Source organism: Polypterus senegalus, chromosome 4 (genome assembly GCF_016835505.1).
Source record: "Polypterus senegalus isolate Bchr_013 chromosome 4, ASM1683550v1, whole genome shotgun sequence".
Classification (NCBI taxonomy): Eukaryota; Metazoa; Chordata; class Cladistia; order Polypteriformes; family Polypteridae; genus Polypterus; species Polypterus senegalus.
Window position 1 is genome coordinate 183,208,069 of NC_053157.1, and position 144,179 is coordinate 183,352,247.

General features: G+C 36.2%; 1 protein-coding gene across 9 annotated transcripts; it reads right to left on the reverse strand.

The window, feature by feature from the left end:
• Positions 1-20,361: 20,361 nt before the first annotated feature.
• fgfr3 (fibroblast growth factor receptor 3) lies at positions 20,362-119,409 on the reverse strand. Of its 9 annotated transcripts, none has more exons than XM_039751750.1 (18): positions 118,794-119,409; positions 104,540-104,766; positions 78,747-79,007; positions 72,026-72,085; positions 62,500-62,666; positions 50,252-50,375; positions 49,905-50,095; positions 45,461-45,611; positions 38,498-38,691; positions 35,845-35,990; positions 35,588-35,709; positions 34,599-34,709; positions 34,322-34,512; positions 34,013-34,135; positions 33,304-33,374; positions 28,004-28,141; positions 27,244-27,349; positions 20,362-26,669 (listed from the first exon to the last, which is right to left on the reverse strand). In XM_039751750.1, exons 2-18 carry the CDS (start codon positions 104,706-104,708, stop codon positions 26,505-26,507), a joined length of 2,490 nt encoding a protein of 829 aa, XP_039607684.1. In that variant the 5' UTR covers positions 104,709-104,766; positions 118,794-119,409; the 3' UTR covers positions 20,362-26,504. The 9 variants fall into 9 exon arrangements, with proteins under 9 accessions (XP_039607684.1, XP_039607680.1, XP_039607687.1 ...); XM_039751746.1 differs by having other exon boundaries at positions 62,500-62,669; positions 118,794-119,408; XM_039751753.1 differs by lacking the exon at positions 45,461-45,611 and adding an exon at positions 43,728-43,872 and having other exon boundaries at positions 35,845-35,993; positions 38,504-38,691; positions 62,500-62,669; positions 118,794-119,407.
• Positions 119,410-144,179: the final 24,770 nt, after the last annotated feature.

Consider the following 144,179-nt stretch of genomic DNA (forward strand, 5'->3'; position numbering starts at 1 on the left):
AACTTCAGCCAAGGGCTGTCATCTGATCTTTCTAATAACTTCTTGGCACATTTTGCATCAGCATATGTATACATTTTTGAAGCTGTTTCCTTTTTCTTTAGTTACATAAATCATGGCGGTGATGTCTGGGAAACAATGGTCTGAACCGTGCAGAAGATAAAGACTTTGGCACATGGTATATTTTACAATAGGAAAAAAAAAAACAATGCAAGAAACACCAACAAACAATCAGTCATAGAAAAGAATTTCCTGTGTTTTATGGCTCTAAATGAGAACTTACTGAGCAATTCATGATACATAGACATGTTCTTTTTTAAGTTGTAGCAATTAAGTAACTGGATGTGGAGGGCAGTACACTGGAGTTTATCACAGTCATGTGTTAGATTCATAGTCCTAGACATGCTGCCAGCCACATATTGATATCATGCAAATAATGTTATACACATTAAGCTAAATGGACAGTGATCACTTAGTGAATGCTCTGCACTCTCACTCTCCTGCCCTTTTCATAGATTATCTGCCCAGTCGGAGTCTTGTAACTGATGTGATTTATTTATGAGATCTACATGTAATGACACCAAGTAAATATGGGAAGGGAGGAGGTTGGTGATTTCTTCAGTACTGCAAAGCTGTTCCTCACCTTGTCACTGTAGTGGAATGAAGCAGCTTTGAAACAACTGCAGCGTCACATCTCGGGATGACTCACTTTTGGTTACATGGCCATTGATTTTTCCAACCCATTTGATCCATGTTTAGGGCACAAACGCTTAAAACCTAGAACCAAACCTCAAATTCTGCTAAATTGTTATTTTGGCTTTCTTTATTCTTCATGTTACTTGTTTTTGTTTTGTTTTGTCTCTGTGTGCAGATCATCAAGCCGTGTCTCAAATTTTCTTTATCATAACTATGTTTACAGTACCCTCCATAATGTTTGAGACAAAGACACATATCTTCTTGATCTACCCCTCTGCTCTATAGTTTATACCTACAAAAGAAAACAATTCAGATGTCATTGAAGTACATCTTGCAGACTTTAATTTAAGGGTATTTGCATACATTTCAATCACACCATGTACAAATGACAGCACTTTTAATACATGGTCCACTTATTTCAGGGCACTATAATATTTGGGATGATTGCCTGTCTGTAACACCTTCATTGTTATCACTCTTTAATTTAATATTGTTCTTTATCAGTATGCTACTGCTGGAGTATGTGAATTTCCCCTTGGGATTAATAAAATATCTATCTATCTATCTATCTATCTATCTATCTATCTATCTATCTATCTATCTATCTATCTATCTATCTTTTATTCACACTTTGTAAATCCTTTTTTGTTTTTAGTTTGTTAAATAAATAGTCGTATACAAGTAAGAATTATGTTGTCCTTGTAACCAATGTCACGTAAAACTGCAACTCTGTTCTTGTCTAAATTTTCTGTCCACTAATGTGCATAGGTCAGCAATCCTGTTAGGCTAATAGTCTAATTCTCCTTGGTTTGTTTTCCATGTTTCCTGTCTAATAGCTCAAATACACACTGGGGGCCGCATATCTGTGTCTTTGACAATGGATTCACTCTACACATTGAAACCAAAACAGTCATACACTGAAGTTATTGTAACTAAATAGAGTGATTGATGAGTGGAGATAACATGCATATTCAACAAAACAAAAACAGGAAAATTCCTACAGGTGTCCTCCTGCTCAGGGGCGGAATCTGAATTCTTTGCTATTTAGATATCCTTAGATCTCTCATCTCCTTGGTCTCTATGATTTTTCCATTTCAAAGGTCTCTCATCTTGTATTCTAGATTGTAAGTAGAGGTGTTCCATTACTCCAAACTCTAAGCTCATCTAACACTGATTCTGTGAGGCCACCTCCACCTAGAGTACACAAAAAATTCACTAAGCCAGGGGTCGGCAACATTTCAGTGGTGTCGTGCCAAACCTAAGTTACAATGTTATTCCGTGTGCCAACATAATTCTACCAAATTTGTTGTATATAATATCAAAATTGTTCCGGTTATAATGGGCTTCAAAAGTATGCTTTTGAAGCACATTATAACCGGATTTTATATTATTGCTCATTCAACATTTTAAAATATATAGGATCATATGTGAAAAGAATGTTTTGCCAATTTTTTTTATAACTACATTCGGTGGCTTTATTTTTGGTTCCAATTATTTGACTAAAAGTAGTGTGTTTGTTAAAGCCAGAAATAGCCCATATTATAGCTTCACTTTTCTCATCAAGAGTTTTTAAACGTGGACTGATGTTTAGGTTGATAATGTCTTTGTACACTTGACGTATAACACACAACGCTTTCACAGCATAATGCACACACAACACGATCTTTTTGTTGTACACATCCATAGTCATTCGTCCAAGAGTCTTGATGAGAGTGAACATCAAGTTTTTGTCTTTTATGAGTCATTTTAGGGCAGTATATTACTTAATAATAACGAGGTTTGTTTTAACGTACCACGGCTAGCACTGAACACGTGCTTTCCATTTACATGTCAGTCGCATGCACGTAACTTAGGGACGTGGAGATCCAACGCATGCGCTGTAATCAAAATATAATAACAAGAGGTTGGTTTTAACATTCCACAGCCTGCACTGAACACATGCTTTCTATTTATATGTGAGTCATGGGTGCAAATTCGTGCAGTGGACTTAAAATATATTTTTTTACTATATTTCAAAATTCAATCAGAGTGTTATGGAAAATCGTTCCATGTGCCACGCTTGGCACACGTGCTGTAGGTTGTCGACCCCTGCACTAACCCATATAGTTCCATTCCTCCGACTGGTATGACAGTGAATTTTTGAAAAGCCAGCTCTTCTCCAGCAATACATGAGCACAAACCAGTCCCCAATAATTCTCCTATAATATAATGTCCCCTAACGCATTAACAAAGAAACTTGGAAAAAGAGCAGAACTCATTTCCCAGAGGAATTCTACTCAGGATAATTACCAAAGATGTCCTTTTCTGGGCCTCATCTCTATTGTAGATTCTTTTATGACTTTTTTCTTACTGGAAATATTTGTTGTTGGAACACATTGTTTGATGATTAGAATAAAAATAACTTTTAGCTAACAGGTGAAGCTATCACAAATGAAGACCCAATCATTGTTTTTAAAGTGTCACAAAAGTGTGAGTAGGAGGCATTCTCAGGACTTGTGCACTGAATGCAATTCCACCCCGGGACAAGAGATGGCACTGTCATTCACATCTTCTCTTCTTTCATCTTTAGACAAGAGGATCTGAGACTCGATGAGCCATGAAGACACGCCTTCTTCCACAAGACACCCCACCCCTTCTATTATTATAGCTATGAGTACAACAGAGCAGCAGTCATGTTAACTGGAAAGACATTGCTACCTTTTTTTGCTACTTTTCTGTTAATATACGGGAAACACCAGCAGGTACTCCCATCCTTTATGTGTGTTGTGCCTTGTTTTTTACAACAGTTACATGTTAGACATCACTCAAAGAAGAAAATTCATCATTTTGTTCTGACAGCAGGAAGGGCTATAAATGAAACTGCTCTTTATTTAGAAACCATATGTAGCTAGAGTCAGGTACTATAGACCCAACACACCCATGTTCCCATTTCTTTAAATGATTGCTATCATGAAAATGTTATCAGTCACTCAGCGCATAAATGGTTTCTCTCCAATTGCTGTCACTCTAGTTAGTCATAACCCATGGTGGCACTTCAGCATCCTCAGATGTCTGATCATCTTAGCTTGACTTAAATGTTTACTTTGTTGTGATCCAGTGTTTATGGTAAAGTAACCAAATCTAACCATTAATTTTGAACAAGTTAAAGGTCAAAAGCCCACCCACCCTATTATGTTTACTTATAAATTCTTACAGAATATGGACTTGGAGTAAATGCCTATACATTTTCACATTGTCTTATGTATTTATCATATAATGTGCACATATCAGTTACTTTTGCTGTGCGTAATGTTTTGATGGCCTCACATAATTTATATTATTTTGTCAATTGTATTTTACAAATGCTATGCTTACAGTACGTTTGAAAAACTAAGACAAACTTCTAGTGACTGTGATGCTGGATAAATTATGTCCATTCATTCATTCATGACTATATCCATTCATTCTGTCTCCAAGGGTAATGTGTGGTTGGACATCAACAAGTTACAATTTTCACTTACATTTAAGTTTCACTTAAATATCATTACTGTTACTGCAGTCTCTTATTTTCATCATTGCATTTACTACACTCTGTTATTTCAAAGATGGGTGTCTTTCTAATAGTAAAGAACAACGTCTGCTTATACTGGGTGTAACATTCATATTTGCTGCATTGGAAATGTCTTCTTTTCATTAACTCTTAAGGTGAATTCTTGACACAACCACATGTTTAGGAGTATTTGCATAGTGAGAAGTTGCAGGTTTAGTTCTTAGCATGATCACTGTCGGTGTAGACTTGACATACTCTCACTCTGACTTTAGGAGTTTTGTTTAGTCCCCATCCACCTTCTAAAGGGATGCACTTTAGGTTAACTCATAGGTCCTGGCCAAGTGAAATTACCGATCGAAATTCGCCAGGCTAATACGGTGGAGCACTTTAAAAAACTGCTAAAAACCCATTATTTTAACATGGCTTTCTCATAGCTACATTTTAGTGTAACTCTGATAATCTTTATATGCATTTTATCTTTATTTTTCAAAATCCGTACTAACCCCTACTTTCTTTTTCCGGTTTTCTGTGGTGGCCATCTGCACCACCACCATCTGATCAAAGCACCATGATGTCCCTACATTGATGGATTGAAGGTCAGGTGTCCAAATGACCGTCAAATTCTTCCATGTGAAGCCTGAAACCATGAGGACTGATTGAGATCATTTATGTTAGGTAGAATACCCAGAGGGTGGGCTGGGCAGTCTCATAGCCATGGAACCCCTGCAGATTTTGTTTTTTTCTCCAGCCCTCTGGAGGTTTTTTTTTGTTTGTTTGTTTTTTTCTGTCCTCTCTAGGCCATCGGACCTTACTTTATTCCTTGTTAATTTGTATTGCCTAATTTTATTTTTATATTTTTTCTTTCTTCATCTTGTAAAGGACATTGAGCTACATCATTTGTATGGAAACGTGCTATAGAAATACTGTAAATGTTGTTGTTATTGAGTGTGCTCCATGGTGGAATGGTTGCCTGTCCAGTATTTGTTTCCACCTTGTGCCAAGTGGTACTGGGATGTATAGAGAAAATGTAATGTGAAAGAGAATGGGTCTTCATCCTTGAACATGTTAAACCCAAGGAACGGTATGATGATGACCAGGAATTGAGTTTGACTGTTTTTCTATTTGGTTTGTATACAGGATCACTATTGTCACATGTACAGAATGCAGTGAAATTCTTACTTGCATGTGCTAATCAGCGTGTAACCTTTCAAAGAGGATGTTTCAATAATTCACAATTTTTGTGCTTATTGGCTTCGTACGTTGAGATAGCGATGCAAATGTCACTGATTTTGCTTTAAAATTAATGACATATTCAAGCCTTTCCACATTACCAGTGCTAAATTTTGTACAAAAGTATTCTACAGTTGTGACGTTCAGGATAACTAAGCAACAAAAGAATGTGTCTGCATTTTAGGTTAAATAGTGATTGATAGTTTTGTGATATATAGCAGACACCTGTGACATGTGATGTGGACAGAAGACAATAAAATACATTACTTCATTAGAAATAGACTGGAGCTTTCCTTATTTTGCAGAGACACTTGAAGACAGTTTGCCATTCTTGCTTATCTCAATGTATGTGCCTTGGCCACTTGACTGTACACGACCCCGACACGCCTTGTTACACCTTCTGCAATCAAAGGCTCCTTTCTCATTGTCAGGACTAGGCTGGATTAGGACAAAATCTGGGTAGGGCAGAGCACATTGACCTGCCCCGTGTTTAAATATCGCCCAAAGCAGGTGTGTCAACATGTACAGTGCATTTACTAATCCAAGGTTAACATTTCAGTTAAGTTGTGTCATGTATTTAATACTAAATCAACATGAAATACACAAGGAGGGTGGATAAGAGAAGAAGGAGGAGGAGGAGAAGAAGACTCTTTTACGGAGGAATGGTTACGCAATGGCAAATTTGCTTCACTGAAAGCCTGCTTATGCATTCATTGAGTAAACATGTTTAACCTTTATTTTGGTTTAAGTACTTTGGAAATTGGTAAATAAGGTGATTGCTGTTTTATGTCAAACACACTTCAAGCAAACTTTCACCCATTTTCTAAACATCCCACTCAGGGTTGCAAGGAGCTGGCAGCAGTGTGGACAAGGCAGGATCCATCTCTGAACACAACTGGCCACCAGCTCATCTTAGGGGCCAGCCAATCACTAAAGCCCATTACTGTCATTCTATAAATTCAATAGGAACTGTTCCCATTTTTCAATACAACAATAAAGTCTTTCTAACCATTAAAAAATACGGCCATTCAGGTTTGTATAAGATAACCTTAAAAAGGAAATATTTTGAAAAATGCAACTAGAAGATACTGTTTACTAAGAAAACCTGGCAGTGAAAAACACAGAAACAATTAGTCTAAGTGAAAGTTAATAAACAATAAATCTGTATGACCTAAAGAGTTAAAAGGCACAGTGATGAGATACATTTTTGAGTTTCATTGCAATCTTTGCATTTCTTTCGGAGAGCAGCTTTCTTTTCACAGTCCAAGGAGTTACTTGCCTTACCCTAGCAAGTGAGGAATGGCAGAACTTGAATCTGGACAGTGTAATGTAGTGGCTAAGGATCTAGTTTCTATATAAGATGATTGCCACTTAAATTCTGTCCTCTGGCCTGTTATGATACCTAAAAGAAATCACTTAACATGCCTTGCTCTTTTCTCATGCAGAAGGTGTAGCTGATGTTATGAACACTAATAGGCATCTGAGGATTATTTTGAGAACAATAACCAGGACATGATTGATGCTAGACAAGGTGTAATCAAAAGGCAAGCAGAAGTTGAAAATTGGAAAGTCAAAAATACAACCAGGAAGATAATTTAAGTGCTGAGCAAAGTACATGAATTAATGAAAAAAAAACAAAGATGAAAACAAAAAAAATCATGCCACTCATGGCCATATGACATTTAACGGCTGGTCACATAAAAAAACAGTTACACAAAACAAAAATTAAATTTTGTCAGATAAATTAACATGGGTTAAAAAAACTATCTTCCTGCATATAACACAAAAGTTTATGACAAGAAGGGGGCACATTGACATTCTTGTGGATCCACGCTGGGGTCAAAAGCCTTGAAACAGGAATGCCCTCTAGAAGTCCTGCAGTCAATCTCCCAGTGCCCACCATCCCCGAAGCCCTACGTGAAACATTTCTGTAGTTGCAATGATAAGCTGACTCACATAAAACTGCCAAAGGGTGGATGGCCATACAGCAAGAATCTGATAAGTACTCCCACACTGGTCTGATTAAAAAATGTAGGCCTCATCTGCCAAAATCAGCCCAGTCCCCAAAATTGAGAAGCAGGCTTTGAGGTCTACAAGGATACAAGGCTTAATGTTTCCAAAAAAAAGGAAGCTGTATAAAACTTGCATAAAAAAATGAAACAATGCTCCTTAATATATTTGTGGTTTTAATCAAAAATTGAAAGAACAAAACAATAACAAAAGGTGCCAAAAAGTTTTACGTTAAAGGCAAACTATACAAAGCCAAGTCCACAATCCAATAATCAGAATTCAAATCTAAGAAACAATTTTATCAATTAGAAAATCATAAAGAGCAAAAACAAAATTCCAAGGGTTGAACTCCAAATCCAAACTCAAAAAAGAGAGCCAACTAATTGAACAGTGAAGTAATGTCTCAGTGTGATGTTCAGTTGGGGTTATTGCCTTGACATCAGCTTATTTCTTGTATACTTAAGAATTTTTTTAAGATTCTGTATTTTGTTAATTTTGTTTTGGGTTCCCTTCATGTAAGTTATTTGCATCTATGTTCTTTAAAGGCATTCCTTGTGTTTTGGGACTGGAACCCCCCAAGGGGCGGGGCCACACTGATGTCACTGCTGAAGGACTGCTGTCAGCCTTTATATTCTGAAACTGGGAGCAGATACTTCAAAAGTGGTCCAATGATAGTCTCAAAGGGCATTAATTGTAAGTATTGATTTTAAGGTGTCCGGATTTTGCTCCTGCTAATTTGGAATCTGATTATGTATTGAGACTTATATGCCCTGGATTGCCTTTAAGGCAAATTCTTTTTGTCTAGTTTTTTGACCCTCTTTTGTGTCTTTGAAATAAATAGTCTTATTAATAAAGATTCAATTTTAGCCTTGTTCTTTTCAAGCTAAAACTTTTTATTTTTTTCCCTCTCAAAGGGCATTTTTGATATTTTTGTGTGTTTTCGGATACATCTATCCATTTTCTACCAATTACCTGGGTCATGAGGGCAAAAGCCTGAGCAGAGATTCCCAGACACCCCTTTTCCCTGCCACCTCCTTCAACTCTTCCAGGAGGATACTGAGGCATTCCCAGGCCAACTGAGAGATATAATCACTCCAGCATGTCCTTGGTCTGTCCAGACGTCTCCACACAGTTGGACATGCCCAAAACACCTTCCTAGGGGGCATCCTAATTAGATGGCTGAACCACCTTAGCTGGATCCTTTTGATGCACTGAAGCAGAGACTTTACTTTGAGTTCCTCCCGAGCTCTGTGCTCCTTAGCCTGTCTCTAAGGCCATTTACATTATTTGAAACTATTAAATACTGTTCTTCGTTTTTGAGTCCTGTTTAGTCTCAAGCCTGCCTGTGGAGTTGGTAGGTCAGGCTGCCTAGGGTGAGGCCTATCCTAGGTGGGTTAAGGAAGGCCTGGTCTGGGTTATAGGTCTGTTCTGAGGCCTCACACCCTTTGGGAATTGGAGTTGCTCTCAGATCACCACAGCATAGAAGTGAAGTGTCTTAGTCCATTTAAAGGCTGAGGGAGGTCTCTCTTCTGCAACTCTGGGGGTGGAAGAAGCACTCCCATAGGTTCAACATTCAGATTGCAAGAAACATACAAAAAGGAACAAAGAAATTTATAATTAACAAATTGCAATAGTTAATAATTAAGTAATTAATGAACAAAATAACATTAATCGAGAAATAAGATAAAAACAGACAGAGTCAGTGTGGAATATTGGTTAAGGTTTTCGACACAGTGTGACCATGAGCAGGTTACTTCACCTGAAACTTTAACCAATAAATTCATGTAAAATGCAAACAAAACACACACATATTCAGTAGTAGAATTTACAAAATAAAATTCAAAAGAAAAAATGCATAAAAAGACTTGGTCCCTGGTTATACCATAACAGCACTGATGAAACCCAGGTTACTTTATGCAGGTTGTTATGATGTGGTGTCTTCCATAAACGAAGTATGACCTCCAAAAGCTACACAAAATGTAGACCATCTTCACTATCCTGCCCAGAAGAGGTACACCTTTACCCAGCCAGGGCCCAAATACTACCTGCTGGCTTCAGCTAGAGCAGGCCCCAAAAACAGCGAGCTGGCAAAACAACTGAAAATGTTCAAATACTGTATATAAGAAAAGTGCCAAAAGACAAGGGATGGCCATAAGCTTTCAAGTTGTGTAAAAAGGGCAAATACAGAATCTTTGTAAATGGAAGATGTCTTTAACAAAAAAATACAAAAATACAAAGAAAAGCCCAAAAGGGCAAATATTGTCTGAAGGACTGACCTAAAAGTCAACTCAGCAACCAAGTCCCAATGCGAAGTACAAAAATCAGAATCCTTTTACCAGAGTGAGAAATCATTGAAAATTCATAAAACTCCAACAAAGAAATACAATACTTACTGAAAGTCTGCTATAAAGGAATGATCTCCAGCTCCTGAGACTTCTCAGCATACTTCTATAGTCATAGAGATACGGGCTGGGAGCATACACTGACACAGCGCACTGCTGTACCCACCACATGACAAACCACCTCAGGATCCCAAATTAGGATCCGAGCGCAGCTGTGCAACGGATGACACCTCAGTACCACACTAGTTCGAGTAGAGTGGAACAGTGTTAGGTTTATACAGTGGCTGGATTGCCAGTCTTGCCACCAACCCCCGAGTTTTCCCTGCAAGTTGGAGAACCTGCAGGTTAATATCATACCCAGGATGGAGCAATCAGAAGTTTACCAATATGAAACCTTGGATCTCCATCGGCAATTAGAAGGTTGTCAGTTCGAATCCAGTAAGTGCCAGAAGTGATTCCACTCCACTGGGCCCATGAGCAAGGCTGATCCAAAAATGATTTACAAAAGAGGTCAGCATAATTGAGTAAACAACAGTCTGGGAGACTGTGAACAAATATTTCAGGAGAAGGTTGCAAAAATCGATTACCACAAGTGAAGATCTCAGAGCAAAATACAAGCAAGTTACTGGGAACTAATAGGTTGCAAAAACCTAACAGCTAATATCAGTTAGACATAAATTCAACAAACAAGAGAGTCTTTACACACTTATTTAAACACATTGTGTGAGTCAGAATTTCAAATGGAGGTTCTACCAGCTAGCAGCTACACATGAAAAAAGTCTTAACTGAGATTTGACAATACACAGAGATGCCATCACCAGACACCATTCAATGGCAAAGTTTAGTGATGGAGAAGAAGCCCAGGACCTCACAAGTGTCTCCATATATAGTATAGGCTATAGGTGCTGACCCATTGGCTGCTCTGTAGTCAAGCATTAAGGATTTGAACTGTTCCACTACAGGAAGCCGGTTCCGTCTCCCCTTGTTGAACACCAGATTTGTTCCTGCATTTTGAAATATCTACAGTGGCTTGGTGACACATGCCAGTACTCCTGCTAGTAGTCCAGACATGACAGGACCAAAGCCTGGACCAGGGTTAATGCTGCATACTCTGTCAGATACAGTCAAATGTTGCAGATAATACTGTATATACAGGCGGTCCTCGGGTTCCGTTCCTACAACAGTGATGTAACCTGAATTTTCGTGTAAGTCGAAACACACTCTAGCCTAAGTCACTTACCTATCTTAATACATTTGCAAAATCATAATCTAGAACATAAAAACACAACTAAGTCACAGAAAAAGGAAAAGGACATATATATACTGTACTGTACACTGTACTGTAGTAACAGAAAAAATGAGTGTAAAAAAATCCTTACCTTTATTCCTTCTCATGTCTCAATTTTTTAAAGTTTTTATGGGAGTGAACGTTGTAAACTTGAAACGTTGTTTGTTGAGATGTTATAACCTGAGGACCCCCTGTACAGTGAATCCATCAGACTCAGAGACCATAGCAACAAAATCCCTGACAGACAAATGGTTATTAATCACGGTCCCAAGTTTGCAGTGCCAACAGACAAGCTAGGAAAACAAGAAAGTCCATCTGTGCTAGGTCGAGTTGGAGATGGTGTCACTTCATCCAGGTTGCAATATCAGTGAGGCAGAATGCAGTGGTTCGTCTGAAGGGAACAACAGAGACAGCAGCACATCATCAGCATAGTACTGATGTGAAACACCATGAAACTTGATGATAGGACCGAGTGAGGAGGTGTATAGAAAGAAGAGGAGAGGGCCCTGCACCGATTCTTGGGGTTCCCCCGTGCTTGATATTTCTCAGTGCCAGACACATTGATTGTATCTACCTAAGTGATAGGCCTCAAACCACCTGGTCAGAAAGGGTGACAAGGAGGAACTTGTAGTTGACCATTTCAAAGGCAGAGAAGAAATCTAGGAGGATGAGAACAGATAAAAGACATATTGGTAGCTCTAGCCTGCCATCTCTGTGGAATGGCCCTTCTTGATGCCTGATTGATTAGGATCAATCAGTCTGATTTGTTGAAGAAAGGTAGGGACTTGGTTAGAGACAGTAAGTTCCAGTGTTTTGGATAGAGAGGATAAGAGGAGAGATACTGATCTGTAATTGTCTACTTGAGATGGGTGAAGAGTGGGCTTCTTCAGAAAAGTGGTTATTAGGGCCTGTTTGAACAATGTAGGAAAAACACCTGTTATAAGTGAGATGTTGACAACACGTGTGAGAGTAGAAATGAGTGAGGTAGAGATTCCCTGGAGGGGATAGGGTCAAGTAGACAGGTAGTAAGATAGCTAGAGAGGATGCTGGAAGCATTAGTGGTGGACAGAAAGAGGACTGTGTTGTGGTGTGATCAAGAGAGAGCAGGCTAGCCAGATTGGCTGATGAGAACTGACCGCCGATGACAGCTACCTTCTACTGAAAAGAGGTTGCAAAGTCATCAACAGTCAAGTAGGTTGAGGGTGGAGGCAGTTGAGGGCTGGCTAAAGAGAAAGGCGAAGGCAAAGAACAAGCTATGAATACCAGGAGTGCTGCTAATCCTGTTTTGAAAAAAACTTACCTTAGTGTTTGGACAAGCAGAAAAGACAGAAGATAGAAGAGATTGATACTTATCCAGGTCAGCCTGGGCCTTTGACTTCCTCTGTTTCCTTTCAGATGCCCTAAGCTCTGTCTATAGATGGTGTAGAACTTCAAAAAGCCACGGACAGCAGTGCAATTACCCTCTGTCCCCTCTGTCTTTCAATTATAGTAATATATTTGGAATAGTTGTATCTGGCTGGATGTGGAACAGATTTTTATGAATTAGCTAGCAACATTTGGATAGAAATATATAGGAAGACAAGAGCATGAGGAGGATTAGCATCGGTAAGTGGTTTTGGGTACGTAATACAGTATGTGCATACGAAATGAAAGAGACACCTATGAGTAACACATTACTACAAAGACATGCCTGGTCATTACTCTGCTGTGCCTGTGTAACTACACCATAGTTGTCCATTGTAATACTGTACTTACGGTGCACTAAGGGGTGTAAGTTTTTAGGCTCACATGAGTACTGAGATGTAAACAGTAGATGAGTTTCTGACTGTTTTAGGTAATGTGGCGATGTGACTGACAGGGAAAATTAAAGGAATATAGCATGGGAGTAAGGGAGCTGGTCTTTATGGATCACAAATCCTACTGCTCATTTATTGAGTGATCTAAAGCAAGCCAAAAATAATACGCCAATATGTTTCTCTCCCCCAATTTAATCTGCATTGTTCATCTTTGGAAGGTTTTTACTCTGCAGCCTAATTCATAACAAGCACTACAGTATTGCTATCACTCAGCAAAAAGCAATTAAACACCAACAAGTGGAGTGTGCAGATGATAGAAATATTAAAAACATTGTTTTTCAGGATTGCTTAGACATCTCTAAAAACATGATTTAGTTTAGTAATAATAGACATGCATGTCATGTGACAAAGATTAATGAATGGGACTCTTTGAAGCTTCACCTAGGGAGTTGCTAGGTTATAAATATTTCTGCCATTTTATCTCTAGAGAATAATGAAAACACAGACAGAAAAAAGTGTGCTGTAATATAAAGCACAGTCCCAAGCTGTATAATAAAGTGAATACTTCATACCATTGCCCAACCAATCCATTTTCTAAACTCAGGGTTCTGGATGGAGATGGTGCTTTGGACGTCAGGCAGAAATCAAACCTGAATGGGTTGCTGGGCAAACTCATTGGCACTCTTCACTCACTCATACAAGGCCAGTTTAGTGTCACCACCCAACCATCTTTGAAAGGTGAGGAAAACACGGGAATACCAGGAGAGAAGCCCCTGCAGACACCAGAAGAACATGAAAACTCAACAAAGACAGTAGCCAGGCACCCAGAACTGCGTAGCTGTAAGTCCCTTCTTAAAACGGGAACGTGAAAGTTTCAGAAATAGATTAGAGAAAGGAAAACGTTTTTGCAATTAAAGGTCTAAATTGTAATTAAAGGCTGGAAATAATCATTTTATGGAAATAACAGAGCTGCACCGAAGATAATTGAATGGGACTAAGTAGAGGAGAGTGTTATAAACTCCATAAATATGCTGCACAAGAAGTTGTGGAATCATCAGAAGATAGTTAAAGTGAGACACGTGCCCCTTTTGGTTTACTTTATATCCAGTCTGGGAGGATTAGGCTTGGGGTCTCAGAGCCTCCCTTATCACAAGACAGCCAGAGAGTTTATTTTACCACATGGAACTAAAGGACTTGGGCCTGCCAGGGAGAGCCTGTATATTCAGATAGGGTCTTATCTTGTCTGTTGTAAATAAAACTAAGAATGTCCTGGTGAATAAAATATGTTAAGAATTATGATTATTGTTAACTGGTGGTAGAAAATGGAAAATCTCTAAAGGGAATCTGCCAGCCATGCATTTCTGAGCTGTTTTTATTTCACTGCAGGGTTTGACACTGGAAGGAAAAAATTCTGAAGGAAATGCCAACCTGATACTTAGCCTGCTAACCATCACACTTTTAATTCAGAGTAGACAACTAACCTTACCTGTTTGAAATTGGGATGTAGGAGAGCAAAGGCGTATCTGAAGAAAACCAACACGGACACGAGCAGAATGTGAACACTTCACACTGACAATGACAGTGTAGAATCAAATTCAATTTCCTGGATAGAGAAGTATTGCAGTTCTGCCACCATGATCCCATGAACAAAACACACAAGATGGAAGTTGTAACACGTTTTGATGCACAAATACATTATTCTTTGTTATTTGGTTGTGTTTCCATTCTTTTATGCTCTTCCACTGTCAGTTAAGTAGCACCAGGCTGAAAGCCATGCCACTTTAGCACCACTTCTAGTCATGGGGTATGTCAGACTTGCCGACGGTGGTTGCTGATCTTATTGTCAGCTTAAGTAACAGAACATCACTGGGCATGTCAAATTAACAATGGCATGCCAACTTTTTGCTCGCCTTTTTCTGACAGCCAACAATATGCTGCCTTACGGAGGTAATGCTGTACTAAAGGTTAACAGTTATGGCAAACTCAGCACATTTTCTGCAGTTTGCTTCTTTTTTCCATTCTGTTGTGGCATGTTAAACATGAGACATCAGGCAAATAAGCTTGTCTTCTGTCTGTCAGGTCCAAAGCACCCTGTGATGGAAGGACTGGGGGAGAGGGCATATTCACCGCAATAAATAACACTGGAGGGCAACCCCAATCTGCCTCAGAGCAGGGCTACAGCTTTGGAGCATAGAAGTTCGACCCTGCTTGGGCCTGTGGCCACCGCCATGGGGCGCCTGGACATTTGCTGAGTCCTGGGTTGCAGCACTTCTGCTACACCCAGAAGAAGTTTTTGGAGCCCCTGAGGCACTTCTGGGTGCCCTATAAAAGGGGCAGCCTCACTCCATTCGAAGAGCCAGAGTCGGGAGGAAGTGGATGAAGCTTGCTGGGAGAGAAGTGAAGGCGGCAGACCAAGGAAGAGAAGAAGAAGTGACCGTGTTTTGGTGTTTTGTGTGCTGGACAGACCTTGTTTGTTGCATCTGTTTGTGTTGGGTAGGGTAGCTGGTATACCTCCTGGTAGTCCACACGCACATATAAAAAGTCTTCTAATATGACATGACCTTTAAACATACTTGGTAGCCAGTGCCATTCACTTTCCCTTGCTTACCTAAATCCTTTCTGTAAAGGCTCTGTCACATTGCAGGACTTTGTGAGCGATGAAGTCGCAGACTTCATTTATATAATCTTAGTGAGTCTCTCCAAACAATCTTCGGGTTGCACTGTTAAAATCAAAACAAGCCATAAAAGGTGGGCAATCCATTAGGCGGCTGCTAAGGGTGCCATTTAAGAATTTACCTTTTTGTTACATCCATGCTATAGACCGTAAGGTGTGCCATTTTGGCAAGTCAAAGAGAATGCTAAAGACACAGAGAAAGACCTCCCTCCAGTACTCTAAGTCTAATAATACTGAAAGTGTGCTAGAGATGCCAAGGTGTGTGCTACAGACACAGAGGGGGGATTTCCCTCTGGTTCTTGAAGTCTAATACTACTGAAAGTGCACTATAGACACTCAGGGGTGTCGTTCTGGTAAGTCAAGGGGCATGTACTCCTGATCCTTTTGCTTGCTCCCCCCTCATTCATGCTACTTGCTCTGAGGGGTGCCGTTTTGCTCCATATGGGCTTCAACTTGCACAGCAAACAGGTTTGATTTGGTCTTTAGTCGTAAGGGTGGGCTTGTGTGTGCAATAATTGGCAACCAATTAGCCAGAAGTACAATGCATAGAATGCAGTGCCAAGGAATAATGAAACAGAAGTGAGGCTTATTTGTCTGATGTTGTGTGTTTTAGGAGATTGTGGCTGAACTCGCCATACCTCTAAAAGATTCATACAGCATCGGTAAAGCCATCATTATTGGCTATCAGCAAAAAGATTGCAATACTTTGGAAATGTGAAAGCTATGCTGAAATGTCTGTATGGAGTTATGTAATTTGTCACCCCCACTGGTTTCTCATCATGGAATCTGATACTCTTACGCTACAAGAGCAGGAACTGCTGTCGTCACGTTTGACATCCTCTGTGACTAAAAGTCATGTAATGTCATACCAGGTTAAGGGATGTTTTGCCTGTGGAGGAGACATGTCTCCATCCTCCCTGGGAAGGCTTTTTCATTGAAGATGCCAATCAGGATACCCTCATTACCAGATTATTTCCAACAATCCCTTTTTTCCTAAACACCCATTCTTCATTTCAGGTTGTCAGAGAAAAAGAGCCTATTCCAGCAGTACTGGTCACAAACCTAGGTGAGAAGCCAGTCCAACACAAGACCAACTCACTCACACTTGAAGTCCTAATCATTTGTAACGGCTAATTTAGTGATAATCAAAAGTAAGATCACCCTGAATAAATTCCTATGGATGCTGGGGAAAGTAATGAGGCATCGTTACTTACCACTGTGTCTTCATGCCATGCCAGACTATTTACGTTTCTTTTATTAAAGGATGACTTTGACAAGAATATCTTAACACACAGCATGTGATAAGCATACATAACATGTATAACATTTTAATTCTGAGCTACAGGCTGCCAGGAAAGATCGTAGAGGCACTGAGAACAAGGGAGGAACTAACACAGGATTGTATTCATGCACAAATCTGCACTTGCCCAAGGGTTAGGGTTGGAACCACCAATTAACCTAGCATATTTAAACTCTTTTTATTCATTTAAATGAACTTCAAAGACGTATATACATTTTTTAACGTGTGGGTGAGGATGGCAAAGATAGCAATCAAGCAAGATACATTATCTAACAGCACTAACTCCAGTGAGCTACCTGTTTTATGGCTTCCAGTTAGACTGATATTTACAATGGCAATAACAGCTATGCAAATATCAATAAACCAATAAAAAATGTTTTTGGTAATCTGCAAAGTTACATTTTAATTTTTCAATTTTAAAGGACAAGAAGTGAAAATCAAAACTTTTGAGATCAGCGGTTCGAAAAGGTCATCATCCATCTTGGGTGTCATAAACAGTGACTAAAGGCATTTGGGGTCTGGAAGGGTATCTGGCCATAGTACCCCAAACTTTGAGTGGAGAACCTGGAAAATGGGCGTTAAAACAACAAACGACAAAATCAAAACAATGTCAGAGAGTAAAGGTCAGAAGACAGCAAGCAACTCTCTCAACCAAGAAAGTAAAATTGGTTTGATTGATTACCCTTTAAAAGTTACCATTGACATTGTATTCTTCACTGCACAGCATTGTTGGTGCATGTGTGTTTTTGGAAAGATAAATGCCTGATCTGAAAGTAATGACTATAAATATTCTTATATGGAGGCTTATTTCTTTTCATCCATCTTTTTGTGAGCCATCTTTCTCTATCATCTAGAAATCCATGTTAACTAACAATCTATGCAGCAATGTACAAATATGAAAAAATATCTTTCTAAAACAGTGCAACGTAAAGATGACCCGGTTTCATCCGATTTTGCTACAAAGCTTCAGCTACACTGCAGACTTTAGTAGCTCAGGTTATGTTTGCCTTTAAAAGGTTCTGTTGTGAAGAAAGGAAGGATTGATGAGATCAATGATAGCCTGAAGGCTGTTAAAAAGGGAAAGAGTCCAAAGAGTCCTTTACATTTACTGCTTCGAGCTGCCATTTCTAGACCCATTTCTAAGATAAGAAGTACTTTTAACTGATACTTGCCAAATATGCAAAAGGAATGTGGGTTCAAATGTCCATCATGTGTGAAAACTAACATATTTGACTATGTGTTTCTGCACTTTCTGGATAGCCTTGGAAGAGTTGCCAAGATAATATTAGCTTGATGCCTTCTGAAAACCAAGGCTTCCACTCCACTGCTTCATACATCAGTCGGATTTGTTCAGAACAGAATGTACCGAACTTGGGACTTCTGGAATGACCCTGCCTGTGAGGTATGAAGATCTTTAGATTTTAAACTTACAGTCAGTTAAAGCTTTGAATATTAGAGGGAGAGTGGTTAATAATGAAAACATCCTAAGAGAAGGCTCATAACTTAGCTCAGCATTTATTGTAAATTCTGAATTTCTTTACAGCATTTCCATTTACAGCAATTCTATGAATACCTGGATGTTTTAGAGAAAAGCCAAGCAAAATGACACCTTTTATTGGCTAACTAAAAAGATTACAGTATGCAAGCTTTCGAGGCAACTCAGGCCCCTTCTTCAGGCAAGATGTAATCATGTATGTAATCATGGATGTTTTACAAACTTACCTCTGCTCAGTTACAGCCAAATGGAATGGATTTTTAGGAAGTATTTTTCAAATGGCGGAGAAGTTTGATAATGATCCGTTCACTTTATCTATTTCATGGTCACAGAAACGTCAAAGGACAGACTTACATGCACATGTTTACAATCACACAGACCTGAGCACTCTCCTAATCTGAAAGTCTTTGGAAGAACACTGGTGTGCATGGAAGAAAACACTTTCAGACGGTGGCTAGTCAGCACAGCCTCTAGTAGTTAGAATCATTAACCAATGAGCCACCCATATGCTTGATATTTACTTTGATTAAAGAAGTAATTTCTGCATATTTTTTTTCTCTATCCTAGGGGGTGTTACAAACACTGGCAATTTATTGGTAGTAAAAATCAAACCGTGTTATTCTCAAATGATTACTTCTTTTGAGTAAAAGTCATCACATTACATGACTTTTTAGTTGAAGACTTAATTTACATAGTCCTAGTGAGTTTGATCTCAGTCATGTAGCATGACATACCCAGCGACTCGGTCGAACTAGTCCACAACTTGCCCCATTAGCAAATGGGCCCCTCTTCTGTTTCATTATTCCTCAGCACTACATTTTATGCATTGTACTACTAGTTAAGTGCTCATTGGTTGCCAATTATTGCACACACAAGCCCACCCTTACAACTAACGACCAAATCAAACCTGTTTGCTGTCCAAGTTGAAGCCCATATGGAGCAAAACAGTACCCCACAGAGTCCGTAGCATGAATGAAGGGGGAGGAAGCGGAAGAATCAGTAGCATGTGCCCCTTGACTTACCAGAGAGACACCCCTTAGTGTTTACAGTGCACTTTCAATAGTATTAGACTTCAAGAACCAGAGGGAAGTCCCTTCATTGTTTGTGGTACACCCCTTGACTTACCAAAATGGCCCCCCTTGGTGTCTCTAACATGCTTTCAGTATTATTGGACTTTTAGTACCGGAGGGAGTTTGTAGCATTCTCTTTGACTTGCCAAAATGGCATCCCTTGCTGTTTATAACATGGATGTAACAGAAAGGTTCCTTTCATAAATGACACCCATAGCAGCTGCTTAATGGATTGCCCGGCTTTGCCCGTTTGGTTTTATGTGTGCGAGTGTTTCTGCATCCTTAAAACAAAAAACGTTTCCGTCCACACATGATCCAACCCATTCAAGCCACTTCAGTGTCATGGGATCAGTTTGTGTATCCTGGCAGCACTGAATGCAATGCAGGAGCCAGACACGGACAGGACACCATCATGCACAGAGTCTCATTCAGTCACCCAGGGTCTCAGTATAAGCTGTAAATGTTGGGGATATGAGAGGACGGCAGGAGGTTGTGCAGACTCCATAGAGACTTCTTGGTTTGGGTTTCAAGCCCAATACTCCTTTCTAAATCCAAAGGAAATGAAGATGTTTACTGAATATTGGCAGTAACGATATGAGGTGCATGTTATGAGTAACTATATGAAAACAATTCTTTAAAATATGTATTTTCACCAGTATAAAAATAAGCTTATTTTTATGTGATTTATATTCATTGACAAAATGAACAGAGTTATAGAACAAAAGCATCTTTTTGAGGTTTAAAAGCAAAGGAATAATGAAAAGGACAAGAAGAAGGTTATGTTTAGTGTTTATTGGAAACTTCCAACAGCGCACATTTTCAGGCACAGAGTGGTAGAAGAAAAGACAAAAAAAAAAAAAAAAAAAAAAAAAAAAAAAATGAAAAGACGCTGCCATTATTGGGCTATGCAATTCATTATAGATGGAATGTGGCATGAAAAGTCATTTTGTAGAAATATTAAGCAGACCTGAAAACTATCAAAGCACTGGAATACAAAATGTTAAGCTTTTTATTCTACAACATATAATTAAAAAAGTGGAAAAAAACACAATAAATTATATATATATATATATATATCTAGTTTAACTTTTCAAAACAAAAATGTGCACAATTGGTGCTATTTCTTTTTTACATTGAAACAAAAATAAATGTATCAGATATGTGGAATGTACACATTTTGTTGGATTTTATAAGAAAATACTGTAAAGAAAATCTTTTCTTCTATAATTGTACAAAACAAATCACACAGCTATATAAAATCTACACTATGTAAAAGAAACAATTAAGAAATTTCAAACTATAAATTAATATCTTTCTATGTAGGAAGAGCTTAATGGCACTAATAAAACACTCTGAGACAGAAGAAGAAAGGCAGGGAGCATGTGTGGAAAGAGAAGATGGAGATTGCCATCCAGTATTGCTAATATACACATCTGACCACAGGGAAAAAAAATATCAGGGTGCACAAGCGATCTGATCCTTCTGCTGTGATCACGTTAGCATTCTTCTTTAAAATAACATGAACAGTGAAGGCTTATGGTTACCTGCATCCCTTGACAGCTGTATTGTGTAAAACATTTGCCAGGTTCTGGACTGACAGCAAACGTGGAATTGAATGGACATTGTGAATTGAATATTTCCAAAATGAATGCCTGTTGTTAGAATTCCTAAAAATAATAATAATGATACAGGCAAATAAAGTGCTTTCACCATAGGGAAAGCATGAGTTTTTAGCTTTTTTTTAACTTAAATATTCCACAGTGAAGCCTAGAACTGTTCAAATTACCTTTGACTTAAATTAAGTATTTTGGGGTTGTTGTTTGATCTATGTCAGGATGGTGCTGTGGCTAGCACTGCTGCTTAACAACACACTTCCTGTGTAAGTTAGCATGCTCTCTCAATGTATTCAAGGGTTTTTCTCCGGCAGTCCAGTTTTCTTGTGTAGATTAAATTAACTAGACACTCTAGACTGCTTTGTAGTAACGGTATGCCTTGAAATGGTCTATCACTTTGCCCATGGCTGTTTCCTTCCTTTAGCCTGAAACTGCCAGAATAGACCTCTCACCAGCTGAACTGTAATGTGCAGAATAATTCTGCTACTCTCACAAACAACAGAAAATGCTCATGACTTTAATATTATGGTATTACAAAAGTGTTGCATGTTACGGCTCACCATGAAAATGACTGAAGAAGGAAATGTGTTCCAAAAATTTGATTTTAGAAATTTGCTTATTCATTGATTCTCCTCCCAGTCAGTTTCTGGTGTGCTATACAACAGGAATACACATGTGAACTACATTGACAACACAACACAGTATTTAAAATACAAACAATAAAGATAACACTTTATCTTCCATAGCAGAAATAAAATTGACTGAGTCTGAAAAACAAATAAAGGACAGGTGCCTAATAAAAACTGTCCCTTTTACCATAGATAAATACAGGAAAGTGCTTTTAACTGTAGTATTTGACTGTCAAAGGTCTTATATTTTAAAAAAATTAGCAGACCCTTACAAACTAGAATATATTCTTCTTAATAAATATCTAACTCCTGCACTACTCCCAATCAGATTTCTTTAATTAATGTCCAGCTCCATCCATAGGATTGTAAATAGAAAAAAATAATCGATTTACAAATGGTATCTGAGTGTATTCTGTCAACATGCATATGCACTGTTTGCATTCTTTACATGATTTACTAGATTATTATGAGAAGGCCTACAAATTAATTCAGTGTAGAGCAAGCAAGTTCAGACAATGGATGGAGAGATACAGCATTAATATTAGATATAACAAACAGACGCTAGATAGTCATGGCTCTCTCTGCCTCCAGTGGACAGGGGCTTGAGAACTTCACTGCATAGATATGTGGGAGTAGGCCCAAACAAGAAAGGTTACCTTAAAAAAGCATGTATAAGGAAATAGGAGAGACAGACGTTTTCTTTTGGTGTTGTAGCTGAAAGAGAGAAACTACTCCTGGCAACCAAATTTCAAAAGATCCAACTCTAATAAAACAGAAAAGACACTGCATGTTGTATGTTTGTGTTGACCATGAGGTGGTTCTTTTTGATACCACACCTTGGTAACTAAGTGTATATGTTGTATCTACAACTTTCCATTTTCTGAGGTTTTGTTCGCCAGAATAATGTTGTGCAGAGCTGTTATATATCCCTGCTGTTTCTCAAGTACACCTAGGCGACTTCCATCAAGGAGATACCTGTCCACTATAGGGCATATTAATTTATAATGGGCTTGATCAAAGCAGACGAAAGCGGTAACACATATTCTTGGGATGTGGAATGGGACTTGAATTCTTGAAGAACACCCATGTAGCACATTAAGAGTATGCAAACTCTACACAGATTCTGATGGTCCAAGATTTAAACTTAGTAATCTAGAGTTGTGAGGCAGAAGTGCTAACCACTATGCCACTGAGGCAACATGTATGTTATATACTATATGTTAATAGAGTATAGATAATATACTTTATTAAAGTGAACTTTAAAAGTTATTGTTTGCCGGTCTCCACACTATACTTTACCTAAGGATGCTCTTATATAAATACAATTCTAGACTGTCTTAATAGGATTAAGTCTGCCTGGCTCAGTATTTTCATCCATTATGCAAAGCCTTGACTTTTGATTCACAGAAGGTGGGTTGTAAAAAGCAACCTGTTTCCAATTTTTTTAAACAACTTTTCTACATACTTTGGTAAAAAGTTAACGCCTTTATAATTTAGTATTTGGAATGTAATTATTTTTACTGTACTTTAAAATATGCAGTTTGGTTTGACTGATGTGACCACAGCTGAACATTTCCAGGAAGACATTGGGACTATTAAAAAAGTAAGCTATAAAAATGCAACCTTGCTAGAAGTTGGTTTCACTGTGCTGGTTGTTTGCAGGTTTAGTCTGGTGTAATTATAAACTGATAAAAGTGTTAGAATCTTTTAAATCTATGGCACGTTATACTGACTGTTTATAAGTCATGTATCTATTGGTATCTTTTGTCTGCATTAACATGTTATATTGAATGTAATGGCAAGTTCATACAAAATATATTTAAATACACATGCACCATTCTGAGTCACTAAATTTGCTCTGCAGTGTACTTCCTTAAAAGCGAACTGCAAAGTCTTGCCTTCATGTACAAAAGAAACACTGTAGAGCAGTGGTTAAACTGTAAGACTGATCATTTAAATTTACTGACCATTTATAGTGCTTGTTAATATTTTAACACCCTTGGTATTAAGGTTGGATATATGAGGGTTTTTCTTTTTTTTTAAGATAACAGATTTAACCACTGCTGTTGCATTGCAGAAACCAAAAAACAAAACAAAACAAAAAAATAAGATGACTATTCACTGCAATCCAGGATAAAACAAAACACAATGGGTACATTTACATTCTTTTACCTGTAAACAATATTCAAGGGGTTTGACAAAATAACAGCAAAAAAATGTTAATAAGTTAAAAAAGTTTCTCAATTAAATTGTTAAGTGTGACAACATTAAATGCTAACTTTATAAACATTTATGTTAACAAGTCTATAAATAACTATACAAATATACATGTTAATTACTCAAATAGAAATCCTTTTTTGTATATTTCAAAGATGGCCTATAACTACATCAATATATCCTAGATTGCAATGTTTTTAACCAAAAAAGGCAATATTTTGCGCATATGATGATTTCCCGCATATCATACAAATTTTCATGTGTGTACATATATATATATATTTATCATATATTTACAATATAAACCTTTTCAATATAAATTAAAAGGCAGCAGCATCAGAGCACCGACATTTAAATCATATTAAGTGTAAAAGTTAGCAGAAGACAGTTTGATACTGAATATCTTCTTAAAACATGAAACAAGTTTAAATGTAAAATGGATTACAGAAAAGAAAATATAAAAGCAGCTCTTCCTGGGATGGCACTTAACATTGGCGGCTACTTATATCACAATATGCCAACAGTAATGTCATGCAAGTCCAACTTAAACACAAATTAAATTCTTCAAAATTATATGTAGTTATCAATGGCTGGAGGCTGCAGAGGAATAGTGAAAAGTAAAAAGGTTTCAGTGTGTCTTGTTGTACTGGTTATGCCTGTTAGGTGATATTTTGTTATCTTAGTTTGTTAAAAATTAAGCCTCAAAAACACTTAAAGGTATATAGTACAAATATTTTCATAGGACCGTACAGGGCTAAAGTAGGAGGAGAAGCCAATGGGGAGAACAACCATCATGGGAACATTTTCGATAAGAGTGTCATACAAAAAATATTTGCTGGAATGATTTCAAGTATTGGCTAAAAGCAAAAAAGTGGTACTCTAAAGACAGATGGATTGCTGTCTATAGCTTTGGGCATATTAGTATTCAAATTGTGATTGATAGGGAGCATTTTTGATGAGATTGTTTAGTTTAGACATTTCGATTTGGTTGTGACCATTGTTCCGCCTTCCAAATATGTCCTACATAAACAGAGTTTTCTGCATGTGTATTTATTGCATAATTTTAAAACTTAATTCATCATCTTCACAGAATTGTAAATATGTCATAGTTGTAGCTAAACTACATTTTACACTGTTGACTGGTTGCGCATAATTAACTAATCATTTGAAATATTTTTTAAAAATTAGATTTAAGCTTTAATGATGCCTTTAATTCAGTTTGGATACTGAAATTTCCTTTTATAGACCAGCCAATTCCAAGACATGAATGCGGATAGCATGATACTGGAAGGAGTAATATTACTGTAAGACAGTGATTAAATCCCAGGTTTACCTCCAGGATTTTATTTCGTTGTGTTGGCACTGACTTTCTGCAGACACGCCGATTTTACTTTACATTTGAAAGATGTGCTGTTTGGTGAGTTTGTGTCTCTAAATTGGATTGTTGAGATGGATGATTTGTATGCCTTTATGGTATAATGAACTAGCATCCCAGGTAGAATAAAATATGTAAAAGAAAATACTTAAATGACTGTATAGCAGTGTGTGTTTCTATGTATTCTTTTTTATTATTAATTTTTATTTAGAAATGAATTTCCAGGGCCCAAAAGAAGAGTTTCTTTCAAATATTTAGATTAAGGTATTCCGTATCCTTGAATCATCAGGTGTGTTTGTCTAAGAAATACATACATACATATATATATATATATATATATATATATATATATATATATATATATATATATATATATACACTTTTTTTCTCATAAAACATGGAATATTCGTGGAATATTCATGGAAGTGCATCAGAGAGTGAAAGCATGTGAATGTCAAGACATGACATTTCCACCCATGCGTGATTTTAAACCCATGTTTCCACAGGTCAGTACAGTCCTTCACAGACACAACACTCCATTAAGTGTTTTTGCTGTCTGGACATTTTACGCTCTTCAGGACCAAAAGGATTATTTATTTGCTGTTTTAAGCAATATTATAGATGTGTTTTGACATTCTTCTGATATAGATTCTCAACAAGAAGTCAATTGCAAATCTGATGCAATGGGAGCACAATAGCTAAAGTTGTAGTCTACACCACCTTTTTTCTGCTTCTTTTCCCAAAGGAACATAGACCATCCATCCTGGGACTATTGTAGTTTGTCATCTACACTTGAAATCCCAATGCAGACATCTTTTCCCAAAAAGTTAGTTACTTCTTTTGATGAAGGTCTTCTGTGGCTCCACATTCTTTACAGAATTTCACTTGCTTATTATTGATGTCTCATATTGCCTCTGCCATTTTCTGCATTTCTGCAGGCACGATGTTGGTGTTGCTCTAACACTGTTGCTTCACATGGCAATTCCATCAGAAAAAGCCATGTTCTCTGTAAGTATTACTTAGAAAAGTAACAAAAGCCCTCAATTTTTGAAAAAAATATATCATGGAAAAAGATAAAATGATCAGTTTAACTTGAACAGTGCTTCCTGACTTATACAGTATTTAAGAAAAATGTAAGGCTCATATTTTTCTTCCTTTGACTACTTTTCTCGTTTGTTTATATTCATTTAGGGCTCCAGGCCCAAATTTTGGAATTTTTTACTCTGTTGAAAGGCCCAGTTGTTCATGTCCGAAGGACACCATTGCAATGAAGATGTTTTGGAAGACAAGGTTCATCTGGCAAAGGGTCATGGGCAAACACAGAGTCATCTCCTGAAGAACAAGTACTGTTTGTGTCCTGACCCGTTGGTGAATACTGCTCAAATGGCACAGACAAATCAAGATACTCCTGAGAAACAAAAGAAGAAAGGGATTAATTGCAGTCTGTCTACTTATTTACTAACAGTACATTTTAAGCAATATGGCTTCAGCAGGCTTTTCTGGATTCATTATAATTAAAAATAATAATAACCTTGTCTAATATTTAACCAAGTGCACATACACCTCCATAGACTAAGGAAAATGTGTCTTTTGGAAATTATAAGAAAACCTCAATACACAGAGTAAAACCACTGCAGCCAGAAGATAAATGTGCAGACTACACATAGAGAATATGACTAGTCAAGAATTTGAACCCATTCTCCTGTGAGCAGCACTTACCACCATGATGTTTATACAAAAATATACTGGAATAAACTAAAACTAACATATAAGAGTAAATTGGAGATTCCATGATAGGCAAGGGAGTTAAAGACACAAGTATTTTACATATCAAAATCACTTAAACGGTTCAATTGTTTGGGAACTTATATGCAGTTAGTTTTACAAATAACAACTGAGACTCTTCAAACTACTTGGAATCCTACTTCACCAGAATCACAGTATACAAACAGATGGATTACAACTGGCAATGGTAAACTCACATCAGTTGAAGTCATGGACAGCACACGGTCATGGTCTTCTACTAGCTGCTTGAAGGTTGGCCTTTGAGAAGGAACTGCATGCCAGCACTCTCTCATTATCATGTATCTTAAGAAGAAAAGATAATCTTCAATTGGAAGCAAATATTTTCCAGTACCGCATGTTGAAAACACTAAATAAAAAGCTGCTGATTATTATAGAAAAAATATAAATTATGATAATTCATCTTACTGACTCATTTAGTAACAGGCCAATGGCCTGTTCTCAGAAATGAGTTAAACTCACATTAATTATAACTGCCATGACTGTCCAACAAGTGAGACTAGTCATGTATCTGTGTAATGCCTTTGAATCAGACATTATATACAGTAACTGATGTGCTAGATGGTGATATGTCCGATACAGAAAGTTTCACTTCCAAGTTCACTTTCCTTTGGAGTAAAAGCTACAATACAGCAACACAAAGATGAATTGTATCAAGTAATTTTACCTTAAAGAAAGTTTTTGAATAACTACATATATTTTAGGTGTACTATACATTGCATTAATAGACAGTGTAATTAAAATTTCTCTGCCTCCACATTAGTAAAGATCAGCTTGAGTTCTTTATTATTCCAAACACTGTCCATAAATAATGTTTTCCTAAATGCAAAATGGTATTTTTGAATTCAATAGTGCATCCTCTTTGGCATTTAGTCAAACATAACTGCATGACACATCTCACCAGTTAAAATGATAAAAATAATAGAAATAATTGCTTACAATTCATGAGTGCAGTTTGCAGGCTTGTCCATCCGATGGCCTTCTTTCAAAAGCTTAAATAACTCTTCAACAGGGATTCCGGGGTATGGGGAGCCCCCCAGGGTGAAGATCTCCCACAATAAGACACCATAGGACCAGCTGGAAGGCATAGATGGATAGCAACTATAAATTCAATGTTTGATTTTGTTTGCTGCTCTTCTGTTCGCTCATGCATGGCTAACATAGTTATCAATGGCGTGACTAATTGCTGGCCTACTGCTATTAGGTACTTTGAGATCTCGGCTACCATTAATTCCTCCAACCCCCTATCTCTCCCCTCCTCTTTCATCCAAACCCGTCAATTAAAAGAAAAAGGCACACACAAAGTTTGAAATTGAAATGAGCATATAATCGGATGGCTGACAGGCTCATCTATTATCATGAAGCTCTTTGTTAGTTCCCCCACGCCAGTACTGCTGACTGAATCTAATCGAATTATCCACGCACTGCTTCAGTGGACCAAAAAACAGAAGCCACAGCTCGGCTGTATCACTAATTGATGTAAACTGATACCTAAAATTGCCACTCTTGCTGACTAATGCAGACATCAGCCAGGAGCTGTCTTTTTTCATACTTGATATGCTTTGAGTATAAAGAATAAGAGATAGAGATAGAAAACAAAAGCCCCTAAACTGTTATGGTTTTTGCTATATATAAATACATTTTAAATGGTATAAATAATTTTATATTTCCTTATTTTATTATAAAATTATTTTTAAAACATCCTGTTTTTGTAAATATCAACCATTCTTGTTCTAAAGATTTTTTTTTTTCTCAAGAGTCATGGAATTTGAAGAGTGGGTTTAACAGGGGACAAAAGGCAAAGATCAGGTCAGGGAAAGTTAAAAGGCAACAGTATTTGGGTTGAGGGAACTGCAATAATAACTTATGGTCAGTATCATAGAGTATGGAGTTTTGAATTTGAGGTGTTTATCCCTCCTAAGTTGATATGGAAGCTAGTATTCCCGGGAGGTGCTCTACTGTTTATTTCTAAGGCCAGGTAAGCCAGAAACATTCCTGAATGCCTGACCATTTAATAAGAGTTTAAACTTGTACAGAGCTGCCGGGGGTGGGTAGAGGGTGTGACATGGAGGCCCCCTTGTTTCAGTGAAAATAATTCTCAAAAAAGGGAATTACTAATCTCAGGCTAAAGTGTAAAATACTAATATCTGTCAATGTCAAATTGTTTCTTGAGGTGAGAGGTGAATTAGGCAAAGTTTGAATGGCAGGGACATAGACTGGCGTGAGAAGACTAACCAAGAATTGAGGTAAAGCTGATGTCACATTATGCAAGTTGTTTTCTTTTGGCGGGTGGGCATGTCAGACTTGTCGGCTGCAGTTGCTGATGTTGCTGCCAGACAATGTCAGTTTAAGTGACTGAAAAATCGCTGTTTATATCACATTTAGCGACTCCATGATGACCTCCCATCAAAGTCATGTTCACCCTTTCTGTGATAGCCAACAGCGTGCTGCTTTTGAGTCAAGGCTGCACAAAAGATTATCAAGAATGACAAGTTCAGCCACAATCTCCCCTATTTTTCCATTCTGTCATGGTACATAAGACATCAAGAAATTAATCTGTGTTCTGTTTGTGAGGTCCAAAACCTCTGCACTTCATATTCCTTATCATTGCATTATATGCATTGTACTTCCAGATGAGCATTCATTGGTTGTCAGTTCTTATGTAAAAAGACCCTGGTCCATGACTAAAGAAAGGCATTTGATTTTGCCAGACTGAGTTGCAGACTAGTTGGACTATGTCATGGACATGTCACATTACATGACTGTATTCATGGGAGTGTGCTGCCAACTGCCTCTGACTCGCTTAGATTATGTAAGTGCAGTCTATGACTGAAAATTATTGGAAAAGTTGCATAATGTGAAACGGTCTTAAGACAACAGTGGTTCTTGTAGATTATGACTACTTTGGATGCTGCCAGCTGATCAATCTGTTGAGCCACCTTAGCATTTAGACAGGAAAAACAACATGCTATCCTAAAAACCAGAGAAACAGTGTTTTATTTCCTTGATTATTTTGCAGTTTTGATCCCGTTATTTACCCTTCATTTATTTTTCAGAAAAAATTGATTATTCTGGCATCTTGTTTATGGTCTAGTGCATTTATAAGGGAGTGCTGTGTTAAAGCTCAAAGGTCAGTTTAAAAATCTCTTAATTTAAATTTAGTGTTATGGGGAGATGAAGAATATCCCTTGATATTCAGGTACACAAAAGGAACCAATCAAAGTTCAGAACATAATTTATTGTCAGGCACACTGAGTCAGTTTAGTGTTGCCAACTTTATGTCTTTGAGATGTGAACTACAATATTTAGACCATATTTCCCTTTACATTTTGGCTTTTTTACTGTTTCATCTTATATTTCTTTGCATTAATCTTCTCAGAGAGAGAAAAGTGGCATACTAAGTCAAATGAATGTATTAATTAATATTATAAAGGTTCCTAAGGCCAAATTGAGTTTGGGAGTGCTGAAGAACAAGAGAATGGTTTCTCTTATATGAGGAGAGACAGAACCCCACAATTAACTTCTTTCAAAGCTAGTGTTCCAGACTGGGGCCAAAACAAGAAAATGTTTATGGAACAAGACTTAGACAGAGTGAGAATGTGATGTGGTTTGCTTGACTCTTTTGGTACAGGGTACAGGTACAGGAAAAGCTTTGGGGATACCAGGTGCAGCTCTTCTATGATGCCTCCAGGGCTTTACAAGCCTACACCATTACCATACCTTCCCAGGTGGTGTTTAAAACATCATTCCCAACCAAAGACTGGGTTTTCAGTTAGATGGCATATTTTGACAAAATCTTACATGCCAGAAAGTGCTCAGGCCTGAGATGAAAGAACAAAGAAACAAAAAGATGTCCTGAAGGGAAGACTGTTTTAATAAGAAGTAGAAAAGTGGGCAAGCCACCCACTCGACTGTCTAAGGTAAAGTCAGAAATTAGACTGTACTTCATTGCATCAGTTGTGTTACCTTTGAATTATAATTATGTCTACTTATATTTTTTCCATTAATAAATGCATTAATGATATGCTTTAATGCAGTTTAGCATTTTTACGTCAGGCTATAGTATCCCTATAGCAGTTGCTTTATCACGACAAATGTGCAAGCTACAAACTGTGTGACCAAGTAGGCAGACAAACACACAATGATCACAGACAATGCAAAATCCTGAAAAAGGAAGTAAATGCTACATTTAAAGCAAAGTGTAAAAATGCCAGAATTGTAAATTTGTATGGGATGACATTCTTGCAAGTTAAGCTTGAAGAATTGCAAATAAAAAAAGACAGATCTTGGCTACTAGTGAAGGCAAAACACAAGGCTTAATATTATAAAAAGTAAATAAATAAAAGAGCAAGTAAGAAAGACAGACTCACAATAAGCCATTAAAACAGTTCAGGTACTCTATGCATCAACTCAACCACCTCATGTCTTGTTACTATATAAAAAGTGTACACGATTGATTAAGATATATATATATATATATATATATATATATATATATATATATATATATATATATATATATATATTGCTCAGTAGGAGGAAAGTAAAACTAATTTGGGTTTTTTATTGGGGTAGGGATGAGGTTAAATTCATGAAAGCAGGGTTTTCTAAGGCATTAATTATTCTATTTCCCTAATTAAGGCCACCAAAACTTATCCTTATACTTAATGGTATTTAGAAATGTGTGCCAGTTCTTTTTACAGTTATTTCCTGAGAGCTGAATGTAATTCTCTTAGTCTTAAATGTATAATTTATTAGTGTTTTCTATTTTAGGTTCTAATAAGCAAATCATCATCCCATTGTTCATACACATACAAGATTGGTTTGCTTACCTCAGACATTTTACATATCTATATATAAGTAACAAAAGAATGTTCTCTTATTTCCACAAAAAAGCTACTGTAAGCAGACAAAGCATTTTTCCAAAAGAAACATTGTACTGTATGTTATCCAGCTCCTGCTTTGAAACTAGGCTTAAAAACACCCATTTAAGAAAATCATCACCTGAAGAAAGTAATCCAGATGAGTTTCACTATTTGCTGCTTTTGTGTAATTTTATTTGTTAAATACTTTGAAAGATGTTGCAATTATTATATCTAAATGAAAATGGATGATTGAATTGGTAAATTATGGAATTGCCATTTGTATGGCTTAAACATAATACTTGTACAATAATTTTGGGTGTCTTTTTGCCATCAAGTTATAGATGAGATTTATTTTATTAAAATGTTTATGAAGCAACTGTGCTAATATCTCTGCCACCCTACATCAGGTAAGCGCATTTGCATTTTCTATCAATTAAAATGAAATTGTGTATTTTAACACATTTTCATTTACCATGGCCCTCCCCGGACAGTGGTGACATTTTGCATATTGGTTGAATGTGCAAATAAGCACTATGCTGTACTTTTCATTTGAGACAATATATGGGTGTCTCAGTTACTCCCCTGGGACACTTGGTGGCAGCCTCCTTGGCTGACAATGGTGCCTCAGTTTCCCGCAGGGTTCCATTGGGAAATCAGGGGTGGCCACCCGGGGGTGCTGCATGGATCCCGGAGCCAACCTGGACACCTCTACAGCCCAGCCCAGAAGTGCAATTAGCAACAGGTGATCAAGCACCTGGAGCATTTCTGGGTGGGCTATAAAAGGGGCCAGCCACCACCACTCAGTGGCCAGAATTGGGAGGAAGAGGACGAGGTTGCCTGGGAGGAGTGGTGGTGCCAGGGGAAGGATTGTGTTGTGTGGAGTTAAGTGCTTGTGGGCCTGTGTATTGCCTGTGGTGTTCACGGGGAAGACGTGCCCCACAGGTGAAGAAAAATAAAAGTTTTGTGTTATTTTTTACGTGTCTCCATGTCAGTCTGTGTTGGGTTGGCGCCAATATAGCGCCTTTGTTACAATATCTATATAATAAAAATAAATAATATATAACATATATGATAAAAAAGTATTTGTGCTAATAATTTTGGATAGTAAGGGTATTGACAGACTACCCTCACTTTAGAAAAGATTTACTGGATATTGTCATCCGAAAAATGTTTAGCACACATTACTAGGAAAACCCTTTACAAAAGCAAAGGAGCTACAATAATCGCAATCCTTACCCTCTCAGTTCAGTTTTTAAGCAATCTATACACAGAACATAATAAACAGACAAGAATGTAGTACTTTAAAGTTGTGCAGTAAACTACAAAGTTATTTCAAACTTTTTTCCTAAATTTGAAGTATAAAACAAAACTTACACATCACTTTGGTGAGTATAAACCCGGTCAAATAGGGCTTCTGGGGCCATCCATTTCACAGGCAGCCGACCCTGTAACAAGGAGGACAAAAGGAATGATCTATCAGCAACACTAGGCCGCCACAATGGCACCGCCTGAATCCCTTATCCTAATCCTGTTTTTAATATTGCTTCCTTGTGATCACATCTGTCCACTAGGCAGCTGTGTAAGAGACAGCTAGTCCAGCAGCTTAGCGTCAATTTTGTTTCACAATGCATACCGGTGTGATAGAACATAATATACCTCAGTTTCACAAATCATTCACCAATACTGTAAAAATTAAAGTGGCTTTAGCTAATTTACTGTTGGGATGAGGCCAAGAGCTCAACAGTCAGCTGAGAGGAGTGCTGGAAAATAAGACACAGCTTTTCTATCATGCCATGTCTTTGTTTTGTCATTTGATCCACATACTATATATTGGGAGCCAAGCCATGTCATTTATCAGAAAATAAATGTTCACATTTCATATATTGCAACACAAGAGCTGGCTAGCTATAAGTTTTAATACAAAATTATATTTTACCAGATTTCTGAACACATGCAAAAACCAAAACTATCAAAGTAAGCAAACTATAGTTATATAAAACAAAGGAGTGTAGTGCTCAAAATTCCATTTTAAAGAACTCATTAAAAATCTCTTGCGTCAGACTATTGCAGACAGTTCACTTACATTAGTTGTTTTTTTGTAGTAGTCAATATTGTGGACATCCCTTGCTAGGCCAAAATCTGCAATCTTCATGACATTATCTTCAGTGACAAGAACATTTCTAGCTGCCAGGTCTCTATGAATACACTACAGAAGTTGATACAAAAAGGAATATCACATAGTGAGTGATAAAAATCATTCAATTCTTAATGGCATGCAACTGATTTGAAATTCTAGAGTTTAAACAATGTGAGTGTTAAAATGAATATCTGATTAAGTTGGATATACATCTTGTTTCTTTTAAGTTGGATATACATCTTGTTTCTTATTTACCTTTTGGGATGCAAGATACTCCATTCCTCTAGCCACCTGGTAAGCACAAGATACCAAGTCTTTGAATGTGAGCTGCTCATCTGGTATTTTGCATGTATCAAAAGAATAGTCCATCCCAGGTGGCCGACGTGCTCTTAAATATTCCCGTAAGTTGCCTTTGGATGCATATTCCACCAAAACATAGAGCGGACCTGCAAAATATAGAAACCCAACATATAAACATCAGCACAGAATAAGAGCATTAGCATAGTAGGGTTGAATAAGACCTGATACTTACCATCTTGAGTGCAAGCACCCAACAGATTAATAATGTTCTTGTGCTTTCCAATCATTTTCATCATTTCCATTTCAGAAACCAGATCCGAAAGGTCTTTATCTGTTGCATCATCTGTTTTTGTAAAAAAAGAGAGAATTTGTAATAAAAAATATACAGTATGATGTATGTCTCCCAAATTGAGAGACAATAAAATAACTGCACAAATTTTGGAAACTCTATGAATCTTTACTAAGTCAATGTCAATATAGGATTTATATTTTCTCACCTATCTAATTGAAGTTGTTTGACTACTCTTGTTTTTTCTCCCACATCCCAAAAATATGCACATTTGGTTAGCTGGCATTGGTCCCTACTGTTTCCTGTGACATTGAACTAGGTTGGTCATTTTATACTTTTGTATCGCAATGAGGTCAATATAGAGTGCAAATGTGTATATTTTAAAGTGGTATAAGATAGCAGCTCTGTTCCATCTTTTATGAACATAGGCATGATGGCAGATGGAGTTATGGAACATAAAAAATAATCAATGGGATGTTTCAAGCAAAAATACACTGAAAACTATCACTATATCCATGTATAAATGAGCAAGTTTAATATGAACTATTTTTATACATTCTTTATAATAACCTTTAATAAAAATTAAGATAAGAAATATCATTCAGCCATTTTAATGTGTATCTTAAAAAATGAATCTCAAATATTGTAGTTCTTTCAGATTACACTGTGGTTTTGTGATCGATAACTCAAGCACTGAAATGTTGACACATTGGTGCTAATGTATTCTTTTAAGGTTTTAACTTTGGTTAGGAGTCACATCTTTCACCAAGACAGTGAGGAAGGAAGCAGATACAACTTGGGAGTAATTACTTAGAGGAAATCATAACTATTTCACTTCAGGAGTTGGCTGCATTACTGTGTTATGCTTGCCACTTAAATATACTAATAGTGCTTTATCTGGAGTAACCTGTATTTGCAATTTAGAAACATACCTTTCAGCATCTTCACAGCAACCGTCATGGGCTTATTTGGTTTGTCTTTGTCAATTCCAATTGCTTCTGCCATGACTACCTGGCCAAAGCAACCTTCCCCTAGAGGCTTTCCCAGAGTCAATCTAAAAAAAGAGGCATTTAAGTTTAAGGCAATGTGCTGCTCTCTACAAGACTTCCAAGTATGCTGGACGTTTTTGGTCTTCTATATAGTGGCTCATCATAGACGAACACAATATAATGTGATAATGTGTCCTCACCTTGTGCGTGGAAATTCCCACTTGGGATCCGCTGGCAACTCCAATTCAGACACATTTGCCAACACTGGCCCATCACTAGATGAGAGGCGAGCAATTCTGACCAGTGGGGTGTTAGAGTTCATTGATGAATTAGATTCCAAAGACACCTGCTTAAATGAAAAAGGCAGAAACTGTTATAGTTTCTGAAAAAAACGTTGAATTTACTTTGGCATCTAGGATTCTGCAGATACTGCTTTTTTTACTGACAGTTGCTGCACATTTCAGCTTAATAGCAAGGTGGGTATGCTGTTCTTGGCAGATCTGAATACTCAATTAGTGTGGCATCTCTAATCAGCCTAAAAGAGTATTGTTTTAAATTGCCAGCACTAAATGAAAATGGCCATAGAAAACCTAGGAAAACACAAGACAACATGCTAACTCCATACAGATTGGTATCTGAGCTTAAAAAACTAACTTGGGATCAAAAAGAAAAACATTCACAACACTACCACTCTCCTGTTCCATGCATATTTCATGCTAAGAAAAAAAAACAATTAAAAGAAGAAAACAATGTAACAATATTTAATTTTAAGCATTGTGGCAGACTGAGACATTTTATTTTCTTATAATTCATAATCACCATGTTGTTTTGTTTTATTTTCAGGTTTAGAGGAATAAAAGTTGACACTACTCTTTACTTATTATGTTGCTTCATCTAATGTGGTTGATTGTCCCAGAGGAAGGATCTCATCTCAAATATGGCAGAAGTCATCAAGAAAATAAAGTCATCAAGAAAATGTTCTTCTTATATAAAAAAATGTGTCTTAAATTATGAGTAAACTGAAGATGAAAACAACTTTTTAATCCAAATAGGGGTGACTGAGCCCAGTCTGACTACAATACAATGCAAGCACTCACTCAGAATTAGCAAGATTAGGCTGCCTAACCAGGTAAAAAGTTATTCTTAAGTAACCAGGTAAAAAGTAATTCTTATGACGCACTGGGCTGGCTACTTTGAGCAGCTGTTTAAAGCTGATCCTCTGGCTAGGACATTGGACATCTCTGGGTCTCACTGACATTGCATAGGTGGTGAACCAGCTGAAGATAAGGAGGGCTGCAGGAATCTGTGGTATCTGGGGTGAACTTAACAGGAAAATGGGACTTATTGTCCCTATCTAGAAAGGGAAGGGTGATGGCCTGGATTGCGGCAACTACTGGAGGATAACACTGTTCTCGGTGCCATGTAAGGCTCTTGCTAGGGTCATCCTCAATAGGATCTATGATCACTTGCTCATCTACCAGCGACTGGATGCAGTCAGGTTTTACACCTAAGAAGTCTATCATCAACCACATCCTGGCGCTAAGGGTTCTCATGGAATAGCAAACGTGAATATCTAATGAGTTTCTTTGTAGCCTTTGTTGATTTTAATAAAGAGTTTGACTCGGTTGGTCGAGTTGCCCTGAAGTACATCATGAGACTTTGCAGGATTCTCCCAAGGTTGCTGGATATCATGGTTAGCCTGTATACTAGTACCGTGAGTGTTGTGCAGAGTGGAGGCAGAACCTCTGCATCTTTCCCAGTTGATTCTGGGGTTTGTCAGGTGTGTGTTCTTGCTCCTACTTTGTTTAATGCTTTCATGGACTGGGTGTTGGGCAGGGTTATGGGGTCCAGCAGCTGTGGCACATCTGTTGGTGAAGAAAGATTCACTGATCTCGACATTGCTGACGATGCTGTCATCTTCACGGAGTCAATGGAGGCACTAATCAGGGCTCTTGAGAGACTGAGCAAGGATTATCTGGGCTTGCGAGTGACCTGGATAAAAACCAAGATCCAGGCCTTTAATGACCTTGTGGGCACATCCATCAGCAGTGTGTCTGTCTACAGAGAGAGTGTTGACCTCGATGAGAGATGTGTACTTACCTTGGCAACAATATTCATGTCTCTGGTGACTCTTCCTATGAATTCAGTAGAGGGACTGGCAGAACATGGGTGTCATGGGGTCACTGGAAAGGGAAATGTGGGACTCCAAAGGTCCAAGTCTTTAGAATCCTAGTGCTTCCTGTTTTGCTACAAGGTTGCAAGACACTATCTAGTGATCTGAGATGAAGACTGCACTCCGTCGGTACTGTGTCTCTTTAGTTATCACTAGTTTGACTTTGTGTTGAACGAGTGGTTGCTCATGGAGTCCCGAATGAAGCACATTACCTGCATTTTGAGGGAGCGTTAGTTACAGCACTATGGCCATGTGGCACGATGCCCTGAGGGTGATCTGGCTCACAGGATCCTCATTGTTGACGACCCAAGTGGCTGGCCCATGTAACACCTGGCTTTGGCAGACAGATGGTCATTACTGGAGAGGTGGGACTGGATTGTGTGTCTGCCTGGGGGTTGCCAACCGGGATCCTGAGCTGTTTCGTCATGTGGGGGGTGCAGCAATAAGCAGTACCAGTGCAAGCTCCCCAACCTGACCAGACGCGACTTTATAAAGACGACCGATTTTAACAATTATAGGAAGAAATCCATAGAAGATACAAAGAGAAGATACTAAAAGAAAGTAATAGGCAGGGAAAAAATACAATGTAGCATACGTAGAAAACAAAATGAACTGTCAGTAAATTTTTTCTGCAGAAACATTAAGAAAGTAAGCTGTGAAGAAATCTTGTATCTACTTTCTGTTACCTGTCTCTTGAGTGGGAACTTGGAGAGCTTTTGGACTGGAGGGGTGTTGAGAGTTTTCTTGGTTGACATCTTCATTCGGCAAAGAATGACGATCACAATGGTGAAGATGAAAAGCACACAACCCGTAACATAAATTAGAATTTCGGCATAAAGCGAGCCTGAGACATCCTCCTTCACAACCTCTTCTGCTGTGGGGAGGGATAAAGAACTAGGATCAGCACACAGAAAAAATCAGGCTCACTAAGCAAAAGGGTTACTCTTAATATAGGATTGTGAGCGAATATTAGTAGCTGTGAGATAACACTCATTTTTTATGTCTGCCACAGCGGAGACAATCAATAAAAGCAATTATTATGTGTGAAATTACATAGCCAAGCTAGGTTGCTGAAAAGAGGAAGACATGCACAAAGACAAAAAGATACAGAGAAAAATAAACTGACAAGGCTTTTTTAAACATAAAAGTATCACTGGCTTTTAATACTAGTTTTGTCTGTAACTGTTTATCTCAAAGTAGTTGCTGTACATCTCAGACATACCTCCACTCCACTAGAAAGTTTTCTAGTGACATTCTGAAAAAAATGTATTATGTACTTTTAGGCTTTTTCTGGACTGTAGCAACTTCAACTGAATGATACACTTATTCATAAAATATATATTTTTACTTTGCACATTTGGCAGGTCCGAATAAGCTAGCTGAATGTTTTTATTAGCACTGGTACTCATCAGCAAGTGTCAGGTGCAGTGTGGCAAGCTGCCATGTAGGAGAACAGTAGCGATGATTTCCACTCAGAAAGCCATAAATGGAGTGTGTATGTCAGGAGGACAATAATGTAAGCTTCAATGGCTTTAGGGCATTTAAATATGCATTAGTGTAATGCCACAGTGCCATCCATAGGTATTGGTCAGTAACCTAAAAACTATTAGTACCAGACCCCAAAAATGTAAAACAGATTCTTTATTAATGAAATGCAAAAAAGATGGGTCTGTATGAGGGAAAATATTCAATAAAATAACAAATGCCTTTATATCCCATTTGTACCTTAGTAAACGTTTTATTAACTGTCCATATTTCCCCACTCATGATACCAGTTCTGCCTCTCACAACTCTAATGCACCAAACCAACTTTTATGCCTGAGTCCAGGGCTTTCTTCTGGGTCAGAATAGATGTACGGAGTCACAAACCCTCCTTGTGCTTAAAGTGGATATCGCAACTCTATTCCTCAATTATAATTATCAATTATTTAATTTTAGGTATCCACTGTGCATACATAATGTTGGTCAAAGTATCACATAGTGGGGTTACTGCTAACTAGCAGCTTTTTGCTCTGGTGAAATGCTCAGTAGTTAATAATTTTCCTGTTCCGAAGCTCCAGTTCTGCTCAGAGGCCTTTTCGTAAATGGAAATGTTCTATGTAATTTGCTACCAATCTGGGCAAGGTAATCCATAGTCATTAAAAATTACTGTATTATTTGGTAAACTGTGTGCTGATAACCATGGTCACCAGGCTCCTGGCAAAATATGTTGTATGTGCACTAATATGAACTATCTTTGATCACAGCCTTTGATTTTGATATAAACATAACAATTAAATAAATAAACCATCTAAAGAATCTACTAGAATATATATATTTTTTTTACAGATATGGAACTTTGATGGGACAAAAATGCAAAATAAATCACAGCAGTGTCTATAATATAAGGGCCTTCAATCATTTCTACTATTCATCCAGTCAGGGACACATATGCCATGTACAAATAGCCTTATTGGGAAGTGAGAGTTCATCTCTGTGGCTCACAAATGCTCACTCAGCACTTTTCTGACACTACATGAATAAAAAACAAATCTACCTATTATGATTCAGTAGAAAAAAAAAACATAGGTTAATGTAGTTTATGCTTTAAACTTGGCATTGGGATTGGCTTCTGGTTTCCTTTAATGAGAGTTCTGTGACAATAACTTTTTGTGGAAGAAAGCAGTTTTATTTTCCAGATGGAATAATACTGCCTCAATAATGTATACAGTATATAGGCAATGAGTTCACCTGAGAAGATAAAAGTTAAGCAGAGAAAACTTTGGGATATAGCAGTATATTTTTCCTTTAATAATCACAGTTACAAACAATAAAGCCACATTTTGCCAGAAGCCTATTAAACACTATGCCCTCATTTTATTTTTCTCTGTATTATACATTATACTATAAAAGGATGTTATTAATTGTTAGTAAAAACTTTGATAGACGTTAAGGGAAAATAGAAGGAAATTGAAATATGGCACAACAGTCCTTTTAAAAATAACTTCTTTTTAGCAATTTCCCTTTTAGTTTTAAGCAAGCTATCACCTGTAAGTCCAATGGCCCCTACTTGGTTGTTAAAAAAAGAAAACCAACAGCAATTCACAGTAACAAATTGTTTTTGGTTTTAACTTTTGGCTGTGCTTGAACAAGGTCCCAACTGATACACTGTCATTTGTGAGTAATAAATGGTGAAAGTTGAGCTGCTGCCATATGAGATGTTTATCACTTGGCCTGTGGTTTCAGATTTATTGAGAAATGCCACATCTCAAATATTTGGGACTGGTGCATTTAATAGAACGCTTACGTTTTAAAATTTCTAAAAGATGAAAAACTTTTTATTTCGTTTGTCATGTTCTCAGATTTAAAAAAATCTCAACTCATATTTCTGGTGCTGATTTAAAGGGCATTTTAAGTATGTTTTTAAATTTTTTTTCAAAGCACTTGGTTTCTATTCATCTGCCCAGACTTCAGAGCATACAGATGTAATAAACGATGTCCACATTGCCAAATGCTCTGTGACTGAGTATATAAGGGGGCAAGCCACAGCAATTACCAGAAGTTAAATAGGATCAATGACTCACATTGAGCTAAAAGCTTCAGTGTTCATTATTGGCAAGCTCCATGGCATTGTTACTTAAACGATAACACTGAAGAAAGGATAGAAAATCTAACAGGTTTTCAGGTCTTAAATTCCTAACATACTAGCACATGCTCAAATGACATTACAGTTTTCAACTTTCAAGCTATGAATGCCTCGACCTGTTCAAATCTGTAAAGAGACATTATTTTGGAAATTGAGTGTTCTCATAACAATAACAGACATTAAACTGTCACATTGCTTTCTTAAATATGGTGTTAATTTTCTTCTTTGATGAATATATACATATGACAAATGTTAACTATTTAAGCACTAATCAGATGGGACCATGTACTTGTACTTCTGAAGTGTTAAAGCAGGAGTTCAATTTTTCATCCCCGTCTTCTATGCACATGAATTTAAACAATATAACTGGTAGCACTGCAGTTAGTTTTGCATACTGCTGAACTGCTGAGGTGCTGAGTTGTCTAAACACAATTTTGGACTTCATAGTTCGGAATAATAAACTCTCAGGGCAATGGGAATATAGCAAAGTTCACAAATGACTGTCAGGTATAATTCTACAAAACTACTGAAAATAGGGACAGAAGCATTACACATATTACCATTCCTATTCATTCTAAACGACACAGGGTCAGACATTGGAGCAATCAGACAGTTGTCTTAAGAAAGGAAGGGAACAACACATTTATTTTATATGACCAAGTCATTTCCTAATACATCATGAGTGTAACTGGAATAATTCACAGGTCAACAGGTCATTTTCATCAGAGATCATTTTATGTGGGTTTTGTTGTGTTTTTCATGCTGATTTCAAGCCTGTCTAGTTTCCTCTAGCACATCTAGTTTTTGGGATGTACCTAATCTTGAGTTCTTTCCAGAAAATCTTGGTATGGTGAGTGACGAGCAAGGAAAATGTTTTCACCAGGACATTCAGTTAATGGAGCGTTGCTATCAGGGTTTCTAGAATGAGAGTATGATGGCCGACTACTCCTGGATGTTGTATCGCAACAATCAAGACACAGTGTACACAAGACAATCCTACTCTAAGTGTTTTTGAAGAAACAGTGGTAGCTGACTTACATCATTCAGTATATCTATGCCACAGTGTGTGCCTATTCGACTTCGCACTGAAGATATTGAAACATTTATTTCATTGGTGCTTACATTTTAGTAAAAACTACATGCAAGTAACACTGTAAAGTAACACCACTCAAAACTCAAAAAGTTGACACGACTGGAAAAGAAGCTTGAAAAATATGTGTTGTGGTCTCTGATGACTACCAAAAACAATTTTTGTTGCCTTGATACAGAATCAGAGGCCAACTTTTTAGAGACACTCAATACACATATGACACTAAGCTGTAGATGAAACAATAAATTAGTTTAAAGATTCACTATCTATGTACTGAAATATAATCAGGTTATGAAGATATTTTACAACTAGGATTACAACTAGGTTCATAGAGCTGTGAGGAAGCTGTTTTAACCATTTTGCTACCCAGTTGGCAACCTGGCATTTGTTATTACTCCTGTGTGCAAGTGAGTGCTCTAAGTTGATATCATAAACAGTTGGATGGTTATACATAAGGTTATAGAAGAACATGTTGGTTTGTATGGAAAGCAAATGAGGGACTTGTCTATTGAAATAAAATATAGAAATAGCTTGTAGAATATGGATATTCACTTTTATTATTGGGTCACAGTGCTGTATCATACTAATTGAATTCTGGGTAGTCTATGAAAAATCATAGAGCAGGAATGCTTTCCTTCTATGGTTACACAAGTGGCCCTAGTTCTGACAGATCATCCTGTGCACCTCAGCAGAAATATTAGCTTTATGAGCCAGAACATAATGTTGCTGGATAAAAACAAGGATGCAGCTTTCATCAATCATTATTCACAGCAATGTGTGGGATTCTAGTAAGGCAGAGAACCATCAGATTAGCTTTTTAAAGAGAAACTATTTGGGTGGCCATTAGTTCTGAATTTAGAAAAAGAAAAGAAAACCATTATCAAGAATGCAAAGCATCTTCAAAACGTTTTTGGAGTGTACTTTAGTTACAAAATTGGACTCCTGCTTCAAGAAAAAAAATGACCCAAGGCATTATAAATTCATTTCTCATTTATGACAAAAGTGTCACACAAATAAAATTCTCTTAAGTATAATAATAGGAAACAGACTGTGCCATTGCAAGTAAAGAGAATCTCTAAACATTTTTTCCAACCAAATGTAAACCAAGCAGAAAGTGAACATGAACAAAAAAAGAACAAGCAATCAGGTGAGCATCTTTTCAAAGGAAAGTCACAAAGAAGCTGAGAAAAAGTACCTGGTAACACGGTCAGCCATGCAGAATGATATGTGTGCCCAATAGAATTCCCAGCCAAACAGGTGTACTCCCCAGCATCCTCAAAAGTTACATTCGGAAGATACAGAATTTCTAGCTCTTTATCCGTTGTGTTAATACCTGCCGTCTGGGAGAAGGGCAGAAAGGTACAGATAGGGGGGAAGAGACAGGAAAGAAATATAAGCTGCTTCTTAGAAAAGACACCACCCTTAGCCAACAAACCACCATAGCAAACCCCCCAAAAACACCAGGCAGAAGTGAAGCAGACTTCCATATGCAGAAAACCCTTTCTCCAGTATGTCATGGCAACTTTAAGCACAAACACCTGTTCCACGACACCTGCATTGCAGCAAAAGATCCCTTCACCAGGCATGTTTTTTTTCACTCTGTCCCATCACAAAACATGCAAGCTGAAAGCAAAAAATGAGGAACTTGTGTGCAGCAGCATTGATAGAAATGTTAGACCAAAAAAGCAAAAGAGACAAAAAAATAAAGGAAGATAGAAGAGGGCATATCAAAGCAATTATTTTAGGGATGTCATTCTCCAGCAACAGTGACATACAATAAATATACTGTAAGTGTCTAAGAATTAAACTGCTTTAAATAACAAGGTTACATTTTTTTCAGATCGAGTAGAACAATACAGCAACTTCCCAATTTAATACCGTGGAGAATCAAAATATTTATAATTTTACATTATGTTCCCTTATATAAAAATGGTCTTTTTTAAAGGACAGTCAAAATCTGTCAATCTTTTGTTTTTGTTAAGATGTATATGTAGACTACCATTAGAACTAAAAGAAGCTTAAGGCCAGTTTGCACAAGTAATATGAACACCATGAAGGTAAGAAATATATAAATGATTAACTTTAAAGCAACAAAGTCCAACTAAAGTTGACAACTGTGTAGCCTTCTAATAAACCACCTTTTGGTACACTATTTTTTTTCCATCATGATACTGCACAGATTAATGTCTCTATCTTGTGCATTAAATTATTTCTATAAAGTGGCTTGGAATGGTGTTCATTTTCAAAGGTGTTATATTTAAGGAAAGTTAAAGGACTTTAATGTGGAATTATATTTATGTGCCATAAACATATGTGCACTATTCAGTGACTTGTGCTAATAAATAAAACATTCATCTAATAAACATTTCTCCAGTATATTTTAAAGAGCTACATGTTACAAAAATATTTCACTTGATTTTTTGTTCAGTATTTGAAAATTAGAAAGTGTGGCCTCAATACACATCACCGGATGGGGCTTGATTTTTGGGTACTGAGTTTCTAGACTGCAGTTTTAGCACCATTATATATAGGAGAGTTGATATGTTCAGCAGAGGGGGTGTCACTGAGAGTGCCGTGTACATTTGCTGTAGAATGCATCCAAGAAGCAGCCACCATACAGACACGTGCAGTTAATGACTGAAAGGCAATCAGTCAGACGTGTTTCTGCACAGTCCTTATTTGAGGGAAAGCAAAAGCTGTAAAAAGCAATGATAAATGCATATTATAAGCAATAAGCAGTAGAAATTTCTGTTATTGAGGGAATTCTGACCCCCTCCCAACACCGTACCATATTCATGCAAATAGGTCTTTTATGCCAAGATGAAGAAGCATTGCTCATTTAAAGAGTGTAGGATTAAGTAGGTGCTAGAGTTCTCCTGGCTTACAGGCTGTGTGCATGAGGAACTGGGACAGAGTTCTAGATTTTACCTGGTTTAGGGTTGTGAATTTGAAGCCAGAAGGGCTTTTCAGCCGAGCCTATGAAATTGGAGGCTCTACAGAGATATTCTCCCCCATCTTGCTCTGTTACATTGTACAGAGTTAGTTTAGCATCAGCTTCAGCATTTTTACTTATCCAGGACTGCAGAAAACAGACAGATATTTCAATGAATAAAAAGTGCACTTCCTGAAAGGTTTGCACATAGAAGTTTAAACCTCTTCCTGCTAACTGGCAACCAAGAGGACAGCACCTTTGCTTACCATTGATAGCTCTCCTCTGTGGAGATTTTGCCACAAACCCTTTATGACAAATATTCTTTAACCTTAAGGCAGTAGTAAAATTGATATTAATCAAATTAAAGATATACATTATACATCAAGTCACCCCACCCCCACATCATTTAATATTGCAGAACAAATCCTCTTCATTTAATTTAAAAGGAGATGATGGTGGTGGTGGTGGGTGGGGGTGGGTTTGTTTGCATGATTGAGAAGCCGCAAGGGCAGCCAAGAATCTTCCATGTAAGGAACACCCTGCTTCTTGTATTTTTCTGCACTGCACAAGAAACGTCATAAGTTGCAGAGATCTGCTTTCATAAAACCTCCAAGGCAAATGTTGTTTCAATTAGCTGGCAGTCTAAAATAGAACGCAGAGACACAATATGAGTAGTCAGTGGTCTGTCTCTCCCACTGACTCTGCCCTTCGTGAAATGGTAGTCATTTTTTCCATAGCATTTTGGGAGACACTTCTCTACCAGATTAAGCAGTGCATCTGAGTTAAATGAATTTCTGACTGTTAATGGCTTCTCTCGATGCTGCCACCAAGGCTTCATGCTTATTTCCAACCAGATGTTTTTGCTTTGCTTTAAAAGAGGAAATCAAGCCTGATTTTCTTAAGAACCGCTCTAACTTAAACTCACGCAGGCACATTAAAACAATTAACTAAAGATTTTTGAGACAAAAATTAAAAAAAAGCTTACTCTGAATAAACATCATATTATTCAAATTAATTTTGAGATAACTTCAACATCTGGTTAATTCTTCTTCTTCAAGGATGGAAAAAGGTTGTAAAGCAGTGTATCAAAAAATATTTTGAAATGCACTTAAGAGAAAGTAAAGTCGCCATAAGGATAGTTTTTGCCTCCTCATTGGCTTATGCACACTGGTTTGCTTCTTGATTGAGAAGATTTCTGTATGGAATTTGCATGTTCTGAGATTTGCATTTTTCCCCACTGTAATTCTGATTTCCTGCCACAGCCATAGGAAATGCAGTTGTCAGAATGGTTAATTGGAATTGTTCCAGGGTGAAAATGTGGACTGAACTTTCACCCCTTTCAGGATTTCACTCATTGCTGTCAGAATTACTTCATATTACTTAAAAAATGATTAGATTTTAAAAATAAAAGAAGGAAAGAATAGAAATGTTTTTTCCAACAATAAGAATTTTTGAATTTTATTCTATTTTGTCATGTAACATATTTGTTGACCAAGCACACCTATTGAAGATGGGGAAAAATGAGTAAAAATTTTAGAGTAAAAAAGCCTAGAAAACTCAATGTTATTCATCCCTGTATAAAGGGTAGAACTGGATAACTTTCTCTAAGACTCTGCTAACAGGTCTTGTGAAGCAAATGTTCTAAAATTACTTCTGCTTCTACCTGGCAGAAATAGTCACACCTAATATTAAGGCCTGCTTTAAAACTTCATTGCCTTCACTCCAAGTTATACTCACTTTTAACTTATGGCATGCAAATTTTGGGTCATTGTGGACTTGGGAAAACTATGCTCTGATCAGCATCATGTACCAGCAACAGTAGAAAGTGTCATCTTACTCAGACAGAACACTTGAGCTGCACACAATCCTTAAATCATATTGCAAGAGACACAAGAGCATCTCCACATTAAGGGGCACCTGAAGGAATGCAGCATGAACAAAAGAAAACTCTTAAACTTTTAGCACTGCACCACAGAAAGTTCTCTTACTGGAGGCATCACTCATGTGATATGATAACATAAGCACACTGGGTGGAAAGGCCATTCAAGGGGCTGTGAGATCTGTACAATCAAACCATCTGACATGGTTTGAGCTGTAAAAATGTATTCTAAGCACTGTGATGAAAGAAACCTCTGTTATAAAGCATTCCAATTGCTGGCAGGTGCAAAAGGTTCTCTCCTTATGGTGCTGCAGCCTTAAAGCACAGACCAGTAAATGAAGAAACAGTGTTTTTAATAAAGGAAGGAATCTTACAAAATAGCTACTATCCTTTAGACAAGGACATAGTTTAAAATCAGTATACTATGTACAGCACAATTGAACATATTTGTTTCTTTTCTAAACTGCATGCTTTCAACTTATATTTATTTCCTTTTAAGATTTGACTTGGAGAGGTAAATATAGGAATTCCAATGGACTATTTACAAGGCAAAAAAACCCCAAAAAAGCTCCATAACAATGGATGCAACAGTAATGTGGGACATAGCTACCCCTACCAGCCTGACTGGTCTCCTGGCATACCTGAGGCATTCTTAGAAGAAGCTGAAATGCCTGTCAAAATTTAAATGAGCATGGGGAGAGCGTGCGTATTCCATGCAAAAAGTGTTTCAGCTGGGAACAGAAGTGCTATGCAGTGGCAACTCAGCCCACTGGGTAACTGTGTCACCAAAATTAATCCAAATCATTGTTAACCTGTGTGTAGCCTTCTTACTCTATACCTTACAAATTGTGAAATTCCTCCCATTTCTGAAATAGATTTGCAAAGATTTTATACAGTACATTTTTGATAATTTGAGTTTTTGGAATTTTGTTATTATTGAAATGTTACACATCTTTTCATTCTGGGCCACCCATGTGATGAGCTTTATTTAAATTAGACTTTGCTATCCATGCTTTTGGATGCCATATATTATAAATTACAAATATATTCAATATAAATCAACATACTCATATACATACAAGTAAAAATATTACAGTTTAATATAAGACTTGTGTTTAGATATATTAAAATTCTATAACTATATCAGACATGATTTTATTTAATACGGTAACTGCTCTTCAAAGTGACACAAGAGTGCCACACCAAAGATCCTTACTCAAACCTATTATCCAAAGCAGGATTATACACTGGTTACAAGTAGAAAAAATATTAAGCAAGCAAACATCTAAACTGAATGTTTTTTGGGTGATCCATGAGGAAGAGATTTAATTATTTTCTTTTACAAACAGATCAAAGAGCAATGAACACTAATACAAAGCGCTGCTGCATCGCAGTAAGGAGATCATGGGTTTGCCTCCTGAGTCCTTCCTGCGAGGAGAGAGCTCTGAGTAGTGAAAAAAGCACTACATAAACGGAAAGAATTATTATTGTAATTAAAAAAGTCATTATCAGTGGTCTCATTTAAAATGCAATTTAAAGAAATAAAATTCACCTAAAATAATTTGCATTACAATGAAAATAACGAGATAACTTTTGAGGTAACTTTTACACATATCTTTGCACATATCATTAATGTAGTTAAATCAGAAATATTAACAATTTTGATAAAATAGTGATCACTGTTGATCTTATTTCTGCTTAAAGCACAAACTTCTCCTTAGATTCTTAGACCAAACTGTTTAATATATTTCAAACAAAGTGAGAGTAAAAAAAATAAAACTGTAATCTTATTCGCAAAACTGAGGTCTCCAGAGGTAAACCTAAACGGCACCATTCTGTCTGTATAAGTCCTTTAAAAATGCTCCTTGAAGAAGAAAGATCATTTCAAATGATCTCACAGACCAGATTGTCATTTTGAAGGAATGCTTATGCATGCAAAAAGTGCAAGTGCTCTCACCACACTGAATGGAGGTGCTAAACAAACAGTGTTACAGTGCGCGTTGTCATGACAACAGTGCTCTGCCTGTGCAGTCTTGAGGCACTTTGTTTACATTTTAGGCAAAAGGGATCTGTCCTTTAGAATGAAATGGCGAGACCATAGCCTTAGATTGTAACTGACATTTAAAAACTAATTTTCCAGCAGTGGTTGTGGGGTCTGCATACACTATCACTCCTATTTCAGGGAGGTCAAAAGAACATGTATTTACGGTACTTTTATATCGATGTATAAAAAGTGTTATTGGGGCAGTTTAAAGCACTTTGTTGCTCTCAATTGCTATAGCACTCCTTGATACTAACCATTGTTGAGTCTTGGAGTCAAAACAGATACCTTTGAAAAAGCTGAAAATGCCTTGTACATTAGGGAAATGATCACCTGTTTTATTTTCAAAGTACATGAAGAACCTGAGCATCACTTAATTATGTTTGATTACAAAGTTTTAACTGAGAGTGGATGACAAAAAATGCACATTAAAATTAAAATGACCCAGGCAAGGTATCTTAGAAGAAATCTACTGGAAGAAAACAGTAAAAACAAAGGATGAGTTTGGTTTGCAACATACCTTGAGGACAGTGACATAGGGGGCTCCATCAGGACCAGTCTTGCTACCGTTGACTTCAATGTGTTTAAGCCACTGAATGTGTGGCTGGGCATCACTGTACACTTTGCAGTGAAATTCCACATTGCTACCCAAAAAGACTGTCTGGTTTGCAGGTAGCCCTGCATAGAGGATAGGCCTGTGAGGTGACCTCTCTACAAAAGAAAAGTCATTTTTTTTTGTTAATAGGCGGTCAGACAGATGTATTAGAGCCAGACAGACAGACAGGCAGAAAGACAGATAGAAAGACAGATAGATAGATAGATAGAGACATATAGATAGAAATCTGAATTGAAACTGATATTACTCACCCAAGACATCCAGTTGATATGTGTGACTGATATGGCCATACTTGTTCTCCACAACACAAGTATAGTTGCCTCTGTCTGATGGGACCACACTCTCCATTACTAGGCTCCACTGTTGATGCCTCAGCTGTCGTAAATAAAACCAAGAAGAGTTCATCACAAATAATACTCCAATATTTGTATTCCCATTCGCTGCAGTTAAGCCAGTTTGTGACATTATAGGGCATGGGTGTTGAACTCAGTTTTATTGAGGGACAAAAATAGCACTTTATATACTCAAAACAGGCTAGAACCAGTGGCAAATTTAGAGGTAATGGAGTTCTATGCATAGACTTTACTAGACTCTATTATTTTACCAAAAAATAGAACTGATTTCACCAGCCTCAAAAAAGGACACTGTAACCAAACAATGTTAAATAAGATTTAAAATGTAGTGTCTCAAACTAAGTCCTGGGGACCAAATGTGGCTGCTGCTTTTTGTTCTTACCAAGTTCTGTTTTTTAATTTGAATGAAGCAAACTGTACTTTCACAATTTTTCTATTTTGGGGGCAATGCAGAAATAATAAAACTAAGTCTGGTACATTTTTATTCGAATGTACCAATTATTTATGTATGTTATATGGGGAATATTTAGTGTTATTTATTTTTAAAGTTAGATTTTACAGGTTTCATTTTCCATTATTTACTATTGTGGATGTTAGTGGATCTGAAACTGAACCAACTGCAGCCTTTCAGCATTCAGTGCTGTGAAACTGTTGGGAACAAAATCTTGTAGCCATATAGAGAGTCATTAGAACTGAGTTTGAGAACTCCTACTGTAGTTAGGAAATTTACCATAATTTAACAGTTAATGGACTGGAATTCCAATCATACAACCATCAAAAAACAGTCAGAATCACAGACTGGTGTTCTGGTTATATCAGTAAAATGAATATAATCAACACCTGCAGTTCCATCATTATTATCATTTGATTGAACTATATCTATTACAGACCAATATTTAGCTAGGCTGCTTATATTATCTTGCTTACTTACTTTTACCTATACAGTACTTGTTTCTTACCAGTATCATACACTATGACACACACAGCAATAATAAACACAGTTCAAAGCCTTTTTAATTCTTTTAAACTAAACTGCCGACCATTTTATCACAACATGTATTTGCAGAGTCCAGCAGTCACTAGTATTGCTGAACTTGTTAAATACAGTGAGTTATAACCTCAGGGAATGCAAGTAGTTTTTGGCTTTTACTGTAAGGGCACATTCACACTTGTATATAGTGTAGTATATTTTCAAAGTTTAGCATTTTTCTTGCAAGGGTTTTGCAGGTATTTTTCAAGTGTTTTCAAAGAAGCATATTGCAAGGAAAATATGAGTGACACAATTTTCTGTTACCATTTTGTGGGTTGTGGGGTGTTCTAACATTGTGTAGACATTTTGGTTACTCCAAATGTGTTACTCCAAAAATGGTTACTCCAAAATGTCTTCAATGACTTTAGTGCTTTTAATCCTTATGATCACTGTACTGAAAAGGAGGCATCATCAGCATCATGAGCACAGATATTGTGTTCACTCTGTTCTGCAGCAAAGGGAGTCCTGAGGTCAAATCTGGATTATCTATGAAATACTTAGGCAACATCCTGAAAAATTCTGATGTCAATAAGCACAAAAGTATAATGATATGTGATAGTTTCTTTATGATGTTATTGTCCATTCAGTTTAGATTTTTTAATGCTAAATCATACTAGGCTGTTGTCATATTTCTGCTTAGGGCTGTATAGAATTACGTAAAGTTATATTATAATCTTTAATTTATGTAGCATTTTTTAAACATATTAAAAGATCCACATCTCTCTCATTCTTTTTGCTGTTTTTGTAATGCAGACAAAGCCTACAAGTTTTCTAAAAGTTTGATAGTAATATGGTTCCAGGCTTGATTTCTTTTAGCTCTGTTGCTAAAAAAGTATAACCTGTGTCATGTAGCAAAGCGTGCTGCTTGATTAGATCAATGAAGACATCTGTCTTCACACTGTTCTAGCAGCGTAACATGTTTTTTCCCTGCATAGTTTAGAGGCTTCCTGCTTCACTCCCGGCTCATCCCACAATGCAAAAACACTTATTTTATTAGTGTCTTACAAGTGTTACTATTCATTGCAATGGAAAAAGCATTTGGCTAAAACTGCAAGAAAACTGCTGCTGATAGTGGTTTTCTAAACTGCTCCTTGCTAAAATGCTTAGATATGAATAGTGGCATTGAAAACAATGGGAAATAACTTTACAAGAGGTTTTGGAGTATTCTGCTGTAGCATTAAAATGCTTAGGTGTGAATGTTGTGCCATGTACAACCTTTCGGCAGATGCATTTGATAACAGTGTGTTTTTATTTCATCACTACTACAAAATACAGACCCAGCTTTTGTTTCTGTAAGAAAAAGTTTTTTCTTTCCTACATTGTCTTTCTTCCTGTTTTGTTTTCCACTTTCTGATGCATATTGACGTTTCATGATATACTTTCTATAAAATGAGTTATTTACTTTTCGGAACAATACTGTAGTGTACTACAGAGCAAACAGCCAAGTCCACTGACAGAAAAATACCTTTGTATTCCTGAATCACTACAGGCTGGCCAGGATTTTCACAGTCATAAATAACTTTAGCATCATGAATATGTCTGACATTAGCAAAGCAAGTATGTGTGAGTCTGTAAGCCTAAAACCTTTAAATCAGTTTTCAACATCACAAAGAGTACAGACATGTCAGTGCCACAAAAAGGTGGCTGGCTCTAATGCCTATGTAGTTTTAAAAAGTGAGCAGACTGGCAGCTACAGTATGTACTGTATCTCCTTCATCAAACTGTGACAACTTTGTCATCATACTAAAACACTAAAGTTCTTTAAGGCAGTATGATGTGTGACTTTATTTTGATTATTTTCTGTTGGGCTATTACAAGCAGTGAGTTTCCATTCTCACAACAACATAGCTGCTACGGAGAGCTGTTCTGCACACTTAAATACACATTAAACTATGAAATATTGTATATGTGAATACAATCAGTACATGTAACAAACAGTAAAGAGGGTTTTTTGAGAAAACCAAGTTATCACGGTACATATGTAACATGTTTTGAATATTGATGACACAGGCCATTTGGCCCAAGGGCTGGATTTGGTCCGTAGGCCTCGAGCTTCACACCCCTGTTCTATGGTGTTATTTCTTTGACACAAGTTGTTAATCTGGAGATATGCTTAGCTTATTTTGCTGTAATCACCATTGCCTATTTATTTAGCCAGACAAAGCTGATCCTACAATGGCCAAGATAGGCTCCTGCATTTATGACCTAGAAATGCAACATGTCTTATTCATAAGGGATGGATGACTTAAAGAAGTATAAAACTTAGAAATAGTAATGGAGCCAAATATGTTAATGTAATCATTTTTCTGTTAAATATACAGTTATAAAGACTTGCTCACATATGTTTGATAATATTTAATAAATAACTTTGCTATCATGACTTTAGTGGAAGCCATTAATTTTCTTTCCATCGGACCTTACTTTATTCTTTGTTATTTAGTATTGCCTAATCTTATTTTTATATTTAGATTTTTTATAAACTTTTCTTTCTTCATCTTATAAAGCACTCTGAGCTACATCATTTGTATGACATGTGCTATATAAATAAATATTGTTGTTGTTTTGTTTCCTTTATTATAGCCTGGAACAAATCTGGCTGTTTCCAATTCATATACTTTGATAGGGTGACACAAACAGTCCAAATAAAACAGACAAGACCAAACCTAGGACATAATGCCTGAACACTTTTAAGATTGCTTGCTTTTATTTTTTTGCTGAACATAATGCAGGGGAGTGTATGTAAATATTCTTTAGTACATTTTCTTTCAGAATCTAACATAATAACCGCTTCATTTTAAAATTTTCCTGGTAATCGTTTTGTTATGTTAAAGACCTTGGAAGTTAAAGACCAAAGACCAATCATAAGAATATTCTTTACTGCCTATTCAAAGACAACACTTCTTTTATCAAATTGTGGACTCTGACATGCATAGGCATTAGTTTATCACAGGGTAGAAATACATTTACTCTGCTTTGCCTGAGAGCACTGTTTTAGAACATTTAGTTAAGATCAGGTAGTGTGATCTAGCACTCAGCAGCTGACAGTAACAACACCAATTTTGTATTTTCTGCTTGTGCTTTTATCTTTCTGTGTGACCAGTACATGTTATTTAATAAGCCTTTACTCCTTCAGTTAAAACAAATAAGTTATGTTCTGTTGTACTGAATTGTGTCTACATCTTTGCCATAAAAAGCATCTCCCAAAATAACGCATTGCGCTATACAACTTGGCGCATCCCAAAAAGAACTGAACTTCTTAACTCTATGCCACTAGCCAGATAAAACTTTTATTGGAAAACATAAAATGATGTATAAGTCTGGGTCCTCTCCATTTAGTTGATTTGCAAGAAGTGTTTTTTTTGCAGATGTTTGTTTGGCACATTATTAAATGTAAAGTTACTTAGGGTTTCAGAACAGAAAACACAATACCACCAGGTTTTCACAGGACACACAACTCATTATATCACAATAAGCAATTCCTGGCCTAGATTTAAAATCTGGATACAGGAACTTCTTAAACATTGACAGCCATAGAGTGTTTATCTTTACGTGAGCATAAGTTCAAAGACGTTTTCAAAGATATCATGTATGGTGACTAGAGTTTTTTTCTACAAAAATATTCATGCTGCTAGGCTTATTTATATTAATGCTGCTTAACAGAAAATTTGTCCTGTTGTTATTATACATTCATAATGATCAGATGACAGGTGTCATACTTAACTGTATTTTCCACGCAGTTAAAGCAATCTATTTTTAACACTGCTTTACTATTCCTATATTCTTTGCATAAAATGATGAGCAATGAAAAAACTGTTTCATAGTGCTGCATGAGACTTCTTTTAATCCTTATAAAGATAGAATAAGTTGCCTGACAAAATAAAGAATATTGACTAATAAGACTCCAAATGGTTAAATCACTATTTCTCTGCCAGGATAATGTTCACTAAAATAGCAATGAATTTAGTGAGTGAATTAACAAATACAATTGTATACTTAATTAGTGTAAAGTGAAAAATGCAGTTTATTATACTAAAAGTAATATTTTCCATTTAGGCATTTAACACTAATGACCTATTGTGTCTGGGTGCCATATCACATTTTTGGTTTAATTATTGACATTCCTGGATCATTTTTGAGTCACTTATGTCATATATTTTAAGTAGCTAAATATCTAAACCACAGTTGTACATCAGACTGGCATAATCTTCAGCTAATAAATAGGCTTTCACATACTGCAGTGTTGGAAAAGGCAGTTTATGGTATTAAAGATTCCGGACAGGATCAGAAAGTTAATGAGCTTATTTTTGGTTAAGTTTTGCAGAAGCAGAAGTATTTTGTAGGGGATGATGGGATTTTTGGATCAGGGAAACTCAGCATGTTTTTAATTGAAGAAAAGGCATCTAACTACCTTCCTTAAGCTCATTAGATAAATTATATGTCCATTGATCCAGATACAAAATTATCTTTATTACAGTTTATATAGATATATAAGAGGAAATAGAAAGTGACCCTTAAAGCACATATCTGGTAGTCAGACAACCAGGCTTTGAAGGTTCTTTCAAGCCTTGAATTCATGTTATTCCCTCTGCTGGGTTAGCCTGCCACTGACTTGACCAAACAGGATATTAATTTATTGAAAACAGCCTGCATGTTCTGGAAACTAACCAATATTTTCACTGTAATAGACAAAAAAGGGCACAATGGGACTATTAAACAGCAAAACAATGTCTAGTGTGCAATGTGTTTTCGAGCAGAATAATGTGCAGATAAATGGCTTATTTCTGTTTAAAAGCTAGAAATCCTGACATTACAAATTCAGCAAAGTAACACAATGAAACTTGATGCTTTATTTAGGGTTACTCTTACTCTCTGAAATTTGGAAAATAAAAGATAATGACTTTTAATTTAGTCATAGATATTTTTGGCAATCAGCAATCTTTAACACTACTATTTTCAGTAAAAGATGAGGCTGAATTTTACCTGCTATAAGACCATAATTTTGTAAACTGTTCAATCAGGTTAGCTAGAGTGGTTTTTGCAGAGAATATGGATGCAATTTTACAGTATTAGGATGGCTTCTGATAACAGTCCACAAATACTGAGATTGAACTGGTTGGAGGAATGGCGTATTCATTCATCATTTTACCAAAACAAAAAAGTCAAAAGTAATGTTATGGAAAATCAGCAAATCCTTATATATAATTTGATACTATCCATATGTATGGTGTTTGCATCAATACCCCGTATGTATGGTGTTTGCATCAATACCCCGTATGTATGGTGTTTGCGTCAATACCTCGACTCAATACAAGTTAGAACCATGCAATGGGACTCTGCCTCTGTAGTTAGAACATAACGTGGCAAACGCGGATGCAGTATTGCATGATTGGCTAAGAATGTTCGAACGCTTCAATGATGCCGCTGGATGGCTATGTATAGTAAGTTGGTGTTGGTTTGAGCAGATAACAGTAAGTTCAGTTGCTTTTTGGAACGTTGTTTTGGTGGGGAGTATTTTCCAGGACTAACATCATCGACTGACTTAAACCTTTCAACAGCTCCGGAACTGTAATTTAGAACATATCACCATTTGCTTGGTACGTCGAAATCTATATTTTCGCAGTTCGGTTTTGGCATCTGTCCTTCTGACATCTATTGGGAAGCTGAGTAATGACTAGAATAAAATTTAAGTATAACTCTAAATTCCTTTCCTTTTTCAAATTAAATATTACATCTAAAAAAACAGCCAACACCACCATTCACCATTCAGAAATGCAAAATGTGGGAAAATTTTAAGCATGTGAATGTTAAATTGGGGTTCTGCGGTATTAGGAAAACAAATGTTGCACGTGTATGTAAATGATTAAAGTACAGGGTAAAAATCTTAAGTGACAATAACATAAGATTAAAAAAGTTAATGTAAACATAACCTGATAGTGTACACATATATAAAAGCATTACATGTAAACTATATGAATACTGTATATTGCAAGCTCAAGAAGTATTTCAGTAGTAACATATTGATACATGTTGCTAATACACTCAGTCCTTGAGAAGCTATGTCTTTGTTTTCCGGGAAAATAAGCAGCATTACAAGTACCAGCTTTTCAGCGTATATTACCCATCAATATAACCATGTTCAAGCATGCTTCCATGGTTCTGTTCAAAAACAAATCAGTCATGTTTGCATAAAGCACCACTTGTTATTTTTGTTTATCAATGGGAATAACATAAAGTAATGTAACTTCGGAAAAATAATTGCAGAGGGGATGACTTCTCTTACAATGAGTGTAGATCATTTTTTTAAAACCTTCTCTGTGCATAATTTAATCAAAATTTTGTTTTTGATAAACAAAACATGATGACTACTGTTATCTGATTTTACTTTTCATAGCATGCTTTATATGGAGATGTGTTAGCATAAACAGATAATTAATGGTTATCTGTGTCATGGACTTAATGTTACTGGGACTTTGTGCTGCTTGCTTTGTTTTCATATATTCATACTGGACTATACAGTTGAATTTTAAATGGCACTATAAATGTGTGAGGTGGTTTAATGTTTTGCACAGTACATTTTTGAAAATAAAGTATTTCCAAATTATAGACAATTCTCTTCTTTTTTAGTATTTAAATGTCTGAAAAGTGTCAGGTGATCTAGGTTCTACATTACTTATACTTTACAATTGTTTTCTGAATGCTGCTACAAACAAAAGAGAAATGCATGCACACTTTTTAAAAGATGTTAATTGGGATTAGACTCCAAAAAATGCATTTAACACTTAGCACATAGTTTGTCCTATGATGTGAGTGCCTCTGATTTGCCAGTGGACTCACGCTTAGTGATTGGTTCTATGCTTACTTAAAACACTAATTGTCACTTTCCATGATAAGTGTATAGAGGCAGTCGTAATTGTAATCTCCATTAGTGTACAATTAATTGTGACCTATTCCTACTGAGTATCATGTCACATATTTGTTTTAATTATTGACATCCTTGGATCATTTCTGAATCAACTATGTCAACTATTCTTAAGTAGGTAAATAGCCAAACCACAAATGCATATCAGACTGGAATAACACCTGAATTTCTCCTTTCCAGTAGTTTCATTTTTTATATTTTTAGCCTTACACATCCACCATTGCTCTGACAAAGAACAGTAGTCTGAATTCTCTTTAACAAAAAGAGTACAAGGGGAAAAAAGGCAAGTACCCCTGTCAAATCAGCAAGTTATATCTCTCTTGTGGTATGATATCCCCAACTACTTAGTCACTGTGTTTTTCAACTGTTTACAGGATCACTGGACTGAGACCTTTCACTCAACAAAACCTTCACCTTTGACCTTTGAGCACAAAAGCAAATGCTTCATTTACTGATGGGGAGCTAGCTCTAGTAACGCCAATTGTCTGGTAGTTAAATATTCTAAAAAAATGAAAAAACTGTCAGGAAGAAAATATACAATGCAACCAGATTGAACATTATAAAATTTTGGAGAGCAGAATGTACAAATATTTTCAGATCACAGGCTGGCACATAAGTTTCGAGTACACACAGCTGTATTTTCCATTATTGCACACTGATTTTTTTCTCATTTATTTATCTTCATGAGAGTTAACAGTCTCACGTATACTAAATCACAGTTATTTAATTGTTTCATTAATCTATACAACTTACACTAATTCAGAAATTCAGGAAGCTACTGAAATATGTCACTACTAGGCATTAGCCAGTGAAAGTACTGCACGTCTGGCCACGGTTTGACCCTTATCCTTTGGAGATGACCTCAGCTTTTAATTTATTCTCATGAGTCCTTCTGTGACCTGGATGAACTGAGGCTAAAGGCCAGCCATTGCTATATCAATTATCTACATCTACATTGAGCATGCCAAAAATGTAAAAATTCCCACTGCACTGCATGTGTGGCAAGTCATTTAAATAAATCATTAACATGTTAAACCTATTGTGCACTGCTGTCACGCTGGTTTGGATGTTTGTTGTAAACCTAAATATGTTTTTTTCTAGAATTATATATGGACTGAAAGCTTAATAATCTTACATATGTTAAAGTACAGATTAAACAAGGTGAAACACACAGTCCACTTATAGCCAAAACTCATTTAAGGACACCAAGTACCAATCACTTACCATGTAAGTTTAATGTAACACTGCTAATAGAAGCCATCTATTTCCTACCCAAAGCCGCTTTGTCCCCAGACTCTGTCAATCTCAGCAAACAAAAGGTTGGGAACAATTGCTACTAAATACAGGTTTTAACAGTTATATCTAACTTAAGTTTTTTTTTAAATTTAATTCATCCAACCACTGTCAAGCAAGCTTAATCAAACTCAGTTTTGTTGGGTTACTTAATTCATAGTTTGTTTACAGGGCCTACAGGAGTGCTTTTTTTATGTAAATCAATTTGGAATATAAAATTTGCCAAGCTTTGGACATATAAGCCAAATTACTTATATTGGCCTTTTTGTACCCACTTTTCGGAAGGGGTATATGTATTTATTTATTGAGTCTAACCTATCAATTGAATATTTTAGATTGTAAATGAAATTTGGCATATATTATTAAAAAAAAAACGTTTTCACATATATCAGAGGTCCTGTTTTTTAAATTCTATTGAATAATGATTTAATTTAGGGATATCTTCAGTATAAAGTGAGCAATTCCTCTGAGGGACCTGTCAACACATATCTTTCTACTATAAAATGTGAAATGCCTCAGGCTACCTAACAGCATACTCTGGAACTTCTGAGAGGAGAAGAATAGTGCTACAGTCAGTATATAGTTGCCACATTTTTAACCCTATTTCAGTGAAATGGAAGGCAGTTCACTGAAAAGTCACTTAAAGTTTTTACTATGTGTGTTCAGGGCCTTACATGGACACAGAGCTATAGACCTGTGACAGGAGTCTTTCTCAAGTCTGCTAGCACACTGATTTTTGAATTTGTACCTTCTAAGAAAATATGTAAATTCACTGCTGCACTAAACTTTAGAGCAACACTACAGCAATTTCAATGTAACCTCAATATACTGATGGGGGAATTAAATGTTTTCAGTTAAAAAGTGGTGTTGAGATCTCAAGTTATAAGGTCTATGGTTCAACACCTGTTCTAGTCACTGTAATTGTGAAATACATGAAATATTCAATTAATGTGCATTATTGAATATTAAATAATCCACATAAACAAAGCAAAAAGAAATAAGTGTGAAACAAAAAAACTATACTTTAGTGGGACTAAACTACTTCTAAAAGTTACTCATTGCTAGTGTTTGAAGTGGGTGACATGGGTTTTGGACCCAGGAGACAGAAAGTGGGTAAAAGGCTGGTAATTTTTTTCTCAGTATTGCTTATACTACAAATCAACTGTAAATATTAACATTTTTTCCAAAGTCAGAGTTTTTTTAGCCTTGCTGAAGCTATTAAAATAAGCTATTGCTTATTTTCTTAGCAATACATTTACAAGTAGAGTTTGTCAAAAGCAAAAGAGAGGTCTTTCATTTTCTTCTTCTTTTAGTATGCTGTGATTAATAAAGGGCAAAATTAAACCACACCGTTTTCTATGTCAGTTGAGCATGGGAAAGGTGCTATATAAATAAAATGTATTCTTATTATTATTAGAAAAAATATTGTAAGTTAGTGGGTATTTAAAAATGAGCTCTGGAAGTTGATCATGACAGATCACAGTAGAAGACCAGTATGCTGGGTAGTGGTTAATGCTGCCTGGTTGCTTTTAACTTCTAGTTGTAAACCTTGACCTGGACACAGTTTGTACAGAGTGGTAGTGTAGCTACTGTTGTTTTCCTCTCATATCCCAAAGACGTGTTAGGTTTATTATTGACAACTCTAAACTAGCCTGGTATGAATAAGTTAAGGGTGTGTGTATCTCCAGTGCCCCATGTAGAGTTGGTTCTGTGCCTTGTACTTAATGTTGAAGGGATAGGAACAGTTTCCTACAACCCTGATTTGGCTAAGTCAGCTACAAAATGGATGGATATATCCCTTGCACTGGTAATGCTAATTTCAAATAACATCTTAGCCATTGGTTATTTCCTTTTAGTACTGTGCATACTTATCCTTGGACTGCAGTTATTCTAACATAAACTATTCAGTCAATGACACAATCACTCTGCTTTAATTATATTCAGGAGGGATATGTTCTAAATATTTTTCACAGTAACCACTTAATGAAAAATGAACAATTACAAATTGACGATGAGCAAGACTGCTCATTTTACCACTCATGTCTGGTCACTCTCAATAGCACACGTAAAAGATAAACTATGTTAGCAATACCATAAAGAGCAAGTGAATTAAAGGAAACCAAAACAATGTGTGACAGCTCTCACTGTCAAAAACTCTAGTCATACAGCTGATTAGCAATTGCTGAACATAACCTTTTGATCAATGAAAAGCAAAGCTGATTTTTCACATAAAACCAAAGGCTGAGATCTAGAAAGAATTAGAAAAAATCTTAGTTTTAACCTTGATGTAGACTTGAAGCTGTGAAATCTGTCAGCAAAAACAAAGTAAAAAGTACATAGAGTTCCAAAGCTCCAGTTGCACTGTATCCTTAAATTAAATAGAGGGTTAAAAGGGGTGGTGAGTGGATGATTCTTTAGCATCACAATGTAAGTAAACAGAGGTGAGAAGAATGATAAAGGAATTTTTCAAATACATACCATCAGCTGCTTTCTTATATATTTAGGAGGGATACAGTACTATGTAAATGTAAATGAGCAGACTATGAATGGACTTAATCACAACTGTTGCCAAACAAAGGCCCTTTTTCTTACAGTGATAATAATTTAATCTTTGCTCTCTTAAACTTTTGTCTTATCAATGAATCAAGAAATCTTAATTTTGCATAGCATATTTCATAGAACACAACACCACAAAACAGTCTACAAGGCAAATCAGAATAAATTTCCAACAGACATGATAAAATCACTTAACATACTGTATACTGCTTTCAGCCTCTCTTAAGAATAAGCATGAGGTCATCAATCCAATCTCCCCTTTTCCACTTAGCTATTATTACGCTGCTATGTCTATCAAAATGATTAGTAAGTGAATTGACCACAGAGGAAAAATATGATAAATTCTACCTTGATGCCTCCAAGTCGATGCTCCCCTCGGAACTCCTTGCCATTTTTTAGCCACTGAATAGTGGGATTGGGATTCCCGGCTGCCTGGCAACGAAAACGGACTGTGCTAGCAGCAGGCACAGCATGCAACCTCTTCTCCATTCGTTCTGGGCGTGTCCAATGGGGTGCTTCTGAGGAAATAGAAAAAGTAGAGTCTTTTATCCTTGTTTTCATTCTCTTGCAGCCATACATTGGCTCAATATCTGGTAGTTCAAGACAAAAATGACTTTTTATCCATGCAGTTAATTGTTTTAGTAAAAGCCATATTTAAACCACACCAAAATTATTAACTAGTAATGAGTAGAAAATTATTTGTAAAAATACCTTATTTTAATGTGGATTGCTTTTTTAACTTTACTTAATGCAAAATTAAGTAATTAAATAAATAAATAAAAGGTGCAAACTGTATTTTGAGTTTAAGGTGATTCATGTGAAAAGATTTCCTTGGTATGGCAAAAAGTCCTGAAGCTAAAAGATGCTGTCAGTCAGTCTCCAACCCTTTATATCCTAACACAGGGTCACGGGGGTCTGCTGGAGCCAATCCCAGCCAGCACAGGGTGCAAGGCAGGAAGAAATCCTGGGCAGGGCGCCAGCCCACTGCAGGGCACACACACACACACACACACCAAGGACAATTTAGGAAAGCCAATGCACCTAACCTGCACGTCTTTGGACCGTGGGAGGAAACCCATACAGACATGGGGAGAACATGCAAACTCCATGCAGGGAGGACCTGGGAAGTGAACCTAGGTCTCCTTATTTCGAGGCAGCTGCGCTACCACAGTGGCACCATGCCGCCCTGACTATGGGCCTTACTCCAGGCACTCTGGCACTACCTCTCACATCTTAAAGATGTTCAGATGGTGTTAAGTGCCAATTCTATAAAGGCCTATGTGTGTAGGTATATGTGTGAATATGCTCTGCAATTGATTGGTGTCCTGCACTGAACAGTTTACGTCCTTTTACCCAAAGATGCAGTATTTAGCTTGGGACTGTATGTGAACTTAAGTTGGGTTTGAAAAATGTGTGGACTCTGGAGCTCTATGTCAAGGGTGAAAAATAATCATAATAGGCATTAAAGAAAAAGGACAACTTTTTTATCTCAATATACTGTTGAGGTTTTGATTACAAGTGCTCATATTACAACAGGCTCACTTCATGCCACTTGCCCTTTGTTGTACATAAAAAGAAAGCTTGCCTTAATATAACTTATTTGAATGTAAAATTATTATTGCATTGTATATTAGTGTATAATTGGCTAGATTTACATATATACTTTATACAACTGAGCAATGGTGGTTTAAACGACAAGCTTATGCAATACAGTGTGCCTAATGTTGAGACTGAACCTGAAACCTTGTATTTTAAAGTTCAAACTCACATATACTACCCCATACTAACTAATATAACAAACAAGTCACTGGATACAGTAGATAGTTGCATGCAGCTTACAAAATCAAGTTTTTTTGGAGTTATATTATTAATTATAACAAGTGACTAAACAGACTTTCTGTATTCCTACTTACTGTTACCTCACACAGTCCAGTCATATCTTTTTTCTATATTTTATAAGCAAAAACTCTAATACATGAGAGTTTGCTGACTTTAATATAGAACATATCATACTGATCACATCTGAAGCTGCTATGACGTTTTTGTGCTAATGATGACAGTTACTAAAATGCACTACCCCCAGGAACCTGATTTCTAGTTACTCATATCCTTTCTTAAAAGTGGCAGCAATTTTTGTGAACTTTGTATCACAGTAAAGACATCTTTGTTTAAGTGAAAATAGAAAAAAGAGCCCTAATCCACTGTTCACTTCCAAAAGCCTTTTATTTGCTTTCGTTAAATTAAAGGGCACAATTTATATATTGTTGCAAATCAGTGACAACCATACACCACATTTTGAGTTAATGGCAGGGGGTGAAACATAAAATTATGTAGGTAGCGCCCTGAATTTCCCTAGCATCTATCTGTGTGCCAGCAAGTTTCACACAGTGTAAGTTAAGGCACTTCTAACACACCATGAAGCTAATAACAAGCACTTTCACTAAAGTTATCCAAAATAGGCATTTTTTTTTTATCAGTGTCATAAGCCTGCTTTATGACTTCTGCACCTCATCAAAAACAAAAACAAAAGCCATTTCTGGATGTAAATCCTTTTCCATGCTAAAGGGTCATATAGATGCAGAGCTTCATGTTCTTTATGTCTCCTGAAGAACATTTCAAATAAAGTATGAAAAAAACCGTATTAGCACATGTTGAATCATCATATTGATTCTTATCAACGTATATAGAGTAAAATGAACATTACCAAGTTATCAAGCCATCCCCCATTAGGATTTAATAAGAAATGCCAATATGACAACAACCCTTGGCATTTCTTCTCCTCAGACCTAAATGGAGAGCTAATCTTCACTTTTAGCTTTTCATGAGGATCTGTACTGGCAGCTGCTATGAAGTGGCCATGTTTTCTCTCAGGAAGAAGAGTTGCCTAGCTTAACAATTGCAGACTTGTCATGTGATGTCTTTCTCATTCGGCATAAGGGTCGCAGCCAGATAATTAATTCCTCCTTTTCACAGCTCTGAGTCCCGCTGCACAAAGCTGGCTAAAAGGAGGCCTGCAACAGGTCATTGTGACAAAAGCTGTTCTGAATGGACTTAGCATCTCTTCTAATGTGCTTCCAGTAGCCAGACCAAAAACAGAGTTTATATGCCTATGAAAAACTTTAATTTCAACTTGAAATACCTGCTAGATATGTTTGCTATTATGCTATAGTATTTTGTTCTTTTATGAAAGGACAATAAGAAAAACAGCAAAACTTACAAGCATGTTAAATAAAATTGTGAAGAAGTATTCAGTTTTATTATATTTTTTAGTCAACTGGAAAACTCTTGGCACTTTGTCTGGAGTTTGTAATATGTAAACATTTGAAAAGCAGGAATTATGCTAACCCTGGTAACAAGTGTAACACTAGTGTCTATTTTTGAAACCTGCTTATCCAGTGAAGAGTTTCAGGGAGTTAATGCATATTATTGCAGAATAAGGCCAAAGTAGGAACCAATACAATGTATTGCTCGCTCTCATCTGGTCAATCAGGAGTCACCAATCAGCTAAATATCTGAAAAACTCAACTAAACCTGGAAGAAACATGACAAATTCACACAGAAAGCAGATCAGTCAGGAAATGAACTGGGGTTTAAGTGCAATGAAATGGCAATATTACCTACTGTTTCACCACTCCTCCTTACTATTTATTTATTTAACATATGGCTGCATTTCCCTATTTGATGATATCTGATGATAGAAAATATTTGTTAGATGTCAGCTGCACCCCCTCCCTATGTCACATGATAACAAAGCAGAAAATGTTATGCAGTATCATCAGGGGTGGCACTGTGGTTAGCGCTGCATTGAATTATGGCCTGACCACTGCCTGGTGACAGTCTACATTTCTCCCTATATCAACTTGGAATTTTCTTTGAGTATACTTTTTCTCCTTGTGACGTGCCAAAGCTGTGCATGTGACTTTGATCAGTTCTTCTTAATTGGTCCTGTATGAGTAAATGCATGTGTGTGAGAGAGTGTATTGGAATAACATCCTGTGCTTGGTTGTTTTTGCATTATACCCAGTGCTGCTAGAACAGGTTTTTTCCCCCTGCAGTTTTGAAATGGAATGGTAGGTAAGAATATGCATGGATGTATGAATGGATACATACATAGGTGTTAATAATAATAATTAATCCATTTTATTCTTATGGTTTTGACAAAGAATGCAAATTTTGCCACCTTTCTCACCATGAAAATTACAAGCATTTCTCAAATATGAAGTTGATTACTGGAATATTTCCAATTAAAGAAATATGGGCTGATTTAAAGTGTCCACTGGGACCATCCAATTAATTGCTCTTATAGTGGGTTATGTTTATAGTAAGAAGGGTGGAGGTCCTAGTACTCCAATGTGATACTAACCTTACTGGATGCTGTATAAAAGAAGACTAGCCACACTTGCTTATTTAATTCTTGAACCCCTCTACTAACAGATTACTTATGTATCGTGTTTCTCTTTTTAAGGGAATTCAAACATGTTTTGCAAACCAATAAAATGAATATCACTTCACAACTGCTCTCATTCCAAAGCAACTGAAGTAAGCATAATGGCCAAAATGAAAACAAGGGAATATTTTAAGAAAAAGCTCTTTCACACAAAAACTGATTATTACTTTACACTAAAAAATTCACCCACCAAACCTTAAATTCATTCTTATCATTTAATCAACAGAGCTTTAAAATAAAGGCGTACAACAATAAAACAAATGATTCTTTTCACTACATTGGATACGTTCTTCTTTATTGACTCAGCTGTTAACACTGAGTTTGGAAGGTTTATGTTTAAAAGGAAAGTGCCATAAAAATTGATACTGTCTATTTCCATCTATGGAATTGTTTTATAAATTACTTTATCTACCAAGACATCCATTTAATAAGTCTGGTCGGCAGGGAACTGGAGCCTATTCCAGCAGCACCAATCACAAGGCAGGAACCAGTCATGTATGGGATGCCAGAGCACTTCACAGAGAAAATTATTAGATGTGGGGTACTTTATCAAAATATTTTATAATTCTATTTCTGACTATTCAAAAAACATTTGACATTATTACGAACTACTTTACCAGACAAAAAAAAAACATCAAACAATGGATCAAATTATACTAGGTTAAGTACTAATAAAAAAAAACAGGACAGTTGATGAAACACAAACTTTATAACTCAAACAACAAATTCAAATTCCGGAAGTAACCTGGAAATTATCTGGTTCAATTTGTTTTATTATGTTCCAGCTTTTTTAGGTTGATTGGCAGCACAAAATTGCCTAATTCCTGCCTTGGGCACGATCCTGCCAGGATGAACTTTGGGTTTCTGTGAACCTAAAACTAGTGCTCAGTAAATGAATAGCTGAATTATGAAAAAAGACACTTTCACTTATTAATGCAAGCTAACTTAAGGAACAGTACTTATACAAAACAAATCATTGTCTTAAAAAATTGTTTCCTTATTTTTTGCAATTCAGAAAATTTAAATCATAGTTTATTCACACACTGAAAGAGAGGATGGCCATGATGATCTGTGTTACCATAGTTATTTTTCTACTGTGTTGCATTCAATTTATTTTCCTTCCCTATGTTACCTAATTTAGGGCTTATTCATGGAATTTGTTTAAAACAGCTTAATTGAAACCATGTTCTCAAGGATAGAACAGTTTAGAGGAAAATTAATAAAACCTTCCCCAAATTAAACCTGCTGGTTTACTGACTATGTAAGTTGTTTAACTGCAGTGTGGCGCCTTATGTATGCCTCATTTTTTGGAACTTTACTGTAATACTAACTGTATTGGTATACAGAGACTCTCCTATAATGGAATCAAAAATGGATGATGTAAGATGTCCTTAAGGTGGCTTGGCCCTGCGATAGTCTAGTGTCCAATCAAGGACTGTTTCCCACCTTGCCCCCTCAGCAGCTTTTCTGCTGCACTGAAATAGAATAAATGGGGGTTGATAATGTTAAGTTTTATTAAAATGGCCTTAGTGTATTTGGTACTTTTTTATTCAATTTTTGATTTATCATCTCAAATCTGAATTTCACTGAGGGGGTCTATAATACTTGATGATAACCGATTGCTTGGTAGAAAATGCTGGATTCCATATTATTGTCAAATTACTTGTAATGCTATAGTAGAGAGCAGAGGCATAGCCATGGGAAGTGAGGGATGTCTTGGGGTAGACAATATTTCAGTAATTGCATTGCTTATTGGAATTATCTCTGACCCTATGGGTGTCTGAGCAGTATCTTTGTGAATTTCTTGTAAAAACAGAATTTTGAAGTGGCCTGGGAAAAACTCACATCTCACAAAACACCTATCCATCCATCCATGACAATAAAAAACACTTATTTTTTTCTGTGTGGCCTGGAGTCATGCAAAACAAAAACACAATTTATTTCCACAGTGTAGTTTAGCCACCTCCATTTGTCAAAACACTGTGGTTGAAAACATTTCTCAGCTCCATGTTTTCCCAGGTAATGGTAGTTAATATTCTTCCCACTCTTGGTCAAAGCGAGCTACAGCACTTAGCAAACGATCCAGGCACAGATGTTGCTAGCTCGCTAACTGACATATGTCCACTTCCTCTTCTCTTGCTGGTGAGTATAAGATGGCTGCTATTAGGCCTGGCATCAACAGGAGGAATGCTCCTGTTAGATACATTGCTAGGTGTTCATGGAATTTTCAGAATATGGTGGATTTGTAAAGAAATCCATTATGTACTTTCTTGCTGTCATGTTGTGGGTTAACTGGTCATTACACAAAGCAGATATGCTAGTGTTATACATCAGTTGGTATTCAGTTTTTCTGCCATTTGCCCTTAGCACCCCTAATTCTAATAGCAATGGTTAGATGGTCAACACAATTTTGTTCTTTAATGATTTAATATCTGTCATATTCATAAAAGATACCATAAACATAATCCAGCACTCTGAAGTCCAATTAATGCAAACTATTATTTGAGAAAAAGCATTAGTGAATAGATAAAATTTTAAACAAATTATTGTGAACAGGCACCTAATGGGTGAGAGTGTTAACTTTGCGTCACATTGAGCCAATCACTTAACCAGCAAGTTTCTTGATTGCAAAAATGTACAAGTAAAAACTGTAATGCCACCAGATCTTCTAAGTCATTTTAGGCAAACACATCAGTCAAATAAATAAAAACAATTTTGTATATTCTTAAGGTAATATTTAAGTTAAATCTCCTAATTATAAAATGGGTTAAAACAAAATACATGTAGAAAGAACAAAAGTAAAGCAACACCTTTTATGACCTTTAGGTGAACTGTGATCCCAATTCTACAGAACCAACTGCAATTTAGGTTAATTTAAAAAATTGCAGAACTGATACAGTCTTAGTCCTGTTTGCTGGTATTTGCATCTAATAAATGGTCTGGTATATATCAGCAGGCGACAAAGAAAAATGGGCAGCTTTGCAAATCTTTACTGGGAATACTGTAATTAGCAGGACTGGTATTCAGCTTGGAAATTAAGCTTTACCACGGACGTTTTAAAGCAAACCAAATCAAATGTAATTGTGTAATTTGCCTGGATGATGCCTGTGAACACACAGCCAGATTTAATTAGAGATTACATCGGCTGTTTAAAGGAATACAACTCACCCTGTTGGGACATAATGTAAATAGCCAATTCAGAGAAAAAAATGCATTTTGTTTTGCCTCTTTGTCAGAATAAACATAGCTTATGCACTGAAAAAGCATAGTAGACTGCAGATTAAAACCAATGTGCTACAACAACAGAAGTTTAGCTATAGAATTGATGTGGGGAAATCATGTAAACTTGCATTTGAGATAAAAACAAAAAGTTAAAATCACACGTGAGACTAATTATTTGTGTGTTTCATTCCATGAAATTCCTCTGTCCAGAGGCAGTATAATGACAAGAAGAAAAATGAAAGCTTAAATGGTGCATATTATTTTTCTTTGAAATCATTTGATTAAAGTATAGTATATCATATAGAAAATAAATGTATGACAGAACGTTAAACTACAATTTCACTGAATTCCTGCAATCCAGCACCATTTCCACACTAAATACATGTAACATATACAACCCAGAGTTTAGCTTTTTACTGAATTGATAAGGACAGATAAATAACACATATTTACTGAAGATATTAAATACTTGTAAAATTTGGGATACGCCTATGTTTTTCTCACACTTAATAAAGACTGTGTCAAATGTACCATAACCTGCTTATAGAAGGGACTTGTTTCTGAAAACTAATTAGGTGTGGATTAGGAGACATTAAACACAAAAGTTTTAAGTATTTACTAATCCTGTCTTTAAAATACTTGTGCCCTGTGACTTACACAAAATAATCATCATGGGAAACACTATTATTTAGGATTAAAGACAAAAAAAACAGCCTTGGTTTTTAGGCTAATTTATATGCTGAAAACTAAATAATTTTCGTTGTGAAATACATACTGTACCTAAAAAAATAATGATACTGTCAAAGATAAATGAATAATCAGATGACCAACTTGTAAAGTTTACGTTGGGAATGGACAGAAACAATAAAGACTGTAAAGAAAAGAGAAGCAAATTGTCTCTTGCATTGCCCAAAAACTAAAAACAAATGGGGTTATCTAGGTGTCAAGCACTAGTGTTACCTTCACTATCAGATTGGTCACCACTTTGCACCTTACTTTAGAAATCTAAAAGACCAACCTAAATATATATACTGCTATAACAAACATGCTATCAGGTTAGGAGGATTGAAGTTTTTATTTCAGGTAGGTACTGTATATTCACTAATTATAGCGTTATGTTACATGTTGATTAGAACATACAATAAGAATTTCACTGCACTTTATATACGTGACAGATGTATTTATATGTAGAATTAGATTAATATCCTCTTTGAGATTACACCTTTTTCAGTACAAGGCTGGGAGGTCCCAGGATCAAATGCATCTGGTATAAATCTTTGCTCACTGTGAATGGATTCACTATTCCATCCACAAGCCCATGAAATTTGTTACTCTATATTACTGATTGAACAAACAGTTAAGAAGTATAACTGGTACCTGTTCAGTTGTTAAAAGTCTGCCTCAAAGTGGCTCTACATTAAGACTCTGCATAAAAACTGATTAAGTTGATAAATTGCACTAAACGTTTGACTAACTTTGAAAAATGTAAGAAGGAACAAAAGTCTTTTCCATAAAAAACTATTTTCCTCATGAATAACATGAAGGTCTGCAAGGGCTCTATTATATCATTATAACATTAAGAATGCCAAAACAACCATGATGCCATAATTCATCTAAATAAATTAAACCAAGAAACAATCAAACTTGAATTAAGCTGTCAAAGCAAAGGTGACATACAGTACAAACTGGAGGTAGCAAGACTACCTGTCCCAACCATGAGAGATCCAAATGTGACAACCTAAACAGAAGGCTTAAAAAATGTATAGAATTATGTATAAATCATTACTTTTTTTTGCACTTTATTATGTTTACTAGATTAATTTGCAACATAAAATTAGTTTCTATTATAAACACAACAGTGGGCTAGTTATTGTTACATATTTTTTAAATATGCAGTTTCATGTGGCAAATTAATATACAGTATACCATAATTATGAAGAAATATCTAAGCTTGAAAGATAACAACATAATTCTAAGTGTTACTTATAATTTAACAAATAAAGAAGCTGCAAAGAAGTTTAAAATGTGTTCCACAAAAAAATCTCCTCTTTTTATGAAATGAAAATACTACTAGAAAATAAATTCAGAAAACACTTCAAAAGGTTTTTGGAAAGTATGGTCTGTACAATGTTCAGCCAGAATTTAATAAAGTTACCCAACACTGCAGATTATTACTAAGGTAACTGTTTTCACTAAAATTATTACCTGCGTCTTCTGATTCTTCATCATCATCATCGTCCTCATCATCGCCTGAAGATAATGAATCTAATTGGTGAAAAGGAAAAAATAGAACAATTAATTATTATACTGTATATTTTAATCTCCTAGTAGTTATCTGACATCCTATCCAGATTCTGCATATTTGTGATTCATATTAGAATAAGCAGGTTAATTAAAGTCTTTCCTTTAAATTTTATGAAGGTCTTACACTAAATATGAGACATTCAGTATGTATTGTGGAGACTGCATGTTTTACAGGTTCTTTATATTATTATTAATATAAGGTCTCCAGGTTTCAAATGCATTACAGTGAAATCAGCAAAAAAGTAAAACAAATAACATTTAGAAAATGGTTTAACATTAAAAGAAAACTAAGCTTGATTTAACTTTTCAAAATTTTGTGTTTTTTCTGAATAGAAATGTGGCATAGCATACGTTTGCTCAAATAAATCATCATTGCTGGCATTTATTCTCACCTAAAGGTCTGGACCTGAACACTCATTAAACATTTTATTAATCACAATATAACTTAAAAATCTAAGGATGTGGTCCTGAAATCAAAACACTTTCTTGCTCCTGCCTTTCTTTTAAATCAATAACATATTCACTTATCTCTCTTAATGTACTTCTATATTTAAAATGACATTCAGTTTAATTTATGTTGCATTTAAGTTGGGGGAGGTTTCGTCGCACCTTTTAGCACCCAGGAATAACACCCAAAAAGCCAAAAGTAGATAAAATTATTTCCTTTAACAACTGATAAATTAATAAATGAGTGCAAATAGAGGATAAAAAAGGGAATAAAGCAAAGCATAAATACACAAAAATCAAAAGTCTTGTCAAATTAAATAGGTCTGAAGTGTCTGTCTAGTGGGAATGACTCAACTATTTGCTTATATATTAATTATGTCAATACCAATTTATTTATAGAGCACATTTAAAACCACATCAGTAATGCTGTAGCCAAAGTGCTTTACAATAAATTATACAATAAACATAAATAGAATAAAACACAATACAAACCAGCAGTAAATTGAAAACAAGCAAATGACTATGAGAAAGGAGCCATCAGTATCACTGAAGGTCAAGCAAAGCTAGAGAGAATAGAAATAATCTTCAGTCTAGTTTTAAACAGTTCAATTGAGGGTGTCTCCTTGTGGGTAAAGAATTACACAGACGAGGTCCACCAGCTGCAAAAGTCCTATCCCCCTTAGTTTTGTACTTATTAAAAGGAATAACAAGAGGCAACTGACCAGTGGACCTATGCTACTGTGATCTGTTGGGTTTCTCGCTCTCTGTCTCCCTATGGAAACATTTCATTTTCCGACTCTGGCTGCATGTATTTCTCAAGTGATCCACCTCATATTCATAACTTAAAAATTTCTTATATCAGTAGTCAGTGCTTTCGCACACTAGCATTCACAGGGCATCTTAATTTCTCATTCTCGTTCTTTTTCTTTCCTGGAAATAGATATTCTGTACCATCCTGTTGGTGATCTTACCAGCTGTTCACCACTTTACATTCAAATAATTTTTAATTGTCCTTCACTGTTATGGTTATTATATAACATACAGAGAAACTGACTAAGAAAGGACAATACTGGGAGATTCATACTATCCACAAAAGAGAGCTCTCAAGATTTTGGCTTGAAAAACAACATTTACTCCAAATAAATTCATATGTAACCAAATGATAGAAGGAGATCTTAATACGATTTGAATGGGAAAAGTTCTTAAAGGCTCAATAAATCCTTTCAAGGGAAAAAAGTCACATAGATTGAGAATCTTAAGCATGGTACTTGCACATATCCAAACCCTAATTATTATTTTTTTAATAAGAGGACAATGCCCCAACACAACTTAAAGCATTCATATCAATAATGGCCTTTATCAGGAGATTATTGCTAACTATTTTAAGTCTCAATAGATCTTTTCTTACAGCAAATTATTTGCTTATTTGTCCTAGAGTCAATAATTACACAAGCACAGTAACAAAACCTTTAAAATAACAGGTACTGCACTAGCAGTTTAAATTATCCAACCTTGAAATGCCTGCTGTAATTTCCCAGTGAGCTTAAATGGAGCCAGATGTGAGTCACAGCTTCTTTGTAGGAGTCTGGGTGGCTTAGCCACTTAACTTTTTTGAGTCAAAAAAATGCAACTGTGGCAGACTTCAGCTCTGTAAAAAAAATTGAAATACCCCTCCATTCATCCATTTTCTCAGCCTACTTTTCCATTAAGCTGTACAAACATATACATACTTTCACACAAGCAATTGTGAAAACTATGCCACCCAACTTCTTTGCCCAGATTTAAACCCACCACCTGTATTAAAATATCATATAAATATATTGGTAAAGCCTAAAACAGTGGATGCTAATATAATTGTATATTTAAACATTATGACTGGACCTACTGTGAGGGCTGCTAGACGACTTTGATCTATGCCAGCAAAGGCTGCTTTATTTTGGCACAATTCCCAATCCATGAACTGAAGCAAAGTTTCTGATTCCTGACCACCCCATCTGTTTTTAATAATGATGCATTTCAAGCTAATTGTGTTGTAATTGGTTGTCACTAATGGGCTCAGCTGGCGCCTTCAATGCTGTTTAGAACATGTGGGATAAAATGCACACTAAATCTTCAATCATTTCTCCTGGGTAAGCCAAAGTTGTTTTGCACATTCTGGGTGCTGGAAAAGTTCATAATAGTCATTGCTTACTGTCACCTTATATGCACATCACTTAATGTCTTCAAACTTAAGGAAGCATGCAGCTTGTCCTTGCTAAGGAAACTGAGTGATAGTATCATGAATGTGTCCTGTTTCCCCTCTGTCCTGCCTGCCAATGACTAACAGCTTTTGAGGGTTTAAAAGGGGGGCACACACACACACACACTCTCTGTACAAAGGGCTTCTTGTTCAGGGTGACGGCACTAATGTTGATATAAATTCTATATTAAACACTTACTGGGAGGTTATGGGAATGGAACTTTACTGGATGCCCAAGTTACAAGAAGGGCGCTTTTGTATGGGGAGAATTTTTCAAATTAAGTTGAAAGAAAAGATTGACTTTTAAAACAAAATAGACCATAAAAGTATTCATGGGGAAAAAGAATAAAACTGACAAATTGATGTCTAGACAAGTACAGAATATTGCTTTATTTGGGAAACCTCCAAAATGAAGGATCAGAAATCTTCTCTAAAAAAATTTTTATTTTTTATTTAGCTTTGACTTTAGAATAAGATTTGCAATTCACAAAAAAATGGGTGCTAAAGTTCATCAAGGTTGAGGCCTACCTTTAAAATCTTCTATTTTCCATAATGTGAATGTAGCATAATACACAGAATTGTAATGTGTTTAAAAAGAGCATCAATTGAAAAAAATGCAAAGCAGGTTTATAAAACTATAGGCAGGAGAGTCACAAGATTTTTAGTCTCTTCTATGAAACATGAAAACCAAAGAAATGAAAGGCACTGATGTGTGGCTGGACAAACAAATTCTTCTCTCAGAAGTGCATAGTTGAGTGAAGAACTGAAAGAAGCACAGTTCTGAAAGGAGGAGGCTCCACAGCTGTGACAGAATCATTTTAAACTGTCAATAATACAGAGGTATTATTAAGAGGGGTGAAAAGGATCAGATCAAAAACAATGCAAAATTTTAAACTAATTTTCACATAGAATTAGTTGGAGTTGCTGACTTATGGTCTTTGACCTCACGTATTGAATTTATAATTTAACATATTTTATAGGATGCTGCTGATTTTATCAGATGATAATTTTCCTTAATAAATTCTGACATAAAAAATTAAGCGATCATTAAGTAAGACTAAATTCTTATTATCAGACTATCTGGGAGGAGAACTGACATGATTTTGTACAATTAATCAAAAAAACTATGCTATGATCTAAAGAAGAAGTTTGGCAAATTTCACAAAACTATAGTTATACTATACAATTATTTTTTCTTAATTTACAATTTGCATGGAGCTCACTACACATACTTTCTTTTGTTTTATCACTTTTGTATTATTTCATAACAGATTCACACTATACATTCTGCTTAGTAGCAGCAAAGCAATATATGCAAGTCTGAGATTTCCAAAGTGTAAAAATATATTTAACTTCTAAAATTTGTGTTATCATACATATGAAATATATTAGAAACAGACTAATAATATACTTGATAATAAATCATCTATCGAATTTCTATACAGTATTTGCTTTTTAATTTAAAGGAGCTGTACTCTGTTCTGGCAGCATCACGTACAAAGCAACAACACTAAGCATGATGCCAGTCAACTGTAGGTCACACTCATGCACACTCCCACATCTATAATGGACCAAATTAAGAGTCTCCAATTAACATAACTTGCATGTTTGGAATGTTGGATAAAAAAAAAATTTAATTATTCATTCTTGATTTTAGATTGACAGAAACCATCCCAGCAGCATTAGGAAATGCGCAGGGTGCCTGTCAATCACAAGACACACACATATACACAACCACATTGGTCAATATAATTAAGAAATTCCTTAAAGCATACAATCTCAACAAATGCTAAGGTCAAACTCATTTTTGAACTCAGTATTCTAGAACAGTGAAACAGAAGTGCTCATATCATCAGCACTCCATCCACATTCCTTTTAATTATTAAAATTGCCTGTTATTCTGGTGTATATATTGTTTTAGACAGATTATACTGTATATTTTTCATTTATAGTACATTCTGCCCTTCTTGCTGTTCTCATGAATGCACTGCTACACACATGCAATGACTAGGTCAGGATTCGAGTTCAGTTACCTAGAAAGGAAAAGCATTAACCACTTTTTTTTTTTTAAACTGGAATGACAACACAGCCTTGAAAAATTGTTTGTAATAATAATAATAATAAATACATTTATATGTCACATTTAACACACTAGAAGAAGCTCAACATGTTTCAAAACAACATAAAATGTACTTAAAAAATATAAATAAATATAAAAACTGATACTAGTAGGATAGGCTCAATAAGAACAAAAAAAAAATCTGTGAATTTCCATTATCACTCTAATTCCCCCTGAAAAGCAATAAACAATGTAAATAAAAAAACACTGCTCCTCTAATTTGCTTTTCTACCTCTTTCTATTTTACACTCTCTTCCTATAAGCCAGTGAATGAAGTCACCTAATCTAACATAAGTAACTTGTTTAATGATGTCTTCATGTCATAGACCTTCTTTCAGGTTTAGATGGCTCTAAAATCTTTCACGGTAATTCGCTACATAATAAACTTTTAGATAAGTAAAAAAAATCAGTGAGCATATCTCTAGCAGGTGGCTAACAGACATCTGACACTTCTTTTCCAAAGAGCCATATAATCCACGCAAGCAAGTGTTCTGTTTGCAAACACTGAGATAGTTTCCTGATCAGATGTTGGTGGTATCTAATATCAGACTGCATTTCTATGTGATATATCTCCAAGGTATGGCTCTATTGCATTTGCAGTCATCACTGATGTAACAAATTAGATATTTGGCTGACATGCCCGTTTGTCTTAATGGGCTGCCGGTAATTGTATCAAGCGCTGCAGCAAACAGCCCTGATTAAGCCAATTCATAAGGGGCTTTCAATTATGTTACAATTTCATATGAAGACATGGGAAGCAGATGGTTACTTGTTATTGTATGGCAAACAAGGTATACAAATAAAATAGACAAAATAAAAATTAAAACTAAAACTAAAAAATTCTTCACAAAACCACTTTCATTTTCTTGCATTTTAAAGGCTACTCAATTAAATGTAAGTAACATAACATATAATATAATGCTTTTGAAATTATTGTAAAATGACATGGCGGTGGTACATTAGATAGTATGCCTTTATGTGGAGTGTGGATGCTTTCTTTGTGATCTGATTTCACGTCATAGTCCAAAGGTGTGGTTCTGATGGTATCTTTAAATTTCTCAAGACCATTGCCTTTGACCGATATACAACAGGTTTTGAAAGATTACAAATGGATAAACTGATAGGCATATTGAAGTAAATGCAACAAATGTTTGGGTTCAGAATTATAATTTACATTGTATTATATTATTCCTGAATATCAGTTCAATATGAAACATGGATAAACTTGAAACAATAATTATGCAGAAACTTAAACTCACAACATAGTTGTAAAACATTAAAGTATAATACTTTTTTGTTGAGTGGCAAGGTGGTTCAGTGATTAGTGCTATGATTTGAATTTTTGGCAGACTGGTTGCCATACCACATTCCACAGAGCTTAGTGTTAGGTTAATCAGTGTTGCTATAAGTGACAGTTGCTGTGCCCTGAAACTTGGTTCTGTATGTATTAGTGCTGCTGGAGGAAACTGCATCTGCATATGATCCTAATATTAAACTACATGTGTTCAGATGATATGTGCATAGATGGAAATTGTTGTTTTATAACCGTATATCAAATGCAATTTGCCTAAGAAGGCATTTGAAAAAACTACCCATTATTTCTGCATGGTATTTACCATCTTTAATTAAGCTATCACCATGAATTCAGGATGTAGAACGAAGTAGAAAACCACCAGCAAACCTTTTGTGAATACTCATGAAAACCTTACAGAAGACATAACTGGTATATAGTTTCGCAAATGTAAAAAAAAAACCTAGCATTCCAAATAAAAAAACACAAACATTGTCTCCTTTGGATAATATTTGGGAAGTCTAACCTGCCACTTTGACTGTAAAATTCTTCAAGATCTCATTGCTCAGAGTCAGTCTGCAGCTGTATAGACCAGAGTCTTCAAATGAGACGTTAATAATTTTTAGATGCCTCTGTCCTATTTGTGTTCTGTTGCTTGGTATTACACCAACACCATCCTTATACCAGACAACAGGCAGAAGAGAGCCCTGTGAGTTGCAGGACAGATCAAGATTGTCACCACTTCCTAGGTCTATCTTCTCGAATGCTGCATCACTTGAAGGAGAATCTGAAACAAAGACAAAATAAAGGAAACCAAAAGGAAGATTTTAAATTACGGCATTTAGAAGGATAAGAGAAGCATCACATCCTTTCACTATAAAAAAATATGATTGTTTAATACATCAGAAATTTGTCATTGTCCTCCATTCACAGTAATTCAATTACATTCGCTTATCTGGTCAATTTGTTTCTAATTCAATCCATTTTTTCCAAAGAACAAAAAGATTTGTGAAGAATGTTAATCCACCAAGTAAAATTAGCCGCTGGTGAAATAAAGTATTTTACTTCTTTTTCTGTGACTCTTGTTTAACTTGTCTCACTGGTAGCTTAACCCAAAAGAGCAATCTAGTTTTATACAGCTACTCCACTTCATGCAACCTGATCTGTAGCTTTGCACCTCATATAAAAGATTGCGAAAGAAGGGTGTTGTTCAGACTTCAGAAGGAAATGAAAATGCACCATGAATTTGACAGAGTCTCCTGCATAGTAAGATGCAAGGTATTTAAATAGCTATCCACTTTAAAATTTTACTTTATTTTTCCCCTACTTCATTCTTGTATAAACTACCCTTCAGTTAAAAAGTGAGAGCCTGTGTTCTAAAAAACTAAAGAACTTCTTTCTTTTATTAACAGTCCAACAGCTAGCTGCTACAGAATTGAATGCAAAGGACATGTAGGACTACACCCTACAACACCTCTAAGTCTTATTGCACATGAAATACTCCTTCTTTTCTACAGAATATTACTCATTGACAGATGGACAGCTAGCACAAATACTCTAACAGGATTAAAAATTGATTCAATTCAGTATATCCTTAATCATTTGACAGATTTGACTAATAGTAAAGTGTATATAGTACAGATAAATACATTATGACAAACTGGTTTGCAATCTGGGCCTGCACACATACTGCATTGAACATTGTAGAAATTTACAGATATACATTATCAGAGTATAAAAATGTTTCAGGAAATCAACCTTGATGTTTTTTAATTACCTTCCTGGAGAAAGCCATGTTAGAGCAGTTTACCATTTATAATGAATCACAGATAAAATGTCAGCCTAAGCAAGAACACAGAAAGTTTGACCAACAAGAAAAAACTTTTCAGTCCACCAAACTTGTTAGGTTAGCTAATGGCTAAACTATCTTAATATCTTAAGAGAATTTTTTTGAAATTTTCAAGGTTTCCACTTCATTCATGTGACTTGGAAGTTTGTTCCAGGTTATTTCCATCTTAAAGGCACTTATTCTTAATTTCTACCAGTGTCCTGTAGCAACTCATTCATTAGTTAACCTTAAGAAATTTCCGGTAGACAGACTTCATAGGCGTCTCCTTACTACCCCGTTTGCCTTTGCTCACACTTCACTTAATATGTTCTGGGTCCAAGTCTGCTTTCGTCATGACCATGTGAGTTCATGTAAAGCCAAAACAGATCTAAACACAGTGTGACAGCATGCATATCAAAATGATTTTACTTATTTTGTGGTTGTTTTGGAGTCGTGTAGGACAAGATAACGCTCTACCCTCTTACAGATTTATTGAGTGTGCAGCGCAGCATTTTCCTGTTAATTGTGTTGCATGTACGAGAAGATTTTTACGGTTAGAAATGATGTCAAGGAAGGAATTTGCAGCTTTTCTTGCAAACTACAATTCACGTTCATGTGTAAGATGAGAATAAAAACCTGTTTTTTACTCAAACGATGTTGAAGGAAATAAAAGTGGCACTATCTGACTTGTCACATCATTGACATAATGTCTGATTTCTGTGCTCGGCACGTTTAGCGATCACATTGTTCCTGAAAGCTACTGAACCGTGCTTGGGCCCACTTCTTCCAAGCGGGCCAGGGCACGGTACAAATTGCCAGTATGAGTACACCCTTGAAGTCTGAAGACCTTAATTAGTTTCCCATGCAGTTTGAAGATATTTAATTATCCTCTCCATGCAGAACAAGCTACATTTAAAAAGAATCAGTAATTTTCACTCTCTATTTAGGAGTAATGATGTAGCCTTGAGTTAAGGAGAGTATTTACTGTACTTGTAATAAGCATGATTCAGACTTGCTTCACAATGAAGTGTAGTGTGCCTTCATATGAATGTGAATGCATTCAGATTACTTGGATTTTAAAATACTTAGGCTACCACAATCTGTGTTGCAGTAATAAAATATAATACCCAAAATAAAATGGATGGTGGCTTGCTATAAATCTGTTAAGGTTTAGAGAAATAAGCACTGATAAAGGGAGTCTTTTCCACAGGAAGGCACTGATGAGGGGAAAAACCTTTCAAAAATGTTTTCCTAGCAATGTAAAACACTGACTCGAAAAGTGGCACATAACCTATTAAATGGGCATGTCTTAATATTTAGCTTTGCTATATTAAAGAACACATTTATTGTTAAACTTGGTCTCTAAACAGCTGAGTATTGTGAAGGAAAGAGACGACTCACTTGTCATTAGTCATTTCTGACAGTTTTGCCCTGGTGTAAGCAGAGAAAGGAGGGTAATTCATCATAAGTGTCCTTTGAACTAATGTATCCCATCCAAAACAGGTTCTTTAGGTTGATGTGTTCTACATGAAAGATTTGTAACTTTGGTGACATCATGGGACACTAAAATGTGGCTTGGAGGTGCCAGAAAAACAACTTCATGATGTGCAGAAAGAAATCTGAAATATTAGTTTGTATCAATAAGCAATTTCAATTTATTTGAGGGGTTGAAGAGGAAAACTTCATTCACTTGGCATGTGAAGTAAGTAATATAGACTGACAAAAGGAAATTTAGAATTACAAAGAGCTTCAGCAGTGCTTTCATATTGTCAGACTTAATTTCAAAACAGCTGGGTCTTAATCTAGGCAGTATGAATAACTGTAAAAATTACAGAATGGCATCATGATTGATATGTGTCAGTTATTTTATGTCAGTTTTAATGTCTTGGTATGCATATTTTGTACTTGCATAATGATAGAACTGCTACCTCTTCCAGGGATGGTTTGATTCTACTTTTTGTCTCTTGCTGCAGCTCATGTAGGTTCCAGATCCCTATGATCCTTATACACAATGGGAAATTAGATGGATGAATGGGTGAATGGATATTATTATGGAGTGATTGAGGACTTTGATCATACTGTTATCATAGAGGAATTGAAAAGTTAGACCTTTATTGTTCTCTACCACTACACATTTTCCTAGCAGTATTATTGTACACAAGGTAGGGACCAACCTTTGATGACGTGGCTAACCTACTACTAGGCACACCCATTTACACACATTCAATCAGATGTGCCCAATTTAGGGTCACCAATTAACAACCCTAGGGATGTTCTGGTAGGAAACCTAACACTACTATAGGAACAATTGACAATCTCCACACAAACACTGGGCCAAGAATCTAACATTATTATCTTGTGTTGATGGGCACCAAGGTCATCAGAATTAGAAGCCAGACAAAAATAAGAATGATTTAATGTGTCTGTATAATTAAGGCTGATTAGTTTTGCTCTTACACTACAACAGTGCTGCAGTGGGCTGGCGCCCTGCCTGGGGTTTGTTCCTGCCTTGTGCCCTTTGCTGGCTGGGATTGGCTCCACCAGCCCCCGTGACCCTGTGTTAGGATATAGTGGGTTGGACAATGACTGACTGACTGACTATAATAGTGAAATAGCTGTTATAATCTACAGCAAAACAATGTTACTTACCAAACAAAAGAGACACATGTATCAAGTAGTATATAAAATCATATGCCCAGTGCCAATTTTTTTGGCCAAAGCCATGCTAGACTTATTTGATTGAATAGTTCTCTGTCTCTGAAGTGGCAGGCACAGTGATTGGTGCTGTATAATAAAAGTTCCAGGAAACTGTAAATCCTGTGGGATTTTTTTCCAGGGTAAATGCCTTCTTCCCATATCCCAGAGTTGTGTGTTTTAGGTTAAATTGCAACTCTCAATAACAAGTAAGTGTGGATGTGTGTACAATTTTTTTCCCTCTATGGTTTAACCCTTCCTATCATTTTGTGTTATCAGGAGATGAACTGGCCGCCTGCATTAGTTTTTTTCAGTCCTAAAGGTAAAATCTCCTGCCACACATAACTTTCCAAAATAAACAAACAGGCCTAAAGCATTTTGTCACGTATTGAACAAATTACGTCTAAGCTCAAATAAATGGCTTTTATTTCTTAACAAAAAAGTAGTATCTGGCAAGGATCACGGGGTTCAGAAATACAAGTTGGTTCAGTGTGTTTAAGGCAGCAAGTCATGGAAAGAAAAACATATTTACGAAGCTCTGTAAACCATAAACACATAAAAGCTGAATTTGCCAATCTGGGCAGAAAAAAAAGTAAAGAATATAAATCACTGTAATAAGTAGCCAGCTCATATTTTGTTTTGATATACGGTACCCAAGGAATTTCTTTCATTATTTTTATGTGGGTGGTTATTAAGGAAGACAAAGTGAATTTGTAATTTTATTTATCTACTGTATAACATTTTTTTCAAGGAATAAAAACATTTAAACAAAATAATGTATTTCAAGAGTAGACATGTACAATGCAAAAATAACAAAAATTACAAAATTAATTCACCAGTACTTATTACTCACAGCATATCGAGAAAAATAGAGAATAAGCATATGGCGTGTGAGTGACAAAGAGCTGGATATATCATGAACTAAAATGCTGGGTCCAATTTTCTACGCTGCTAGCCTCTGTATATCTCATCAATTAAACCAGGGTTCTCGCTGTGGCTGCTGGTTTTCAATTTAATCCTTTTCTTAATTAGTGACCTGTTTTTGCTGCTTATTAACTTCATTTGAATTAATTGTGATTGACTTGCTCTTGAAAACTCAGACCCCTTAATTGTCTGTTTTCTTTAATTAGCTACCAAACAATAGTGAGACACAAAATGAGCCAAAACATGACTAGCAGACTGTCTCCATCATACAGTATCTGAAAATAAAGAAAGATTAAGGTCTGGGAATGTTGATCTGCTCAGGTCCACAAAACATTTTAACAGTGCTCTTAAAAAAAGAGAAAATCAACAATTTCTAAAATATATGCTATTGCAATTAGAGCAGCAACAAACCATGGAACTAAACAACGGGTTTAATTAACAACAAGAATCAGCGCCTGATTAAGCAACTGCTTGGAATGAAATTGGTTGGAGTTTGAGGCCCTGACTTAGTTGGTCTTCTGTTGACTCACTCATTTCTCATGTCATTCTGTTTGGGTGCCATTTAAGGAATGAAATGAAGCAATTCAGAGGAACGATGAAGAAATTCATGGAAACAAATCTTAAAAAACAAGTCAATTAAAATGAATTCAAAAGAAGTTAATTAGCAGCACAAATACTAATTAAGAAAAGGGTTAGAATGAAAACCTGCAGTTGAGTTTGAGAATCCTTATTTATACTGTGTGTGTTGTATATATAAGAAAGTAGAGTAGCTTATCACATGCAGCTTAAAATTTTTAAAATTGAAATGTACTACATAAAGTTGACAAACTACCCAAAAAGCTCATTCAGATGTGGTCTCCTCACTCTGTCAATCTTCTTAAGTCCAATGAGGCTCATAATGGTTAAGTCTCTCCTCAAACCTGATATTTTTCTCTCTTGCAATTTTTGCTATTCCTGCAAACAGGAATTTCTCAAGTATTTCACTTCCCTACTACATTCCTAGGCTGTTCAGGTTAATTTACAGCTATAAATTGGCCTAGTGTGTGTGTGTGTGTGAGACAATAATTAGTTTCTGCCTTGTGCTTAATACTGCCAGGATATTCTCTATATCTCAGGATATTCCCAAAACTACCATTTTGATTAAATAAGTTTAATAAACGGTTAAATATTATTGTACATAGTATAATATTTGCAAATTTGGTGAATCTGCTTCTGGAATTTGTGGGGTAGACACAGCCTATCCAAGCAGTTTTGGGATAATAGTGAAGGACCCAGGCCTGCACAAAACATCACTTATACACACTCCAAGCTATTGCAGGACTGACTTTTATTGTCAATTAAAGGAACACACACATCTTCAGGGATACTAGATCAAAATTAAAGTGCCTATAGAAAAAAACAAACTACGGACATTGGGAGAATATCCAAATTTTATATTTTTATCATCTTCATCAATCAAATTCCATTGTTGTAGCTGAAAAAATATGTATATTATATCACACACATTCTCAAATACACACTACATACTGTTTAACATTCTCAAATCCACAATAAGGAGTTGCAGTAGGCCAGAGCCTACTGTATCTTAGTAGCACAAGGTGCAATCATCTGGGAGGTATATAATATAATATAATATAATATAATATAATATAATATAATATAATATAATATAATATACTGTGGTGGGCTGGTACCCTGCCCAGGGTTTGTTTCCTGCCTTGCGCCCTGTGTTGGCTGGGATTGGCTCCAGGAGACCCCCGTGGCCCTGTAGTTAGGATATAGCGGGTTGGATAATGGATGGATGGATAATATAATATAACAGCACATAGATGCAGAGCTTGGTACTCCTAACTGCTTCAGGAAATTGGCTTAGTACATTGGATTGATGATTGTCTGTGCACTTAGTCAAAAATTGTGCATGATAGGTTGACAGTGACTGTAATATGGTTATTTATGATCAAGTGTGGGATTGTGCTCTGTAATGTAAAGATGTTCTATCACAGGTTGATTCTTATCTGATCACCAATGCAACTAGTGAGGTCTCTTCTCTCTGTCACTCTGAATTATAAATGAATAAGTTTCAAAAACTGAATGATGGAGTTCTGAATTGGTTCAGTGTGCAGGTGAATTTAAGGATATATTTTTAAACATAATGCAGTGTTATATTACAAAACTGATAATATATTATTGCTAGATATTCACCACTTTAAAATGTATTACTGGTCTGCGATAAGTATGGCTGCAAAAGCTTTACTAAAAGGCCTGGGTCAGTCTTGTTATAGTTATATCTGTGATGCCTGAATATCATCATACATGAAAAACCTTTCCTACCATGGCAATGCAATAGATGACACAGATTTTACACGTGGGGTTGGAAAAACAGACACTTAAAATTACCCGAAGGTGGATAGAATAGCGCGGTGTTTCCTAATTGTTCATGTGCATTAATAAATAAAATGTATTATTATTATTATTATTATTATCCCATCACTGTGGTACTCAAGAAAAAAGGCCACATGTTGGAATCTGAGCTGCATGCGTCAATATTGAAGTCACAGTGTTTTAATCTGTTGCCCTGAATGTGACACCACAGCTCAGAGGCAGACCAGCATGCCGCCATGCAGGCGGCGTGTTGCCCACAGCACGCATGCTTCCATAAATGACTGCATGTGGCCCCCTTGAAGATTTCCAAAGGCACCATCCCCACACAGACAAGGAGACGTTTGGCTCCTCATAGCTATCAGCTCATTTCCTACAGCATTCCAAACACTGGCCAGAAATCAAGCACTCTGTGCATGTGTTGTTTATTAATTTATTTAATTATTTATTTAATTTTATTTATTTATGTTATTTCCGAACTCCACACTCTGCTGATTATCTTGTCCAGAAAGTGTTAGTGTTATCAACTACTTAGTCTTACAGCTTGGAGCAAAGAGACAGCCAGAAGCTAGATGCTTCTTAACAGAAGGGCCTGGAAGAGATTACACACATGAATGGCACAAGGATGAGATGCCACATTGACTGTTCAAAGATATAGAAATCAGGGAAAAACAATTCCCTGACTTGCAAAAATGAGAAGCTCATAATGTTATAAAAATAACAAGTAGTCTATTTTCTGCTTACTTTCATTTCAGTACAGTGTTTTAAAGATTAATGGGGGGACAACAACATATTTTATGGTACATATTGTAAATCTACTCTGGTATATTCCCCATCTTATTACATGTCAACATATCTCAAACTTGGTAGGGAAGAAAAAAATGCAAAATATTAATTGTTAGTGCTATTGTAGAAGGATGGCATGTTTGCAATGTAGCTAGTGCTGTCCTGGGTTATGTTCTCAGTCTGGTCAGTTTTTGTGTACAGTTTGCATATTTTCCCTAAATCCATATGGTCTTTTTCTAGGCAGTCTGGTTTGCTTTAACATTCCAAGAACCTGCATATTAATTTAATGTGTATGTTAGTATGGATGTATACTTAAGAATGTCATTCTATGGATTAGCATTCAATCTAGGGATGGTTCCTACTTTGAGTATAAATGGAAAAGAATTAAGACAAATCATTCTGGAGTATGTTATCAGCACACTCAAGTCATGCTAATACACTGACTTTTACATTTTTACTGTTTTTTAGTGTACTTATTGAAATATTAAACATAACATTCACAAATCTGCTTTAATTCAAAGTCAAGAGATAGAAACCTATTTAAGCAGCATCATATGTAAGGCAGGTATCAACCCTGGATGGGGTGCCAGTCTATCACAGTTCTCACTGAAGAACAAACTTACACTTATACTTAGAATTGCTTTTTAACATGAAACATGTCTTTGGATGAAACATTGCAAATTAAATAATCTAATAGAATGGCACTGTGGTGCAGTGGATAGCACTGCTGCCTCCACACTCCAGAAGACTAAGTCTATAAAATGTCCATGTTTGGATTTTGAACATTTTCCTGTGTCTTCATGGATTATCATCCTGATTTCAAAGGCATGTAGGTTGAACCAACTGGTAACTGTACATTTTCCCAATCTTAGTAATTTTGCCTATTCCGGAGTTGCTTCCTGTCTTAAGTCCAGTGCTGTCAAAATAGACTGCATCTACAAAGACTCAAAAGTGTAATTCTGTGGATTTAAAATAGATGAGGGTGTGAATGGACTGGTGCAGAAAATGGATGAATGGACAGACATCGTTCATAGGAATGAGTAAAAACAAGCATATGCAATCCAAGAGAGATTCCTGGCAAGCAAACAGTAATAGAGACGAAGGCCATTTGTTTCTAATCAGGAGGCTATATGCTGACTAAAACATGTGCAAGTAAGTTAGTGTGGGAAGAGAGCGGAGGGTGGGCAGTCTTTGAAACTCTTCATAGGCTAAGAAATATAGTAGAAGACATAAAGAGGAACTCTTAGCTAAGAATGTCTCTTTTTATTGTTCCCTATACATTACTGCACCATACCTTTTAAAAAACAATTTGTAAATACTCATAGAAATGGGAGGACTGATTGTATGCCAGCCAACAACTCAAGAGATGCAAGGCTGTGACTGTGCAAGAATCAACTCAATAACAAAGGCATAGTTTCATAATATCCAAACTATTATCCACTGTGAGAACCCGGGTCCAAACACCACCAGACAAACACCACTTCTTTATAAAAAGCACACGCTTATTAATTAAAAACAGTCCCGCACAGCACACAGTGCTCCCAGCACTAATCACCCTGCACACGGGCTTTTCTCTCCCTGTCTGTGGGCCACCTTTCCTCTCTTCACGGGAGCTTCGTCCTGCTCCCACTCCCTAATCTAGCTCCCTGATTGTAGGGAAGTGGCCCCTTTTATTTCCACCTGGATGTGCTCCAGGTGCTTGATGATGGTCTTCTGGCAGGACTTCCTGGTGTGGCAGAAGTTCTGCCTTTGCACCTGGAAGCACTCCGGGCATTGCTAGAAGGATCTTCCTCCACCTTCTCAGGTGTGGCGGAAGTGCATGTTTCCCAGGCTTGGCAAGGCTCGGGGCACCCCCTGGTGGTGGCCACGGGCCCTTATGGGCTTGAGGCTCCTTGCTCCTTTCCTGTGGTCCCCTCCACATCCAGGGCGGTTGCCCCTCGTGGCCTGGGGGATGTATAAGCCTCCTCCCGGTCCTTCCAGGTGTCCCGGCTAGGTCTGTTCCTCAGCCTCCTGTGACACCACGCTCCCTGAGAATTTAAAGTTTCACAAAAGTGGAACGGATTTTTAGATGGCAACAAGGCCACAAATGGGTCTAAGACTTGAAGTGACAGCATGGGTCATTAAGTTTTCTCATGCTGAATTCCAGAATGGAATGGAGTTTTGATACATTCCAAATAACCCATATATTTCTATTTGCTGTTGATTAAGTGTGCAGCCTGTTGCCATAAGTCTATGTTCAATTATATTGTGACCCTGAAATGAAACAAATGGATTAATGTGTGGAGGTTGCACCTTCTCTCCATGTCTGTTTGCAGTTTCTTCTAGTAGCACCAGTTTTCCTTCCACATTTCAAAGACCATCTTGTTAGGTAAATTGCTGACTCTGATTTTGCTGCTTGAAAACCAGTGTATGTCTGTGTGTTTGCGTACATGGGAATGTACTCTGAAATAGACTTGCACCCACCTTGCACTCTATGCTGATGAGGTATGTACTGGTTGTACATGTCAATGAATTGGATAAGCAAGATAGTAAATGAATGGGTACATTTTTAAGAATATATAACATGTCTGTTATTGTGTTTTGAAGTATAAAGTGAATCTTTATTTTCAATAGAAATGCTGCGAAAAAATGAATTGAAAGATTGTATGTCACCAAACTAAGTATTTTTCAACACATGTATTTGAAATATAATTGTATTCCATCCACTGTTTTATACCGAGTTCATATTGTAGCTATTACACTTGCCTGTTTTAACAAAATGAACCTGCCAAATAAAAAATATGTTAGTAAGAGAAAGACAATTGCTAGTTCAACTAGAATCAAACACATAACCCAGTTGTGCAGAAGTAGTAGATCCAACCTCCAGTCTTTTACAATGCTAATATATAAATTAACCAGATATGAAACATCCACCCTTGTTCATTTTGGTACAATGCACTTGGTGTGCTGTATGGCATAATATGTACTGCATGTGTTAAGATGTGTAAACAGATTTCTAATAAACTGCTTCTGGTGCTGCAAATTAAATGAACCTTAGTAAAGAGAAATGTTTGACTAATGCCTCAAAAATCAATTTGATAAGTGAGAGAGATCTGGTTTTAATTCAGCCCTAATGAAGTGCACTCTTCCTGTTAGACCAAACATGAGCAATTGTTGTGGATTTATGAAACAGAAAAGGAAGCCTGCATTTTCTCTGTGTATCTCATGGCATCATGCAAATCTAACCCAACAGGTTAAGGAAAAAATGTAAAACATTTTCTTCCATTCCCAAAAGATAAAGTGCAATTACAGATTTAATAAAAATGATGCACTATTTTAGAAATAAAAATATTTTCTATTAACTCAGAAATGTGATAATTTTATTTGGCTGCTTAAATGAAAGTAGTAATTTTACAAATGAAAAATACAGAGGTTTTCTTAAAGGTCTGAAATCTTAAATCTTTCTTTTAGAGCTGATATTCCTACAATTGAATTCTGATTAACTCTGAATTGAAATAAGCAGTCATAAACTTAAAGCTCAGTATTCAGAGTCACAGATGAATGTTCCACATGCTTTCCATTTCTTTTCTGAATCTTGAATGTGGAGTTTCTTAATAGAAACCTTATTATGCGTCATCCATCTTATTAAGGTAGGGTGTACATTGCGTGCTTTAAGGAATTGTCTTTTCTTTCTGAAATTACTTTCAGCAAACATCTGAATACAGCAAGTTCAAAGAAAATGCACAATTTGCTTAGAATGTCAGAGATCCAAGCCATCAGATTAAAGTCAATATAAAAATAAAAAACAGAAAACATGAAAAATGTAACATATTAATATTTCTGGACTGTGGATACCATTATATCCTGTGCTTAAACAGTCAATGTGTGTAAAGACTGTGCATTACTTTTGAAAAAACATAAACAAGTCCATATGGTACTAAGCTGATCATCTGTGGTCTTTGTTACATTGCTGAAAAGCAACTAACTAAGAAGAAAGAAAACTTAAATATTAAAAAATAATAACAAACACGTATTAATATGAAGCACAAAATTAGACTTGTGGAGTAAAAGCAAAACTAAAAAAAAATGTTTCATTTCAAACAGAAGCAAAAGCTACACTTTAATTAATTTCTGAGGTTGCAGACTGGTAAATTAAGCAAGAGTTCTCTTTAAACATACAATTCAAGTACTCCTGTCTCATAACTCCAGAGTGCTGGAGTGCAGAGCAAATCTTTGCTAGTGCATTGTCTTTGTGGAGTTTGAAGCTTTCTCCATGTCTATCTGGGTTTTCCTAGCACCTCATTTTCCTCTCACATTCCTAAGATGCATATACTAGGTTCTTTGGTTATGCAAAACTGCTGCAGTGTGAATATGGATATGTAAGCAGTTCCCAAGATGGACTGGCACCCAGTCTACGTTTGGCTCCTGCCTTGTGCGCAATGCTGTCAGAATAGTCATCATTCACATGACGTTGAACTGGAGAAAGCTGGTTAAAAAATGGAAAGATGGGACTGGGGTTTACATTAAAGTTGGAACACTTTTACAAAAAAATCCTGTAGTAAGCCCAGTATAAAATTTTGAAATAATTAACACAGTATGTTTCTAAAACGTCTTTTGTGATTTTCACACTGGAATGCAGAGCATGGTTTAATTCTATGCAGTGCAACTTTCATTCTGAGCTGAAGGTGTTCAGCCATATTTCCGTGAATCGTCTTGAAGACCACCGTTCAAATACACACTGTTCTACATCAGGAACATAAGTGAACAATTGAATCCAGGCTTTGGGAAATGTTTAAGCTGAAAATCTTTATAAGAAAAAACTGTGAATGCTTAAAAAAACGAAGCACTTCATTTTGCACATGTCACAAGACAGAGATTAAGAGACGACTGCCTAATATTGCTCAACTGGTTAGACAGAAACTCATTTAGTATTTAGCCTGAATGCTTTTAATATGAGGCAGCTGAAGTCAGAAGTATCATTTTAAAAATTATCGTAGGCAAAAGCATACAGTATCTCACCCCAAGCATTTGAGGGTAACGGACAAGTGGCATTTGAATAAAGGAGCTTACATTCCCACTTTGTCATATTGTTTGCCTTAAAGCAGTACATTTATTGCTAAGAGATATTCATTCATACCATATAGTATTTCACCAATAGGCCTTCAACAGATGGCAAATAATTAACACTTAACTTTTTTTTTTTAATTTTTTTAGCAATAAACCAAATCAGATGAAATAAAGCACAACAAAATGAGCGTAAGAATAAAAAAAAAACGTTTCCCAAGCTTATGAAAATTTTAAATATACTTTCCTCAATAACACTGGAGGAAATGACTGCATGGTAAGGCAGAACTTTTCAATTTATTTATGAAAACTTACAGTTACAAAAATTAATTGTTTAATGTTACAGTTGAAAGTGGAAACTCCTCATTGAACTCATTTCATATTATGCTTCACCTTTAATCACAGGTCAGAGATTTATTAAATATCTTATCCTTTTAAATCAAGGACATAAGTCAAAGGTAATGAACTTTACTGGCTGCTCCTTATTATATTACCTTGATACATGTCATATTGTAAACAGAAAGCTGAAGACATTAAGACCCATCCAGTTTACACATACAATAATAGTGTCTCTATATATTCCACATCACATTGCTGTCTTAAGCAGGTGCCCAAAACAGTGACTGTTATTATAAAACAAGTAAAATGCAGATGAGTGAATAATTGATTTCTCACAAATGTCATGTGCACTTTGTACAGGGTTTATGTATGCCAAAGATAAGAAGTGTTTATTATTTGTTGAAAAACTTTTGTAGCCCTGAGAGCAACTGCTTCAAATGATGTTTACAAAAATCAAAACTAAGTAGTATGTAAGCCTATACTACTCGTGTTATTCATAACTATGTTATGTATTCATAACTACAGCTCTGTGTAAGAAAGGACAGAGCCGACTACTTCCTTAGAAGGCTGGCGTCCTTCAACATCTGCAATAAGATGCTGCAGATGTTCTATCAGACGGTTGCGGCAAGCACCCTCTTCTACGCAGTGGTGTGCTGGGGAGGCAGCATAAAGAAGAGGGATGCCTCACGTCTGGACAAACTGCTATGGAAAGCAGGCTCTATTGTAGGCACGGAGCTGGACAGTTTGACATCCGTGGCAGAGCGACAGGCACTGAGCAGGCTCCTGTCAATAATGGAAAATCCACTGCATTCTCTGAACAGGATCATCTCCACACAGAGGAGCAGCTTCAGAAATAGACTGCTGTCACCGTCCTGCTCCACTGACAGACTGAGGAGATCGTTCCTCCCCCACACTATGCGACTCTTCAATTCCACCTGAGGGGGTAAACGTTAACATTATACAAAGATATTGTCTGTCTGTTATACCTTCTTCATTCTTTAATTTAATAGTGTTCTTTATCAGTATGCTGCTGCTGGAGTATGTGGATTTCCCCTTGGGATTAATAAAGCATCTATCTATCTATTGTGGCGGACGGCTGGGACGGCCCTTTGTCACTACGTCCCTCAGAACCTTTGTTGTCAGCCCCCCTGGGTTGTGTCAGGGCCACTTTCATTGAACACCGGAGCTCATCTTGGTTGGGCTCCGTGGTCTCTGCCAGGGGGAGCTACATAGAGCTGCACGGCTTAACGAGCCCGTCTGGGCGGGAGCGCAGCCACACCCAGAAGTGCAGCCAGAAATAGGTCAACGAGCACCTGCAGCACTTCCGGGTGGGCTATAAGAGGAGCCTGGAGCTACTACTCAGGGTGCCAGAGTCGGGAGGAGGTGGATGAAGCTGCCCTGGGAGGAGTGGAAAAAAGAGTGATATTTGGGGGTGATTTTTATTTGCATTTTGGGACTGTATTGTGCCTGCGGGGTTCACGGGGAAGACGTGCCCCACAGGTGAAGAAGAAAAATAAATCTTTTTGTTTATTTTGCCCGTGCCTCTGGTGTCAGTCAGTGTTGGGTCGGCGCCAGCCAAGCGCCAGTCTCACACTATAAAGATTCTAATTGTATCCCCACTTGGGTTTCACCTTTCCCTTACCAAAGGTAACACCATTAAAGAGTGTCTTCGTGTTTTCAGGAGACTAAACATCCCTAAATGTCAGGTACCCTGTATCACACTATATTATAGGATGATTGGTTGACCCAGTAATATTAAGTCAAACACTAACATTTTTAAGTGCAACACTAAGTAAGAAAAAATATTACTTTCCCAATCAGTGTCTATTTTAATAAGTCCTTCATGGATGTACTTAAACTACATTGTCTCATTTCTCTGTCACTTTACAGATGTTTTCCTCTTCAGACTGAAGTTGTAAAAATGTATCCTGTTTCTGAGGTGAATGGATCACTTCTTAAAATATTAAGTATTCTATAGGTGTTGAACATTTGAAAATATGAAATTTCCTGACTCACAATTAAATTCTAAGACGGAGGAAACATCTCATTAAAAAACTATAGCTAGACTTACTATTTGTGCAGTACATGTGAGATACACTTGAGACTTTAAATACAGAAAATTAAAATGAACATGGCGCAGTGAGTAGCACTAGTGTTTCTCAGACCTAGCAACTTGGATTAATTTCTTCTTTGATATTTCATATTTCCATCTTGTACACATTTATTTTCTTCTAGTAGTCTGCTTTTCTACAAATCCCAAAGATGCTTGTGTTAACAGGCAAAACTAAACTGTCCCGTTCTGAGCGAGTGTGTTAGTCTGTATGTGAGTATGATCTCTATTGGACTGTTGTTTGATCCAGCATTAGCTCCTGATTTCAGCCCAGCAGTACTGAGGATAAGTTTGTCACAAACTTGGATAAATATAAATAAGAATATGCAAACTACCCTTTGCATTACATATTGAGGTTATCCCATAACCAGAAGAGAATCATCATCAGCCTTCATTATTAACTTCTGTCCTAGGTAGGTGTTTTATGTGGTAATAATTCAGGATGATATAAAAAGAAAAACAGTCTTAGTGGGTCTGGATAGGAGAAGTGAGATCACTTTTGTGGGATTTGTTATAATTCTATCCCTAAAAAAAAGGAGTATAAGAGTAGCACGTATATGTTATTCTAGAAAAAAAAAAGTTATACTATACTGCAAATTATGTCCAGTGTAAAAGACTCAAGACTTTTCAAACATTCACTGTCCAACTGGGACTGCATTTAGTTGGGCAGTGATTGCCATTCCAACAACTGCTCTAGTTTCAATATAAGTTCATCTCTATATAAGCTTGCACTAAAAGGGATAAAAAAGATACCCAAACATTTCCCTTACACTAATCTGTCTTCCAGGAATACAATGCAAAAAAGCATAAGTTTAGTTAAAGGGTCTTATACCGTATGTGTAATAATATGGAGGAAACAAAAACAGTGTGCTACAAAACTTCCAACTACACCGCATGCTGGAAACCAAGACTCTATTCAATCAAGAACAAAGAAATCTGTGATTGGAAATTTTAATATTAATCCTATAAACAATGGCTCCTTTACTCCAAACAGTAAACTTGACTATGCCACTTAAGTGTCGCTGCAGACTGGGCGGTACTGTCAAAGATATTAACACTACGTAATCTCGCCTCTGCAATCTACAGTTTATTTTACAGCCTCAAAATCAAACCAGCATGTTCTCACTTCAGTCAGCAGCCTGAGTTGTTTTCACTTAATTCATATAGCATCCCAACCGAGCACTTCACCTTTCACCTTCTTGACCTAGGCTTGAACTCAGCTATTTTTCCCTCTTTTTTCCCCCCTCAGGCCTGAATGGGATTGACATCTCAAACTAAAAAAAAGATATCACAGCATCTTTTTTTTTCCAGCCAGCATGTTGTTTGTTCATACCACAACATCTGTGGAGGAGCAACAACACAAAAATGGATGGTAGATAGATAAAGCATTGAAGGGTGAAGGGTCACAAGGCCAAAGTTTTCAATGACATGTCTTGAGTAGGTTTTAACACAGATGTCAAAGACTCTCCTTTAAAGCTATTACTCCTCCCCTGTTAACTACTGAATTTCAGAAGTAGAGACTGCATTGGTTATTTTCTAGGTCATATTATCTAGCTGTGGGAAAGGGTGTGGGTTGGGGGGGGTAGGGTTTCTTGGATAAGGCAATGAAGCAAATGAAGATGTTTTCACAACAAAAATGAAATCATTATGCTAGTAATGAAATTCTGGAATTGCTACTTTACACTGAAAACCAATGCTAACAGAATGCTACAACAGCAACAATCGAGCTTAATCAATTACCAACATGTTCTGGTAACAGGCCAAAGTTAGATAAACATAAATCTGACAAATTTTATAACTATTTCTTTTTCTGAATACTCTTATTCCAAATCAGAGTCATTTTACATTAGGGCTAAAAATCTTGTTCTTTAAATGCTCAAGTAATTTACACACTGCTGGTAGTTCAGTATGATAAGATAAAAACCCACAGCAAGTATTGGGAGTTCTCCTTGTAACACTTAATGTACTTCTTAAATGTAGAATGAAGTGCGATTTTGTTGTCATATAATCTTTTGTTTGTTTAGTGCCAGTTTTGAGTGGCACAAGCCACTTTTGTAACTAGCCCTTTCATATACCTCAAAGCAAAAAACATGTCTGCAGTTTACTAGCCTAAATGCTGAATTAGTTGGAGTGAATTTCTACAGAAATGCTGACTTTGTTTCTTTTGTTCTTTTTGTTATCTTTCACATTGCACCCAACTATCACAAAATGCACATTTTTCTAAAACTGAGCACAATAAAAAAGAAAGATGTGTAGGAAATAATGATAGGGATGTGTTGTGTAACAAGGGATACACTTCCATTCCACAAATGACTGTGAAGCATGACAACTTAATTCTGACTCTCACTGACCTGGAGAAACTAAATGCATTAGCTTGGGCTTAAAAGAACTTAATTGCACCACTTAAACTGACAATGTGATAATATAGAAAGCTTTAATACACCTGATAAATAAAGAAAACATTCTAAGATGACCAAGATTAGCATGGACCAGCATAAAGCAAAAAGTTACGGAATAATAATAAAAGTTTTTCTGAACAGAAAAAATGCTGGCCAAGAGACTAGCAAAACGTATTAAAAGAAATACAAAGAAGAAAACTAAAAGTCTCAATAAGCACTCAAAAATTACCTTTTTGTTACTGATAAGTTCTGTCATTAAGGAATGAGTATAATTTGCTAATCATCCAGCTCTGGAATGAATTAAACTCTGAATTGTTGGTTAATTGAATTAACTGCTATAATCCAAACTTCCTGAGGACTTCCGGAAGGAAAAAGTCATTTGGTGGGGGTATAGCTCTCCACGCTTCTGTGTGTCAAATCTGCCAGGAGCCAGGATTTTAAACTTGAGTTGTTATTTCCTATTAAGTATCTTGTTTTTTTTTTTAATGTTACCGCATATTTACCTTTGCAGACAGACAGACAAAGTTGTGGTTAGGACTGCAGAACTGAATAAACGTTTTGAGCTGAAAGTAAAGCTTCATCAGGGTCTTTATTCTGAATATGTTGTAATTTATGATGTTGATTGAGGGGGCAACCAGAGAGGTACATGAAGTACTGCTGTGAGAGCATTTATTGACATCTTGTTGAAAGCAGAAAGTTGAAGCAAGATTTTTTACAAGAAAGAGAGAAGCTATAGAAGCAAAAGACCTGAAGGTGAACACAAGAAAGACAAAGCTACTGCTTGGAGGTGAAGGAGGAAGAGACACGGAAGACAGAAGGTGAACTCCACTGCGCTGTGTGATAAAAGGTTTAGAGGAAACTCTTTAGTAAATGAGCTGCCACTAGTAAATTCTTAAAATTTGGAGCTAGTTATGGGGTAGTTTATTGGTGGAGAGTATGATTCTTCCTCAAAATGTGTGAGAGGGTTGTCAAATGCTGATGCATTGCATATAAATGTCAATTTATCAGTAGAGTTTTCCTATTTCTTGGAGAAAACCAAATGGTCTGTTACTTCACATGATAAAACATGACTGGGGCAGTGCAGGTAAGATGTCGAAGACAGATGTACAGAGACTTTCTTCCTGCAGACTGAAACATCCTGTCATTAAACAGAAAAGCCAATATAAGGGAATTTATAGAGCAATTGGACACCTTAAAAGACCTTAATTAAATGTTTATCTTACTTGTGTATGTTAAACCACCTTGTCCTATTGAAATGATATATTTATAAATAGAATAACATTCTCAAACAGACTTAATTGACTTTAGGTCCTATGCTAGAAAGTGCACCAGTCCATCATTGGAGAACAATTAAAACAAATATCCACATTCACATGGAGCCAATGGAATTGCTAGTTTGATGTTGTTATATATGTAAACAGTATGTTTCTGTGAAATCAATCTTTATACACATACTTTGGTGTATATCCAGGATATGCACACTTTACAGAACTGTATACAAGGAGAAAAGGGGGGAATATTACAGAGCGAGACAACAGTATATTGTCATAAATAGTGCACTTTTTTACAGCTGATCTTCAATACTGTCAGCTCTTGTTGAATACATACTTCAATATGCTATTTGTTACTGGATAATATAAAATTTTCACTTAATTAACCTCTACATTATAAACCATCTAAATACAACAATAGCATCAATAACTAGAAAAGTCTTAATTTACTTAGCTCTTCTGAATAAAAAAGCAGAAAATTGTCCATCGAATAGCTTAAAATCAAACTGTCAGTGTAATAAGATGTTTTTTTAGATTAATGTGGCAAAGCCACCTGCACATTATTTGGTGCAGACACCAGAGATTAATTCTTATTTTAAATTGTTTTATTGTTCAGAAAAAGCAGCGCTGCACATGTGGTGGGATACTGGGCACCAGATAGTGTGGAAGGGTACTTCCAGTGCCTTGCAGTAAATAGAACCAAGTAATTATACAGTCAAATTGGCTGAAATTAGTACTTAGGCTCTATGCCAATGAATAAAACTACGCATATAGTTAGTGATATTTAAATGTTGCTTAGAACTGAGCTACTAATAACAGAATGTGAAAGAGCACTATGCTTTCAGAAAATCTGTTATGAGTACATTTTACAGCTCAGCCTACGAATCATGCAGCTCTAAGATAAGCTCTAAGATTTCTGGTATTATTACAGCATTACACATGCATTTTGTACAAATGATTCCCTTTAGGTTTTGATTGTTTGAAAAAGTGAAAACATCTATGCAGCCTGGACAGTCTTACTTTATAAAGCACAGCCCAATAGGCCAGTTTTTTTTTAGCTTAATTCAGTATTAAAAATATTTTTTATAAATATTAAATTTCAAATTAACATCTTCCATTTTCACAACTATTATTTTGTGTTTCTGTCTTGTCTCATTCAACTTCAAATTAGATACAGATTGATAAACCTACTTAATTACTTTGACAGAGGACATCTATACTTAATAAAATGCAGGTTGTTAAAACTTTTATCATGTTGTTCTTGCATAGATATGCATAGATCATGCAGATATTTTTCAGGAGAAGGCTAAGTCCACATGACTTGTTTTATTAACTTGTTTCATTAGAATAAGTGATTATAATTAATAATGTCACATTATTATATACAGTACCTCTTTCACCTTACTCTCCCTCACAATTACTTAGGTCCTCTGACCAGAACTTATTGTTTGTGTCAAGGCCTCGACTTATGCTCAGAGGTGACTGTGCATTTTTAGTAACTGCCCCTGAGCTTTGGAATAGTCTACCTTTTTATATTAGGTCGGCACTAACTTTGGGCACTTTTAAAGCTAGTCCTTTTGCCTTTGCTTTTTAAAACTTGCATCAGAGTACTATATTTAAAATGTATTTATACATTTAGTTGTATTTATTGACTGTATCTATATATTTATTGGTGTATTTATGGAAACTGTATGGAATTTCTGTCAATTTCTGTTGTTTCAAATATGCTCTTGACTTATTTGCAGAAAATCTGTGGGTGTCTGCACTGATTACAAAAAATAAATAATGTTGTGTCTTGCTTTTTTTTTGTATCTGTGTAACAAATGTTCTGTGTTTCTGTCCTTTCCTTCTGCAAACAAGTTTCCATCTTGGGTGATAAAGTCTACTTAGCCTAATCTTACTGAGCAAAGATGGGATGTCTGCATCAGCAACATTTCTGGGCAGTTGTATTCACTTTGCACAATGAATGACTCAAGTCTTGAATGTAGTTTCCTTTGGTTTCTAGCAGAAGCCAGAGCTGGCACACATTAAGATCCAACCCTTACATCACTGACAGAATGCTTTACAGGCAGAAAGACTGGAAGGTTCATCTCACAGCTCCAGTGTGCTGGGTTCAAATCCTTGTCACATTGTCTTCCTGTATCTATGTAGATTTCTGAGCAAGTCACTCAGCTTCCTTTCAATGATAAAGATATATATCAATAATTATACTACAATCCTAAATTTATATTGTACCTATTATCAGGTATACTCTTCAAAGGTGGCCGATTAAATAGAAGATTTATTTTTTTTTTTAATTTTGACAAATGATATAAACATAGCATCTTTCTGTAAGCACCACTGTGAGTTATTCTGTAATATGTGTCATAATGAAAGACATCACATGAAATAAAGATCTCTTGTTTCTGAATATGAAACCAGCATGGCTGCACAGTAGTTATTTTCAGACATTCACTTATGAAAAAGACTCAATTGAAAGGGAAAATATCTAAAGTATAGTAACACTCTTTGGAAAAGAATGAACAAAATCTAGCAGAGTGGCTGTTTACTTTCAGTTTAACACCATCCATGGCGTTAAGTAGTGAGCTCTATAAATCAGCTCACTTCAGCAGTGAAAAATGAACCCTGCATTTAGAATCTGGTGTTTTATTACCACCACTTTAACAACAAAACCAACCCCTGGCATGATTTATAGTGTCAAGTGAACAGGCTGAGGGAGCAAGAAGGCAATACAAGGTCAGATGCAAAACCATACTCTCTGACCTATCTCCAGTAGAAGCTCTGCAAACTACAAATTAATTTAGGTGGTTCTTTCAAACACTCGACACAGCTAGACAGTGCTGAGCCCATAGAAGAGTTACTGTATTTTAATGAAAAGCTTTATTACTGTATGTATCTTACTTGCAAATATTCACATGTAAATAACACTAGCATGTAATGAAAAAGAGTTACTTGTACTTATAGAAGTAATAAAAATGAGGTAATCTTCCCAAAACATCAAATCAAACATTACAAGAACATTTACAAGGAAAACGAAATCCCTACAATGATTCCAACCTTACACTCAGGGCTGCTGAGGCAGGTTTCTGCTTTCTGTGACCATAATATAGGACTAACTGGGTACAGTAAGTGGACTGGTTTACAAGATGCAAACCTTCACATGTACTTAATAAAAATTGTAATTTCAACTGTCCTTAAATGTTTTCATTACATGGCATATACATTTCAAAGATGCAAAACTTAGGAAAATATACATTTTTTTAGTATATGGCATGGAATTTAGTGCTGAGGCATCATGGATTCAGTGTGGATTCAGTGTTCTAGCTTCCAATCCTATCTATGTTGAGTTTGCACAGGTGGAGTACCAGTTGATCACAGTGAAACTCAAACATTCATACCCATAATCAGTCAGACTCACACAGATTAACCTACGATAGATGTGTCAGGAGAAAAACTGGGACATACAAATCACACACTTAAATCCAAGACTCTTAAGGCTTTAGGCAGCAGCACTGACCACTCAGTCACCATGCCATCCTACCTACACTTAGGGAAACACAAATACTTAGACTAGCCAAAGACATCATCCATTTCCCATTCATTCTCAGCCTTCCTCATTTTGACCAAGGCAGAGTTTATTCAGTAGCTAAGTTAAAACCAGCCCTTCACAGCAACACACCAAAAAGCAAAAATGCCAGCAAGAGGCAACAATCCTCTTTGTAGAAACATACCTCTAATAGGTCAAACAAGTACTCTCCAAAAAAAAAAACACTCCCAATACATTTCCAGAATACATACTGTGTAGTTGTCTGTGCTGTGTTGTGCATGAAGATATCTGATATATCCTTATCTACCTCTCATTTAATAAAACGCAAAGTTGGTACAAGTACTATGGCAAATGCAACACTACAACAACACTTGTTATACCGGCGAGGTCTATCTTATTCAAAAAAACTGAGTCCTTATCTGTGGGAGGATTGTTAGTGAGAGTTATATTGTCACTAAACTCCAGCCAGTCTCAGATGTGATATTCACCATAATGTGAAATGCTTTATTCCTGCAATATCAGGCAAAAGTTGAAATTTGTTTAAATTCATTATGTTACAGATTATTGCAACAATTACAATCTGTTTTTGGAATCAAATTTTTATTTATTTTCCTTCAATAAAAATAAAGTCAAAAGTTTCAAACAACAAATGTAATCATTTGAAAAACAAATGACAAAGTTAAAAAAACGTTGGCTATCCTGTCTGATGGCTTGACTTACTCAATCCAAAGACATACACATTATTCCATTAAATTATAACTTTCATTAATATTCTTTCTTAATCCTTATTCGAGTAAAGAATCATGAAAAGTTGTTGCCTATCCCAGTAGCATAATTTAACAAATCTTGAATGAGTTGCTGGTTAATACAAAAATAATAAAAAAGAATGCCTAATTCATCCATCTATTTTCGAAACTGGTGCATTCCAAATCAGATGCATGCACTGCTGGAAACTACCCTAGTAGTATCAGGTGTGAAGCAGGAAATGATCTTTGAAAGTACACCAGTCCATTAATACACACATTCCCTACAACATCAAAATTAGCTAATTAACATAACCCAAACTTCTTTAGGAGGAAACTAGAGTACTAAGAGAAAAACAATAAGGAAAGATTAAATGAAGTGAATATGGAGAGTGACCATGCCAGGATTTTACCTCAATCTTCTGGGGCCATTACAAAATGAAAAATTCAATAATTGTGATGACCTTGCTTAGTAGCTGATTTGTTAAAAGATTAACATAAATCATAGCTGCAGTTTTTAAGAGAAATGTAGAAATTGGAAATGACCCACTATGGCCAATCAAAGAAGTCCAGATTCATGGTAGCCTATGTTTTAATTTTGTGGGGTTGGTGAGGCTGTTTGTGATAGTCCTCATTGTGAAAGGCCATAAATATATTAACAGCTAATTCAATATTTGACACCACTTCAGTGCTGTTGTCTTATAAAAATCTAAGATTTTACACTTGTGTCAAAGAGCAATGAAGTTCCAGCTAAAAGTATAAAATGGCACATTAAGAAAATACTTCATCAATTACATGTAGTAACAATGTGATTGGATATTTAAAGAAACTTCTTCCTAATAATTGGATTTGATTCTTATTTTGATTCTTATCACAATGATCTGCACATACACGTTTGCTCATTTTCCAATTTGGAAGTTCATGTTAAAACAATCACAAACATTATCAAGCAGAAAAAGCAGAAATATCCAAGAATTACCTAACTATGTGTCATCTTTTGTGTGAATGCTATTTCTAACCTAAGACAGCTAGCAAAAATTTTGTATTAAAGCTTATCTGTAAGTAAAGTGTGAAAGATATCTAATAAAAAATGCCCTTGGGGAAGAACAAGAAAATTGAAGAAATGTGTAGATTTTGCACACTACTGTACTGATCTTGACAACCAAAACTGACATGAGAAGACAGCTTCTCAGTGAAAAAAGGGGGAATGCAGTTGGCAACTTCCTAACCTGCTAATTCGAGTTGTAACACTGTGCAGAAGAACATTTAGCAGTGTCCCTAATTTGCTCATTGTCCGAAAGGGTTACAAAGAAGGAGATATTTTAGAGTTTCACTACATAGTAATATAGTGAGAGCACAGGATCTCTTTGGCCATGTTGTTTTTAGACCACATTATATAAGCTTTGTGGCTATAAGAGAGAAAGTTGTCGTAATAGGGTAAATCACCTGCAAATGTCCAATTATTTGAAATTCTCCTTTGACATTTTATTTTTTACTTCACACAATTGATTGAAGGTGACATGGTTGTGCAGTGATTCTACAGCTCTTTCATTAAAATCCCAGCTAAAATGCTGTCTGGGCAGAGTTTCATTTTCTAACTGTGTCTATGTTTATTCTCTTTAGGAACTCTGGTTTCCTCCAACATCCCATAGATGTGTGCCAGGTTAACTGACAACTGTAAACTCTGATCACACAATCATTTTTATAGGGGTGTTAAAGAGTGTATTGTTGATCCATACCATGTGCTGAAAAACACAACTTCTGTGTCCTTTTATAGGAATACAATAAATGGGTTTGGAAAACTTTATAAGTGAATGAATGAATGATGTACAGTATTTGAGTTGTTGATAAAACAATAAATATTAGAAATTACATTATTTTTTGCCCATGACACTAAAGTATCTCAGTACTTCTGTGTAAGTGCAGAAATGAGTGTTAACAACAACAAAAATAATAATAAAACTGGAAGCAAGAGCAAAACTCCAAACCAATGAAGCCACATACAAAAACCAAATGTCAACAGCAGCAACCACAACATCAGCAGCAGCAATTCAGGAAGGTCAAAAAATAAGATTCTAGTTGCTATTGGACAACTCTGTTTTTTAAAAAATATTATTAGTAACATAGGAAAAAAATAGCTCAATGGTCCACAAATAGTTAGATCACATTCTCCAAAATTGACTTTAACTGACTTCAGCCAAGAATAAGACATCACTAATGTCCCCAGTATGATCACTGTTCTCTGTGTATTCCTACCTGTTCTGCTGCTTGTTCTTTCGAATGGCTGGGCTGCAGGTAGTCGGGCTGCAGGTATGCTGTTCACAGTCACTAAGGAGAAGCAGATGGTATACCACAAGGTAATCATTCCTCTGGATGCGATAAAAGACAGAAGCCGACTGCTAGAGCCCTGTCCAGCCTTAGGCATCCTCTGGACTCATGCTTTAAGCTAGTGGCCACTACTTGCTCCTCCCAGTGGACGCACACTAGAAGACAGAAAATTGGAAAATAAAGATTAAATTCAGCAGTGTGCTCTGTTGCTTTTCGATGACACATCTTTAGCTGTCTGGCAAAAGCACAATGAAACATGTTTTAGGTATTGCTAAGAAAAAACTTGTACAGTATACAACTTTGTGAACTCCTTACTGATTCTAGTAAGCATGGAATGGGATTACAAAACCGTTTTTACCAAAACCCATTTCATGCTACATTTTCTCATAGAAATGTCTTTTTTGTTGTTTAAAAAATTAATGAATACTAAATCTATTATAACAGCTATTAACAAAACATCTTGCTGATAAACAGTAACTGGCACTATCATTAGGTTTTTGGCAACAGTATGCTTTGCAAAATAAAAATATGTTTTCTATGTGAGGCCTTGGAGGCATTTTTTGTGCCAAATGACTCTGAAATTATTTTTAGCACACCGTACTTCAATCTTAATCAGTCACAGTGCAATCACAGCACATTTCTTTTCTCATGTGATGCCCAAAATGTTTTTGTGCACTATACTAAAATGTTCACAAATCGCAATGGTTACTTTGTATATCAGAGCTGAGGAAAGTAAAAGAAACTTTTAATGTAACTGTTTAGTGTAATCTTAGTGTAATAGTGAGGAATATTTATTAGCATGGTTGCCACGATGAAGAATATCTGAACACCTACCTCTTAAAAAAAAAGAAAAATGTCAGAAAACAAGTTCAGAATCAAAAGGTGTGCCATTATACATTCAAAACTTTATTTTTTCTTCTCTCAGTTTTGCCAGAATAAAAGTAAAGGTATTGCAATGCTCAATTTGCATAAACTAAAGCACAAGTCTGGTCTTGTTTAATTACAGTAACTGTTTCATAGACACAAATAAACCAAAATTGACTCCAAAGGCAGTTATTTTGTTGAAACACTTTTTACCAGGCATTGTTAGCATTTATTTAGAGTGGTTATCTTTAAAATGTTCCCTTTCAATCCAAAATCCAACAACAACAAAAAAATACCGAAATAATAAAAAAAAAACATTAAATGGCACTGCCTCCACAAAGAAGTCTGATGTCAGCCATCTCTACTAGATACATTTTTATTTAGCTCACTTAACCTATTGGCATATGTATAGCTGGCCCATGTGGGGATTTTATTATAAGGCCTGAAGTTTGATCCTAGCTGTAGGAAGAGTCATGACAGTTGCCCTAGGTCAGTATGATCTTGGTTATAATGTTGTTAGAGGTGGGAGAGCTGTTATTGAGTATGACAGATTTTAGTGGGGGAGAGTGCAATAGGGTTTGACAAGAAAGCCTGCTATAGTTTTATAGATAAAAATGAAATGTCCTAAACTGCTATGGCTCTTCTATTTGGCTCAGCTACTGAGGTCAATTATGCATCTGTTTCACTCCATCAGAGCTGAGCCTGAACTTTGTTCTTGGTTTTTGTATTTTGCTTTTACTTTCCAAATTATTACAACCAATTTTCATGCATATTTACTGTTGACATCTGCTTTTTGTTGGTATTTGTTAATTGTTTTAAATTAGTTAATTACCTTTTGCTTCTTATTTATATCTTGTATTTGTTATTCAACTTTAACCTGGGACATCAGTTGTAATCATTTAAGTATGATACAACTAATGGCAAGTAAGATGAAATTGTCGTAATTAAAGGTCTCAATCGATTCCTTACCTTAAATTAGTATTCTCTGTTTCTGTAGAAGAAGGATTCTTTCTGTTGGAAACTGGCAAACGTTTAACATTTGTTCTCTTTATCTTTTTGAGAAAGCAGGTTATTGAGAGTCTTCATTTATAATTGATTAAATCATTCTAAGAACTTTGGTTTGTTTTTGACATTTTTCTCTAAATTTAGTAAAAAAGTTTTAACCATTGTTAAGACTTTTTTTTGTTTAGAATTTCTGTTTTAGACCAAAGATAAATCAGGTTTTGCCTTCTAAAGTTGAATTGCTTGTGTTTCAGGGGTTTTAATCTGTTATTTACTGTTTTTCAATAAATATTTGTTATGGTTCTTGCAGTTGGTTCCTTCCAACCTGCAAGATCATAACACACTACAATACTACAAATGAGAAAGCGGGAGTTTAATTACATATGAGGAAGAAACAGCAGCAGATTCAAAGGAGGAATCTCATTTGGAAAACTGAGAAAATGATATGTGAATAATGAATGAAAGACTTCATACCCAATCAAAAATGTGACACTTTCCTTAAGCTCATCCTTGTTAAAGTCTTTACTCCCTTTGTATTTCTGAATAATTTTGTTACTCTGTTTAATATGCATTATATATAGGATTGCAGAGAGTCAGAGTTTATCCCAGAAGCATCACACTCAAGTCAGAAAGCAGCCATAAATGGGATGCCAATCGAACCCAAGACACTTTGGCATGCATACATACTCACAGTTCAGAGTAGCCAATCAAGTGTGATTTTGAACATAAGACTAATGGAGGCAACAGGAAGCTATGCTAAACACACAACCAACACCACACAATAAAAAAATGTCAAATATAAAATTCAATATCCATTGATGTATGATTAAAACTGACTGATTTCCAACAACACATGCTGTACTTTCCTTTTGAAAGAACGATCATTGAAAACTTCAGAAAGGATTTATAAAAAAAAAAACTGCTATACAAGAGTGTAAAACAGTTGCTGGATTATTAAGCACATCTATATGTTGGAATATACTGAAACAAGGTGGTGGCTTTGACTTGTAAAAAAGTTATTTATCCTCACCTTACAAACTAAATAAGGCATGTGATGTACTGTTTTTTGGGGATTTTAGAGCTACCGTACCTATAGTATCTGGATCCATTATTCTGTCCAGAAATATATTCAAATCTGACAGCACTCATGACTACATAGCAGAAAAAATAAAAGTACCCGACTGATGTAGGATGCTGCATCTAGTGCCAGCACTTGAGACTGAAACCACAGAGTTGATAGCTAGCTCAGTACCAACCAGTGGCTCCAACACTTCAGCAAGCACACAATATAAACAGCTTCTCATTTTAACCTTATAATTCAAACCTGTGTTTGACTAATACATTTATAAAGTATGGCTGTTTGGAAATTTAACTGATACTTTCCAAGCCAAACTTTCATACAGTCCCTTTAATTAATACTCTTGTCATAAAAAGCACTTTATAAGGTCAAAGCAGCTGCTACTGCTGTTATCTGCTTAGTATAAGCCATGTATACATAAATAACACTCAAACAAAGGCTAGTATTTTGCAAGCTACATACACACTAGTTACATTACATAAACAAAAATTCCAAGTGTCAAACGCTGTGCCCTTGTAAGAGCCATCTGCTTTTTTTTGGAGGCATGCCCTGGCACAAGTTTTGTCCACTCAGCAGTGCTGCTTACTGCAATACTGGTCAACAGACCCTAGAGACCTTTGCTACTAAACATTAATTACAAGAACAGTGGGCTAATCTCAAGATGTCAACAAAACAAAACACCAAATTCAAACAAACTATGCTAAGCTTTACATTAAAAACATTTGAAACTTAAATGATAGGAAGCTTTTCTTGGCCCACACAGGCTGAATCAACATTATCTATAGGCAAATTCTATATCCTATTTTATATAATCCTAATTTGACTTTCTTTTGATGAGTAGAGTAGATATTCTGTCCTGTGATAGGATGAAAACCCTTCCAAAGCTGGTTCCTGTTTTGTACCCACTGCTTCTGATACTGGATAAAAATCTTACAAATCACTATATACCAAATGCTATGTATAATATCTCTCTGTCAGGATCCTGCAAACACATCAATCAGTTTCACACTAAATGCCATATCTTCTATACATTTAGTGCCATTTTCTTTGAAAACTACTTACTTTATAATATTGTTTATTGTTAGTGGCACTTCATACAATGAGATATATTAAGTGCACAACCAATGAACAGAATAAAAATGAATGTTTCAGCCCAATACTCTGCAACTAAACTATTCCTAAGATCTCATCTTGATTTCTACTTGTCTAAGAACTGGTTATCTAAGAGAGTTTTCATAAGTTTTCGACTCAAACCACTTACACCTGAACACCAGCAAGACCAAGGAGCTGGTGGTGGATTTTAGGAGAGGAGGAGGATCATCAGAGGAGAGTATGTGCAAAGGGTGCAGACCTATAAATACCTGGGAATGCAGCTGGATGACAAATTGGACTGGACTGCCAATACTGATGCTCTGTGTAAGAAAAGTCAGAGCCGACTATACTTTCTTAGAAGGTTGGCGTCCTTCAACATCTGCAATAAGATGCTGCAGATGTTCTACCAGACGGTTGTGGCGAGTGCCCATTTCTACGTGGTGGTGTGCTGGGGAGGCAGCATAAAGATGAAGGATGCCTAACGCCTGGACAAATTTGTTAAGAAGGCAGGCTCTATTGTATGAATAAAGCTGGACAGTTTAAAATCTGTAGCAGAGCAACGGGCATTAAGCAAACTCCTGTCAATTATGAAGAATCCACTGAACAGTGTCATCTCCAAGCAGAGGAGTAGCTTCAGTGACAGACTTTTGTCACTGTCTTGCTCCACTGACAGACTGAGGAGATCGTTCCTCCCCCACACTATGCGACTCTTCAATTCCACCCGGGGGAGTAAATGCTAACATTACTCAAAGTTATTGTCTGCTTTTACATGCATTTTTATTACTATTTAATTTAATATTGTTTTTGTATCAGTATACTGCTGCTGGATTATGTGAATTTCCTCTTGGGATTAATAAAGTATGTATGTATTAAAGTATGTATGTATGTATGTATCTATCTATAAGCTCATCTGGAATTCAAAAAGGATTCTTCTGTACCTATCATACTAAAAGATTCTCTGACATACTATGTAAGGTCTTATGATAACTACAATTCTACATATACTGAGTTATTAACGTTTGCTCAACCCTTACTTGAAGATTCCATATGTCCCTGTAAATGTCCTTAGATTTGAATGATCATGTACAAATGTAAACGTAAATCCATTTTCTAAACCGGTTTATTGTATTAGAAAGTGTCAAGGTGCAAGACATTAACCAGTCCATTACAGGACTACAGTCCAATGAAGGGCAGCTTTATGCACACACCCTCACTCATTTACACCGGGCCAATGTGGGTCATCTGTCAAACTAACATGAACTTGGTGTGAATGTAGAAGAAAACAGAAGTTCTCTGAGAAAAAGAAAGAATGTTCAAGCTTCCCATAGATAGTGATTTAAAAACAAAACTTGGAGTTGTCAGGGAGCATGATTAGTCAGTGTCATGCCATGTTACTTGCTATAAAAATAATATATGAAAAAATATCAATTGACTTAATTTTGAATCTCATATGTCCTTTAATATTATCCATAACTGGCTCCAAGACAACAATAAGATTGCTTTTTAAACAACACAGAAACTGTCCATATTGCTATTTTTATCAAAACAGATATCACATATCTATATATATATAATTCACTAAGGCAAAACAACCATGGAAAGCACGCCGGAAGGGGCGCGGATTCACTAAGCCACTGACAAGTGAGACACCTATGGCACACGCAGGAAGGAGCCACGCCCACCAACTCCAAGACCATTGGATATGACAACTCACAGAGCCACGCTCACAGGTGCATCTGGACTGTACAAAGACGACAACGACTCGAGTGATGAGTTGTAGGTGGGCACGAGCTGGCAGTGTATACTGAACGAGAAATCAGCAGACTAGCATGACGGAGGGAGCGGAGTGGATGTCCTTCTCCTCTCCTCCTGTTCCACCCTGAGCGCTGCACGGACGATTGTGTGTTGGTTCGTTCCGTGCATTGGTTAAAACCCAATGAAGGAAGCAGTCTTTAAAAACCAATAAGCCCTGTGCCTCTGTTTCATTACCGTCTCACCTGCTTCACCAATGCAGGCCCGCAACAAGCGATCCGGCGTCATTCCCATGACCGCCGGGCAGCCAACCGGGTAACCAAAGTCTTTGGGTTCGGGGGGAGTATGGTTACAAAGCTGAAACTTAAAGGAATTGACAGAAGGGCACCACCAGGTGTGGAGCCTTTCACTTCATTTGACTCAACACAGGAAACCTCACCCGGCCCGGACACGCACAGGATTGACAGATTGATAGCTCTTTCTCGATTCTGTGGGTGGTGGTGCATGGCAGTTCTTAGTTGGTGGAGCGATTTGGCTGGTTATTTCCGAAAACGAAGGAGACTCCCACCTGCTAAATAGTTACACGACCCAACAGCGGTCGGCGTCCAAATTCTTAGAGGGACAAGTGTCTTTCAGCCACGTGAGATTGAGCATTAACAGGTCTGTGAAGCACTTGTATGTCCGGTACTGCACGCACCCTACACTGAATGGATCAAAGTGTGTCTACCCGGCGTGGGTAAGCCGTTGAACCCCATTCGTGATGGAGACCGTGGCTTCCAACTGTACCCCACGAACGAGAAATTCCCAGTACGTGCGGGTCATACGCTCGCACTGATTACGCCCCTGCCCTTTGTAAAGCATGGTCGGGTGACTTGGTGGATTATATATAAAAAAAAAGCAGCCGGAACCACAAAGAACAACGAAAAATCAACGTGGAAACCGACTGAGGCGGTGTTTGGAAAATTAACAGTCAACGTGACTCACAGGTGCGTGTGGACTGTACAAAGACGAAAGCGACTCAGGTAGGGAGTTGGAAGTGGGCACATAAGTGGGCAGTGCGTACTGAACGAGCGTCGTTCAACCCCATCCTTCGCTTTGGAAGGAGAAAGCGGCGGCTCCTCCGGTTTTCAGTCACGGACAATTGTATGTTGGTTCGTAGCGTGCATTGTTGCAATGTTACTTTTCTTGGTGGTTTAATAAATTACGGATTTTTCAAATGTTTATTTTTTCCTCTGTGCTTAAAAATCATTTAAAAAGCGGCCTGATTATGCGGCGTATGCTACGCCGCGGGTTGGCTAGTACATTTTAATAGCCTCACCTCCTACTTAAAATCAGTCTTTTGGAAGGTCTCCATTACCTCTTAATTAACTTCAGCCCACTAGGAACTCCACATTTTGAACCTAAAAAAAAGTATTTTGTCTTAAATATTGTTATATTTCTAGAAGAACAATAACTATACAATAATAAAATATTAAAAACAACAGGGCTTGCAGTATAGGCTTTAGAAAAATATATGCATTGACATTAGCTACGTTTATTGACAGAGTTAAAGATTGGACATGGTTTGGACATGTGCAGAGCAGAGATGCTGGGTAAATTGGAAGAAGGATGCTAAGGATAGAACTGCCAGATATGAGGAAAAGAGGACGGCCTAAGAGAAGGTTTATGGATGTGGTGAGAGAGGACATGCAGGTGATGGGTGTAACGGAACAAGATGCAGAAGACAGGACAATATGGAAAAAAATGATCCACTATGGCAATCCCCTAACAGGAGCAGCTGAAAGAAGAAGAAGAAGAAGAAGATTAACCTCTGCAAAAAAAAAACCTTTTATTATTACTGTTTTATTTTATTTACCAATAAAGTTGTTTTATGTTGCATACTGTATGTTCTTACATATTAATCACTGGAAATAAATCCAGTGACTAAGCTAAAAGTGTTACCAGCTACAAATGCATGCCTTGTGTCAGTGATTTGTAATTGAGATGTTAATAAGATGGCTCTCAGATGCTACTCTCCTCCCCACACAAATTCTGAAATGCAACTTTTGATTGACTATCTATGGAATAAGAGTAAAACGATAATCAAAATATTTCCTCTTTTTCCAGATTGATAGATATACTTTAGAGATCTCCAACAACCACATCAGAAACATATGCAATGGCACCCCACAGTTGTCTGATTTACAGATTATTATATCATTAGGTAATGAAATAAGAGAAAAAGCTGGATGCCATATCTACCAGTTTAATTTAAACTATGTTAAAAACAGCACTTTTTCTTGAACAAAGAGTGAAGTTAAGATGGGATGACCTTCACTACAATTTAAGAGGGCATCTAAATCATTGAAATGAATCATGAAAGGTGCCAGAAATATAAGAGAAAGATATTACATGAACAGAACGTATTCTACATTTCTTGGTTTTAATGCAACGGAGGGATTTGCATTAAAGGCATTTTACAAGATTGTCAATACATAAATACAGGAATGCTTTAATCAATGTATTTATGAGTTACATTCAAAGGGGGAATAATGACAGAATTATTAGCCCTGCTGCCACAAAGTTCCAATGTCCTGGGTTTGTATCCTGTGCCTGGTCATTGTCTTTGTAATGCTTTTACAACCTCCTTGTATCTGAGTGGGCTTTACTGCAGTTTTTCCCCCAAATATGTAAGTGTTAATTTGACTAGTAATTTAACTAGTATTTTAATAGCTATGAGTAATAATCAAGTACATTCAATTATCAAAATGTCTCCCACTCTCTAAATCATAAGTGAAAAATCTAATTTAAGCCTGACCTATCAATACTTCAAAAATCTAAAGATAGAAGTCAAGCAGACGGGTATTACTTGGCTCTGCACAAGATAAAACTTCATTAGCAATCCAATAAAATTCTGTTTGACTATGAACTTGACTTTCATTCACTAACTAAATACATCATATCCAGTAACAAAAGAAAAACAGTATGTGCCTATTTTGACTTAAAAAATTGCTATACTGTACACAGATGCCACTATAATCAAGAAATAGAATACATGGAACTAGTTATATCTATTACCTCAAAATCATCTATATGACAAAGGTCATGAAAAAAGACAATTTCCCTTCTGGGTTTAATACAGTGTACCAAATTTACATAGTTTATATGTACTTAAAAGCAAGCTCAGCTCAGTATTCTAATATTAAGTCCTTACTGGGTTAGAGATACAAAAAGGTCATTATCATGGTAAAACAAAGTTTGAAACACGAAAACAAAATGACAAGGACATTTATTTTTTTTAATGTAAATGTTTCTGTGGCATCTGTGTTTTTCCTTTAAAAAAAACACTAGCATTAGGTATTTGAAATTAAAAGCAGAATCCCTGCAGTAGGTTACTAAAGCATCATTTTAATAAACACTTCTACAAGAGTCAAGAGGCACAGCGAATCTAAAAATAATGTGGCAATTTGAGCACACTGACTAGTAAATTACCCCTTGAAGCACTCAGGCATATAATAATTTTACAGGTTTGCATGGTCTGCATTTTAAACAGTATCTCTCAGCACAACAATAAATAAAGATATACGTTAAATGGGTTACTATAATCAAATACACCTAACATGCTTACTGTTTTATGGCACTTTAAAAACATTCTATTTCTTTATAAAGTTCTCAAAACAATTTTTAAATCAGTGATTTTATTCACCAATAAAGTGATCTCAATCCATTTATTTTCCAAACTTGCTCTGCCCACTTCAGGGTTTCTGGAAGCTGCAGCCAACCCTGGCAGCATCAGGCACAAGTCAAGCATCTACTCTGGACAGGACACTAGTATATCACTGGGCACACAATCACAGTGGATTTTATGGTTAATGATCAAGGGTGGAGTGGTGGCTCTGAGGCTAAGGATCTGTCCTGGTATCCCAAAGGTTGCCGGTTCGAATCCCCGTCACTGCCCTTGAGCAAGGCCTTTTACCTTCAATTGCTCCAGGGGCACTGTACAATGGCTGACCCTGCACTCTGTCCCCAAGGGGCATGTGAAAAATAAATTCCTATATGAGAAATTGTATACGGCAAAATAAAGAACAAAAAAAAAAAAACCTTCACATCTTTGAGAAGTGCAAAGAAGAATTGAGTATGTGGAGGAAATACCTTACAGACACATGGTACACATACAAATTCCAAACAGAAATTGACCAATCAAATATTTGGATCTGAAAAATTAACCACCCTGGCAAGAAAATAAATATGTATTCCTAAAATATAAATTTAGCATCTTTCAGAGCTTAGTTGCATTATGATTGCTCTTTTGTGGGGAAAACAACTATTAATAGTATGCTTCATCGCAGGGTGATTAACAGAACAAACATGATTAGACTCCAGTGTCACACAGCAAAACTCACAAGTACATTAAACCTGCAGTACAAGTAGAAACAGGAATGCAGAATGGACAGATAATAGGTGGAGTTTAGAAATGACCTGACATTATTACTCAAGATACTGATTTTACATATTTAGATCTCTTAAACAGTCACTGCCAATACTGTAAATATTTAATGTTGGACAATTTAAACCGAGAAACTAAAAGCACTGTGAGAATAAATAAAAAAATATATTTGATTTGTTTGTGCATGCAGGCACAAAAAGGACTTTACTGTATTCCTTATCTTTAATTACCTTTCACGACCATCCACTAGGCTACCAATCAGTAATGAGACTTTTAAAGTATTACAGGTACGCCCAAACTTTTCTTCTTTACAATAATGCAGAAACAAGTGTTTACTTTTAACATAAATGCAGATTTCTTTGTCACATGGTAACTCTGTACAGGTGACTTAGGTGTTTGTAACAATCAATCAAGGTCAACTTTAAAAAAAAAAACACGTTTCTAAATACAAACATGTATATAACTATATATACATTGTATATGCGTATATATTTAAAGGTTAATTATTTTGTTGTTTAAAACTATACGGATTATCCAACTTCAAAAGTTAACATCTATTATTCTGTATTAATATATAGCGATTTATATATTCAGTATTACTAACAACTACTGAATATGTGCTACCTTAACTGCAGCTTTTCTTCAATTCATTCTCTAGCTCCTTGCAAGTCGGCAGGTGAAGGTCGGTACCCATCTTGGCGGCATTGGGCACAACGCGGAAATCGATCCTATAGCGAACGTTGAGCATACCGGCACTGAACCTGTCAGTTTCACCCCTGGGATGAAAACGTGAGTATCCGATAAAGACCCACGTACGTACCCGCGCGCGACGGGACATGCAAACACTAAAATGACAGTGCCCTTATTAGAATTTCAACCCAGAGCTGTGAGACAACGCATTTATTACAGCTTTTCCCAATTTCGGAAACACGCCCAAGTCCAGCTCATCTCATATGGCGCACTTTTAAACAGCACGTAGCAGTGCCGCTGCAGCACGGCAGCCGACAGGTCATTGACTGCGCTCGGCTGTCCACCGACTTACCCATCTTGCTCGCTTTCCATTCTGTTTCTCTCTCACTCTCTCTCTCTCTCTTCAGCCTCGCAGCGCCTGCACTCTACCGAATGCTGGCGCCAAAACTCTTCGTCTGTTACATCTACCCACGTGTTCCATTTCATTCCTCTCAATTGCAAGACCGAGGTCGGTGCCAGTTGTCAAAGTCCAAGTGCTGCACCACCCGTTTCAACTTAACGTAATTTTTTTTTACAGCACGAGGGTACACCATAGTTATTTGTAGTCAACAAGAATTTAGTTCAGTCCCTTGCGGTAGCGTGTATTCATATTGTTCTGAAACGTACAGATTAGCATCAAAATATAGCACATCAATGTAAAACCAAGCCTTATTTTTAGTTCTAGACACACGTTCTCCATGTTATACAGTACATCCAAAACATGGAGCTCACAATTGAACCACACGAGATTGCGTTAATGAGCTCTTCTTGCTTCCGTGTGTTATATTACTATTCTAGCAGAGTGACTGTATTAAATGATCTTATTTTCTAATATTCCACAGGTATGTTTTTCTTCACTTCTGCCTTGCAGTGCGCACCATGCAACGTACAGGTGTGATTTAATTATTTTATTACTTATTAACTTTGTTCCCTGTGCATAGGGAAAAGAAGACAAATTTACATGTGTGTTCTTGGAATTCCTGCAATGAGTAAAGCGTGGATCATTGAACACGGCGGGATACAGTAGTCGACCCATTGAATGTATGAATGGGCTTAGGAAACATTTCAAAATTGCAGGCACATTTGGGGAAACCGTACAATGCGCTATAAACATATTATATACATAGCTCATAATGTCCACTCATTAGCATGCGGTGCATTATTTATTTTAAAATAGCCTACCTGAAAACGAAAGGCATCGGTAACCGTTTAAACTGGCTTGTTTTCATTATTGCTACTTCCATTTCTTTATGACGAAAGCTATAGAAGAAAAGCGGTATAAGCAGCGATTGATTTCTTGAGTAACCTACACGAAGAATTAAGAACACTTGCGAATGTGATTTAATGCTTTAATGATTAATGAGACGGAAAATCGACTGCATATCGTCATGTTTGTATAGCACTGTATCCACAGCTGTAACTATTCGCTACACATTTGTTGACAGGGCGCCTTCAACTAAACCTCATCAATATCAAATTGTTATTGGCGAGTTTCTAGCGCATGTTTATCACTTGGTATGTGTTAGAACAGGAAAGAAGAAAAGCAATAAATGATAGTGAGCTATAGGGAAATAAAATTAAAAAAAAACGCTTTACCCCTGACTAAGTACCTTCTAACTATTCAATCTTTATCATTAAAACATTAAAAGGCAAGCAAAAGTCAAGACTGCCAACGATAATAAACATTTGTTGACATTTACTCCTGCATACCTCAGCATAAAGTGCCATCAATATATGTAAAAAATATTAAACAAAACAACAAATCAAACCTTTGTTAAGCGTTTATGTTGTTTTTTTTATACTGATTGAGCAGCGTTTCTTCACAAGTAATTTTACTATTGCAAGTATCTTAGTATCATGAGTTTAATAAAAATACATACAAATTTTTCATTAAAAGGTATGGTGAGAAAATATTTTTTTATATAATTGACCTCCGATATATCCCTCATGAACAGTTAGAATGTAAATCCCGTTTCAGCAATCGCTGGGTTTAAAAATGAAGCATATATCATGAGCTGCACAGCACCAATTGAATAATCGATTAGTTTGTTCACCAAACTACAATATACTCCGCGCAGCGCTTGTGAAGCTCAAGTCTTGCAATAACATCGGGGAGTCCACCCTCGGAACCGGCTCTTAGTTTATTCAATAACCTGAGCTCATCTTTGGGGTCTACGCGTGAGTAACACAACGCTTAGCAACCACTGACTGGCTGGTATTGGGCACAGTAAGCCGTTAAGGGAATTAGAAATTACTAAGGTACCTTTGAGTGACTTTATACATTACCAGCGCTGAGTCAATATTTTAACGTTGCAAATGTGTCCTCTATATGTTTTACTAAATACACGTATTAATAATAATTTATATAGATAGCCAGTTCTTATTTTATAATTGCGATTGTGTGATTTCACATTTCTCATTTAGTTACTCGTTATTTAATTATACACGTCATTCTGTTAAGTATACCAAATGAATTTGTTATTCCGCTTACCACAATATCAAGAAAGCAATCATGAGCAGCTTAATTAAAGAGTGTGCATCATTTTTACCCTCCCTCCTTATATTTTTTTCTGCTTTCAGAGACATATTTAATAACCGGGATGTTCTGCTAGAGTTCAGCATCTGAGTCTCGTCTGCAAGTTAACTACAGGCTCCGCTCACTCTCTCTAGTTCTGCGCGTACAGCAAATTTCACACTTCCAAAATCAGTCTGCTGTTCTACTGCAGACTGTATCTGTTTATACGGCACACGCTGAACTAATTAGCCTGGAGCCTTGAAGTCCCGAGGAGAAAGAGAGACCCCCCTCCACACACACACACACACACACACACACAAGCACACACACAGACACAGGCACGGGGTACAGATTTTTCGCAATTGTTCCTGCAACATCTAGTCACTCCACCCGTTTGAGAAGACGCCAATCACCTCCTCTTAAATTCAAACATTCAAGATTTTATTGTGAGTTAATAAATAGAGTAATGTCATATCTTTAAGTGTACAAAAATCGGCGTTACGTGGGTACTGATTATTTGCACATGTTGAAGACCAACCGATGTGCTCAGCACTCCATATAGCTATACCCAGATCACACTGCAACCAAATTACTGGAATTGCTCTACCAGAATTATAAAATAAACACAGCCCACACATTTATCTGTGTACTCCCCAAATCCTAAATCTACGCCAATATTTTCAGAAATAAGTATATAAGCATGTAGGAAAATATAAATACTAACCCCTTTCCAGCCAGAGTGATGCTCCACACAGGGACCAGTTTGGATGAGAATCTTTGAGGTTCTCTTCTTCTGTCAGTCCAGTTGCACTCGAAAGTGTCTTAAAAACCGATAAAGATTACTGATTCGCTGACTGCTTTGAAGAACGACTATTACAACAAATTTCTTTCCGTCACTTCCATTAAATAAATGAAAAAAGTAACCAAAGAAACAGCTATAAATCCATTAAGGAAAATCAGTACTTGAGGTCCCAAATTTTTAGTCGACTTTCAAGATCTTCTGGTGGAACCACAATCCTTATTAGAGCGTTCGCGTTCGTGGTGTAATCTGTTTTGTATCTGTAAGTGTCCAAGACCCGCAGAAAAGAAGAAGACAGAAAATATTTTTTTAATCCGAACAGGAGCATAAAGCACAATCGATGCAAGTTTTAAAGTGCCGGTCCCGGGTTGAAGATAACTTGTGCTAGGCGGTGAAGCGTGCTACTCTGCTTGCAGCAGCGCCAGGGAAAAATCTGAGATGCACTGTTGTGTGTGAGAGCCTGCGGATCTTTGTACGTATCTATGTATGTATGTGTGTGTGTGTAAAAGCTTGGCTTACACACCACAACTGGCAGGCAGGCAGAAAAAAATTAACGAGGATCAGATTTCAGGCTCCAGACCCACTCGCAGCGCCCCGTTTGTCCCACCCCCATGAGAGTTAAAGGAACTGGCAAAAGAAAATTAGGGAGAAGGGGTGGGGCCATTACTTGTAGCACCTCCCACTTCATCCGCAATCACGGTTTTTAAATAAATGTTTAGACGCGCTTGGTTTAACTCATTGTAGCCCTCAGCAGTGTAACATTAAATATGGGCTTGTTAACGTTGACAACTTCGTCAGGTTTTGTGAACAGAAAAATGTTAGTAAAATGATTAGCTTTTTCACTAAAATGAAGGGGAGCATGATATCTTTACACTTAATCGATGCCCCCCCTCCCCCCGGTCTTTTGAGGGTGGGCACCTCTTCTACCATTGTCTACTTTAGAAGCTTTGTTGAGGTGGCATGTTCGAATGTCACTTAGAAATAGTAAGCTTTGCTGTATAATGATATTAATCACCATTTGAACTGCTTAATATTCAATTAAATAAATTACTTGATTTATTTATAATTACAGAAACGTTTCAGCTTTCATATTATGCTTCCGAGCATCTGAAATGAACTCATTGCATTTACATGTTTTCTTGGTTTTATGCCCATTTTCTAAGCACAAAACTAAACACTGCCATTATCCTTGTGTTCTACGTGTAAATACGGTCGTACTGTTTTGGCAGAGTTTAAACAAAGTTTTTGCAATTATAATCCGCTCTAACACGTAGTCCCATAACATACGGGTTACAGATTAAACCAAACAGTGTACATTTATCTTATATAGCGCCTTTCAGGACGAACAGTAACAAAACTTATAAAATTAAGATAACAAAAGATTAATCTACTGCATATTCAAACAATAACTTGTAATATAATACACAACGAACGAAGAAGAAATATGTGAATAACAAAATATATTGTAAAATAAACATTCAGATATGTAGTATGTGAAAGGTGCATATTAGCTGTTGCCTGTAAAGCAAGGTCTGATTCTCTTACGAAAATATATTTCATACTTACTTGAAGTCGTGGACTCTGATTATAGTGCTGCTGAATATTCCCCAGGATCATCTCGTTGTATTGTCATGCTAAATACTCTAGGCGGTGCTGTTCGCAACTGCCACAAACGTGCTTTATCTTTGAACAAGGTCAATATTGCAAAGATTCAATTTGTTTGCCTATTGTCACGTCCACAATATTAGAATTTAAAAACTGTATTAGGATAAAGACTTGTCTTTTTTTCTTAGGTAATACAGCTACCTGTTAAAAGTTACTCACATTCATTGGTATTAAATTGACCGTAATAATAAGTAAGCATAATTGGTTTTTTTTAGGTAAAGGTCAGCCGTTGTAGTTTGATTTACAAATAAATATACTGCAGTAGCAACGCACCCTTTCCAAGTTACAGATATAAACTTGGGAACCCTGACGTAATAAATGCCCATTGATAAAGATGCCTCGCTTGTTTGTTACTAAAGACAACGGGAAACCCGTATTGAAAAGACAAGCAAAAGTTTTAGAAAAAGAAATGTTACTACATATCTTAACTTTTCAACGTAACCAGTGCAACGCAATCAAATGACAACGTTAGATTTTGATAAATTCGTCCTTTTGCTTATTAAATTCGTTCTTTTTTTCACTAATTCGTCAGCGCTTCAGGGTTTTATTCTAAATCCTCTTTTAATGGGCGTAATGAAATGTGCAATAATCAGGAATGCGAATTAACTCACCGTGAGGCAGGGGTTTTAACACAAAGAAATACACCCGTGAGTTTGCCGATTAACATATTTTGTAAATGAGAGTCCTCCTTTTCTCAGGACCGAGCCAGCTGCCCTCTGCCACTCTACAAACACGCAGCCTCCTATCCTGGCAGAGCTTGCCTTAACAGAAAGCGCATATTCATCCCAGTGCATTTTAAACATTTTTTTTGTTGTTGTTGTTCATATGGATCACGTGCATATGTGAATATGTTTTGAATACTGTATCGGAGAAAGAAAGAAAGAAAGAAAGAAAGAAAGAAAGAAAGAAAGAACGCTGACAATGGGCGTATGCATTAAAAACATAACTAGATTTTAGAATATCTGCAAAACAACAAATGTTTTGTCCTTTCTTTGGCCTTTATTAACATTTGTCCGCTGTTATAAAGTTTTCTGAGTTGTAATGAACTCCATCAGCGATGAAGGCACTCTATAATGAATAGTTGATTAATAGCTCATATCTAGCTGTTACTTAAAAATCATATTGCATTTACTTAGTTTAAAGTTACTGTAAAGTGAAAACAGTCCACCGTGACGGTGTATACGGGTGACTTTAAAGATTTGGGAGCAGAACTGCTTTACTTTAATCTCGTTTCCTGAGGAACATAGCGATAGAAGTTCACATTGTAAAGCCAAGAAAAATCATTCTAAAGCAGTAACTGAAAACGATATCAATATATGAAATATTAAGGTGTAACGCGCAAACACACACACGCACACACAAATAAACGTTATTTAATAATAGTTGCGGTTTGACGTCCCGATGGGGAAGTGGTGGGAATGAAGCAAGACAATCAAAAGCCAACCAGTCAGATATTTATGAAGCTGAGATATCCCCACGTCCGTGTTACAGCGTGCCATGTTTTGTGAGTGTTATTGGAGTAACAACAACAGAACTAAAGCATATCCTATTTTAAGCAGGGAACTGTTTAGTATTTTTCTCTGAGCAAACACAACAAAAGCAACACCATATCCAGGTATATGGGCAGCCAGTGTCACAGCAAACAGTAAATGTATACCTCATAACCTATATAGGAACCATGAAACTGGTAATGCATGACTTCGACATTTGTAGCAAAAAAAGTCTAATCACCTTAAGCCAAGAAAATTAAATTACACCACAACACGATTTACTACAGTATACGATAATGATGGAATTAAACAAAAACAGGCAAATATTCTAATATGGACTCCATATGTATAACCATGCTATCTGGTTCCTTTTTGGTGATGGAATTACTGCTCAGTTCAGTGTTGTAATTACCGCTGAGTGCATCTATACCTATCGCATTTCGTCCTTAATTACGTTTATAACAGCATATAGTTTCTGTAATACTTGCTCCAAGAAAAGCCTAGGAATGCATTTCAATAAACCATGACGTTTTACATTAGAAATAAGTGACAAAAAAATCGAGAATGTATAGTCACATTGTGTTTTCCCTGATTTTAATATATTGATTAGTCTTGGTTATAAGAAAGAAAGAAAGAAAGTAAGAAAGAAAGAAAGAAAGAAAGAAAGAAAGAAAGAAATGCGTTCCGTGCGTTCAGTAACAAGTTTTCAGTATAACAAAAAGCAAACATTACTGAAGCGCTTGGGAGATTGTTAAACCTCCGCGAACTGCATCTCTTGGTGGTGACATGATTTATACATCATTTCGGACAGCCTGGCTAAAGAAAAGCCTTTTTGACAGAAGCTTGGGGGAAATGGAGGACTCCTATGGCCACCCGGAGCCAAACTAACACACGTCCTCAGCTCATCAAACAAAAGTTTGTGAGCTGTTGAGTTTGATTTAGGGCTCTGTTGCTCTCAGTAGCCCCCCTGCGGTTCCACCAAACCAAGTGGCTGCAGCGCTCCCTTCTTTCTATTGTAACTTTAAGTTCCGTGAGAGAAGACAATCAACACAAAGTCACAGTAACCATTCAGCCCAGGTCACACCTTCATGACTCTCTCAGAGATTAGCCGCTGCTTCGCAAAATAAAGGCGCCTCTAATCTACTCTGATTCACAGGTCCTCATTAGAATTGCAGAAGTCTCCTCTGTAGTAAATTATAAGATCGCCAGCACTACACACTCCCCCTCTTCTTAATTCCACAGGCGATGTAATTAAGACATCGCGTTTAGTTTCATTCACTTGTCTTCTTGACGTCCTGTGAGATCTAAGAAGCAACGCTTATACTGTAACTCTTCGAGAACGTCATAAGGATACTTTAAACATGTGATTATAAATTATTTTAAAGCACGCCGAGTTAAAAATTTCATAAATAGAATATTAAAATGGCATTCTTCATATCTCAGATTCGAAATTTTTTCTTTTTTAATATATACTGATCATCGACAAACCCTGGAAGTATACCTGTACTTGCTAACACGTTAATTTGTAGATCAGGATTAATTCAGTTTCTTGCGCAAAACGTTTAAGCTATAGCTATTTTAACTTCGTAAGACTTAATTTAATGTCCACTACTGCAGCACTGCTTATTCCAAGCAATTATACGAGTCTGAAGTTGGCTACTTATTCGCAGCTGCTTATTCGACTGGCTCGTTCTATTTAAGCACTCTTTCTGAAACAGATGCATTCTTATACGATGCTAATATACAAATACGTTCCACATATAGAGATGTGTATACGATCAGTTTGTTTTGATAAAGCTGTCACGAAATACATTTGGAATCATATCAGTGACTTTTGGAAACAACTTTTAAAAAGTGGAGCAATTACAGCTCAAATATTACAATATCGACGCACTGAGGGAAACTGTAATAGCCAGTTTATTTATTTACAGTATATACTTTTAATTTACGTGGACAGCACGCTTACTCGTACAAATCTGTTTCAAACAAGGCAACCTGTTGAACTGTTTATAGTCTATTGCTTGTTTAAGTAAACCTATCATGTCCTCATTAGGGTTATGAGCCAATTAGCGTCATAAAGTGGTACGGCCGTGCCGCTAATTTGGCAAAAGTAAATCGTAAATGAGCGACAATGAGTGTCATTTCTCTAGCCTGTTTTGACGGGGCAATTTTATGGTACCATAAAAGTGGCTCAACACATCTAAATCATTTTACAAGAGGCCGGCCGGTCTTTTACCATGCTGTTATTTGAGAATATGCTGCGCCCATTGATCTCACTAATGAATGGATGTGCGCGTGTGCTTGGGTGTTTATTTGGAGTGTGAGAGAACGAGAGAAGCTGGATGATGCGGCGTCGGTTCAAGGGCATACATAATCTAAATCTGGGGGCAGATGTGGTCGTTCGTAGTAAGGGAGTACATGTTTTGTGACACCTTGTTGTTCGACTTGCTGTTACACTGAATCATGTGGATTAATAGTGAAGTAATTGTATTTCCAAAACAAATCAGAAAACGATTCCCCAAATAAGATCTTAACGTAGGACATTCTTAAAAGTGCAAGTCTCTATACCTATCCCTTAAAGAAAGAGGACGAGTACAGGTCTACCTGGGGGAACAGAGGGAGCTCTTACCTGGAACAAAGACCTATAATTGTATTATAATTCTACGACACGCTTTAGTGTTATAAATAAATTAAAAAAAAAAACAAGCTCCACTAGAAGAAGCAAGGATCTGACAGCCATGGGATTTTGGTGAACATACCTGATCTTCAGTGATCAACTCCTTTCTGCAGTAGATAGAATTTTATGTGTTCCCAGTGTGATTTTTTTATTTTTTTACAGAAGCTATATAAATAAAAAATAAATAAAAGATAGATAGATATAGATATAAATTTCAGAATGAATAAAAAGGAAGAAAATTAAATAGAAAGAAAAACGTTTGACTTGGCAGTCCCAGTCGCAGAGAGGCATTATGCTGGCACATTGCTATTGGTAAAAAGGAGGCTATTTCTTTATACACTCTTGCTGAATGATATGTTGTCTTAACATACTCAGTCAGAGAGAGGATGTGCAGCGTTGTTAAGAACGGCACTGAGTTTTGTTTTTATTTTCTACTTTGCTACTATCTCCAGGGGGGTTCAGAGAAAATTGCACTGACCATCTCAGAATTGTAGAAGATGTGAAGGATGACACTTCTCACATCAAAGGAACACAATCTCCTAAGAAAGAAGAGCATGCTCTGCCCTCTATTACATAGTTCCTCTGTGTTCTGAGACCAGTCCAGCCTGCCATTGATGTGGATCCCCAAGTACTTGTAGAGTGGATCAATCTCTGTGAGTTTAGTATTGTAAGGTGAGTTAAGAAAAGAGCTCTTTGCAAAGAATGTGTCCAGCCTGAGAAAGTCATATACAGGAAAAATGGATGGATGTGTGAGAGAATGAATTTGCTGTTGTGATTTTCAAGTAGGCAAATGGAAGCCACTTGGATAATAAGAGGGGCACACTCATCCTGTACTAGTGATACCTTGGAGAGCAATAGAGTTTGGTATTTGATGTCCTCATTCACTACTTTGTTTTTTATCATCTTCCCTGAGTGTTTAGGTGATATATACTGCATCATTTTAGTATGATAAACTATACCTGAGGGATTTGGTGTCCACCACCACAATATGTTGAACTGGACATATGTAATTAAATTGGTAAATGCTCTGATAATGTCTAGAACTGCTTTTAATTTATTGGTTAATTAATTAATTACTTTATTTATTTATTGATGCATTCCAGGTCCTAGAATGTATTTTTACATGTAGCTGTACATTAGCAATAAACTTGTATAAAGAAAAAGAGAAAATAAATCACAAATAATTCATGGCAATATGAGATAAGTTTAAAAATAAGTTTTCAAGTTTAGTATCAATAAATATGTAAATCATTTCTGTTCCCTTTACATTTATGCAAACATCCCCTCAGTATTGTTCAAGTCCAAACACTTTCACTAAAGAGGCCTTGATGAAAGATCCTGTCTCTCTCTTCTTTCCAAGATAAAAGTGAATGTTATCTGTAAACACGATACCTGTGCTATGTCACCTACCTCTACACCCTTTTATAAGAATACGCCTTACACAAACGGAGAACAAGCTGAAATTTTTCAGATAACATTTTTCACTGTTGGTCTTCTTATGCAAATAAAATATTCAGTGTTTCTATTTGGAATTCTAAATTGCAAGAATGGTTAGTGCAATATGTGGTTAAAAATGTTATATTAAATATAAAACCTTTTTTTTTCTAAAAGAGGATCATTTCATGCTCATTAAATCCTTTAAGTACCATAATAAGTGCTTTAGAAAGTATGTGTGGAGCATGAACAGAAACTCAAATAGACCATGAAGAGTTTGTAGATGGGAAAAAGTACCTTGTGATGCACTGGCAACTTCTCCAGGGCTGTTCCTGCCTTGTCCCTAATGCTGCTGAAAAGTTTGCAGTCTAAAATGAGTTGAGCAGGTTAAGTATTGGATGGACTTAAAATTAAAACATAATTAAAAATATAATGAGCACACCATTAGTCATATAATGTAAGAATGATATTATCCTTTTATATATGTACTGTATATATATTTATATATTGTTCCATCTACTGGGCAGAACTGATTTACCTTCCAGAGATGACTGTTACCTTTTGGCCTCTGCTGTAATGACTATTACTTTAGAGTTACGTAATGCTATTGTAGTTTTTGAAATTACTTAATTATTCTGTTATTGTTTAACATAGAAGAAGACAGAAATATGAGGTGTGGTTGAGCTACTCTGAAAGTAATTCTGTGTTCCATTCTCCTCAAAATGATGTCACACTTGAGTTGACTGTATTCCAATAAAACATTTGGAAAATCATTATGGACATCTCATGTGTTTTCAGAATAAATGCCAGTTGACAACAACATATCACGCTTTTCTTTGCACATCCAAACACCATTCCAACATGTACATCATATATTACTCCAGTCTGTCATAATGGGTTGGCACAGAGTTCCACTGTACTCATAGATATACCTGTTTACACTGAAAAAATGACACATCCAAGACACCTTCCTCAAGTACCTGCTATGTATACCTCAGATTTATGAAGAAGATAGAGAAAGTTTTATACTAAAAAAGTTAGACAACTTTAACTTTCCTGAGGATCAGAGTAAGGCTCTCTTCCTTGTTTTGGCCTACATCACTCATGAAAATTCAACTGTGGGTTTTCATAATGTGAGAAATTTCCTTCCATGACAGCAGTATCCCAATCAATTCCGCTTATGTCCCATAATACTCCCCGTCACATCAGCTATAAGTATCCCAAGCAAGTCTGGCATTATTTAGCCAAATAACTAATTTTACAAGAACCTTAATAAATGAACTAGAATGGATTCAATGTGATAATTTGGGAAGCGTTAAGACTGTATCTGTAAAAAATAATATTCATGCTATTTATAGTATTACATGTATTTTGAATTTTGTTTTTCAGAGACAATAAAATTGTATTTCACATGCCTAAATTTATACTGTTGATTCATTCACCAATTTTCTTAACACCCATAGTTCTATACAAGATCACATTCTGTCAGAGCTTAATCTGGCAGCATCGGGTGTAGGGCAGAAATCAGTCCTGTGTAGGATGCCAGTCCTTTACTGAAAACATTAGTGCATCAGTGCATTTACACATTTATATTCATAATTGTCCATTAATCTAACAAATATAGCATAGCAATGTGAAAGAAAACCAGTTTTGTTGCTCTGAAATTATCAGCTCTACCGTCATCTTGACCATCTTGAAGGACATTTCCTTCAGTGTATACCTCTGCAGGAACAGAAAGAAAATAAAAATTCCTAACATAAAGTAACGTAGCTGGAAAATTATAACTTTTGTGTTGTTTAACACACAACACTGGAACAATAAACATCTAAAACCTTGAAGACATAATGTTCTAAATATCATAAATGTCTCCTCTGTCTTTCGTTTTCATCGTCAGTTTGATAGTAATGTCTACTTACATATTTCTTTTGCAGTTGCATGCTGACCTTAACTAACCCTACATTCTCCCTGTGTCTGATCGGGTTTTTCTTGCAACATTGCTTCCAATATTGTTGGAGTAGCTTAAATTCCCATAACCTGTAGTGTCGAGGTGATAGGTGTTGTGCTTGGTAGAAATGGTTTGGACATGTAGTGTGCAAGGCAGAAGATAATTGTATTAAGAGATGCACCAAGATGGAGGTGGATGGATGAAGCCCAGAGAGAGGCCGAAGAAGATGCGAGTGGAAGGTGATGTTGAATGACATGAAAAGAATGGATCTCACTCCAAAGGATGTCCAGGAGTATCAAAGGAAAACAGATATGAGAGGCAATTCAGGTGTAACTGGGAATTAGGCAAACCCAGGAAATACTCAGAAAACTGATTTTTTGTGCATATGAAGCAAAACCCTTAACCTTCAGCAATATATTAATCCAGACCATTACTGTTATGTGTTACATGTATAGAGGGTTATTTCAGGGGAGCACAGCCATCTGTAGGCATTTAGTCCCATTAGAGAGAGGTCCTTTTTATGTAACATCAGAAGACCAGCAAGCATCAAGCTCATACATTTATTATTTATTTATTTTTGTTATTGCATAAATGACATGCCCTACAGCCATTCACCAATCAATTCAACTATTAGCCCAACCAGCTGTTCTACCATACGTCTCCATCAATCTCACAGCTGTCAAAAAGGATGCCCTACACTATTTCATTATGTGGTCTTACTGGCCAGGGACTGTCCTTTATTTACACTGTTTCTTTTTTGTGTCAAAATATAATAACTTGCAAATGCCACCTGTTTTCTTGCTGTGTGCAACAAAACTTGTAAAACGATTTCTTCCTTTGAAAACAAAAACAAGTAAATTAGCACATACTAAGAATGGAAAATGTTAACAATTTCAAACATTTTCATAAAATGTCAACTGTTCAAATTGAAATTTCTAAGATGTCTTATGAAAAGATATTTATGAAGATTGAAATGTAACACATGATGGAAAGTGACAGCACTCTAAACTGTCTAGTGAGAAGAATGCAACATATTGAATTGAATTGAACATAATTTTACTGAAACAACTTAAAAAGGGAGCAAGAGATCAGTGAGAGGTTTTTGGTTGCGTTACTTTTGAAGCTGCTGTGTGGCAGCTGTAAGAATGACCTTTGAACCCAACAAAATTACCCTGTTATCACAGCGTCTGCTATTTTTCTAGAGTATTTTCTAAGATACTAGCCTAAAGAGCTTCAAAGTTTGAAGTGGCATATGGAAGGCCATTGTCTTAAAGAAGAATTTGCATGAGTAGAATTTATTAGATTATATCTCTGTTATTACTGTTATTCTTCATGTAAAGAAATCTAGCACACTTGATTTTCATGTTCAGGTCGAAATAAAAAGAATACCCTTTCGTAATTTCAGTGGATTAACTTTTACCAGCATACATCATGCAATGGTAAGGCATTACTCCATACAGCTATCAAACGTTTGAAGTTCTGGAGTGGCATAACATCAGAAGATTTAATTGGTTCAATTACCAAGCAGCTTCACTACCAGAGTATGAAGCAGATGGCTCTTCTTATCACTCTTTTGTTGGTTACTGATTTACAAGCAAAAAAGAAAAGAAAGGAGAAGGGGGAAAAAGGAACAGCTATCGGGTAGCTCTAATCTTTTCTATTTCCTTTTGTACTTTTGAAGTTGCAAGATCTCTTTGGAATGTAGTGTGATAAACTGAAACATCAATAGAGTTCTTCTCCTAGGTTTTGATAAAAGTTGATGTACATGCTGGTGTACATTGCGAGAAAGCAGACAGTGGCTTGCTAGCTACCCTGGAGAAAAATCACACAGTCAACTGCTTGCAAAGATGGAGATACATTTATTTTTTTCAAACAAAATTCACTAAATATTGTTGAAAGTGTTGTAGAGTACTTGTGAATTACTGTGATTTCATAAAAAGAATGAAATAATTTGCAAGCCTGTCTTTAAAGGCTTCTAAATCTCTACTTTTTCACTCTGAGATTATTTTTGATTTGCACTGATACTTTGTGTAGTCTGCTTTGATGACTTTAGTTTCTACTGTTTTGCTATGTGCTTTAAATGTACAGTATTCTTTCCTGCTGTACATAGTGTAAATATCCTTCTAAAGTACTCTGCAAAATGTGCTATGTAATATAGAGATTGTTCAAAATCTAGTAAGAAAAATACAAACAAAGATATCCTTATAATTATTCATTTCTAACCTATTCATTTATTTTGGGTTTTCAAGGCCACCAAGTAGTACTAAGTACAAAATCATTACAAAATTAATTTGATGAAATCTCTTCTTATAGCTTAAGGATTATAATATTGTTTTGTTTTATCAAAAAAAAAAAAGAACTAGAAATGTTTGAATGCATCTTTGAAAGGAAACAATAAAGAACTGGTTAAGTCCCTTTTGGGCAACAAGCTAAAAGTTCTACGTCTGGACAAAAGGAACGTCATTTATAAATAGAAGATGGCAGACACGGACCTAAAGGAAGCAACCTCAGAAAAGTATTTGGGGGTTTATGTTGATATGACATTTTCATCATCTAAGCAATGCACAGAAGTGATTAGAAAGGAAAATAGAATGTTAGGTTATATTGTAAGAATTCATCCATCCATCCATTTTCCAACCCGCTGAATCCGAACACAGGGTCACGGGGGTCTGCTGGAGCCTATCCCAGCCAACACAGGGCACAAGGCAGGAACCAATCCCGGGCAGGGTGCCAACCCACCGTAGATTGTAAGAATTGTTGCATATAAATTGAGGAACATTATGCTTATACTGTATAATGCACTAGTGAGACTGCATGTGGAGTATTGTGTCACCACAGTACAAAAAGACATATCAGCACTTGAAGCTGTGCAGAGGAGAGCCACCAGGTGCTTCCCAGGACTTAAGGACAGGTCCTACTCTGACAGAGTCAAAGAATTAAACCTGTTTAGTCTTGCACAGAGGGGACTGCATGGAGGCCGAATGAAGGTCCTCAAAATCCACAGAGGCATTGATAATGTAGATCCAGCTAAATCCTTTAAACTTAAGAGTGAATCATGTACTCAAGGATACCAGTGGAAATTAAGGTGAAGTGTATTTTGGGATGAAGCCAGAAAGCTCTTCTTCATGCTAAGAGCTGTTGGAATCTGAAACAAACTACTGAACCTTGACAACGTTTAAGAAGTCTTTGAATGAGATATTGGGACAGCTTAGCTTTTAACTAAACAAACAAACTTGATGGGCTGAATAGTCTCCTCTCATTTGTCAGACTTCTTATGTTTGTTCCTTGGAGATGTCACAAATTGACATCAAAAGAAAGGAAAGAATCATATTGTATCTATACCCAGACTACATGCCAATGTCAGGTATCTCTAGAATAATGAGATATATTTTGTATTTAGAAAGGCAGTTCCTTTTATTCTGTGTGTGCTACATAATGGAAGCGACCTAACAAAACACAGACATATCTGTCCAGGCAAGTACACAAGTCTGCCATGAATGTTATGAATGTAGTATAACTAAAACTGCTGTTAAGTCTAATAAGTGTTATAGCTTTAAGCAAATTCATTAATTATTAATAATAAAATAAAAACGAACACACCATAAAGCTTAATGTACCATCAAACCAGCAGCTCTAGCTGGTATAGGCTAGGGTAAGTTACCTACAGACATATATTAAATACTGAGGCTGATGGGGCATTCCCTCAAGTATGCCGGAAAAAGACAAATGCATTCAAGAAGCAGATGTGTTATGTATGTACGGTAGCTTAAAAGTTACTGCATTCAAGTAAATCATGACATTGTTGTTTGTGGTAAATCTGCCCTAGGAAAAGGTGAATGACAGTTCTGCCTGAGGAGTGTCAGAGTGATTAGCACAACTCCAGACTTGAAGATTCAAATCCCAGCTCAGTCAAAGCTAGTGTGGAATTTGCCCGTTCTTCCTTATGACTGAATGGGCTCTCCTCCAGACACTTCAACTTTCCTTCCAGAAGATATGTTTTATATTGTTTGGTGGTTCTAAATTGTCGAGTGGATATGGGTGTATGCATGAATGTTCACTTTTGATAGACTGGCACTCTGGGCAGGGTTTGCACAGTATTGCTTTTGATATGTTTTGATTAACTATGAATGAATGTATGGATGTTTCTTTACTGAAAAAATTGAAATTAACAAGTGTACAAAGTTTAAAAATATAAAGATACTGTGTGCTTGTGTTCGGTAAAAGTGAACTGAATAATCTTTCACTTTATATCATGTTCTTTGCAAAGAAAGTCACAATATTGTGTATACATGTTGTGGTAGCCTTCTGTTTGACCATTTAATGTTTTATTTATCATTACTTATTATATTGTCACAATTAAAAAGTACTTAGAACAATCAGAAATTGGCAGTGTGTAGTTCATTTATCTTCATTATTGTAAAGTCTAAAACCTTAAAGAAAAAAAAAGGATTAGTGACTGCTTATCTATATTATGTTTGTCGCTATAATAGAACAAGTGCAAAGGCAAATAGACTTTTAAAGTTCAGTTTCATTGACTTACCTTACAAATCAGTAATGTAAATGCAAGGAACATGCAAGTAAAATAAGAGAAATAAAAAACATTAAAAAGGGCCAAGTATCACATCTGTGAATAGCACTTGTGCCTTCCCGCCAGGACTTATCCCATTCCCAGCTGCAGGTCCCATCAAGACTCAGACCCCTAGTGATGGATCTTTGTGACATTACATAATGGTCCTGGAAAAAGTAAGGCTATTTGATGTAGCGGCGATTTTAGTTATATTTCTACTGTAACAATTTTGTAGAACAGCAGGGAATGCAAATTAAATGATGGTGGCCTTCCCAGAAACATGGAATAAACATTTCCCTGGACACTCATCAACAAAACCTGTTTTATAAAATTGCAGGGAGCAGACTTTGAATCCTTGCCACCTCAGTGTCAGTGCTGGCTATGTAAGACATAAAGCAGCGTATATTGACACCTGGCTCTGCCATTGTAATTGGCTCCTACTAGTCCGTCTACTCCAATTACCGGTAGGGCCAACATAAGGCAATGACTATAAGAGGCTATGGAATGCGAGAAGGAAGAAATTATTTGACTTTTTGATTCCGCTGATTGAGAATAAGGTCTGTCAGTTGATACATACTTTGCTCAGCAATAAAATGCACAATTAGTGATGCTTTCATTCTAAAGTAGCAATACCATATAATAAAAAGTTACATTTCAGATTTAGTTTTTAACGTTATAGTGTCCTTATTAAGTACTTTGAGCATGGGAAAGGTGCATATAAATAAAATGTACTATTATTATTATTTATTCTTTATATATGAATTTATTTATTTATGAAAAAAATTAAAGAAAAAAATTAATTTCTCTGCTATATAGTGAAGCAAATTGAGGACTCTTACAAAAAATATTCTACTGTCTCCACCATGATTGTATGATTGCACACTAGGCTACAGGGATACTGTCTCAATCCAAGCATTTTTTCACACAGAGCTCTATGCCAGTATAACACATTCAATTATCTAAAGAAAAATGGCATCACACCTCATATAACTTGCCACCCATCTACTTATATTATTTTTTAGCCTACAAAATTTCCTTGGGATGTTCTACATGCAGAACATTTAAACTGTTTTATATAGGTTCTGTCACAGTTTCTGGTGTTAAACTCTGTTTTATTAGGTTAGATACAATACAGTAGTAGTTCAAAAATATTACTGAAATTTGAAGCAAATATACTTCATTGATTTTATTATTTAAATCAAATCAAAACTACAGACACAAATTTAGCTGTGATTTTCATACTTCATTCACATGATCTTATTGAGTCTGAGTCATCTGAAGTGCGCTCTCGTGATTGACAGCCGTATAGTCTGACATATCCAATGACTCAGTCCAACTAGTCTACAACTCACTATGAAAAAATCAAACATGGTTTAATTTATGGGTGGCGCTCTGTGAGCATGAGACCTGAAAACCAACAACCAACCAAGTCATCTGGAAGTATAATGCATATAATGAAGCTATGAGGGACAGGGAACACAGGTCTTTTGGAATTGACATAAAGAAGAGAGACTCATTTGTCTAATGTCATGTGTTTTATGTACCACAACAGAATGGAAAGAAAAGGGTACATGACTGTGACTAACTTCACTGTACCTGTAAAGTCCTTACACTGGCACCAGGGGTCAGATTTATAAAACTTGCGTGTACACAAAAAGAGGCTTGAAATGTGCATATGGAACTTCACACATTAGCGTTGGTATATATTAAAGGAAAGTTCATGGGAGAACGTGCATATATTTGTGGCAGCTCTGATCCATCCGTACACCACATTTTGGGAAAACTAGAAAATGATGACACTATTGATAAAGTAGGGAAATACAACCAAATCAGCTTCATGATGACTCATGCTTATATAAATTCATATCACCAAGCCACCGTTATAATGGGTGTTAATGTAACAAACATATTAAACCTCAAAAGTTAAGAATATGATGTAATAACTCAATTGTAGCACTCTTTAAGAGGGTCAATACTGCATATTTGTACCAAAGAACTTTTTTGGTTTTCGTATGTTTATATAGGCTAATTGCTGTCACTTCTAAGGATTAGAGAGCAATATGCAGTAAAAACACAGGCGCGATTCAATCGCTGTGTACAGAATGTTCTAAATCTCATACCCTATAGCCTATTGATAGAATAATGGTTTGACACAATATGGCTTGTTTGGTACTGCTCGAAGACTATGCAAATGGACATATACAAAGGAAACAAGCTAAAAGGGACTGGTTGGGGTGTTTTTTTTGCCAATGTTGATGACTATTTAATGAGTCAATTTATAATTTCAAGAACCTTTCTGTTGCAACTATGTGGTGGGCTGGCCCCGGCTTTAGAAAGACAGATTCCCTAAAATTGGGCTCCACCTGTTAATATCTAGGTTTTAACAACAGTTGGCTTTCTGGCAAGAGACACCTACCAGAGGTAACTGGCTAACAGGTCAGGAATTCTCAGCCAAGTTTCAGCTTCATCATGCCCACTGTGAAAGCTATAAACAACTGATGAGGTGTTATATTCAGTTTATGCATGGTTTGATTGTACATGCTAACATTAAATGGAAATGTGGAGCACTGTCCAATTTTCAAAACCTATCATGGCAATTGATAGCAGTCATCTACTTTAATAAACGGATAAGTGTCTGTGTGGTCATCTAGTTGCTAAGTAGCTGTCATTCCAACAGATGGTACATCGCAAGCAGTAACAATGCTTTTACACATCCCATACCAAATTGCATTTATCATTCCAACCGACTGGGCATCACAAACATTTGTAGTAATGCCTTTTAATGCATTTTATTGCTATAGATGTTTGGGATGTGCTAAATGAAATGCGTTTTATTACTATATGCATTACAAAATACAAAATAGGTACTGATGCAGGCATTAATTCTGAAGTTTAAATTGATTATTTAGATTTCAATCTGTCTTAGATGGATAGTACAAACAGTACTGCATTATGTGAACCTAGAAAGAATGATGTTTCTTTTGTTAATTGTAAGCAGTGACATTCCATTAACACAAAAGTCATCTGTGATGCCAAAATGAGGCTAGCAAGAGTCGTGACTAAGTTGGCTGAGTCAACCCATGAATGATTTATTTTGAGGCAAAGTAGTACTATGTGTGATGGCTGGCTTGATGGTAAGGTAGCTGGCTGAATCCTCAGTGTTTTATATGGCAGATACATTGCAAATGGCAATCATGCCACTACATGAGCTAGGTGATAGTGGCTATCTGTTCAGATGCTGGTGCTTTATGCCCTTCCCAGACTCCCAGAGTGCAGAGAGTAGGATAGAACTCCTCAGATGTCTCAAAGTGTCAAGTGGTAGGTTGTTCTTACAGCCAATGAATTTCTGCAGCACCATGATTAATGTATGAGGTTCATTAGCATAGTCCATGTATGGCTGTTCCAGGGAAGTAACCTACTGCTGTTTGAAGTGCATTTATGTATGAACATTTACAAGATGACTGTGATTGATAAGGATCTTTTTTTTTTGAATGTGCACATTTTCCTGTTTTTTGCCCTGCACATATTTTCATGCTGAAATCTACTCAGAGTTTTATAAATGAGACCCCAGGTCTGTCAGGTAGCACATACATTATTATTTCTTTAATAATAATGGTAATTATTATTATTGGTTATTACTAATCATTTCTCATTTCCTATCCCATCTTAGTACCTGTAGTGGCACTTGTAGTTAATGATATTAAGGTTAAGATTAAGTTATCTCCTCTGACCTTCAAATGGAACCAGTATCGTAATGTGTCTTAACCAATAACAGATCTAATGTTAGACATTTGTCACATTCAAGTTGTAATCAAACATTTCATTTTCCTCTTTTTATTTCCAGATGGCCTTAGCATAATCTATTCATTCTTCCATTTATTTATTAATACTAGGACAGCCTAGTGGTGCAGTGCCTCAGTGTTGCGGCCACATTGATTCAACGAATGGGTTCTTATCCTGAATTTATTTTCTGTGCAGAGTGTACACACTCCTCCTTTTAGTTTATGGAGGGTTTTATCCAAGTAATCTTCCCATTCCCAAAAATGTATTTGTCGTGTTATTCTACACTGACCTTGTGAGAGTGTTATTGACTGCACGAGTTCATCTGTTGTGAATTGCCCCCAAAACATATGTCAGGTTGTAGGGAAACCATTTAAATCCTGGCAAACCAGACAAACGTAAGTAAAGTTAATGAAATTAACTAAATAAGGCTACAAAAAGTAAGGATTCAAAACAAGAAATTAAATAAAACAGAGACAAAAAGGACAAACCAAAACTAAAAAAACACAAACATTTTAAAATCTAGCTGTACAAAATTTAAGAACACAAAAAAGAAACAGTAAATGTAAAAATTGTAAATATCAAATTTAGAGTATAAAAAAATCTACATCTCTAAATAGTATATATAAAATAAACGGAATACTAAACCAAAGTGTAAGAGAACCACAAATCCTTCTAAAACAAATATAACAAGATGCTAATGCCACTGTTAAGAGCTGTGGAAGGAGGTGACTCAAATATGGCTCTCTGGTAATTACAAATTAAGGACCTGAAAGCCCCATACGAGCAATCTTGGGAAAGTGGACTGAGGTGAAATCACAAAGATCACATAAAACCTAAGCAGAGAGCAAACAATGGTAACAGTGTAAATTGCAAATTTAACAAAAAATGCTTAAAATAAAAAAAATAAAAAAACAAATCTAACATAACCCTGCAATATACTGGCACCTGCACAGAGCTTTTACCTTGTCTTGTACTCTCGATAACAGGGCTTGGCTACCTGCAATCTTGAATTGTATTCAGGACATTTAAAATGTTATATGTTAATATTATTCAAATTTAACCACTTTAAGAACCCAATTTAAAAATCCAATACATCTGTTTTATATTTTTGGATAGAAGGTTTCATTGGTAATGGGTTACTAAGAAGGAGCACAGCAACACCTCAAGTAGAGAAGGAGGAGGGGAACATGCAGTGATTAGACAGGTGTAAATAATATGCCAATACAGAAAGATGGAAAGTTCTATACATAGACTGGCATAAGAGATATAAGTACTGTTATGGGAGAGACAAAGTTGCAAACTTCAAGGAATCACTTAATTTTCTTCTAGAATGCTTGAGGGTAGTTGATCCATTAGATGACAGGGATTCCTGCTTGAAGTGTCCCCAAAGTCGTCGTTTAATAATGCATTCAAATCTGTAAAGGGGTCACAACTACAAAATAGTGTAAACTTTTTATTGCATTGTGAGTAGAAACAAAAACTAAGAATACCAGCAATTAGTTATTTCCACTTTAAGCACTGCCTTCTACAAAGAAAAACAACATTTTGTGACAGCAAATGAGACAAAGTACTGTTGAAGATCTGCTCACAAGTGTTGTCTTGTGTCAGATTTAAAATCCATGAAGCTTGTTGTGAATGAATATAGTTGGCTATGCATTGTTTGCAGCCAGTGCATGTGTTCTTGCTTCTTAATCAAGATAGTTATCCCACACCTTTCATAAAAAATAGTCTGAAATGAAACACCTACTTAGATTATTACCTATGTTGAAAAAGATGATTTACAGCCAAGGTCAAGTATTAGTGTGAAAATGGTCACAGTTGACAGAAAGGTAAAATAGAGATGATGAAATTCATTACTTAGGTGTTAAGAAAAGTCAGCACTGATGTAGATGGAAGGGATTCTGTTTTAGTAATATTCTTAAATTTTGCATTGGAACAAAAAAAAATCTCTAAAATTAAAGTGTACTGTTTTGGAAAAAAAGGTCAAATTGTGGGAATGTGGCAGAAAATATTGAAACTCACTTCATTTTTCAAATGTGCTAAAGTCTATCCAGACAACAGTGGGTCCAAGTTGAGAGACAGCCCCGGAAAGGGTGCCAGTCCTCACAGGACCCACTCACACACCCATCCACATAGGCATAAGGTTTGTATGTTTTTGAAGATGTGGAAGAAAAAGTGCTTACAAACCTGTCTCCAAGCCTGAGCTTCTCACGTTCCAACAAATTCTGTACATGTATCTGTTTGCCATCTCAGCCATTTAAAAACACTATCAATATGTTACAACATGCAATACCATAGTATTTCTCAGATATTGGGCTGATCCATATTAAGTTACTGGAGTAAATGCTGACTTATCAAAAGATGATGCTGATGAAAACTTTCACACTGTCACAATGACATGCCATGTGCTTTAATGCTGGCTGGCATAATTGCCTGCTGTAATAACCACTGCATTCTAGAAAAATATGAAAAACTATTATACAAAAACTATCATTTTTTTAATTGACAGTTTTGAAATGTTCTGTATTAGTGTTACGTAACATTAATGAAATATGCATTCTCAGATAAAAGATTGGAAATTGACAGCAGATGATATGTTCATGTTTCACAGTATAAATATACACATAACTTAGGAAACTGTATTATTAGTTACTAATTCAAATATCATATATATTATGGTTTGTCTGCCTTTTATAATGTGTTAATTTAAAGATTACAAATGATTTACTTATTCACTATGTGTATAGCTTTGTTGTATACCTGACTGTTTTAAATACTGTATATGTGGTTTGCAGTTTCCCCTTGTGATCAACAAAGTGATGCCCTTGGGATCAGAACAGTGCCTTTCCCATCTATCTATCTATCTATCTATCTATCTATCTATCTATCTATCTATCTATCTATCTATCTATCTATCTATCTATCTATCTATCTATCTATCTATCTATCTGTCTGTCTAATCTCCATTAGAAACTCAGTATCTTTTTGAAAGCAAAATATTAGCTCGATAAGTGAAAGTAGATCATATTTTCTGAATAAGAAGATCAATCAAAGTGTCCTATAATTTTATACAGCTTTTAATGCTATAGGACAAACATGCAGAGAAGTAACTAAGGAGCACTCAAGCAGCATGCAGTTCCTTCAGATTAAAGTGTAATTATCTCCGTTCACATGATGCACTTTGGATTCATCAATCAAAATGTAATTTTCATAGAATAACTAACCATAACAGTTTCTAAAAAAAAAAACAGCCATACTTCTAACCTGCTTATCTAGCTCTGGGTCACAAGGAGCTTCTAAATAAAATAGATTTAAATTTAAATAAAATTAAATGATAATTTGCACTTGATGAATAACAACATGTCTCTCAATGTGCCTCTTTCTGATCAAAGCACATTCATTTATAATGTGAATGTTACAAGTTTAAGATTGATTCACAGGTTGAAATGCCATTTAATAGCTTGCTTGTGCACTCAATAATTTAGACTGGCAAAACTGTATTTGTGCCAGAACTGACTAATAAAATGAGATTTACTACATACTACAAAATTTATGCAAACACAATAATAAATAAATGCAATAGCATGATAAATGCAAAATGTAGTCATTTGATGAAGATAATATTTTAATTTAAATAAAAGATGTGCCAAAATGATTTGGTGGCTGAGAAGCTGGATGCAGATTAATACAAAGATTAGCTGAAGTCCTATTGTCCAATTACAGGCAAACTGTAAGTACAGACATTGTGTGTTCTAAAATTAATGTATAACACTTTCTCATATAATTCATTTTTTTCTATTACTCATGCATCAGGTGCAAGGCAAGAACCACCCCTTGTCGTGGCATTAATTCATCACAGGTTACAATCATGTACACAATCATGCTTACTTAAGCCAGGTCAAATTACAGTCAGCTATTAACCTAACATAATACGTGGTGGTGTTGGTGGTACGGTGAGATGGGGAATGATGTTCTAGAGCTCCTAGAGTAAAGCACACACAAAATTTTTGTTCCGGTGACTGTCTATCTTTCACTTAAGATTAAGGCTGGCTCCTTTCAAATGACTTTCAGCCACTTTATTAATGGTCGCTTTGAGAGTTAGCAATTTCTGCCAATTAAAATAATACATATGTGCCTGTGCTACTGCAAAAAGACAAATTTACACTTCTTTAGGAGTTAAGAATAAAACTATCCTATCCTATCCTATCCTATACTATACATATATTGAAATAAAAGTGTATAAACCAAAAATCAACTGTCATTATTGATGGACTAAACAGTACGGAAGTTTCAAAGAAAAAAAGCATTGATGTGACAATGATATCCACTAGTCAGCAGTACTGTAAAAAAGTAAAAGAAAGAAAGAAAGAAAGAATTCCTTTTAGTTTTTTGAAAACATAGCTTGGTCAAGAGTATAGTAATCCCAAAAAAGACGATATTTTAATTAAACATTAAAGAGTGGATAGTTCCAAGAAAAGTACTGATCTTTCGTATAAAGTATAACTCTGACAACAAAGGGTTAGTTACAATATACATATGAACTGGATACAGTCTGGTGCAAATCTAATTTTAGTAAACACATTAATGCTGCTTATATCATGCAAACATGAGTACTAGTTCAAATCCGTTTTAACAGTTTTCTTAGCAAAAACATTTGCAAAGTACTTGATACACAAGTTAAAAAAAATCATTATATAAATGGCTCACAAATGTAGTAGAAATTTTCTTTCTAGAAAAGTTGTGGCTTTCTATCAACTTCTTAGCATTCAGAAGTGTGTTTGGAAGTAAGGAGTAATATCACACAGGCCGTTCCAGCAATTTTTAAACAGAAAATCTTCTAAAATATTGGATTGAGGGGCAAAGGCTGACCTTTTTTTCAAGCTTAGGAAGAAACTCATGAGACCATCTGTAACCCTTGAAGAAACAAAGGTCTGTCTTCTTCCCTGTCCCTGTGAAGGAGAACAAAAAACAGTCCTGACAAGCTTCAGTTAAAGTTACACAGTGAAACATCTGTGTTCATTTCTAAGATAACCTTTTTTCCTGATAAGGCTTTCAGAGCTTACCTGCTAAAGTTAGTTTTTTTACTTTTGGTTTATTCTTCTTGATTGAATGTTTGAAGTTATGGATATATTATCTCTTTCAGCAAACAGTGATTACTCCTTGTTTCAAAGGAATGAGATAAGACACTGGCCAAGCATTCCTTTGTAGGAGTGCTTAGAGTCTACAACTCAGGACAAGATGACTAGTCAGATAGGTCACCTAGCAGTTTGATAAGCTCTTGCACTTGCTGATATGATAACAACATCTTTCATTGTTGGCATGTGATCTGCATCAGCTTTACGGCATTTGAAAACAAATGGAACCTGACCACCCATCTAGTAGTCTTCTCTAGTGTTTAATTTTAGATTATAAGATGGGGACAACCTCAGTCTTAAAACAACTCCAGTCTATTTTTTGCTGTTTATTCATCAGCGTTAACTAAATTTAGACTGATATTTGGCACTGTTACGTGTTATATGTGGTTAGCATGCATAAATGACTGACTGGAACATCTGATCTGATCCTACAAAATGCAATACACTCTCTGTTAGATTTGCTTTCAGTATACACTGCACCAACTTCCACAGCATTGCTTTAATTACTTTACGCTACAGCAAACTATTTATGACAAACAACATTAAGTTACACTGATCATTACCAGCCAGATATACATTGTATTAAGCTACCTTTCCATAAACTAGTATCTGACGCCTCAAAGTGTTGTTCAGTAAAGTAATATTTTCAAGAACAAAAAGTGAATGATGCATTTTGATTATCAGCATTTATTTATAACACTGAAAAGGATTGAGACACCCTAACCATAGTTTAGTTTATTACCATGTAACAGAATAATACCAAAAACCAGCTTATACCAATTCAGGGTTACTGAGTGTGAAAGACTATCCAAACATCTGTGTGTCAAAGGCACAAACAAGCCATACTTTGAATGTTTATGGCATTTTATTCAAATAATATTAACCACCAGGTACCAGACTATGGAACCTTTTTTTCCAGCTATTGTGTATTGATATTTGCCATCACACTTTCTACACCATCACAACCCTAAATAATAAAATTCATACTCTATCTCTAGCCTAATGTAGTTGTGAATTAATTTTGTGCAAAAGCCAGACTTTGGAAAGTGGAAGTTTAAAAATAGTGTCTGCAAAAACAAAACTTTATTTACGATTTGGTCTTCTACATGACAGAACATTAGAACAATTTTGATAAGAAAAGGCCATTTAGCCCAATAAGCTCAATAATTATATTCATATAATTTCTTCAAAATAAAAAAATGAGTTTTGAAGGTTTTACTGCTTTACTTGGTAACTTGTAGGTTGTGTCTTTGATATGAAGAAAGACTTTCACATGTTTGTGTGAAATCTGCCTTTGCAAATGTTTTCAGCTGTGTCTCTGTGTTCTTGTTAAAGAACTCATTTTGGACACAAATAGAAGAACATACACAGGCCTGGTCCGCAATAGAAGTAAAATCCTGCAGTACTTCTTTATATTCCCTGCTTTGTGCCCCAAAAAATGCAAGTTATCGGCAATATACTAATAACCCAATTGTGCTTCACTCACTCAGAATATAGAACCAAAGTAGAAAGCATTTTAAGATGGAGAAGCTTTTATCTGTGGCACCTCTGCAAGAGAACCACCTCTCTCAACCTTCGCAAACATATGCAGTTTTTAATATCTGGAAAAAATTTGGGTTTAACTTGCTTAGAGATCTTTATATAGACAACATCTTTGCATCCTATGAACAATTACATTCCAAATTTAACATTCCAGCTACACATTTGTTTCACTGTCTTCAAATTAGGAACTTTGTTAAACAGAACCTTACAGATTTTCCTCATCTTGCACCCTCGTCCATGCTGGAAAAAATATTGCTCAATCTCAAGGACTCAGACACCATCTCTGCAATATATAAAATTACTTTACAGTCCCTCCCTTTCAAAGATCCCAGAGGACACTGGGAAAAAGATCTCTCAATTAATATATCAGAAAAGGAGTGGAAAACAGTAATGCAGAGAATTCACTCGAGCGCAAAACATACAATTATTCAACTCAAAATTACTGTATATATCGAGCACATCTGTCTTGCCTAAAACTCTCCAAAATGTTTCCAGGGCATGATCCAACCTGCGAACGCTGCAGTCAAGTCCCAACCTCACTGGGTCACATGTTCTGGGCCTGCACCAAATTAACATCATTCTGGGCCAAAGTTTTTAATTACCTCTCAGACAGCCTTGGACTCACAATCCCTCCTAACCCGTTAACAGCTGTGTTTGGGGTTCTTCCAGAGGGGCTTAAAGTGGAGAAAGACAAACAAATTGTGATTGCATTCACTACACTGTTGGCACGCAGACTTATTCTGATAAACTGGAAGAACCCAAACTCTCCTCTTTTAAGTCAGTGGGAAACTGATGTTTTATACTATTTGAAATTGGAAAAAATCAAATACTCAGAGGATCTGTACAGATTTTTTTCAAAACATGGCAGGATCTAATCAGTAATATTTTAGAATAAGCTCTTAAAGCACCGAGGAAGCAATTATTTCTACATTTCTTTTTCTTCTCCATTCATCTCTATTGGCTTATCAAACTGATCAATTTAGGTATGTTTACAAGCCTTAAGTTTTACTCCGTTGGCCATGCTCTTTCTCTCAGGGGTGGGGGTTGACTTGTTCTCAATCCTACTTTTTGTA

Excerpts from the sequence above, each read along its gene's own strand:
- fgfr3 (XM_039751746.1), bottom strand. The coding sequence starts at position 104,708 with ATGCCTAAGGCTGGACAGGGCTCTAGCAGTCGGCTTCTGTCTTTTATC. Across the intron at positions 34,136-34,321 it reads AGTATCTTGCATCCCAAAAG|TGTATTCATAGAGACCTGGC; the intron begins GTAAATAAGAAA and ends CAACTTCTGTAG. Across the intron at positions 26,670-27,243 it reads TGTCCATGACTTCAACTGAT|GAGTATCTTGATTTGTCTGT; the intron begins GTGAGTTTACCA and ends TTTGTTTCTCAG.